Source organism: Coregonus lavaretus (assembly GCF_964263955.1).
Source record: "Coregonus lavaretus genome assembly, chromosome: 1".
In the NCBI taxonomy this organism is placed as follows: domain Eukaryota; kingdom Metazoa; phylum Chordata; class Actinopteri; order Salmoniformes; family Salmonidae; genus Coregonus; species Coregonus lavaretus.
In genome coordinates this window covers 24,247,458-24,359,901 of record NC_139988.1, presented here as the reverse complement: position 1 = coordinate 24,359,901, position 112,444 = coordinate 24,247,458, and the positions used below count along the sequence as shown (strand labels likewise).

Here is a 112,444-nt window from a genome sequence, read left to right as displayed (position 1 = left end):
AGCATGGTGATGGCAGCATCATGCTGTGGGGATTTTTTCCGCGGCAGGGACTGGAAGACTAGTCAGGATCGAGGGAAAGATGAACGGAGCAAAGTACAGAGAGATCCTTGATGAAAGCCTGTTCCAGAGCGCTCAGGATCTCAGACTGGGGGCGAAGGGTCACCTTCCAACAGGACAACGATCCTAAGAACACAGCCAAGACAACGCAGGAGTTGCTTCGGGACATGTCTCTGAATGTCTTTGAGTGGCCCAGCCAGAGCCCTGACTTGAACCTGATTTAACATCTCTGGAGAGACATGAAAATAGCTGTGCAGCAACGCTCCCTATCCAACCTGATAGAGCTTGAGAGGATCTGCAGAGAAGAATGGGAGAAACTCCCCAAATACAGGTGTGCCAAGCTTGTAGTGTCATACCCAAGAAGACTCAATGTTGTAATCGCTGCCAAAAGTGCTTCAACAAAATACTGAGTAATGGGTCTGAATACTTATGTAAATGTAATATTTCAGTTTCTTATTTTTTATAAATTTGCAAACATAAAAAAAAAACTGTTTTTGCTTTGTCATTATGGGCTATTGTGTGTAGATTGTTGAGGGGAAAAAATGATTTCAACAATTTTAGAATAAAGCTGTAACGTAAAAAATTTGAAAAAGTTCTGAAGGCACTGTATATCACAAACCCCCAAGGTGCCTTATTGCTATTATAAACTGGTTACCAACGTAATTAGAGCAGTAAAAATAAATGTTTTGTCATACCCATGGTATACGGTCTTATATACCACAGTTTTCAGCCAATCAGCATTCAGGGCTCAAACCATCCAGTTTATAATCACAAATATTCCACAGCATAGGGCATACATAATAGGGCATACACTCAAACACATATTATTGAGATCTTCTCCCCACCAACTCCAAAACTGTTCGATTTATGTGTGGCTATAAATTAAAGGGAATATTTGAATGATCACCTCACAAAATGTGTTTCATACATGATCAAAATCCTATTTTATTGCTCAGTGTGAATTCCTACACCATCCCAGCTCTTTGGAGGAACATTACCTCTCAGTTATCTACTGTGTAAACATCCTATACTCTATGTTGTCCCCATGGTGATTCTACCTGAAACTGTCACTGACAGGAAATTACTTTATGTTTGTGAAATCTGTGTTTGTTGGTTGTGTGTCTGTGCATGCATATCCAATGTGTAATAATCACTCCCTCTCTGACTCTATAGTATACTATACGTGGGTAACACAGTTTTGACATTTTGAATTATTTCCCCATTTTATTAGTATTGATGCAATACCCTACACTGTAAAGTGGTTGTTGTGAATTTGACAGTAACTTACAGGCAGCTGGTGGTAAGATACTGTATTTCATATTGCAATAAAACTACAGTAATCAAATTACAGTATCAAAGCAAATATTGTGTAATGACACACAGTACATTAATCGTAATGATTTAATGAATAGATGAATGAAATTCGTTGAGGAGAGATGGTGTTTCTATTTCACAGTATTTTAATGTAATTACATGGGATTGGTGCAAGCAGGTAGGCTGCTACACTGTAAAACCCGTAACTTGTTTTTACGGTAACTTACAGGCAGCCAGTTACCTGTAAGTTACTGTTAAAAAAGGTACAGTATGTTACCGTAAATTCCAACAAAACTTTGTTTTAACAGTACATTACTCCAAAGAAAAGTATTATCAATTTGTAGTGGTCATACAGTCAGTTGCAGTGCCATTACAACACAACTGAACCTCTAAGCCACATTTTACTGACAGTGGGTAGATCGAGGATTAAATGTTTGTGGCACCAAATCTTCTTAGAAATAATGAGACAAATCTGCAAATCATGCAGTCCACTCGACTGGCAGATTGCCTCCCAGGCAAATTCCAATTGAGGGCAAAGTCAAAGTATGTTTAAAATAGTCCAGAATGAAGACAAACAAAGCTATCCTCCCTGAGTGGCGCAGTGGTCTAAGGCACTGCATCGCAGTGCTAACTGTGCCACTAGAGATCCTGGTTCGAATCCAGGCTCTGTCGCAGCCGGCCGCGACCGGGAGACTCATGGGCGGCGCACAATTGGCCCAGCGTTGTCCAGGGTAGGGGAGGGAATGGCCGGCAGGGATGTAGCTCAGTTGATAGAGCATAGCGTTTGCAACGCCAGGGTTGTGGGTTCGATTCCCACGGGGGGCTAGTATAAAAAAAAATTGTATTCACTAACTGTAAGTCGCTCTGGATAAGAGCGTCTGCTAAATGACTAAAATGTAAATGTAAAAATGTATTGTATCCCTGGGGTAATACCAGTTCTCCTGATGCCCCCCACTGATTCTCACAGAATGCTTGTCCAAATCCCCTCATCTTTGTTGTCACTATAACAGCACTAAACCCTTACAACACCCTGATAAAAGTTTCCTTCAAGCACTGACCATTGTAGGCAGCAGTGAGGTAACAGACCGCAGCTACATAGTTGACAGTAGAGGCAGTCAACAGAAGTATTACTCAGCAAAATGAGCTCCCTGACAAGCTGCAGTGACCCCCTTAGAAAAAAGCCCTTCAGGGCTGAGAGGACACTCGAGTGACACTGGCCCAACCAAAGAGCAAGAACAATTCATTGTAATCTAACCCCTCTCTCTGCCTACTCTTTAACCCCTATGAGCCATCACAAATAAAATAAAATAAAATTGTATTGGTCACATACACATATTTAGCATATGTTATTGCGGGTGTAGTGAAATGCAACGTGCTGAATGTGTAACCCCTCTCTCTGCCTACTCTTTAACCCCGATGAGCCATCACCACAGCAACGTGATGAATGTGCTTGTCTGTTTCCTATTTAGCACAGTAAAAAAAAAAAGGATCAAGACCGGTTCTGTTTCCCTTCCTTCTCTGCCTCCTCTACTTCCTCATTTCCTCCTCCACCCCATGTTCTAGTGAAGGAGAGTGTGTACTACAGGCAGCCAGCCATCCTGTCAACTGGGTTCTGCCCAGGAGGCCCTGGCTTCAGCAGTTTAGCCAATCAGAGCACAGGCAGTAGGCAGGGCTTAAACCAGTACCCTTCCCAGCTCTCCTGCTGCCTGTATTTCATGCAAGCTAAAAATTACTCCATGTAGTCTGACTTTCTGGGCCCAGGGAGAGAGTGTTGTGAGCCCTATACATGACCGGTTTCTCTAGCTTTGTTTGGATTGAAACTGGGAGCTTTTTTGAACCTCCTCACCGGTGAGAGGTGACTATAGGGATTTCCCTTTTTTTTTAGCTCTCTATTTATTCTTTCATCACATCGGTGGATAGGATGATAGCAGCACAGCTTCTGGCCTACTACTTCACTGAGTTGAAGGATGACAAAGTCAAAAAGGTGAGTGCCCTGTAGGAACGTATCTACATCGAGCAGAGCCCTTATTACCTACCTCCCAAAAATAGGACAGCTTTGTGGCACAGAGCTCAGGGCCATGTGACAAGTGACACAATCTGAAGCCCTAGGCTTATTGACTGTCTTGAAGCTGGTAGATTCACTCTGACTAGTCAGAGTTACATTTCCCTGTCTCATGATAGCATGCAGCAGCATCTACAGTGCCGGTCAGGGCATCTTGTTTGTAACACTGCAATGTCCTTGAAACCAGGATGTAGCCTGCCCTGAGCAGTGGGCCCTGGGTTTTTCCATGTCTGTTATGACTGAATGTGTATGGTGTGTTTAGCTCTAACCTTGTGAGGGGGCAGGTCAGGAGCATCTACCACTACCCGCCTACTGAGTTAGGTTTCAGCCTCCAAATGACATTGCGCCCATCCGCTTCCTGGAGGCCCTTGCTGTAATAATTTCACTCTATCATTGTTGAGAGAGAAAGGAATGCAAACATTGAGAATGCGCATGTTGAAAATGCCCTATACCTCCTTTCCTGGATGTTGTAGGACTACTGGCTAGGGTGTGTTAGTGGCAAATGTGCCTAAATAAAAGCTAGCAAGGACATACTGTAGCTGGCAATCCTTGTGGTAAATGCAATATCACTAGATTAAAGCCAGCAAGTATTAGGAAGTATCAAACATCTTTAGGTTTCTCTGGCAAAGCCATGTTAACAATTTACCACAGAGAGGTACAGGTTATTCATTCTCTGAAGGTTATTTGTGTGGATATCTGAGAAGTGCTACAGCATGACTTGTAGTGCTAATGAAAGGAACATTCAGTTTCAAATTGTTAGGCTCAACTAGTTTTTTGTAATAGGCCTAAACAGCAATGAAAATATGTATCTGCTTTTACTTGTTTGGTGAACTGCAAATGTATTCCCCCTCCTAAATTGAGTAGTGTTCAGAAAAAGTTTACAATCTGTGAAATATGATCAGGTGTACACAGGGATAATGAATGTCATATGGGCATCACATAGTTTGTGTGTGTTTGTACTCACTAATTTAAATGATTTATATGTCAGTCAATTAGGCCCATGGTGGCCAAGACATTACACACATTTCCTGTTTTAACCATTTCATTAGCCTTGAGACTAGGCTGATGAAATTTGGTAATAAGTATTGTACAAAAATGTAGTTTTATTTATTGTCTGAAAATATTTATTGTGTAGTAAGTATTGTCTTCACCTGTCCTTTGTCAATATATTTACACATAGGACATATAATAACGCTGTAGATACAACTAACTCTGTAGGGAATGCTATTGGATTTACTTAAAATTGCCCCCTGTTGAATTGGCTCACCTTCTTAAGTTCAGAACACTGTTTGAAAGTTTAACCTGATAACCAGATGTAACATGGGTGTGTTTCTCTAGCCACTGGAGTATGCCTAACAAAGTATTTCGATATTTCAATGTTTTTTTAACTACCACAGCACACCTCTCAATAAAGGAGAGGGGATATGTCAACTTAATTATCACTGGTCACTGTAGACAGACAGCACGGTTTCCAGTCATCATATTGTTTCCTGTTCCTGAATATGTAGAACGGGGGTGTGGCCTATCAGCACGTCCACACATTCTTTATGACTGCTATTTACATATGGTGTGTTTGTTCATTTATTATAACAATGCAGACTGTATGTACTGTATGCCAGTCACCGTGACTTGCTTTTTATGTTTCCTGCATTGGAATCATAAAGTTTGTACAGCTAGTGCTAACTCAATAATTTTATAGCTCACAAAAATTCCTTTCAGTTTTATTCCTCTAACATACAGAAGACCTGTACTATCTAGTTCTTTACTGGAATGTCTCGAGGTAGCTCAATTAGCAACGGTTGTTGAAATTGTTAAAAGGTTTAAAATACAATTCTGATAAATGCAACAGTTGGACAATTTTTTTGTTGTTGTTGAAAATCCATCATATATTGATGGAATTATAGCAAACATATATATATATATATATATATATATATATATATATATATATATATATATATAATATAAACAAACCATACAACTCTATGCACAAGGACTACTTTTAACAATTTACACTGAACATTTTACAAAACACTTTGACTCGAAGAACAGTGCAGATGTAAAGTTTGGTAACAGAATGACGGTAAAATCTCCCTCAGTTCTTTATGTGACCAACTTTTCTAAATATCTACTCTGAATTAAGATTCAAAGATGTCTGCAGAAAGAATGGGTGTCAGCTATGATATGAAACCTTGAATTTGGTTATTGAACTACATTAAGTGAAGTGGATTAACACCTGATTATGGTATGATGGTAACAGTATGACATCATGGGTCCCTGATCTGTACTAAACAGAAATGCAGAATTATGAATCTCATTCTCTTCAGGGTGATGTATCCTGAATAGGTACACAAAGGTAGAAAAATGTAATATCTTGGGTATTATTCTACACTGGCTATTATTGTAATGAGCTCTGCCCCCAAACAAGACCAAATTTGGTTTGAATCTGTTCCAATCATAGATGTCTGTTTCACAAGTTTGGACATCACAGTACAGCACAGTAAAGCACAGTAGAGCACTGTACAGTACAGTACAGCACAGCAAAGTAGTAGAGAGAGTAGAGTACAGTTCAGTAAGGTACAATATAGTATAGTACAGCAGATTAGAGTACAGTATGTAGAGTACAGTTCAGTACAGTAAATTATACTGTACTCTACTCTAGTGTGCTGTACTGTACTGTACTAAACTCTACTCATGTACTGACCAGGGATTTAGTGCTGCCGGAGCGTCGCTCCGCCACTTCTCAAATTGCTGCTGTTTACTAAAGTTAGATAAAAGCTGAATCAATGTCTCTAAAGTCACATTATGTTTTATTAATATTCTACATAACAGAACCGAATAGCATAGTATAATGTTACTGTTAGACCAAAAACACCACCTAATTTCTTATGAGATTTTAGCATGATTAGCTCAGTGGTCTATTTTTTTTTATCTCACGCGGCAAAAATTCAACAGCGGCCAAAATTCAACAGCGTGCGAGCCACAGCGCCACTACGCAAAACATGTGTTTTGATTGAACAAAATACAGTTAAGGCCTATGCTATTTGTTACCACCATCTGCTCTAATTCGCTTAGGAAACCATCTACACTGTAGTCCTACATAATTCAAGAAGATCTAAATGCATATTCCCATTAAACTGATTGAGATCAAATGACTGGCATGTAGATGCAGTTTGGATGTTTCACCGGTAAAACAAGAAGAAGTATTATTCACGATGGACTGAGTTGGGAGGGCAAAACTGAAAACTAGCTGTTATTGGCAGAAAGGTTTGGAACTCTCTTTCTTATTGGTCAGAGAGCTGTCTTTTCAAACAGCTCTCTCAGTATTATTCCAACCTCATAGTGTGGAAATATATATAAAACACAGGAAAATCATGTTTTTCACTGCACTGGGCTATTAACAAGCTCTTATTTAGCTCTTATTTCATGTGTAAAAATATTACACTGCTCTGAAAACTCACCAAACTATTCCTGAGATATTTACTTATTAAAAACTATTTGAATATCAAACTCACAAAAATTATAATTACACAATTACACACACTTACCATAAAACGTGCTAATTGTGATGATAATTGTGAAAGTAGCCATTTTGAAGAACCAGAAAGAAAAAAAATATCAAGGTGACACCCACACGTGATATCATTGAAAAGCCCAGAATGTCCTCTCAAAGGTACAACAGGACCTAACACAATGGCATGTATGTGTAACCGGTGTGAAATGGCTAGCTAGTTAGCGGTGCGCGCTAGTAGCATTTCAATCGGTGACGTCACTCGCTCTGAGACCTTGAAGTAGTTGTTTCCCTTGCTCTGCAAGGGCCGCGGCTTTTGTGGAGCGATGGGTAACGGTGCTTCGAGGGTGACTGTTGTCAATGTGTGCAGAGGGTCCCTGGTTCAAGCCCAGGTAGGGGCGAGGAGAGGGACGGAAGCAACACTGTTACATATGGCCTTAGAGATATGGACCAAAAACTAATGTCCGTTAGAGAGGACAAAAATGAATTGCTTGGACTCTGTCATCAAATGAACTCTGCCTTCATTCCCCTGGACAGATGTGGAAAGGCTTTAGAACAGCTCATTCTCCCAAGATTAAGGCTCTGAGGTGTGGCCTTCATCATGATACTGACTGGGTCCAGTATTACAAAGGACAGCTGAATCACTACTAGTAGATGTTTTGTAACTGTTAGTGTCTTTTAGAGCCCATTGTGTTCCCTCTCAAGGAGAAGTAGATAGATCATATAATCCTAATGTTATCAATTATGAATTAATTACTCCCTGGATTCATCTGAAGAAGCTGGTTGTGAATGATCAATGATGATGATGTGTTGGTGTCTTTCAGATCGATAAGTACCTGTACGCCATGCGTTTCTCTGACGAGACGCTAGTGGACATCATGAAGCGATTCAGGAGGGAGCTGGGGAATGGGCTGGGTCGGGACACCAACCCCACAGCAACCGTCAAGATGCTGCCCACCTTCGTCAGGTCCATTCCTGATGGATCAGGTGAGTATGGATACTCCAACCGGATACTCAGAGGACGAAGAGTTGTCGGAAATCTATACCTGGTTCTTTATTTTTTAAGGACAAGATGTAATATCTTGTTAAAGATTTGTACAGTAGCCAATGGGTGAAAAAACAGAAACAGTGCCACTTGACCAACTGGTTTCTGCCTGACACCTGGATTGGCTAGAGGAATTACAGTCACAATAGAAATAAAAGGGTCTGGGCCCATATCCACAAAGCATCTCAGAAAAGGTCCTAGGAATCCTGTTAAACCCTGTTTTAAGAATTTAAAAAAACTCCCAGCTCAGAGTAGGTTTTAGGATGACGTTAAGACACTGCCCAGACAAACTGAGCCAGGAGTAAAAACAACTCATAAAAGTTTCTCAGCTGGTAATCACAACAGTTTGAGTTACCGCAAAGGAAAGATAGTGATGACGCTCAATGACATTGTTGCAAATGATGGGTAATAGCCAATCGTGATGAGGCATCGCCAGCTGTAAACTCTATAGAATGCTTCAGACAACCACGGTGAATGTGACGGTACATCAAACAGTGGCGATTTTAGCATGTCAATCTTGGTGGGGCAAACTCAACCATAAAAAAAAAAATTTGCTTGCCAACAAAGTCACGACACAACACTAAACAATACATTAAATGCACTATAATATTGACAAACAGTGGCCACAAACTGCCGTGGATTCTGCAGTGATGTAGTGTCCCCATGAGTGACAGAACAGATGCATTTTGGAGCTGCCTTACTCAAAGAAAGAGATCAAGTTTTTATGCTACTTTATTAACTCAATGATTTTTTACATTGTTTGCTAAACTGATATGTGAAACGAAGTAATGCCAGAATTACATGCAAAACAGGCCTTAACAAAAACAGGTGGGGCTCTGACATCAAATGTTACAATCGTAAAATAGTTGATATAATTTTCGCCTGACATGATCACTCTGCCTGCTCTTAATTATTGTCTAATATGTTGCCTTTTCTTGCATTTTTTAATAAATTCTGATATTTTGAATAATGTGATAGGCATATTCCACTGAATCAGTATGATGGTTGTTAAGAGCGACATTTTGATAATGTTTACCGTTATATCAACACACTCACTTCCGTTCAACAACTCTAAATCGCTTTTGGCACAGTAGGCATCAAGTCACTTGCCGATAATGTTGCAGAAAAGGTTTGGAAGGTTTAGGCTATTATTAATCACCGAACACATAGCCCCTAAATGCTGTCAATTGCCCAACTTATAGGCATGCCCAATTTAGGGATATTTTTTAACAACGTGATATTGCGCTCCAAAGGGATAACTTGAAATAACATGATGTAGGTTAATAGAATAATCGAAAGAAAAATATGTGATTATTTATTAGCCTAGTGGTTATAAGTATTTAGGCATATCATGTGAATTAGGCCTCATGTAAAATCATTTTCAAAAGCGCAAGAGATACCTACTGTTGCATGTAAATGTAGATTATTTATCAGTTGATCATAGGCTGTATAAATATCAAAACATAATTTCAACTCCAAAGCAATTGCCTGTCTATAGCGCAGGAACCACTGACTCGCTGCCTTTTGCTATTATCAAGACACCTGCTGGTAACTCTTATTAACTGGTTAGGACAGCTCATGTGGCCTCCTAAATATATCTTGACTAAGTGGGACTCTTATGAGTAAATGGCTTCATGCGTAACTTTTATTTTGACCCATCAGAGTAGGAGTAAAATGTCTCTATTCTCAGCACTTACAATTTTCTACTCTGAGACGCTTTGTGGATATGGGCCCTGATAGCCCTATTTGGTAAAAGACCAAGTCCATATTATGGCAAGAACAGCTCAAATAAGCTAAGAGAAACGACAGTCCATCATTACATTAAGACATGAAGGTCAGTCAATACGGAACATTTCAAGAAATTTTACAGTTTCTTCAAGTGCAGTTGCAAAAACCATCAAGCGCTATGATGAAACTGGCTCTCATGAGGACCACCACAGGAATGGAAGACCCAGAGTTACCTCTGCTGCAGAGGATAAGTTCATTACAGTTACCAACCTCAGAAATTGCAGCCCAAATAAATACTTCACAGAGTTAAAGTAACAGACACATCTCAACATCAACTGTTCAGAGGAGACTGTGTGAATCAGGCCTTCATGGTCGATTGCTGCAAAGAAACCACTACTAAAGGACACCAATAAGAAGAAGGGACTTGCTTGGGCCAAGAGACACGAGCAATGGACATTAGATCGGTGGAAATTTGGTTCCAACCGCCGTGTCTTTGTGAGACGCGGTTTGGGTGAACGGATGATCTCCGCATGTGTATTACCCACCGTAAAGCGTGGAGGTGTTATGGTGTGGGGGTGCTTTGCTGGTGACACTGTCTGTGATTTATTTAGAATTCAAGGCACACTTAACCAGCATGGCTACCACAGCATTCTGCAGCGATACGCCATCCCATCTGGTTTGGGCTTAGTGGGACTATCATTTGTTTTTCAACAGGACAATGACCCAACACACCTCCAGGCTGTGTAAGGGCTATTTTACCAAGAAGGAGAGTGATGGAATGATGCATCAGATGAGCTGGCCTCCACAATCCCCCGACCTCAACCAAATTGAGATGGTTTGGGATGAGTCGGACCGCAGAGTGAAGGAAAAGCAGCCAACAAGAGCTCAGCATATGTGGGAACTCCTTCAAGACTGTTGGAAAAGCATTTCAGGTGAAGCTGGTTGAGAGAATGCCAAGAGTGTGCAAAGCTGTCATCAAGGCAAAGGGTGGCTATTCGAAGAATCTCAAATATAAAATATATTATGATTTGTTTAACACTTTTTTGGTTACTACATGATTCCATATGTGTCATTTCATAGTTTTGTTGTCTTCACTATTATTCTACAATGTAGAAAATAGTAAAAATAAAGAAAAACCCTTGAATGAGTAGGTGTTCTAAAACTTTTGACCGGTAGCGTACATTTCATTATACCAATATGAAAGGACAAAATCTCATCAATCTCACCTCATCAGTTCTCCTATGATCTTTCAGGCAGTTCAATATGAGTTGGCGGCACTCGCCAACATTCAGATCAAACCCTTTTAATTAAAAAAAATATATGTCCCTGATACAGCAATCTGGATTCATGAAAGATTTCATCATATTGTGTCCATTACTTATTAACTTTGCTAGAATGTGGTGACAACTGTTGTCAATCTACAGTAGCAGCAGAAGATTGATCATTCACTTTTTGATTGACTAACTTGAAAATGAAGCATAAGTTTTACAGCTAATTTCCTGCAATTCTACCCATTTTCCTATGGGGCATAGAGAAAATCTTGCAGTTTAGAAGCAAGTTTTCTGCAGTTCTACACATATTTCCATGTGGCTGAGAGAAAACGTAACAATTTTATAATACATTTCATGCAATTCTACTCATTTTGCCCTGGGGCAGAGAGAAAAAAATGCAGTTTTAAAGCTAATTACCTGCTATTCTATACATTATGTTATGACTTATGCCATGTTAATATGATATCTGAGTGAGATTGACTAACAAAATCAATGGGGGCCCCCTGGAGGTCAGGACCCCTGGGCATGTGCCCTGCGTGCAGGTTCGGTATTCGGCCATGATTCCTACAAGTTTACATATCTGGCTAAACTAACTACCAATCTAAAAATTGTAAGCTGAGATGGAACATTTTGTGACTGTCAGTGGCTGACATAACAAGAGAAAAACTGCTGATGCAAATTTCTAAATTGCACCTGGTGTATTATACTGTTCTTACTCTCAATAGTAAATTGAGACCCCGACTGAGTTCCTAAATGTAAAAAATATATATATATGTTTTGGGGTCCGCGGCCCCCTAAGCGACCGCTTATGTTGCTTATACCTGGAACTGGCCCTGAATCTGCCTTTGCTGCAGCAGGTGAGCATTCTTTATTCTTGCCCTCCAGGACCCTATCAAAAACCTGTGGTTACATCACAGATTACACATAATCCCACCTCCAGATTTTCACAGACATTCAGTGCCTGATTCTACCATCTTTAATCAGTAGAACGGCTATGTGTTGCTGACAGGGTTGGAACCCGGGTCTCCTGTTCCACAGGACTGTGTTAACCCATTGACCTAAAGCCTATAGGCATTATCTTGGAGAGCTATGCGTGAGCGTGGTTTACCGAACCAACATAGTTACATGTACTCTGAATTTGCTTAACGGTTCATACAAAAATCACTGCCAACTGAGCACTACAGATATAGGATCTTAATTTTAGCCAGTTTGCTACAGCAGGACATTAATCCTGCAGCAACAGGAAATGTGGATTATAATTAATGGACATTTTTGTATGGATTGATACGTTTTTTTATTAGGGCAAATCAAGTCTGAAAATTCAAAGTGGAAATTCACATAACCAAAAGAGTGACCAAATTCCCAAATCAAATCAAATCAAATTTTATTGGTCACATGCGCCGAATACAACAGGTGCAGACATTACAGTGAAATGCTTACTTACAGCCCTTAACCAACAGTGCATTTATTTTTTAACAAAAAAGTAAGTGTTGAGAAAAAAAGAGCAGAAGTAAAATAAAATAACAGTAGGGAGGGTATATATACAGGGGGGTACCGGTGCAGAGTCAATGTGCGGGGGCACCGGCTAGTTGAGGTAGTTGAAGTAATATGTACATGTGGGTAGAGTTAAAGTGACTATGCATAAATAATTAACAGAGTAGCAGCAGCGTAAAATGATGGGGTGGGGGGGCAGTGCAAATAGTCCGGGTAGCCATGATTAGCTGTTCAGGAGTCTTATGGCTTGGGGGTAGAAGCTGTTGAGAAGTCTTTTGGACCTAGACTTGGCACTCCGGTACCGCTTGCCATGCGGTAGCAGAGAGAACAGTCTATGACTAGGGTGGCTGGAGTCTTTGACAATTTTGAGGGCCTTCCTCTGACACCGCCTGGTATAGAGGTCCTGGATGGCAGGAAGCTTGGCCCCAGTGATGTACTGGGCCGTACGCACTACCCTCTGTAGTGCCTTGCGGTCGGAGGCCAAGCAGTTGCCATACCAGGCGGTGATGCAACCAGTCAGGATGCTCTCGATGGTGCAGCTATAGATTTTTTTGAGGATCTGAGGACCCATGCCAAATCTTTTCAGTCTCCTGAGGGGGAATAGGCTTTGTCGTGCCCTCTTCACGACTGTCTTGGTGTGTTTGGACCATGATAGTTCGTTGGTGATGTGGACACCAAGGAACTTGAAGCTCTCAACCTGTTCCACTACAGCCCCGTCGATGAGAATGGGGGCGTGCTCAGTCCTCTTTTTTTTCCTGTAGTCCACAATCATCTCCTTTGTCTTGGTCACGTTGAGGGAGAGGTTGTTATCCTGGCACCACACGGCCAGGTCTCTGACCTCCTCCCTATAGGCTGTCTCATCGTTGTCGGTGATCAGGCCTACCACTGTTGTGTCGTCGGCAAACTTAATGATGGTGTTGGAGTCGTGCCTGGCCATGCAGTCATGGGTGAACAGGGAGTACAGGAGGGGACTGAGCACGCACCCCTGAAGGGCCCCCGTGTTGAGGATCAGTGTGGCAGATGTGTTGTTACCTACCCTTACCACCTGGGGGCGGCCCGTCAGGAAGTCCAGGATCCAGTTGCAGAGGGAGGTGTTTAGTCCCAGGATACTTAGCTTAGTGATGAGCTTTGAGGGCACTATGGTGTTGAATGCTGAGCTGTAGTCAATGAATAGCATTCTCACGTAGGTGTTCCTCTTGTCCAGGTGGGAAAGGGCAGTGTGGAGTGCAATAGAGATTGCATCATCTGTGGATCTGTTGGGGCGGTATGCAAATTGGAGTGGGTCTAGGATTTCTGGGATAATGCTGTTGATGTGAGCCATGACCAGCCTTTCAAAGCACTTCATGGCTACAGACGTCAGTGCTACGGGTCGCTAACTATAAAATTAAGATCCTGTATGACTATCAGCCATGTTTTTCAAGGTCAGTGACATGATACTGTATCCTGATGATCTTTTAGCTAAACAAGCATCACTATGAAAGTCTTGATTCCTGTTTAACAACACAGTAATAACTTCTGAAATCACCCTGTACCAAGATTGAAATTATAGTTAGCTACATAGTACACTGCGAAGATGGTTGAGAGCCTGCAGTGGCCTTGCATTCTTGAGCAGGAATCCTCCCCTTGGCATCCCTTCAATGATTTATTCCATAAGGAAATCTTGAAGGGAGTGGAGAATAAGATTTAAAAATATGATTTTTACTAGGCTATCTATACTTTCATGTGATTTTCAACCTCTTCATTTTAAGGAATACGATACTAATAAAGATAGGCATTGTAAATAAACTGACAAGAGCCCATACAGTGCACAGAGTATGGTTTATTTAGTGGTCTTTAAGACTCCTACTGTTACTGTGAAAAGTATCATCCAGGCCGCTGATTTCTGCTCTCATTCACACCAGGGCCACAGTGAGAGAATGCAATAAGGCCAAGCAATAACCCGGACGTCCCTGCTCTGCCCTCACACAGATGTCAAGGCTCCACTATCTACTAAGGTCACATAATGCAAGGGTGTCAAACTCATTCCATGGAGGGCCAAGTGTTTGCTGGTTTTTCCTTTTTCCTTTCAATTAAGACCTAGACAACCAGGTGAGGGGAGTTCCTTACTAATTAGTCACTTTAATTCATCAATCAAGTCCAAGGGAGGAGTGAAAACCCACAGACACTCTGCATTTCGTGGAATGAGTTTGACACGTGACATAATGTCTGGCTCTTACAGTACTCCTAACAGAGTGGTTCTAACACAAAACCTTATTAGGTCATGTTTACATCTTACGGTCATCCTGCCATTGGATGATATTGTGGTTGATTGGTTCAATGATTTGGATTTGTTTGTCATGTGTTCCTGATATGTTCAAATTATAATTGTCCTTGAGTATTGGCATAGGCCTACTGTGCACCCTAAACCCTCCATTCCTATTGTAAAACTGCTGCATTAGCTAACCGCATGCTGCTTTGTATGTGTTCTTCAATTCTAAGTTTGATTAGAAGGAGCAATGTGAACTGGAGCAATGAAAGTGTCCGCCAGGCACTGGTTAAATATTTGTTCATTTATTAACAAGCAAGCAGTGGAGGAAGTCTAATGGGTTTTTGACATACTGTTGCTACGCTACACTGATGTTGTGTGCAATTGTGTAGAGCAATCACAACCTAATTAATCAACTACCGGTAGGCTAAAACAGCATCTATTAACATCCTATCAGGAAAGTGCAATTCAGTGGCGAGTGGTCGGTGAAGCTTTCTGACTTTCTCCCATCAGAAGACCAATTTGGCATAGTTCGAATAATAGCAGATAGCCAACTAGCAATGATATGTTCTTGTTGTCAGGTGACAGCAGTAGGGCAAATGAGGTTGATAATCTGTCTGCACTCAGTGTTTTAGTATCAGGATTAGATGTAAAAAAAAAAAAAAAAGCATATCATCAGACCATCACTTTGAAGTAAATCAGAGCAAAAGTGAAATAAATCACACTGTGAGTGTGTTAGCTAATGACGTAAGAGATTATATGCAGTAGGCCTTTACGGTTCATTGTTTGCATTCCCTCTTTTTTTTTATTTTACTTTTCAGTTCCTTTGGTTTACAAAAGATAAGTTGTCATGACCATAAAACTACTACTGCTTTAATTGTAACATGTTCTCAAGACAGTGTGAAACTGTCTTTCCCGGTAGAGTGGATTTTTGGCAAGAGCCAGGAGCTTTTGACAAAATTACATCTGATATACTATTGCATGGCAATGCCAAGGGTAGTCAGCCCAGACATGACAATCATTGGGCAACACAAAGATTTGAGTTACTGAGTACTGTTACATGCACACAATAATGTGATTATTGTGGATAGTCAGATTAATGTAATAGCTTAATTAAAACGTTTACATGCTTTACAAGAAGAACGATTTCCCTAATAATCCTGTTTACATTGACACATCTGAAATCAGGCTACCTAGTTTTCAAGTTTTAATGTCACATGCACAAGTACAATGAAATGCCTTTCTTGCAAACTCAAAACCCAACAATGCAATAATCAATAACAATGTAATACTAGAAAAAACATGAGAAATAAGAAGAAATATGAAGAACACAATAAGTAAGTAGGTCAGTTCCAATACCATATACTGGAGTGATGGAGGTAGACATGTATATGGGTAAGGTTACTAGGCAACAGGATATAAGATAAACAGAGTAGAAGCAGCTTGTATGTGAGTGGGTGTACGTGTGTGTAGAGTCAGTATAAATGTACAGTGCATTCGGAAAGTATTAAGACCCCGTTTGTTACAGTACATTTTGTTACGTTACATTTTGTTACGTTACAGCCTTATTCTAAAATTAATGAAATAAATACATTTCCTCATTAATCTACACACAATAACCCATAATGACAAAGCAAAAACAGGTTTTTTGACATTTTTGCAAATTGATAAAGAAGAAAACCCTGAAATATTACATTTACATAAGTATTCAGACCCTTTACTCAGTACTTTGTTGAAGCACCTTTGGCAGCGATTACAGCCTCAAGTCTTCTTGGGTATGACGCTACAAGCTTCGCACACCTGTATTTAGGGAGTTTCTCCCATTCTTCTCTGCAGATCCTCTCAAGCTGTCAGGTTGGATGGGGAGCATCGCTGCACAGCTATTTTCAGGTCCCTCCAGAGATGTTTGATCTGGTTCAAGTCCGGGCTCTGGCTGGGGCTCTCAAGGACATTCAGAGACTTGTCCCGAAGCCACTCCTGCGTTGTCTTGGCTGTGTGCTTAGGGTTGGTGTCCTGTTGGAAGGTGAACCTTCGCCCCAGTCTGAGGTCCTGAGCGCTCTGGAGCAGGTTTTCATCAAGGAGCTCTCTGTACTTTTCTCCGTTCATCTTTCCCTCGATCCTGACTAGTCTCTCAGTCCTTGCCGCTTTAAAACATCCCCACAGCATGATGTTGCCACCACCATGCTTCACCGTAGGGATGGTGCCAGGTTTCCTCCAGACGTGACGCTTGGCATTCAGGCCAAAGAGTTCAATCTTGGTTTCATCAGACCAAAGTTTCTCATGGTCTCAGAGTCTTTAGGTTCCTTTTGGCAAACTCCAAGCGGGCTGTCATGTGCCTTTTACTGAGGAGTGGCTTCCGTCTGGCCATTCTACTATAAAGGCCTGATTGGTGGAGTGCTGCAGAGATGGTTGTCCTTCTGGAAGGTTATCCCATTTAAGAATGATGGCCACTGTGTTCTTGGTGACCTTCAATGCTGCATACATTTTTGGGGCCCCTTCCCCAGATCTGATCCTCGACACAATCCTGTTTTGGAGCTCTACGGACAATTCCTTTGACCTCATGGCTTGGTTTTTGCTCTGACATGCACTGTCAACTGTGGGACCTTATATAGACAGGTGTGTGCCTTTCCAAATCATGTCCAATCAATTGAATTTACCACAGGTGGACTCCAATCAATTTGTAGAAACATCTCAAGGATAATCAATGTAAACAGGATGCACCTGAACTCAATTTCGAGTCTCATAGCAAAGAGTCTGAATACTTATGTAAATAAGTTGATTATGTTTTTTGTTTTTGTTTTATACATTTGCAAAAAATTCTAAAAACCTTTTTTCACTTTGTAATTATGGGGTATTGTGTGTAGATTGATGAGGAAAACAAATAATTTAATCCATTTTAGAATAAGGCTGTAACGTAACAAAATGTGGAAAAAGTCAAGGGGCCTGAATCATTTCCGAATCCACTGTATGTGCATATTATGTGTGAATGAGCAGATGATGGAGTGAGTGTGTGTGTGAGTGTGTAGGGCCCTGTGAGTGTGCATAGATACGGTGCAAAAATAAAATATCAATAAAGATACAAGGTTAACTCAGACAGTCTATGTATCTATTTTGTTAGCTATTTATCAGTGTTATTGTCTGGGGATAGAAGCTGTTCAAGAGCCTGTTGGTGTCAGACTTGATTCACCAGTACCACTTGCCATGCGGAAGCAGAGAGAATAGTCCATAGCTTGGGTGGTTGGAGTCTTTAACGATTTTCCTGGGCCTTCCTTCCACACCGCCTGATATAGATGTCCTGGATGTACTGGGCTGTCTGCACCACCCTCTGTAGCGCCATGCGATTGAGGGCGGTGCTATTGCCATTCCAGGCAGTGATGCAGCCAGTCAAGATGCTCTCAATGGTACAGTAGTAGAACTTCTTGAGGATTTGAGGGCCCATGCCAAACTTTTTCAACCTCCTGGGGCTATCGCGCCTTCTTCACGACTGTGCATGTGTGTTTGGACCATTTTAAGCCTTTAGTGATTTGGACACCGAGGAACTTGAAGCTCTCGACCTGCTCCACTGCAGACCCGTAGATGTGGATGGGGGCATACTCGCCCCCCCATTTCCTGTAGTCCATGATCAGCTCCTTGGTCTTACTGACGTTGAGGGAGAGGTTGTTGTTCTGGCACCACACTGCCAGGTCACTGACCTCCCTCTGTAGGCTGACTCATCGTTGCCGGTGATTAGGCTTACCACGTCGTGTCGTCAGCAAACTTGATGATGGTGTTGGAGTCATGCGTGGCCACGCAGTCGTTGGTGAACAGGGAGTACAGGTGGGGACAAAGCACACACCCCTGTGGGGCCCCTGTGTTGATGGTCAGCATGGCGGAGGTGATGTTGCCTACCCTCACCACCAGGGGTCGGCCCGTCAGGAAGTCCAGGATCCAATTGCAGAGGGAGATGTTCAGATCCAGAGTCCTAAGCTTGGTGATGAGCTTGGAGGGGACAATGGTGTTGAACGCTGAGCTATAGTCAATGAACAGCATTCTCACATACCTGAGTTCGGACATATGTATGTCTGATCCAAGATGGCGTAGCAGTGCGGTCGTGTACTCTGTAGTGTGTCCGTGAAAATAGCCATTTTTTTGTTTTTTTGTCTCTTTCGTATATATTTCTCAATCACACTTTCATCCTTCAACTAAATATACTTTCCTGCAACCCGCCTCACCCAATGTGGAACGGATTCTATTATTTATTTGACCTTTTTATCCAGAACCTCCAGTTGAAACTAGCCAGCTAGCCAGCTAACTAGCTAACTAGCTACTTGCTATTAGCCACCATTAGCGGTTTTCACCATTGTCCGTGGCCTGCACAACCTACCAGCCAGCTCTAGCCTGGACTATTATTGGCCAGTCTGCACTGTCTGCACAGCGCGCTATCGACCAAGAACATATCGGATATTCTGCCGGAATCACTGAATCACTGGACCTTAACACCGGATCATCGCAACTAGCTAGCTGCAACTGAATGGATGTTGTTGGCTAATCACCACCGCCCCCGAAGCAAGCACCAGTTAGCCTTGAGCTAGCCTCGAGCCAGACCCATCTCCCGGCTATCTACCTCTCTGTCAACCGGACGGGACCTCCTAGTGTCGACACGGAGCCCCGCCGATCCATCACGACTGGTCTGCCGACGTAATCGTCTGATGTGGTTTCAACAGGCTTCCCGTTGCGACGACCATGAAGATCCATCTGCTAGCCCCGGCCTGCTAGCACACGCAATCAACAGCCGTGCTTCCTGCTCGCATGTGCTGTAGCAGCCATTCGAACTGCTCCCGGTCTCACCTATTGCTATTCACTGGACCTTATGATCACTCAGCTGCACAGCTGATGCCTGCTGGACTATTCCTTTACAAGGTACCCCCTCCTGTTTATCTGTCCTGTTTATCTGTTTAGCCTCAGCCCAAACTTTCGTCGCCATTACCAGTTGTTGTCTTAGCTCTCTGGAATAACACCTGTGATTGCTTTATGCCTCTTGCCCATGTCAATATGCCTTGCCTATCGCTGTTCCGGTTAGTTCTTAGTATACAATTTCACTGTAGAGCCCCCAGTCCCGCTCAACCAGCCTCAGAGAGCTCCTTTGTCGCACCCCCATACACGCGGAGACCTGCTCAATCAGTACCTCCAGTGATGCTATCTCGTTCATCGTTACCCAACGCTTAAGTTTACCTCCACTGTACTCATATCCTTCCATATCCTTGTCTGTACATAATGCCCTGAATCTATTCTACAACGCCCGGAAATCTGCCCCTTTTATTCTCTGTACCCAACGCACTAGAAGACCAGTTCTTAAAGCCTTTAGCCGTATCCTTATTCTACTCCTCCTCTGTTCCTCTGGTGATGTAGAGGTTAACCCAGGCCCTGTAGCCCCCAATATCACTCCTACTCCCCAGGCGCTATCACTTGTTGACTTCTGTAACCGTAAAAGCCTTGGTATTTTGCATGTTAACATCAGAAGCCTCCTCCCTAAGTTTTAGTTACTCACTGCGTTAGCACACTCCGCCAACCCTGATGTTCTAACAGTGTCTGAATCCTGGCTTAGGAAGACCACCAAAAACTCTGACATTTCCATCCCCAACTACAACATTTTCCGTCTAGATAGAACTGCCAAAGGGGACGGAGTTGCAATCTACTGTAGAGATATAGCCTGCAGAGCTCTATCATACTATCCAGGTCTGTGCCCAAACAGTTTGAGCTTCTACGTCTAAAAATCCACCTCTCCAGAAATAAGTCTATCACTGTTGCCACTTGCTACAGACCCCCCTCAGCCCCCAGCTGTGCCCTGGACACCATATGTGAATTGATTGCCCCCCATCTATCCTCAGAGTTCGTACTGCTTGGTGACCTAAACTGGGATATGCTTAACACCCCGGCCGTCCTACAATCTAAACTAGATGCCCTCAATCTCACACAAATTATCAAGGAACCTACCAGGTACAACCCTAAATCCGTAAACATGTGCACCCTCATAGATATCATCCTGACTAATTTACCCTCTAAATACACCTCCGCTGTCTTCAACCAGGATCTCAGCGATCACTGCCTCATTGCCTGCGTCTGTAATGGGTCTGCGGTCAAACGACCACCCCTCATCACAGTCAAACGCTCCCTGAAACACTTCAGCGAGCAGGCCTTTCTAATGGACCTGGCCCGGGTATCCTGGATGGATATTGACCTCATTCTGTCAGTAGAGGATGCCTGGTTGTTCTTTAAAAGTGCTTTCCTCTCCATCTTAAATAAGCATGCCCCATTCAAAAAAATCAGAACTAAGAACAGATATAGCCCCTGGTTCACCCCAGACTTAACTGCCCTTGACCAGCACAAAAACATCCTGTGGCGTACTGCATTAGCATCGAACAGCCCCCACGATATGCAACTTTTCAGGGAAGTCAGGAACCAATATACACAAGCAGTTAGGAAAGCAAACGCTATATTTTTTCAAACAGAAATGTGCATCCTGTAGCACTAACTCCAAAAAGTTTTGGGACACTGTAAAGTCCATTGAGAATAAGAGCACCTCCTCCCAGCTGCCCATTGCACTGAGGCTAGGAAACACTGTCACCACTGATAAATCTACGATAATCAAGAATTTCAATAAGCATTTTGCTACGGCTGGCCATGCTTTCCACCTGGCTACCCCTACCCCGGCCACCAGCTCTACACCCGCTTCTCCTTCACCCAAATTCAGATACAGTGGGGAAAACAATAATTTAGTCAGCCACCAATTGTGCAAAATAAGAAAATGTTTTCCAGAAAATCACATTGTAGGATTTTTTATGAATTTATTTGCAAATTATGGTGGAAAATAAGTATTTGGTCAATAACAAAAGTTTCTCAATACTTTGTTATATACCCTTTGTTGGCAATGACACAGGTCAAACGTTTTCTGTAAGTCTTCACAAGGTTTTCACACACTGTTGCTGGTATTTTGTCCCATTCCTCCATGCAGATCTCCTCTAGAGCAGTGATGTTTTGGGGCTGTCGCTGGGCAACACGGACTTTCAACTCCCTCCAAAGATTTTCTATGGGGTTGAGATCTGGAGACTGGCTAGGCCACTCCAGGACCTTGAAATGCTTCTTACGAAGCCACTCCTTCGTTGCCCGGGCGGTGTGTTTGGGATCATTGTCATGCTGAAAGACCCAGCCACGTTTCATCTTCAATGTCCTTGCTGATGGAAGGAGGTTTTCACTCAAAATCTCACAATACATGGCCCCATTCATTCTTTCCTTTACACGGATCAGTCGTCCTGGTCCCTTTGCAGAAAAACAGCCCCAAAGCATGATGTTTCCACCCCCATGCTTCACAGTAGGTATGGTGTTCTTTGGATGCAACTCAGCATTCTTTGTCCTCCAAACACGACGAGTTGAGTTTTTACCAAAAAGTTATATTTTGGTTTCATCTGACCATATGACATTCTCCCAATCCTCTTCTGGATCATCCAAATGCACTCTAGCAAACTTCAGACGGGCCTGGACATGTACTGGCTTAAGCAGGGGGACACGTCTCGCACTGCAGGATTTGAGTCCCTGGCGGCGTAGTGTGTTACTGATGGTAGGCTTTGTTACTTTGGTCCCAGCTCTCTGCAGGTCATTCACTAGGTCCCCCCGTGTGGTTCTGGGATTTTTGCTCACCGTTCTTGTGATCATTTTGACCCCACGGGGTGAGATCTTGCGTGGAGCCCCAGATCGAGGGAGATTATCAGTGGTCTTGTATGTCTTCCATTTCCTAATAATTGCTCCCACAGTTGATTTCTTCAAACCAAGCTGCTTACCTATTGCAGATTCAGTCTTCCCAGCCTGGTGCAGGTCTACAATTTTGTTTCTGGTGTCCTTTGACAGCTCTTTGGTCTTGGCCATAGTGGAGTTTGGAGTGTGACTGTTTGAGGTTGTGGACAGGTGTCTTTTATACTGATAACAAGTTCAAACAGGTGCCATTAATACAGGTAACGAGTGGAGGACAGAGGAGCCTCTTAAAGAAGAAGTTACAGGTCTGTGAGAGCCAGAAATCTTGCTTGTTGGTAGGTGACCAAATACTTATTTTCCACCATAATTTGCAAATAAATTCATTAAAAATCCTACAATGTGATTTTCTGGATTTTTTTTCTTCTCAATTTGTCTGGCATAGTTGACGTGTACCTATGATGAAATTTACAGGCCTCTCTCATCTTTTTAAGTGGGAGAACTTTCACAATTGGTGGCTGACTAAATACTTTTTTCCCCCACTGTAGCTGATGTTCTGAAAGAGCTGCAAAATCTGGACGAATCAGCTGGGCTAGACAATCTGGACCCTTTCTTTCTAAAATTAGCAGCCGAAATTGTAGCAACCCCTATTACTAGCCTGTTCAACCTCTCTTTCGTACCATCTGAGATCCCCAGAGATTGGAAAGCTGCCGCGGTCATCCCCCTCTTCAAAGGGGGTGACACTCTAGATCCAAACTGTTACAGACCTATATCCATCCTGCCCTGCCTTTCGAAAGTATTTGAAAGCCAAGTTAACAAACAGATCACCGTCCATTTCGAATCCCACCGTACCTTCTCCGCTATGCAATCTGCTTTCCGAGCTGGTCATGGGTGCACCTCAGCCACGTTAAAGGTCCTAAACGATATTATAACCGCGATCAATAAAAGACAATACTGTGCAGCCGTCTTCATCGACCTGGCCAAGGCTTTCGACTCTGTCAATCACCACATTCTTATTGCCCGACTAAATAGCCTTGGTTTCTCAAATGACTGCCTCGCCTGGTTCACCAACTACTTCTCAGATAGAGCTCAATGTGTCAAATCGGAGGGCCTGTTGTCTGGACCTCTGGCAGTCTCTATGGGGGTGCCACAGGGTTCAATTCTCGGGCCGACTCTATTCTCTGTGTATATCAATGATGTCGCTCTTGCTGCTGGTGACTCTCAGATCCACCTCTACGCAGACGACACCATTTAGTATACATCTGGCCCTTCATTGGACACTGTTAACAAACCTCCAAATGAGCTTCAATGCCATACAACACTCCTTCCGTAGCCTCCAACTGCTCTTAAACGCTAGTAAAACTAAATGCATGCTCTTCAATCGAACGCTGCTTGCACCCGCCTGCCCAACTAGAATCACTACTCTTTGCGGGTCTGACTTAGAATATGTGGACAACTACAAATACCTAAGTGTCTGGTTAGACCGTAAACTCTCCTTCCAGACTCACATTAAGCATCTCCAATCCAAAGTTAAATCTAGAATCGGCTTCCTATTTCGCAACAAATCCTCCTTCACTCATGCTGCCAAACATGCCCTCGTAAAACGGACTATCCTACCAATCCTTGACTTCGGCGATGTCATTTACAAAATAGCCTCCAACACTCTACTCAGCAAATATGATGTAGTCTATCACAGTGCCATCCGTTTTGTCACCAAAGCCCCATATACTTGTCGCGATCGTCTAAAGGAGCGGACCAATACGCAGCGCGTGGAGTGAACATGATGACTTTATTAAATAAAGCACAACACGAGAAAACAAAACAAATGACGATACGTGAAGTCCTCTGACACCGACAGAAACATAGAAACACTGGAACAATAACCCACAAAACAAAGGAGAAAACACACAGAATATATATGGCTCCCAATCAGAGATAACGAGCCGACAGCTGACACTCGTTACCTCCGATTGGGAGTCATATGACTAAACAAGCACAAAACCCAAACATAGAAATGAAACAACTAGATCCCCAACATAGAAATACCCTCAAACAAACGAAAATGAACAACCCTGGCTCAAATATCAAAGTCTATGGAGCCAGAGTGTCACAGTACCCCCCCCTAAAGGTGCGAACTCCGGGCGCACCAACATCAGGACTAGGGGAGGGTCTGGGTGGGCGTCTGTCCACGGTGGCGGCTCTGGCCCCGGTCGTGATCCCCACCCCACCACAGTCACAACCTGCTTCGGTAGCCTCCTCCCAATGACCACCCTCCAACTAACCCCACCTGGACTAAGGGGCAACACCGGACTAAGGGGCAGCATCGGCCTAAGGGGCAGCACCGGGATAAGGGGCAGCACCGGGATAAGGGGCAGCACCGGGACAAGGGGCAGCACCGGGCTAAGGGGCAGCACCGGACTAAGGGGCAGCACCGGACTACGGGGCAGTACCGGACTAAGGGGCAGTACCGGACTAAGGGGCAGTACCAGGCTAAGGGACAGCACCAGGATAAGGGACAGCACCAGGATAAGGAGCAACACCGAGCTAAGGGGCAGCACCTGACTAAATGGCGGATCCTGGCTGGCTGGCTCTGGCGGATCCTGGCTGGCTGGCGGATCCTGGCTGGACGGCTCTGACGGATCCCGGCTGGACGGCTCTGGCGGATCCCGGCTGGACGGCTCTGGCGGATCCTGGCTGGACGGCTCTGGCGGATCCTGGCTGGACGGCTCATGGCTGGCTGACGGATCTGGCTGCTCATGGCTGGCTAACGGATCTGGCTGCTCATGGCTGGCTGACGGATCTGGCTGCTCATGGCTGGCTGACGGATCTGGCTGCTCATGGCTGGCTGACGGATCTGGCTGCTCATGGCTGGCTGACGGATCTGGCTGCTCATGGCTGGCTGACGGATCTGGCTGCTCATGGCTGGCTGACGGATCTGGCTGCTCATGGCTGGCTGACGGATCTGGCTGCTCATGGCCGACTGACGGATCTGGCTGATCCTGTCTGGCGGAAGGCTCTGGCTGATCCTGTCTGGCAGAAGGCTCTGGCTGATCCTGTCTGGCAGAAGGCTCTGGCTGATCCTGTCTGGCAGAAGGCTCTGGCTGATCCTGTCTGGCGGAAGGCTCTGGCTGATCCTGTCTGGCGGAAGGCTCTAGCGGCTCCGGTCTGGCGGACGGCTCTGATGGCTCATGGCAGACGGGCGGCTTTGCAGGCTTTGGGCAGACGGGCAGTTCAGGCCCCGTTGGGCAGACGGCAGACTCTGGCCGTCTGAGGCGCATCGTAGGCCTGGTGCGTGGTGCCGGAACAGGAGGTACCGGGCTGAGGACACGCATCTCAGGGCTAGTGCGGGGAGAAGCAACAGGGCATGCTGGACCCTGGGGACGCACCGTAGGCCTGATGCGTGGTGCCGGAACTGGAGGTACCGGGCTGAGGACACGCATCTCAGGGCTAGTGCGGGAAGCAGCAACAGGGCATGCTTGGCCCTGGGGACGCACCGCAGGCCTGATGCGTGGTGCCGGAACTGGAGGTACCGGGCTGAGGACACGCATCTCAGGGCTAGTGCGGGGAGTCGGAACAGGGCATGCTGGACCCTGGGGACTCCCATAACGCCTAGTGCGGGGAGCCGGAACAGGGCATGCTGGACCCTGGGGACTCACCTCACGCCTAGTGCGGAGAGCAGGAACAGGCCGGGCTGGGCTGGCGACGCGCACCGTATCCCTGGTGCGAGTGGCCGGAACAGGCCGGGCCGGGCTGGCGAAGCGCACCGTATCCCTGGTGCGTGGAGTAGGAACAGGCCGGGCTGGGCTGGCGAAGCGCACCGTATCCCTGGTGCGTGGAGTAGGAACAGGCCGGGCTGAGCTGGCGACGCGCACCGTATCCCTGGTGCGAGTGGCCGGAACAGGCCGGGCCGGGCTGGCGACGCGCACCGCATCCCTGGTGCGAGTGGCCGGAATAGGCCGGACCGGACTGGCGTAGCACACCGTGGACCTGGTGCTTGGAGTAGGAACAGGCCGGTCCGTACCGGGAACACACACCACTGGCCTCAACCGAGGATCAGGAACGGGCCGGACCGGACTGGCAACACACATCAGTCCTTCACGCCGTGCCACACACACTTCCCTCCTTCCACTCGCCAATGGCTCCCGTACTCCGTTAGCCTTCTCTCCTTTTCTCCCTGTGGCAGCCTCCTGCTGCCCAGCTGCCCAAGCCATGTGCCCCCCCCCAAAAATTTCTTGGGGTTGCCTCTCGTCCTTCCGACGAAAAACTTGCTGCCGCCGTTGCTCCTCTCGTCGTCGCCTCTCCACCGTCTCGCTCCATGGTCGGCGATCCATACCGTCCAGGATCTCCTCCCAAGTCCAGGACCCTTTACCGTCCAACAGTTCCTCCCATGTCCAGACCCTTTGCTCCTGGACGCGCTGCTTGGTCCTTTTATGGTGGGTTATTCTGTCACGATCGTCTAAAGGAGCGGACCAATACGCAGCGCGTGGAGTGAACATGATGACTTTATTAAATAAAGCACAACACGAGAAAACAAAACAAATGACGATACGTGAAGTCCTCTGACACCGACAGAAACATAGAAACACTGGAACAATAACCCACAAAACAAAGGAGAAAACACACAGAATATATATGGCTCCCAATCAGAGATAACGAGCCGACAGCTGACACTCGTTACCTCCGATTGGGAGTCATATGACTAAACAAGCACAAAACCCAAACATAGAAATGAAACAACTAGATCCCCAACATAGAAATACCCTCAAACAAACGAAAATGAACAACCCTGGCTCAAATATCAAAGTCTATGGAGCCAGAGTGTCACAATACTACCCACCATTGTGACCTGTACGCTCTTGTTGGCTGGCCCTCACTACATATTCGTCGCCAAACCCACTGGCTCCAGGTCATCTATAAATCACTGCTAGGCAAATCCCTGCCTTATCTTAGCTCATTGGTCACCATAGCAACACCCACCCGTAGTATGAGCTCCAGCAGGTGTATCTCACTGGTCATCCCCAAAGCCAACACCTCCTTTGGCCGCCATTCCTTCCAGTTCTCTGCTGCTAATGACTGGAACGAACTGCAAAAATCTCTGAAGCTGGAGACTCTTATCTCCCTCACTAACTTTAAGCATCCGTTGTCAGAGCAGCTTACCGATCACTGCACCTGTACACAGCCCATCTGTAATTAGCCCACCCAACTACCTCATCCCCATATTGTTATTTACTTTGCTCATTTGCACCCCAGTATCTCTATTTGCACATCTTCTTCTGCACATCTATCACTCCAGTGTTAATACTAAATTGTAATTATTTTGCACTATGGCCTATTTATTGCCTTACCTCCATAACTTACTACATTTGCACACACTGTATATAGATTTACTATTGTGTTATTGACTGTATGTTTTGTTTTATCCCATGTGTAACTCTGTGTTGTTGTTGTTTTTATCGCACTGCTTTGCTTTATCTTGGCCAGGTCGCAGTTGTAAATGAGAACTTGTTCTCAACTGCCTTACCTGGTTAAATAAAGGTGAAATAAAATAAAATAAAAAAATGTGAAAACTACTTATAAGATGCATACATTCAGTTATTCTGAACTCACTTCACTCGCGCTAAAGAGGGAGGCTTGCTCGGCTGGTGCTAGCACATGCGCAGATCAAATACACTGCTGGAAAGCCGATTTAAGGTGTTCACATGTCCTAATAATTCGAAAGATTGCTCAGAAAAGCAGGTGTTTTAATCGGCGTATGCTTACTTCGATTTTGACCTAACGCCTATTAAGATAAGCAGAGTAAGGTGTTTACATGACTATTGCAAAATCTGCCTACTGCCATAATCAGTTTAATATCTAATTATTACTGGGCATGTAAACATATTCACTGTTGACTGTAGTACTGTCATACACATACCTCGATCAGTATGTTCCCCCTTCTGTTTCAGTGGACATGATGCCTCTGTTCACTGTTCACATATTTGCTTGATGTGACCACATGCATATTTTTATGCTTGTTACAGAGAAGGGGGACTTCATTGCTCTGGATCTGGGAGGCTCGGCCTTCCGCATCCTGCGAGTGAAGGTGTCCCATGAGAAGAAGCAGACGGTTCAGATGGAGAGCCAGATCTATGACACTCCAGAGGACATCATCCATGGCAGCGGCACTCGGGTACGGGGTACCTTTCAAACTCCTACCATATATAAATGTCTAAAAGTCTAGTGGCTAGGGAATTAAAGCCAAAGTGTGCATTGCAGTCTCTCCTTGTGTATAGATTGCTTTCGAGATAACCATCCCTAACTTAATTATTTTCCTTTCCCTTTCAGCTGTTTGATCATGTTGCAGAGTGCCTGGGTGACTTCATGGAGAAGCAGAATATCAAGGATAAGAAGCTTTCAGTCGGCTTCACCTTCTCATTCCCCTGTGCACAAACCAAACTGAATGAGGTGAGAGAATGAACAAGCCAATTGTACCGTACACCTGAGAGAGTATCAGCTTCAGTTTTGAAGACAGATCTTATCATACTATCAGTGATCTTTAGTCTAGCTGCCTGTTTGTCTTTTGTAGAGTTATTTGCTCACTTGGACAAAACGCTTTAAAGCCAGTGGAGTTGAGGGAATGGACGTTGTGACTCTTCTGAACAAGGCCATCAAAAAACGTGGGGTAGGTTTGATGTTTTTAATCACACTTGCCTAATGCAATGACAATGAACCCACTGGGCAAAAACTGGTTGAATCAACATTGTTTCCACATCATTTTAACCCCAAAATACAATATGATGACGTTGAATCAACGTGGAAAACTGATTGGAATTGCAAAAAGTAATCAATGTAAGGGAATTTTTATTTCACCCAACTTTTAACCTAAATCCAATGACAGGGTGACATTTTTGGTTGATTTCACATTGAATTCACGTTAGTTGACAACTCAACCAAATGTAAATCAAAACTAGATGTTGAACTGATGTCTCTGCCCAGTGGGAAGTTCAGTCATAAGCAATGATTAGAAAGAAATCTGTTGCACCATGGTTGTATAATTGTAACCCTGTGCTTTTTAGGACTATGAAGCAGACATCATGGCAGTGGTCAATGACACAGTTGGAACCATGATGACCTGTGGCTTTGATGACCAGCGTTGTGAAGTTGGTATCATCATAGGTATGAAATCCATTTACCTCCCACCAGACCATTAAAAGACCTCCCCCAGAGGAAGTTGACGCCACTATTTCAATGTAATTTCCTGTTTTAGAGAGGAAATGCACGTTTAGGTTCCACCTCTGAAGAATGACGAAGGCTACTTAAACAGTGGCTTGCGAAAGTATTCACCCCCCTTCGCATTTTTCCTATTTTGTTGCCTTACAGCCTGGAATTAAAAGGGATTTTTTGGGGGTTTGTATCATTTGATTTACACAACATGCCTACCACTTTGAAGATGCAAAATATTTTTTCTTGTGAAACAAACAAGAAATAAGACAAAAAAACAGAAAACCTGAGCGTGCATAACTACCCCCCCCCCCCCCCCCCCCCCCCCCCCCCCCCCCCCCCCCCCCCCCCCCCCCCCCCCCCGGCTTGTACGGCTTAAAGTGGTCCTATGGACAGATATTCCAATCTCCGCTGTGGAGCTTTGCAACTCCTTCAGGTTTATCTTTGGTCTCTTTGTTGCCTCTCTGATTAATGCCCTCCTTGCCTGGTCCGTAAGTCTTGGTGGGCGGCCCTCTCTTGGCAGGTTTGTTGTGGTGCCATATTCTTTCAATTTTTTAATAATGGATTTAATGGTGCTCCGTGAGATGTTCATTTACATTTACATTTACGTCATTTAGCAGACGCTCTTATCCAGAGCGACTTACAAATAGGTGCATTCACCTTATAGCCAGTGTGATAACCACTTTACAAAGTTTTGGAGTAAAGGGGGGGGGGGGGTAGAATGATTACTTTATCCTATCCCAGGTATTCTTTAAAGAGGTGGGGTTTCAAATGTCTCCGGAAGGTGGTGAGTGACTCCGCTGTCCTGGCGTCGTGAGGGAGCTTGTTCCACCATTGGGGTGCCAGAGCAGCGAACAGTTTTGACTGGGCTGAGCGGGAACTATGCTTCCGCAGAGGTAGGGGAGCCAGCAGGCCAGAGGTGGATGAACGCAGTGCCCTCGTTTGGGTGTAGGGACTGATCAGAGCCTGAAGGTACGGAGGTGCCGTTCCCCTCACAGCTCCATAGGCAAGCACCATGGTCTTGTAGCAGATGCGAGCTTCAACTGGAAGCCAGTGGAGTGTGCGGAGGAGCGGGGTGACGTGAGAGAACTTGGGAAGGTTGAACACCAGACGGGCTGCGGCATTCTGGATGAGTTGTAGGGGTTTAATGGCACAGGCAGGGAGCCCAGCCAACAGCGAGTTGCAGTAATCCAGACGGGAGATGACAAGTGCCTGGATTAGGACCTGTGCCGCTTCCTGTGTAAGGCAGGGTCGTACTCTCCGAATGTTGTAGAGCATGAACCTACAGGATCGGGTCACCGCCTTGATGTTAGCGGAGAACGACAGGGTGTTGTCCAGGGTCACGCCAAGGCTCTTCGCACTCTGGGAGGAGGACACAACGGAGTTGTCAACCGTGATGGCGAGATCATGGAACGGGCAGTCCTTCCCCGGGAGGAAGAGCAGCTCCGTCTTGCCGAGGTTCAGCTTGAGGTGGTGATCCATCATCCATACTGACATGTCTGCCAGACATGCAGAGATGCGATTCGCCACCTGGTTATCAGAAGGGGGAAAGGAGAAGATTAGTTGTGTGTCAACAGCGTAGCAATGATAGGAGAGGCCATGTGAGGATATGACAGAGCCAAGTGACTTGGTGTATAGCAAGAATAGGAGAGGGCCTAGAACTGAGCCCTGGGGGACACCAGTGGTGAGAGCACGTGGTGCGGAGACAGCTTCTCGCCACGCCACTTGGTAGGAGCGACCGGTCAGGTAGGACGCAATCCAAGAGTGAGCCGCGCCGGAGATGCCCAGCTCGGAGAGGGTGGAGAGGAGGATCTGATGGTTCACAGTATCAAAGGCAGCAGACAGGTCTAGAAGGACAAGAGCAGAGGAGAGAGAGTTAGCTTTAGCAGTAAGGAGAGCCTCCGTGACACAGAGAAGAGCAGTCTCAGTTGAATGACCAGTCTTGAAACCTGACTGGTTTGGATCAAGAAGGTCATTCTGAGAGAGATAGCAAGAGAGTTGGCTAAAGACGGCACGCTCAATAGTTTTGGAGAGGAAATAAAGAAGGGATACTGGTCTGTAGTTGTTGACATCAGAGGGATCGAGTGTTGGTTTTTTGAGAAGGGGTGCAACTCTCGCTCTCTTGAAGACTGAAGGGACATAGCCAGCGGTCAAGGATGAGTTGATCAGCGAGGTGAGGTAAGGGAGAAGGTCACCGGAGATGGTCTGGAGAAGAGAGGAGGGGATAGGGTCAAGCGGGCAGGTTGTTGGGCGGCCTGCCGTCACAAGTCGCAAGATTTTATCTGGAGAGAGAGGGGAGAAAGAAGTCAAAGCATAGGGTAGGGCAGTGTGAGCAGGACCAGCAGTGTCATTTGACTTAACAAACGAGGATCGGATGTCGTCAACCTTCTTTTCAAAATGGTTGAAAAGAAGTTCAAAGTTCAGATATATTTTTATAACCCAACCCTGATCCGTACTTCTCCACAACTTTGTCCCTGACCTGTTTGGAGAGCTCTTTGGTCTTCATGGTGCCGCTTGCTTGGTGGTGCCCCTTGCTTAGTGGTGTTGCAGACTCTGGGGCCTTTAAGAACAGGTGTACAGTGGTGTGAAAAAGTGTTTGCCCTCTTCCTGATTTCTTATTTGTTTGCATGTTTGTCACACTTAAATGTTTCAGATCATCAAACAAATTTAAATATTTGTCAAAAATAACACAAGTAAACACAAAATGCAGTTTTGAAATGAAGGTTGTTATTATTAAGGGAAAACAAAATCCAAACCTACATGGCCCTGTGTGAAAAAGTGATTGCCCCCTACAACCTAGTAACTGGTTGGGCCACCCTTAGCAGCAACAACTGCAATCAAGCGTTTGCGATAACTTGCAATGAGTCTTTTACAGCGCTGTGGAGGAATTTTGTCCCACTCATCTTTGCAGAATTGTTGTAATTCAACCACATTGGAGGGTTTTCGAGCATGAACTGCCTTTTTAAGGTCATGCCACAGCATCTCAATAGGATTCAGGTCAGGACTTGGACTAGGCCACTCCAAAGGCTTCATTTTGTTTTTCTTCAGCCATTCAGAGGTGGACTTGCTGGTGTGTTTTGGATCATTGTCCTGCTGCAGAACCCAAGTTCGCTTCAGCTTGAGGTCACAAACAGATGGCCGGACATTCTCCTTCAGGATTTTTTGGTAGACAGCAGAATTCATGGTTCCATTTATCACAGCAAGTCTTCCAGGTCCTGAAGCAGCAAAACAGGCCCAGACCATCACACTACCACCACCATATTTTACTGTTGGTATGATGTTCTTTTTCTGAAATGCGGTGTTACTTTTACGCCAGATGTAATGGGACACACACCTTCCAAAAAGTTCAACTTTTGTCTCGTCAGTCCACAGAGTATTTTCCCAAAGGTCTTGGGGATCATCAAGATGTTTTCTGGCAAAAATGAGACGAGCCTTAATGTTATTTTTGCTCAGCAGTGGTTTTCGTCTTGGTACTCTGCCATGCAGGTCATTTTTGCCCAGTCTCTTTCTTATGGTGGAGTCATGAACACTGACCTTAACTGAGGCAAGTGAGGCCTGCAGCTCTTTGGATGTTGTTGTGGGGTCTTTTGTGACCTCTTGGATGAGTCGTCGCTGCGCTCTTGGGGTAATTTTGGTCGGCCGGCCACTCCTGGGAAGGTTCACCACTGTTCCATGTTTTCACCATTTGTGGATAATGGCTCTCACTGTGGTTCGCTGGAGTCCCAAAGCTTTAGAAATGGCTTTATAACATTTTCCAGACTGATGGATCTCAATTACTTTCTTTCTCATTTCTTCCTGAATTTCTTTGGATCTCGGCATGATGTCTAGCTTGTGAGGATCTTTTGGTCTACTTCACTTTGTCAGGCAGGTCCTATTTAAGTGATTCCTTGATTGAGAACAGGTGTGGCAGTAATCAAGCCTGGGTGTGGCTAGAGGAATTGAACTCAGGTGTGATAAACCACAGTTGAGTTGTGTTATAACGGGGGGGGGCAAATACTTTTTCACACAGGGCCATGTAGGTTTGGATTTTTTTTCCCTTAATAATAACAACCTTCATTTCAAAACTGCATTTTGTGTTTACTTGTGTTATCTTTGACTAATATTTAAATTTGTTTGATGATCTGAAACATTTAAGTGTGACAAACCTGCAAACAAATAACAAATCAGGAAGGGGGCAAACACTTTTTCACACCACTGTATATATACTGAGATCATGTGACAGATCATGTGACACTTAGATTGCACACAGGTGGACTTTATTTAACTAATTATGTGACTTCTGAAGGTAATTGGTTGAACCAGATCTTATTTAGGGGCTTCATAGCAAAGGGGGTGAATACAAATGCATGCACTACTTTTCCGTTATTTATTTTTTAGAATTTATTGAAATAAGTTATTTTTTCATTTCACTTCACCAATTTGGACTATTTTGTGTATGTCCATTACATGAAATCCAAATAAAAATCAATTGAAATTACAGGTTGTAATGCAACAAAATAGGAAAAACACCAAGGGGATGCATACTTTTGCAAGGCACTGTACATATTAACAAATTGGGTGTGGGAATTTCCACGTGGAGTTGATAAACATCAACAAATAGGGCACTGACAGCTGCCAGTGTACCTAGCATGCTAACCTTATCTAGCTAGCTATCTTGCTAACCATATCTATCTAGCTAATATTATCTGTTGTCAGACTGCCCATCTTAATCTTTTCTTTTTATTGGCCAGTCTGAGATATGGCTTTTTCTTTGCAACTCTGCCTAGAAGGTCAGCATCCCGGAGTCGCCTCTTCACTGTTGACGTTGAGACTGGTGTTTTGCGGGTACTATTTAATAAAGCTGCCAGTTGAGGACCTGTGAGGCGTCTGTTTCTCAAACTAGACACTCTAATGTATTTGTCCTCTTGCTCATTTGTGCACCGGGGCCTCCCACTCCTCTTTCTATTCTGGTTAGAGCCAGTTTGCGCTGTTCTGTGAAGGGAGTAGTACACAGCGTTGTACGAGATCTTCAGTTTCTTGGCAATTTCTCGCATGGAATAGCCTTCATTTCTCAGAACAAGAATAGACTGACGAGTTTCAGAAGAAAGTTATTTGTTTCTGGCCATTTTGAGCCTGTAATCGAACCCATAATTGCTGATGCTCCAGATACTCAACTTGTTTTCAAGAAGGCCAGTTTTATTGCTTCATTAATCAGCACAACAGTTTTCAGCTATGCTAACATAATTGCAAAAGGGTTTTCTAATGATCAATTAGCCTTTTAAAATGATAAACTTGGATTAGCAAACACAACGTGCCATTGGAACACAGGACTGATGGTTGCTGATAATGGGCCTCTGTACGCATATGTAGATATTCCATTAAAAATCAGCCATTTCCAGCTACAATAGCCATTTACAACATCAACAATGTCTACACTGTATTTCTGTATGTTAGTGAAAATCTACAAATTATCCAATGGTTAATGATACTTTTCTAGTAAAAAAAAAGTGGAGGTGCAAAAACATAAGTTTGCACCCTTATTAAAATTTTCTCCAGGGCTCAGGCGGCCAAGTGGACATAAGGCTGTTTGGCTTATGTCAGTCATGAAGAGGAATAACTTTGCAGCTGTTTCTGATTAATAAACAATGCCATGCTGGTGGGTGGTAATATTCAAATAAAAACCAGCCCTGAAACGAAACGTAGGCTGAAAATAATTTTTATGTCATGTCATAGGAAAAGACACCGCATTCACACAGATTTGCACAAAGTGGGCATTTCAGATTTGTCACGTCAAGCCCAAATATATCATAATTTGACTAAAACTATGACTTATTGACTTAAATTGTTGTGCAACATATTGGGTAAGCTTTGGACATTGTTTTTCAGCTTGAAAAAGTGGATTTCTACTGGTGTGGGCATTTAATTATATTTATTCAGACATTTTCAATCATTTTGTTAAAACAGATACAGTGCAGTGTTTGGTTTCAATGTGCCCCTGCTGATCACCCTTTTACCCCATTTTTGTTCAAGCTGAGCTGAAGCTCATTGGGTACACTTTTACTTTAGCAATACTCACGTGTTGTTTCTTGGTGTCTCTTCAGGTACAGGTACTAATGCTTGTTACATGGAGGAGCTGAGGCACATTGACCTGGTGGAGGGAGATGAGGGCAGGATGTGTATCAACACAGAGTGGGGAGCCTTTGGGGACGATGGGATGCTGGAGGACATTCGCACAGAGTTTGACAGAGAAATTGACAGGGGCTCTCTAAACCCAGGGAAACAACTGTATGTCCCACAGTATTATTACGCAATAAAGTAGACCTTCCCAAATGTCTTTAAGACATGCAATAATCAGTCGTGTATTGATAGCAGTAGTTATCTTACATGTCACCTTTTCCCTCAGTGTTTAGCAACGTATTGTATCTTTTTCTCTCTAGGTTTGAGAAGATGGTCAGTGGGATGTACATGGGCGAACTTGTGCGACTCATCCTGGTCAAGATGGCCAAAGAGGGATTTTTGTTCGAGGGTCGGATAACGCCTGAACTTCTTACCAAAGGGAAATTTGAAACCAAACACGTTTCTTCCATAGAAAAGTAGGTGTAGCCATTTGAAAACTGTTGCACACTATTACTGTACACCTTTGTAATGTTATTTGCCACCACTGAGCTCATCCCTTCTCCGAACCTGTTACTGTCCAGGAGTAAAGAAGGCCTCACCAAAGCCAAGGATATCCTAGGTCGCCTGGGTGTAGAACCATCTGCAGATGACTGCATCGCTGTGCAGCACGTATGCACCATAGTCTCCCACAGATCAGCCAACCTCATTGCTGCCACTCTGGGCGGCATCCTCTCCAGGCTAAAGGACAACAAAGGGAACCCTCGCCTACGCACCACTGTGGGCATCGATGGCTCTCTCTACAAGATGCACCCTCAGTGAGTAGCCTATACCAGTAGAAGGCCCCCTGGGTATAATGTAGACTCATATTGTGCTTCTTAATTTTGTATCTTGCGTTGAAGCTATGCGATAATGGACTTTGAAAAAGAGACACTGATACAGAATACAGATGTCAAAGTTATATTTTAGGGACTAGGGCCAAGAGCCTGAGTTGTGTTTAGTTACATAAAAGTTATGCGTGAGAATTTAAGGTCAGGAGTTTGGTCTGACTGAGAATCTCCCTCCCCATCTCCTCAGATATGCCCGGCGTCTCCACAAAACAGTCCGCCGCCTAGTTCCCGAGTCAGATGTCCGCTTCCTGCTCTCAGAGAGTGGGAGCTCCAAGGGCGCTGCCATGGTGACCGCCGTGGCCTACCGGCTGGCTGACCAGCGTCGTCAGATCACAGAGACCCTGGCTGAGTTCAGACTGACCAGTGACCAGCTGCTGGAGGTGAAGAAGAGGATGAGGACGGAGATCCAGAACGGCCTGGGGAAAAAGACCCATGACAGCGCCACTGTCAAGATGTGGCCCACATATGTACTCAGCACACCAGATGGATCAGGTGAGAGAAGTTCAGCTGGGATTTAAACTAGTTTGCCAGGCTGTGATTCTACCAGTTGACCACAGTGGTTTAGCTCTGTGACAAAACATTTAGAGAGTCATTCCATTTGACATGAGATATAACTCAATGGGATTTTTACACCTCTTCTGCTCCCCCTGCTGTATATAACCATATCAACAGGTTGAAAGCTCCTTATCACTCGTTAATGCTTTAACACGCTACTGTATAATCCTGGCCTCCATGTAGGCACATGATATTGTGTATTATTTTTGCTTAGCACTTCTTGCAGTGCCCTGATTAAGGTCAAAGTATTTCTAAGGCTAACACAATTACTGCACAGAACTCCCACACCTTCATGCAAGTCAGAACATCCGATGTTAATGAGATATTCAACTCTGACGCACTGTTTGTCCGAGCACTAATTTCAAATGGCTATGACAGTGGCAACAAGTGCAATGCGTTGTAAGACTTTTCATAAGCATTTAGGAACCCTTTATAATATCTTATTATGTATTCTTATCATCTCATAAAAATATGGAAAATCAAACCATTATAATCTCATTTTTTACTAAAGATAGTATTGTTATGTTCTTGTGTTTTCCAGAAAATGGGGATTTCTTGGCTTTGGATTTAGGAGGGACAAACTTTAGAGTGCTGTTGGTAAAGATCCGCAGTGGCAAGCGGCGGACAGTAGAGATGCATAACAAAATTTATGCTATTCCTATGGAGGTGATGCAGGGGACTGGAGAGGAGGTGAGTAAGTTGGGGAGTTTCCTCTGAGTATGGACATATATCTAATTCTGTACCAAAACAATGTAAATTGTCTCACACATTTGAAAAGAAAGTTATTGTAAACGCAATAGCTCCTATTATAGATACAACAGGACACACATTAAGCATATTCTAACAGCCAACCCTTGCGACCTGTGTAACTTAAGCAATTGTGCTTGTTGAAAAATTACCCTCCATTTCCCCCAGCTGTTTGACCACATTGTCCAGTGCATATCTGACTTCCTGGACTACATGGGTATGAAGAACACTCGCCTGCCTCTGGGCTTCACGTTCTCCTTCCCCTGCAGACAGACCAGCCTGGATGTGGTGAGCTGACTGCTTCCTTTACAATAATCAGCCATCTAGCAACTTTTTACATCTCAGACATATTGCTCATTAGTCTATATATCTATAATATAATACCACCACAAAACTGAGGTGGGATCTCCATCTTCAATTCTGCGCCAATTTTCTTCATTTTAGGCTCAAAAGAAGCTTGTCGTCCTGTTACATGCCACTTCGCACCGCCACTTTATTTTCTGCTGTGTTCTGTATTTTTATTTATTTTCCAGTTTAGTTTTTTTTGTTTTGGAGAGTTCGGTAGTCCTGAGATACCATGCTGTCACAATGCATAATTATGATTTATGCATTTGTAGGCCAATTTAGAAACTGTTGAATAACTACATTACCCATAATTCTATCTGCATCTGTTCCATTATATGTGTGTGCGTGCGTAAGTGTGTGCGTAAGTGTGTGCGTAAGTGTGTGCGTATGTGCCTGTGTGTACGTCACTAATAGAACATCTTTCTGTCTTTGTTCAGGGCATCCTGGTAACCTGGACCAAAGGCTTCAAAGCCACTGACTGTGAAGGGGAGGATGTTGTCGGACTTCTCAGAGAAGGGATTAAAAGGAGAGAGGTAAGTGGAGAGATGGCATGATGCTATAACCAGGGCCCAAAGTTTTTCCTGACCACGGGTCCAGAGAAGGAAAAACTTGGCCCTAGATATTAGTGGCTGTTCTACGGGTATACACAAAATATAAAAGCTGAGATCTTATGGGCATCTATTGACAACCAAAAGTCGCTGTAGGCTGCTCTTTTTGTTAGTTTTTGCCATGATAAAGAAGGTTGTGATACAATATTTTTCAGTGGTATTGCTATAAAAATTAAGTTCTCCTCATTTCCGCATTGCATATGCTTCCCAGAGACATCCTGTACATGTGTTTCTATCTGTGGTTTCTCCAGGAGTTTGACTTGGACGTGGTGGCAGTAGTGAATGACACAGTGGGGACCATGATGACATGTGCATATGAAGAGCCCACCTGTGAGGTTGGCCTGATCGCAGGTTGGTCATCCGTGTAGCTTTTGATGTGGTGTATTCATGCATCTCAATAAACTACACCTAAATACATTAATACCTCCAACTTGGCCCAATTCACAGTTCCAATTGCCCACCCTGACATACCAAGCTAGAACAGGCACTGCATCTCAAGAGAATGGCGCCGGAGAAGATGGCTGCCGTTTTACAGCCCTCTAACCAATTGTACTATTATGTGTGTTTTTCCGCTTTATTTGTAATTTATATTGTACATAATGTTTCTGCCATTGTCTCTTATAACCAAAAAGAGCTTCTGGATATCAGGACAGCGATTACTCACCTCGTATTGGACGAAGATTTTTTCTTCAACGAGGCAGCCGCGAAGGATATCCTACACACACCCGACAAGGCCCAAATCCCCGTCATCCCACCTGGACAAGAGGAACACCTACGTGAGAATGCTATTCATTGACTACAGCTCAGCATTCAACACAATAGTGCCCTCAAAGCTCATCACTAAGCTAAGGATCCTGGGACTAAACACCTCCCTCTGCAACTGGATCCTGGACTTCCTGACGGGTCGCCCCCATGTGGTAAGGGTAGGTAACAACACAACTGCCACACTGATCCTCAACACGGGGGCCCCTCAGGGGTGCGTGCTCAGTCCCCTCCTGTACTCCCTGTTCACCCATGACTGCATGGCCAGGCACGACTCCAACACCATCATTAAGTTTGCCGACGACACAACAGTGGTAGGCCTGATCACCGACAACGATGAGACAGCCTATAGGGAGGAGGTCAGAGACCTGGCCGTGTGGTGCCAGGATAACAACCTCTCCCTCAACGTGACCAAGACAAAGGAGATGATTGTGGACTACAGGAAAAAAAGAGGACTGAGCACGCCCCCATTCTCATCGACGGGGCTGTTGTGGAACAGGTTGAGAGCTTCAAGTTCCTTGGTGTCCACATCACCAACAAACTATCATGGTCCAAACACACCAAGACAGTCGTGAAGAGGGCACGACAAAGCCTATTCCCCCTCAGGAGACTGAAAAGATTTGGCATGGGTCCTCAGATCTTCAAAAAATCCTACACCGCCTGGTATGGCAACTGTTCGGCCTCCGACCGCAAGGCACTACAGAGGGTAGTGCGTACGGCCCAGTACATCACTGGGGCCAAGCTTCCTGCCATCCAGGACCTCTATACCAGGCGGTGTCAGAGGAAGGCCCTCAAAATTGTCAAAGACTCCAGCCACCCTAGTCATAGACTGTTCTCTCTGCTACCGCACGGCAAGCGGTATCGGAGTGCCAAGTCTAGGTCCAAAAGACTTCTCAACAGCTTCTACCCCCAAGCCATAAGACTCCTGAACAGCTAATCATGGCTACCCGGACTATTTGCACTGCCGCCCCACCCCCCCACCCCATATTTTTACGCTGCTGCTACTCTGTTAATTATTTATGCATAGTCACTTTAACTCTACCCACATGTACATATTACTTCAACTACCTCAACTAGCCGGTTGACATTGACTCTGCACCGGTACCCCCCTGTATATATAGCCTCCCTACTGTTATTTTATTTTACTTCTGCTCTTTTTTTCTCAACACTTTTTTGTTGTTGTTTTATTTTACTTTTTTATTAAAAATAAATGCACTGTTGGTTAAGGGCTGTAAGTAAGCATTTCACTGTAATGTCTGCACCTGTTGTATTCGGCGCATGTGGCCAATACATTTTGATTTGATTTGAACCAATAGCCAATATAGGCTACATATCCCCAGCAGGGCTACAGCAACTTCCAGAGGGGGTCAGGCTCCTTGGGCTTTGCGTTGGCCACTCTTGTTTGGGTGTCCTTGGCGACACCAAGTGGTCATTCACTTTGTTCTGGGTTCTACATCGCAAGAGGGGTCAATAAAATGTTATGAACATCAAGGCAAATGGTGAACTATACTTTTTTTTTAACGTTCTGATTGGCCAAAGTAGTCAAGCCTCCGATGGGCCTCCGCAGTGCACACATGTAGCCTATAGGTCTTCATCATTCTCGCCACCACCAGAGAGAAGACAGGGAAGAAACCACAATTTACCTCTAAGCTGCTATACATATTTATTTGTTTTGTCATTGTATCGTTTTTTTTTGGCATTTTTGTGGTAATGAGATATCATTTATTTAGAATTTTTTCAGAAATACAGTAAGGGAAAAAAGTATTTGATCCCCTGCTGATTTTGTACGTTTGCCCACTGACAAAGAAATGATCAGTCTATAATTTTAATGGTAGGTTTATTTGAACAGTGAGAGACAGAATAACAACAAAAAAATCCAGAAAAACGTATGTCGAAAATGTTATGAATTGATTTGCATTTTAATGAGGGAAATAAGTATTTGACCCCCTCTCAATCAGAAAGATTTCTGGCTCCCAGGTGTCTTTTATACAGGTAACCAGCTGAGATTAGGAGCACACTCTTAAAGGGAGTGCTCCTAATCTCAGCTTGTTACCTGTATAAAAGACACCTGTCCACAGAAGCAATCAATCAATCAGATTCCAAACTCTCCACCATGGCCAAGACCAAAGAGCTCTCCAAGGATGTCAGGGACAAGATTGTAGACCTACACAAGGCTGGAATGGGCTACAAGACCATCGCCAAGCAGCTTGGTGAGAAGGTGACAACAGTTGGTGCGATTATTCACAAATGGAAGTAACACAAAAGACTGTCAGTCTCCCTCGGCCTGGGGCTCCATGCAACATCTCACCTCGTGGAGTTGCAATGATCATGAGAACGGTGAGGAATCAGCCCAGAACTACACGGGAGGATATTGTCAATGATTTCAAGGCAGCTGGGACCATAGTCACCAAGAAAACAATTGGTAACACACTACGCCGTGAAGGACTGAAATGCTGCAGCACCCGCAAGGTCCCCCTGCTCAAGAAAGCACATATACAGGCCCATCTGAAGTTTGCCAATGAACATCTGAATGATTCAGAGGAGAACTGGGTGAAAGTGTTGTGGTCAGATGAGACCAAAATCGAGTTCTTTGGCATCAACTCAACTAACCGTGTTTGGTGGAGGAGGAATGCTGCCTATAACCCCAAGAACACCATCCCCACCGTCAAACATGGAGGTGGAAACATTAGGCTTTGGGGTTGTTTTTCTGCTAAGGGGACAGGACAACTTCACCGCATCAAGGGGACGATGGACAGGGCCATGTATCGTCAAATCTTGGGTGAGAACCTCCTTCCCTCAGCCAGGGCATTGAAAATGGGTCGTGGATGGGTATTCCAGCATGACAATGATCCAAAACACACAGCCAAGGCAACAAAGGAGTGGCTCAAGAAGAAGCACATTAAGGTCCTGGAGTGGCCTAGCCAGTCTCCAGACCTTAATCTCATAGAAAATCTGTGGAGGGAGCTGAAGGTTTGAGTTGCCAAATGTCAGCCTCGAAACCTTAATGACTTGGAGAACATCTGCAAAGAGGAGTGGAACAAAATCCCTCCTGAGATGTGTGCAAACCTGGTGGCCAACTACAAGAAACATCTGACCTCTGTGACTGCCAACAAGGGTTTTGCCACCAAGTACTAAGTCATGTTTTACAGAGGGGTCAAATACTTATTTCCCTAATTAAAATGCAAATCAATTTATTAAAAAAAATCTGGATTTTGTTGTTGTTATTCTGTCTCTCACTGTTCAAATAAACCTACCATTAAAATGAAAGACTGATCATTTCTTTGTCAGTGGGCAAACGTACAAAATCAGCAGGGGATCAAATACTTTTTTCCCTCACTGTACCTGTAGCTCTGTGTATTCTCAAATTGAAAAAAGTGAGGGCGCGCCGCTCTGCGCTCCGACAGCACTACACCCCTGCTTGCACTTGGCAAAGTTCTGGATGTACGTATGCTACTTTTGAACTAACTTAAGACCATGACGATATAGTTTTGAGCAACAGAGAGGACAAGTGAAAATAGCAACAGCTGATTGTGGGTGTAATTATATCTAGACCAGGGGTAGTCAAACTTTTTGGGGCTGGGACCCCTTTTGTGATAGAAAATTCATCAGCGACCCCTCATAATCAGAACATAACTTGATTAAGATTTTTAAAAAAAATAGCTATTTGTTGGAGTACTGTGGATACCAATATCCCTGTAAGCCTTCCAGGCACATGGGCCCAGGGTTAAGAAATTGTAGATTAATAATATCAGGGTCGTTCCACCAATTCGGTGCCTTTTGAGAAGTTAAACTTTGTAAAATAAATTACATAAAACAATTATTTCACCTAATTTTAACATTATGGGACATGTTTTTTTTATTTGTTACTATCTCAAGAGTTTTTTGTTTTTTGTTTTACTATAGTACAGTGGGGGAAAAAAGTATTTAGTCAGCCACCAATTGTGCAAGTTCTCCCACTTAAAAAGATGAGAGAGGCCTGTCTGTCTGTCATAGTTGACGTGTACCTATGATGAAAATTACAGGTCTCTCTCATCTTTTTAAGTGGGAGAACTTGCACAATTGGTGGCTGACTAAATACTTTTTCCCCCACTGGAAGTGCCTATTAAGTGCCAAATAAAGTAAAAGGGTTGATCGTAACAGGGTTGACACTTTCTTCTTTGAAAGACTGGTCATGGCTCATATCAACACCGTTATCCCAGAAACCCTAGACCCACTCCAATTTGCATACCGCCCCAACAGATCCACAGATGATGCAATCTCTATTGCACTCCACACTGCCCTTTCCCACCTGGACAAGAGGAACACCTACGTGAAAATGCTATTCATTGACTACAGGTCAGTGTTCAACACCATAGTGCCCTCAAAGCTCATCACTAAGCTAAGGATCCTGGGACTAAACATTTCCCTCTGCAACTGGATCCTCTACTTCCTGACGGGCCGCCCCTAGGTGGTAAGGGTAGGTAACAACACATCTGCCACGCTGATCCTCAACACGGGGGCCCCTCCTGTACTCCCTGTTCACCCATGACTGCATAGCCAGGCACGACTCAAACACCATCACTAAATTTGCTGACGACACAACAGTGGTAGGCCTGATCACCGACAACAATGAGACAGCCTATAGGGAGGAGGTCAGAGACCTGGCCGTGAGGTGCCAGGATAACAACCTCTCCCTCAACGTGATCAAGACAAAGGAGATGATTGTGGACTACAGGAAAAATAGGAGGACTGAGCACGCCCCCATTCTCATCGACGGGGCTGTTGTGGAACAGGTTGAGAGCTTCAAGTTCCTTGGTGTCCACATCACCAACAAACTATCATGGTCCAAACACACCAAGACAGTCGTGAAGAGGGCACGACAAAGCCTATTCCCCCTCAGGAGACTGAAAAGATTTGTCATGAGTCCTCAGATCCTCAAAAAGTTCTACAGCTGCACCATCGAGAGCATCCTGACTGGTTGCATCACCGCCTGGTATGGCAACTGCTCGGCCTCCGACCGCAAGGCACTACAGAGGGTTGTGCGTACGGCCCAGTACATCACTGGGGCCAAGCTTCCTGCCATCCAAGACCTCTATACCAGGAGGAAGACCCTAAAAATTGTTAAAGACTCCAGCCACCCTAGTCATAGACTGTTCTCTCTGCTACCGCATGGCAAGCGGTACCGGAGCGCCAAGTCTAGGTCCAAAAGGCTTCTCAACAACTTCTATCCCCAAGCCATAAGACTCCTGAACAGCTAATCATGGCTACCCAGACTATTTGCACTGCCCCCTCACCCTTCCCCATCCCCCTCTTTTACGCTGCTGCTACTCTGTTTATTATTTATGCATAGTCACTTTAACTCTACCCACATGTGCATATTACCTCAATTACCTCGACTAGCCGGTGCCCCCGCACATTGACTCTGTACCGGCACCCCCCTGTATATAGCCTCCCTACTGTTATTTTACTTTACTGCTGCTCTTTAGTTATTTGCTTTTATTTCTTTTACTTAAGATTATTATTTTTTAAAAATTGTTTTCTTTAAAAAAACTACATTGTTGGTTAAGGGCTTGTAAGTAAGCATTTCACTGTAATGTCTACACCTGTTGTATTCAGCACATGTGGCAAATACAATTTGATTTGATTTGATGGGTAACAGGGTTGACTTGTTATGCTCGACCCGCTCAGGTTTTTTCCACAAAACACCAGAAAATTGGCAAAACGAGTAGAACCAGCTCACCTGCTTTTACTCTATGATTTGACTATTAGATGTTCAATGTTTCTTTACAAATAGTTTTTTACAGGAATAGTTTCACCATATTAAAACGAGAGTTCAGTTCACGTAATAGGGTTGACCTTAAATTGAGGGATAGACTTAAATTGAATGAAATAAATAATCTTTAGAAATTACTTTGTCAGAGCAAAATAATAACTAGGGCTTTACAATGACGGTGAAACAACAATCTGTTGTTGTTAATAATATTCATTAAAAAAAAATATTTTATAAATATTTCTTTATATTTTGAGATTTGGTCTGCAGTACCGTGGACCCCACTTTGAGAACCACTGATCTAGGCAACTACATTATTATTATTATTATTATTATTATTATTATTATTATTATTATTGTTTGATACCTGTCAAAGGTATGATTGTTGAATATGGTATGGTTTCTGGTTTCAGGAACTGGCAGCAATGCCTGTTACATGGAGGAGATGAGGAACATTGAGACGGTGGAGGGGGATGTGGGGAGGATGTGTGTCAACATGGAGTGGGGCGCCTTCGGGGACAACGGGTGCCTGGATGATATCAGGACAGAATATGACAGAGCTGTGGATGACTTTTCACTCAACCCTGGAAAACAGAGGTGACTGGGCTGCTCTCTCCCAATCAAAATGACTTCACTTCAGCTAACTTTAGTTGATATTTGATATTGAATAGTCTCGTTATTAGAGATCTAGAAATACCTAAATGATCGTGGTTCTTTTTCATCTCAGGTATGAGAAGATGTGCAGCGGTATGTATCTAGGGGAGATTGTGCGAAACATCCTGATCGACTTGACGAAACGTGGCTTCCTCTTCAGAGGGCAGATATCAGAGACCCTAAAGACCAGAGGCATTTTTGAAACTAAGTTCCTCTCCCAGATTGAAAGGTTGGTAGACATTTTGAATCTGCTATTGAAATGGTAACTGACTGAGTCATCATAACTATCTTTTGTTGTGCAATGGTCTCAACCAAATGTCCTCTTACCCTCAGTGACCGGTTGGCGCTACTGCAGGTGAGGTCCATCCTGCAGCAGCTGGGTCTGGACAGCACATGTGATGACAGTATCATCGTCAAGGAGGTGTGTGGTACAGTGTCTCGCAGGGCGGCTCAGCTCTGTGGAGCCGGAATGGCTGCCGTCGTTGACAAAATCAGAGAGAACCGTGGGCTGAACCAAATGGACATCACCGTGGGGGTAGACGGAACACTCTACAAGCTGCATCCACAGTGAGTAGTAATGATGAGATTGCAATTGGTTGAAATGGCATGTATCATAGTCATTACCTGTGTGTTTCAAGTTGACAGTGACATTATGGTGAATGTTGAGTATGGGCCAGCAATGGTTGTGTAGTTTATTGAAGTTATAAAATATTTTTTTTATAGCACATCTTCCTTCTATTCTCTATTCTCCTACATCATTGATTTACATTTTCAGTGTAACAATAGCATGAACAAAAGTGTGTAAGTGAGACCATCCATGTATTTTTCTATCCCTTCACAGCTTCTCGGGGATCATGCACCAGACAGTGAAAGAGTTGGCCCCTAAGTGCAACGTCAACTTCCTACTCTCTGAGGACGGGAGCGGCAAGGGTGCAGCCCTCATCACCGCCGTGGGCTGTCGCATGCGTGAGCAGGAGGAGCAGAAGAACTGAGTCTGTTTGGCCTGCGCCCCTCCTCTTCCTACTCCTCCTCTTCCTCCTCCTCTTCCTCCTCCCCCTCTTCCTCCTCCTCTTCTTCCTCCTCTTCTTCCTCCTCCTCCTCTTCCTCCTCCTCCTCCTTTTCTTCCTCCTCCTCCTCCTCCTCCTCCTCCTCCTCCTCTTGTTCCTCCTCCTCTTCTTCCTCCTCCTCTTCTTCCTCCTCTTCTTCCTCCTCCTCTTCTTCCTCCTCTCTTCCTCACCCTCTTCCTCCTCCTCTTCTTCCTCCTCCTCTTCATCCTCCTCTTCCTCCTCCTCTTCTTCCTGTTCTTGTAGCAGCATACCACTCTAGCCATGACACTTACAGTATTCTCCACTTTACCACTCTGCTTCAGAAACCACCCATTGTTCCCCTGTGGTGGGCAGATCTCAAGGGCATCAATGACAGAACATTTACATGCTTCAAACCATTTCCCTTCTTCACCTGCTATTACCAGCCATTTGCTCTTTGTGTTGATTTGCTGTGCTGTATGAAAGGAACTGGGCTCTTTGTTTTATGCAATCTTATTTGTGATGTTATAACACTGCTTTAGGCATTTGGGTATATGTATAGTAGAGAACAAAGGAAAATATTTCTGCTTTGAATGTCTTATATCTTGCCCAGGTATGTAAATGTCAATGTTATTTATTTTATTTTTGTATTGGGTGGATGTTTTGACATAATGAGTGATAGGGGAGAATCATTGCAAGGTTAAGAAGTTATCTTGTGAAATGTTTCAAAGATATCAAATGTCAACCTGTTTTGTATTTGCTTGATAGAATTTCTAGGGTTGTTATGAATGAACCATTGTTCCTTGACCTTTGAGTATCTTTTCATTGCTCAAGGGCAGGCTGCTCACAAGCTCGTTCAAAAGTAAATGTAGCCACACTGTAGGATGCTTCCTCAATGCATTGCTTTGGCAGTCTCTGTGAAACCTCTCAGGTTGAGTCATATTAAGGGCCCGATTCAATCAGATCCTGCTGAAAACCAGATATCTAAAGCAACGGTATCAATAAAACTGGTTTTTGTGAATAAGATAATGACTGAATTCCAACAGTGCACAATGTACAAAAGAAGACATCTATAACATAATGAATGGAGCAAGATGTGAGTATACGTTTGTATACTGCAGTTGAATGTTTGAGCCTTACTGTAAGAAAATGATAGCTCTAAGATGAAATAATAAATGCATACCTTATTTGATGTCAGATATCTAGAATACGTTTATTTTGTACAATCATAGAGATGCACAAAACTGGTCCAAATGATGCAATGGGATTAAATTACATTTATTTTGATGTGCAACCAAATATAAAGCTGTTAGTCATCAGATGAAGACCTATGGTAAATACTTTTTCAATAAAGGTCAACTTCCATTCTGAGCTTTTGTTCATGAAATGTTCCAGTGATAGTACAGCACATTAATAATACAGTATAAATTAAACAGTTAAGCCCTTGGACAAAGATGCTATGTTAGCAACAACAAGATTTTTGTTATTTTGTGAAATCATTTTACCTACAATATGTCTGCACAGTCATGCAAAGCTACATATATTTTTCATTTCAGTTATCGTTATAATAAAGTAATTTATGAATTACACTGGCATTATGCAATTATCTTGAGGTGGAAAGTCAGCTGACCTGAGTTGTCCACACTGTTATCAACATAGCCGTAATTAATTTCCAAAGTAGCCAGCACCAGAATATTACAATAATACACAGCGTAACATTTTACAATACTTTAAATGTATAAATTCCTCAGTGGAGTGACTTTTCTATGCTACACTATATCAATATCAACTGTACAAAATACAACAATATTACAATAAGCATGACCTATATCATGTGACACCATAGGTAGCAAAAAATGTAGTGAGATATAACTTTGACAATTTCTTTTTTGAGCACATCACAAGTCACAACATGAAATAAGAGTACTCTCTAGGGCACAAAACAAAAATGAAATACGCACTGTGATATTCAACAAAGGCAATAGTTACCACATATCACATTATCCTTTTTAAATTCACATGCTTTGTTTTTGACAGTTTTCGTTTTCCTAACAATTGTGTTGATAGCCTTTTCTCTGATTTCAGAGAACCATTGAATACTGTACACGGTTACTGTATCTTGGACTGAGAAACACAACATTTTACCCCATAGCTGCAAACATGGGCTCTATCGGACACTACAGCTATCCCATATAACTCTTTCAATCCCCTTGCCACAAAGTCTGTCTGTTCAACTGTTTCCAACTGTAGTCTAATTCTAATTAATTCTAATTCTAGTCTAAAAACTACTAAAAGGTTGCCTCTTACAAGTCAAGTTATGTGGTGTATGGATTTTGGTAACAGTTCTATTGCTGTAGAAAAGATTGCAATATATTCTACTCGAGAACTTTCATTTCCCCAAGATGAGTCTAGGACTACAGTGGTTACATAGTTCAGAGGTGAGCTGGAAAATATTCTGTGTCGTTTTTGAAATATCACAGTCCATTCCTCAAATTATATTGCGGCAGATGTTACCCCATCATTCATTTGTGTAATCTCATTTGTGTACTATTAATAAAGTATGGTGTTTTTTTTGTGTGTGTAAATGTATCAGTCTCTTATCAATTACTTGATATTTCAGTAAATATTTACAAGTGGGTTCCCTTGCATGTTTCACAATCTGATCTACAAAGCCAGGTGGCACACAACATTTTATGCTAAAACAACAAAAATAATATCACTACCTAAACACTGCAACAGATAAGGCTTGGTGCTTATGCCATGGGAGTTCTCCTTCCCATTCTCCTCCTGGATTAATAATCGTCTGTGAGGTATTTGGTGTGACTGAGTGACTTTACACAATCATTACATGATTTGTTTCACTTGACTTCTCCTAGCAGCTGTCATCATGAGCTTGAACATGTCCTCATGCCTTTAGCTTTTCATGAGCTTGACTGTGGTGTGGTCATCATGTTGGGTGGAGTTGTGGCGGACCACAGTGCTCTTGGTGTTCTCAGTGCGATAGCTGCGGGTCATCCTGAAGGTCTGTGTGTGCTGCAGTTCCATCTTGTCCTCCTCCGACACCTTGATGAAGGGGAACCAGCTGAAAGCGTGACGGAACCCTGAGCGGAATCTAGAAAGAGAGATGCCAAAGGGAATATCACAAAGCAAGATCACCAAGTTAGCCAGCTAACGTTGATAAACATTCAGAAATGAACTATTGCTTTACTTCTTCATTAATGAAGTTAAATTTGAATGTGGGTTGTATGTTGTTGAATCAATAATATCATGCAACTGACACAATATGAGTTTAGTGATGTCCCTCTGGCTTTACCTTTGGTTGAGGCAGCAGTAGATGATGGGGTTATACATGGTGGAGCTCATGGCCAGCCAGAAGATGGCCAGGTATACCTGCTGGATGTACGTCTGCATGTAGATTTCCTTGTTGAAGCTGCCCAGGATGAAGTAGATGTGGTAGGGCAGCCAGCACAGGGCAAAGGTCATCACCACCACTATCATCATCTTCACCACCTACATGGAGCACAAAACAGCACAACACACTGAGACAGCTGAGCATCTCTGATGCCATGACAACTATATGGACCAGACCTGGGTCTAAGCTCTTGTTTTAGTGCAGCTCAAGCGTTTGAAGCGTTTGTTTTTGGTATGCATTTGCAATGGCCATACTGGTGGAATACTAGACACAGTTCTTCAGTAAATAGACATACAAAAAAATACAAAAAGAAGCAGGTTCTTATAAGCTGTTCAGTGAAGGCTTTGCATCAATATGACATAGCTGACCTTGCGTTTGGCCTGGATCTGATTCTGGTAGTGGTCTGAGGCCTCCCCCGGTATCTCACTGCCCCACAGTGTCTGGCCAATAAGGCTGTAGGTGATCAACATCACCAGCAGGGGGAGCAGGTAGATCAGTACGATCATAGCTATCTGGTATCTGCGAGACAGTAGGATATTGTTCAGGCTCAAGAATTCCAGACAGACGTATGTGATCATGTGGGTTTAGGCTTGGAACATCCCTTAACATTCATTTCCAACCATGATCTATGTTGTCATTATAGCAACTACGTCTATACAGACACATTACTGGGAATGGTATTATGGGTGTCTCACGTAAGATGGTGTTTCCCGCCATAGTCATCGGGCCAGTTGACCATGCAGATGGTCCGTGGTGGATAATGCTGGGTGACAGAGTAGTAACACTGGGGGAAAGCCAGGGAGAATGCCAACGCCCAGATGAGACCAATCACAATCTTGGTGGATGTGGAGGATAGCCTTGGTTGTAAAGGGTAAATTATGGCCATGTATCTGTGGAATAGAAACAAGCAAAAATCAGATACAGCCAGAGACTTATAACAGTGCATGTCATAGGCTGCTTAGAGTGCTGAAGACTGAAATGTTCTGAAAACCACGGTGACGCTCACTCATCACAATCTCACTGTCATGATGATGAGTGAATGGTAGTGCACTCTGCCGATTCTCATTCTGTAATATATGACGTAACTTCTGATCATCGGAGCTTTGAAAACAGCAATGTCTACAATACAGCTGTATTGTTTTTTAACTCATTAAGATATTTCTAATTGAATACAAAAAGCATGTGGTGCAGCTTTCAGGGTGATGTTGCAGTCAGAGTTAACCAGCTGTCAATGGAATATCTCATTGAATATCATGCATATCATGGAAACACACACATAGTGAGTGAGAGAGAAACAGAGAGAGAAACAGAGAGAGAGAGAGAGAGAGAGAGAGAGAGAGAGAGAGCGAGAGAGAGAGAGAGAGAGAGAGAGAGAAAGGTAGAATGTTAGGTTCAGAGATGAAATGGGATGTATTTTAAGCCAATGTAACTAACACATTAAGGGCTCTATTAAATCCGCATCGCAGAAGTTCAGCTTTACAGCGTTATTGAAATTTAAAGGCAATGTTCCCGCTTTAGCGGAGACTGCATTCACGGTAAACGCTGCATATGTTGGCTCAATTGGAAATGACATTTACATTTCTATCGCGGAATCTGTAATGCTTCAGCTTTACAGATATAATTGAGCCCTTAAACAGTAGGCTATAGCTCCATAGTGATACGCAGAATAATATACGAATTGCCCTTATATCAACAGAATCGGTGGATTTAGGAAGGCTAGAGCGCTCTTTTACGCGCACAAAGACAGCCAGCCAGACAGACAGACTGCACTGTGGTGAACACACCCAGACAAGATGATAAAACCTGGTGAAGGGATACATGGAAAATGGAAAAATATTATATTGTAAGCAAATTCAGTAATATAACAATTATAATGTATTGCACCCTTAGCATCTACAATGCTCAGTAAGCTATATTTGAAGAAAAAAAATATATAACTCAGAAATATAATAAAAATCAGAACATATGTGATGATTATTGGATTATTGTACACTTCAATGACAAGTAGCCTCATTACACATTTATCTGAGTGATGCAGCCATTGTGGAGGTTGATATGATTGATTATATGTATTGGGAACGTGCGTGATTTAAAGAACTTCACCATGGTTTGAGTGGACATTTTTACTTTTGATGTCCCTGAACAATTGTGTGTTCTCTACCGACTAGAGTATGCAGGCTATATCACATAATAGGAAGAAGTATGTTCTTACCTGTCAACCGCAATAGCTGCCATAGAATAAATGCTTGAAAACATGGCTGTGATGGGATAGAAGTTCTGAAACCTACAGTATCCCAACCCGAAGTACCAGTCGTTGTGTATAGCATAAACAAAATTGAAGACAGTGTTGAAAGTAGCCATCGAAACGTCAGAGAATGCAAGATTTACTATAAAATAGTTAGTCACTGTCCTCATTCTTTTGTGCGCCAAAATTATCCAAATTACAGTGACATTTCCTGTGACAGACACAATCACTATAAGTGAATAAGCAATTGCCCACAGTGCCACTTGCCAATCCGGCTGTTCAAAACGATTGATGGTCGTCTCGTTTCCATAATCCTGAAAATATATGGTTGTTGATAGGTTGAGGGGTTTCGATGTTGTATCCATCTCTACCTCAAATTGCACAAAATAATTTTGGAAACAACATTGGACAATGAATAATTAGGTCAGATGTCATCCTCGGGCACATTGTCCTCTCCTTGAACAAAACAAATCACAATTTCAGAACCATTAAGGTTTTGTTAAGTCAGAAGACCCTCTCCAGCTCTCCTGCTATCTTCTGAGTAACTGTAGCACCCGCTGAAGTGCGCTCCATCCAACCTCCGGAGCCTTGCCAGTGGCGCGTGCGTAAAGCTGAGCTGCCAGCAGTGGTTGGCGAGATACGGTTTTGGAATTTGCGCAAGAGCCTACCAAAGTGTAGGGTTTGAGATTTCAGTATGACATAACAGCTGTGACAGCACAGGTGCACACTTTCAACAACAACATCTGATTTTAGAAGTGCTGTCAATAACAAATAGCCTACAAATATAGCCGCATGCAGCAGACTCCCAGAAACCTGCAGAACACAATGAAGCAAAGCAGGTACACAGACAGGAGCAGGGTAGGGGAGTAACTGATTACTTTTTATCAGTTACATGTAATATGATTACAAAAAAACTGTAACTCTAATCTATTACATGACCAGAAAAACCATTGTAATCAGATTACAAATAGTTTAGAAAAACTAGATGATTCATTCTTGGATTACTTTTAAATTCAGAAATGACACCTTTCTGTTTTCTCATTGACATTCAATTCACCATTAAAAAAGGCGCAAGTTTAAGTTTGTTCCACCAGAGTTAGTCTGACCACACTCATTTGGGTCTTCTTATAATGCCTCTTAAGGGGAAAGTAATCCAAAAGTAACTGAAATTAATCAGATTACATTACTGAGTTTGTGTAATCCAAAAGTTACCTTACTGATTACAATTTTGGACAGGCAACTAGTAACTCTAACGGATTCAATTTAGAAATCAAATCAAAGTTTATTGGTCTCTACACAGATTTGCAGTTGTTATCACAGGTGCAGCGAAATGCTTGTGTTTCTATCTCCAACAGTGCTGCAGTACCTAGCAATAAAAAAACTATACACACATAATCCAGATTTAAAAAATAATAAGTTATATAGGATGAGCCATGACTAGAATACAGTATATACATAAAAAGTGGGTGAAACCGTATGTAAACATTATTAAAGTGACCAGTGTTCAATGACTATATGTACATAGGGCAGCAGTGACTAAGGTTCAGGGCAGGGTACTGGGCGGAGGCCGGCTAGTGGTGATTGTTTAACAGTCTAATGGCCTGGAGATAGAAGCTGTTTCTCAGTCTCTTGGTCCCAGCTTTGATGCACATGTACTGTCTCCGCCTTCTAGATGGGTGAACAGGCCGTGGCTCGGGTGGCTGACATCCTTGATGATCTTCTTGGCCTTCCTGTGACAACCCTGGATATGAGTTACTAACTCAGAGTTAGTTAAGCAATAAGGACCGAGGGAGTGTGGTATATGGCCAATATACCACACCCAAGGCCGTTGCGTTGTGCATAAGAACAGCCCTTAGCCATGGTATATTGGCCATATACCACAAACCCCAGAGGTGCCTTATTGCTATCATAAACAGGCTACCAACGTAACTGGATCAGTAAAAATACATGTTTTGTCATACCCATGATATGTGGTCTGATATACCAGATTGGCTGTCAGCCAATCAGTATTCAGGGCTCGAACCACCCAGTTTATAATATAATTTATATTGGTCATACGTTGGTAACCACACTCCCTCGGGCCTTATTGCTGAAGTGTTTTATATAGTGGATATTGGAATATAAAAGTCTGAGGATTAGTACTATGGCCGGGTTGTTTTCAAAAGCTGAACATGATATCTGCATGCAGAGTACAGAGTCCAACACACCGACAACCACTCCCCAATGCTTCAGGCTCAACATTCCAGATATGTGCCATTCTATTTCAAGTGGCCTACCACATGGAAATAACTTACAACATCATACAGTATGTGGCAAGAAAATGCTTAATGAAAGCTTCTTTCAACTTACTGTCTAAAATCAACAATATTAAATCCACTGTCTGGGTACCATCCAAGTACTCTCCATACCTGAGACAAATACCAGCAAGCCAAATTAATCCAAACAGATCTGTAATGAATCTGCAGCCAGGCAAAACAGAAGGTTAGAATTGTTGAAATTTTCCATTGGTTCAGTAAATACATCTTTCAGAATACCTGGGCTAAAATCAATCAAAATTCCTTAGATATTGTTCAGCCACGTTGTGAAATAAAACATTTCTCTGCTGACATAATATTGAAAAACAGGCAATACCTTTGTGCATGAAGTTTCATGTTTTGGTTTCTAAATTAATAATAGTATCTACATTTGCTACATTTGACAGGGCCTACCCTACCACATTTGAGAGTACCCTATAGAGTAGACAATCTTACAAATAACCACACCAAGGATTGTATATTCCTCAAGATATAGAGTAAACAGAAAACAAGGGAAGCAAGAATAATATTGGTATAGGCCTATATCAAAACCAGGTGTTGTATACAGTGTACCCTACATGTCCATATAATGAATACTAAAATATTAATTACCAGTAAATATGTTTGGTCTGTAATGTCAGAAATGATACATCTTCTTTTTTCATGGTGCAGCCTATGATTCCTTTTTGAATGTACATTGCTTTAATGTGGATGCTTTCATTTCTAAATGGTAAAACAGATATGTATGAAAATACATTCAAATGAAAGGTGACATTCTGTACTGTTGCCTCATATAAAACAATTCCAAAATGCTGGAGTATGGAGACACATTCAAGTTTTAGCTTCACTGTCCAAATAAATATGTAGGGGACTATAGGCTATAACTCACTTAGGCCTATGCCAGTATATGTGCATTTGATTTCTGCATTGCATTTCTTCCAACAGTGCAACCAAAATAAAACGTAAAATGTTGCCTTACTGAAATACAGGTACAATCAGGAAACGCAAAAAAATTAAACTTATGAAGTCGGCCGTAAGCAAGCTACTAAAATCAGAAGCCACAGTGGCAGAAGTAGCTCCATTCATTCCTCCCAGTGTCCTAATTGGGGCGTCCGTCTATCAGTCAAATATAACTGGTCAGACAGCACAGCGACGCGGAACAGAGTTCCAGGTGTGGGGGACGAGAAACAGGAAGGCCATCGTTCGGGATCAAACATGTCCAATGATGTTAGATATTGCGAGAGGTTCTCCTACGTTTTTCTGAAGTTTACCGTTATTTTGTATGCCACTATCTTCTGGGTGAGTAGCCTATGCATTAATACCCCCGTATCGCCAAATAGATAACCGAGGCAGACTCGATGCAAATAACACATGGCGGATGAACGGACTCGCGCATTCCGGCAATTCTCCCTTGCTAGTGTTTGTGACAAAAGGGCAATGCGTAAATATTAGGATTTCTGATAACTTAAAAGCTCTGTTGGATCGACGGGTGCCCGATCTTGTAGCCTACACACGGTGGATTTTGGGCTGGTGGTGGTTTGATAGGCATGGGTATGTATTTGCTACATTGTTTACGTTTTTGCTGGTGGCTCACTCCAGAGTCCGATGGAATTAACATTTTACAGTGTGTGGCTTTGAAGGGCATGTGACAGTATAAGTGCTAATAAATGCAATGTCATGTTTGGATAATTAAACGATTATGTATGAGAGGACCCAGCAAACATGGCCCCATGTGGGCAAGGTGGGCAGGGGCTAGCCCACACCAGCCCAACATGGATATAACCTTACAGTTATATGTTCACAAGTTCTTTTTGTGCAACTGCTACTGAGTGTCATTCCAGTTTAACTGTTCTGTTGTGTGATGACAACATTTTTATTTTGTACACTGTCAATGATAAAGTATGTAAAAAATACTTTAGATAAGTGCATGTGACATGAGAGTGTCTCTGGTAAAACGTATACACTGAGTTTACAAAACCATTAGGAACAGCTGCTCATAGACTGACCAGGTGATCCCTTAATGGTCACCTGTTAAATCCACTTCGATCTGTGTAGATAAGGGGAGGAGAGAGGTTAAATAATTATTTTCAAGCCTTGAGACAAGGATTGTGTATACACACACACACACACACACACACACCAGGGTTTGGCGCCGGACAAATGTGACCGGCAAGATTTTAAATTTACCTGACGTCCGTATGCATTTCAAATCAAATCAAATGTATTGGTCTCGTGTTTAGCAGATGTTGTTGTTGCAATATCTAGCAAGTAATATCTAACAGTTACACAACAAATACCCAATACACACAAAAACTAGTAAGGAATGGAATTGAAGAATATATATATATATATATATATATATATATATATTATTAAGATAGTATAGAATACAGTATATACATATGAGATGGGTAATGCAAGATATGGAAACATTATTAAGATAGTATAGAATACAGTATATACATATGAGATGGGTAATGCAAGATATGTAAACATTATTAAGATAGTATAGAATACAGTATATACATATGAGATGGGTAATGCAAGATATGTAAACATTATTAAGATAGTATAGAATACAGTATATACAGATGAGATGGGAAATGCAAGATATGTAAACATTATTAAGATAGTATAGAATACAGTATATACAGATGAGATGGGTAATGCAAGATATGTAAACATTATTAAGATAGTATAGAATACAGTATATACATATGAGATGAGCAGTGCAAGATATGTAAACATTATTAAGATAGTATAGAATACAGTATATATATTAAAGTGTTCCATTTATTAAAGTCTGTATGTAGGCAGCAGCAGCCTCTAATGTGCTAGTGATGGTTGTTTAACAGTCTGATGGCCTTGAGATAGAAGCTGTTTTTCAGTCTCTCGGTCCCAGCTTTGATGCACCTGTACTGACCTCGCCTTCTGGATGATAGCGGGGTGAACAGGAAGTGGTTGTTGTTCTTGATTATCTTTTTGGCCTTCCTGTATTTTCTACATTGTAGAATGATAGTGAAGACATCAAAACTATGAAATAACACATATGGAATCATGTAGTAACCAAATAGGTGTTAAACAAATCAAAATATATTTTATATTTGAGGTTCTTCAAGTGGCCGCCCTTTGCCTTGATGACAGCTTTGCACACTCTTGGCATTCTCTCAACCAGCTTCATGTGGTAGTCACCTGGAATGCATTTCAATTAACAGGTGTGCCTTGTTAATTTGTGGAATCAGTTGTGTTATGACAAGGTAGGGGGGTATACAAAAGATAGTCCTATTTTGTAAAAGACCAAGTCCATATTATGGCAAGAACAGCTCAAATAAGCAAAGAGAAATGACAGTCCATTATTACTTTAAGACATGAAGGTCAGTCAATACGGAAAATGTCAAGAACTTCGAACATTTCTTCAAGTGGTCCTCTAGCTCAATTGGTAGAGCATGGCGCTTGTAACGCCAGGGTAGTGGGTTCGATCCCCGGGACCACCCATACGTAAAAATGTATGCACACATGACTGTAAGTTGCTTTGGATAAAAGCGTCTGCTAAATGGCATATTATTATTATTATTATTATTATTATTATTCAGAGGATGAATGGGCAAAACAAAATATTTAAGTGTAGTAGGTGCCAGGTGCACCGGTTTGAGTGTGTCAAGAACTACAACTCTGCTGGGCTTTTCACGCTCAACAGTTTCCCATTTGTATCAAGAATGGTCCACTACCCAACGGACATCCAGTCAACTTGACACAACTGTGGGAAGCATTGGAGTCAACACGGGCAGCATCCCTGTGGAATGCTTTTGACAACTTGTAGAGTCCATGCCCTGAATAATTGAGGCTGTTCTGAAGGCAAAATATGTGAAACTGAATATTAGGAAGGTTTTCCTAATGTTTTGTACACTGTGTACATATGATAGCAATAGTGATGGGGAAGTTTGGCTCTTTTTACTGACTCAGATCTTTTCGACTCATTCACAGTCAAAATAACACTTTCAACTTATTTTGTTCATTTGAGTCAGTAATGCCCAGAGCACGCAGGATCCCCTACCAGCGAACGATGAACTGAAAACTCAAAATGGTCATGATTCTACAAACCTCTCATTCACATGTCGTTCACCATAACAAGCTTATTGAAGCTGTCATCGCTTACTGAGGCTTGTAAAAGCGTGCTTTAAATAATGAGCATTTGTTGATTGCTAGGCATACAAATATGATTCTTTCTTGGTAGCCTACATTTGAAACAAGGTCTAGGTGTGGCCGCAATCGGACTAGATTGTGAACGACTCTTGGCGGAATGCATTGATTGACTGCAGTGAGGGTGAAGCACCCCAAACGATTTGTTCTGGAGTTTGAGTTTGTTGAGCAGAGGCTGTGTATGTTTCGGTTCTACAAAGCTGTGTCCATAACATTCAAGAATCAATTAATTGCTTTAATTATTGCACCATGTGATCAATTATCAGTTCTAAACATGTTTTTTTCTTCTCTATGCTGCCTACAGCATTATCTATTTTGCCTGCGTGCATATACAGTGTATGACAGACAGTGGTTGGTCGGAGCACATCACCGGAGGGCGCATATTAATCCTGCTGTAGAATTCATTGCGGCCAGCAGGTCAAACAAAATACTAAAATGAATGAGTCACTCAGAAAATGAATCATGACTCTCGAGTCAGTAAAAGTATTTGTTCAAAACGAACAAATCGTTCACGAACTGCACATCACTAGATAGCAACAACTTTGTCTTTCTGATACAATGTAAAGGGCAGCCGATCCAAAGGGGTAGGCTTATTTCAGGCGACGTGAGAGCTGCCCTTGGGGCCACCAATGTGGAGCCGCTGAGCAAGGGTGCATCGGCCCAATGTGGGCAGCCTACATGAGTCCAATGTTTTAACCCACATTGGGCCCACATCGTGCCAATGTGGGCATGTTTGCTGGGAAAAGATGGGCTTATTTCATGCAAAGTGAGGGCTTCCCTCACCAGATATGGGCTGCCCACATTCGGCCAATAACATGGGGGCCAATGAGCAAAGGCGCATTGGCCCAATGTGGGCAGCCTACGTGGGGCCAATATTTTAGCCTGCATTGGGCCCACATCTTGCCAATGTGGACATGTTTGCTGGAATGTTAGAGCGTAGAAGTTCTGTTTCAATGATTCGTTTCAACATCTCACAGTGGGATTCACAGAATCTCTCTAAGCTGCTCGAAGAACCAATCACACACGTCTGTCAGCGACAGACCGGTCGAGTGGCGAATGAGGTAAGACTCACTCGCTCGCCCTCTGGTCATTCTCAGCTCTCCTCAGAATGACTTTATTTGTTTTCCTGTTCAAATGTTTGCAGGTGTGCTGTGAGGTTAAGCCACCGAGCGCAGGTTTTTCATCTTATGTCTTATGTGTTGGGTGACTTTACCGACTGGAACATTTTTGCTTTGGCTAAGAATGAGCTTTTTCTTCCCTTTGTCTCCTGTGGTAGCTAGCGTCACACGGCTATCTACTGAGACTTGTCTAGCTTAGCTGCAAGGCTTAGTTTACCTGGCTAGCTTTCCGCAAGGCTAGCTATCCTACCGACTAGCTTTTCTACCTGGAAGGGTAGAATTACTAGCTCGCTCTCTCGTTTAGCTCAACCCACTACCATGCCGCCTTGACTAGACCGTCCGTCCTAGCTTCACTGCTTATCAGTCGAGAGCCACACTTTTGTTTGTCCTAAGACCAACATAGGGTTAACTTCCTTTGGCTAACATTGTGCTAACTAGCTAGGCTACTAACCCACAAAGTAAACGCTAGCTATGTTCACATTGTTGAAGGATTAGCTTCTTCATCTAGCACTGTGCTAACTAGCTAAGCTATTAGCCGAAGTGGCGAAAGCTAGTCATGTTTGTCTTCGTTCTCGGATTTGCTGTTTTGTGGAGCCATGGAGCCTGCTAGCTCAGCCTAAGGGGTACCGAGCAAGTCCTCGGCCCCGGCCCCTGCCCCAGCACCGGCACATTCGTATCCATGTGGGGCAACCATATCAGGCAGACACGCACCCCCTTTGGGTCTATTGTAGGAATTCTCCAACGTGGTTTGTCTCCCACACTCCCTTCGAGCGTGGAGACTACCTCACAGACCCAGCCCTCATTGACCAACGTCATGGATGGCTACCCCGAGGACCTTCACCCAATTTTACCAGGTCTTCTTTCTGCAGGAGGGGAAAGGGGACGTCATCATAGACGAAGACAACGAGAGCATGACCGACATCCTCCAGGCTGCAGAAGAGGATGAGAACTCCACTCTCGCAATGCGGAAGCGTGAACTTCGAAAGAAGGAGTGTGAAGCCTTCAACTTCTGCCTACCCCGTAGACCAGGGAATCGTGTCTATCCGGCCTACCCCTCCCCAAGCCAAGGCTTCATAGCAGGGAGAGGGCAATTTGCTGGCACCAGGGCCTTTCGCTGGAACACAGACGTCATGCCAAGGACACAGCAAAATACAATGAAAGGGTGACTCGCTCCATCGCCAACAGAGGGCACTCCAGCAGCACTGGTGAGCGATAGTCTATCGACCTGTGGGCTACTCACCACCAGAGCAGGGAACTGGAGCGTATGCTCAGTCCATCCCTGGGTCTGGTCCACGGCTACGAAGGGGTACAGACTGCAGTTCACTCTGAGAATTTGGGAATCAGTAGTGACTGGCTACTTGGCACGCATACTAGAGCAGGAAATCTCCTATCTGTTAAGCAAACGGGCTATCAGGATGATTCAAGTGCCAGAGAGCCACCTCGGTTTCTACTCATTGGTACTTCCTGGTTCCCAAAAAAGGGGGAGGAGTTCGCCCCATTCTGGACCTATGGGTCCTCAACTATCTGAAGAAGTTCACGTTCCATATGCTGACATTCAACATGCTGTCTCACTCTGTTTGTTGAGGCAACTCGATCACCTCAGTTGACCTGCAGGATGCTTATTTTCACATAAGCATCCTGCCAGCACACAGGAGGTCTCTAAGGTTTGCCTTTCAAGGCACAGCTTACGAATACCTCACCGTCCTGTTCAGGCTAGCGCTAGCTTCACGAACGTTCAGCAAGTGTGTAGAGGCAGCTCTCACACCCCTGAGAAACAAGGGGCTGAGAGTCTCCGCCTACATAGACGATAATCTGCTTTGCTCCCCATCCAGGTAACAAGATATACAAGACACGACTTCCCTTGTAACGCATCTCTCCGAGATAGGGTTCAAGATAAGAGCTGTTTGATGCCAACACAGAGAGTAGAATACCTAGGCCCAATGCTGGGGTTGATGGCGTCCAACATCTCAGTAGTACCTCTTGGCCTACTGAGGATGAGAGACTTCCAGTGCTGAGTGTTTGCCCAGCATCTGTGTACACTGTGTCACCTCAGTCGTCAGATAAGGGTGACCTCCGCATGTCTCTCAGCTCTCACTGGAAGAGCCCCTCAATCTTAATTCTTGGCACTCCCCTAGGTGTAGTGACAACAAGGAAAGTGATGATGACAGACTCGTAACTCACGGGCTGGAGTGCAGTTCATGAGGGGAATGCAATAAATGGAGTGTGAACCCCACAACTCTGCATTGCTCACATAAATTACCTCGAATTGCTGACAGTTTGTTGCTCTGAGACACTTTTGACCCTCCCTTCGGAATTGTCATGTCTTGATCAGAATGGACAATATGACTGTGGTGGCTTACATCAACCGCCAGGGAGGCACTCGATCCCTGCACTTACACAGACTATCAGTCAGGATTATTCTGTGGAGCAGAGCACACCTACTGTGACTATGCACGACTCATGTCCTGGGTGTACTGAACGTAGGAGCGGACTTATTGACCAGACGGAATCCCCATCAAGGGGAATGGAGACCCCATCCCCCAAGTGGTGAAACAGATCTGGGAGAGATATGGTCAAGCATCCGTAGATCTCTTCGTCATCGCACAAAAGCATGCACTGCCCAGAGTGGGGGAAGAAGGCTCATCCTGGTAGCCCCTTGATGGCCAAGCAAGCTCTGGATAGCGGAGATCATTCTCCTGCTGTACGATGAGCCCTGGCAACTCCCATTACGCAGGGATCTGCTGACCCAAGTGAACTGAGATTGTTTTACGTCCAGTTCCTAAGCCTTTAGTCCCGTCATGGGATTTGTCTATTGTGCTTGGTTATTTCACAGCAGCCTTTTGAGCCGCTGGAAAGCGTGGAGATGAAATATCTCTCCTTTAAGGCCACTTTACTGGTTGCCCTTACATCCTCAAAGCGAGTGACCTACATTCACTGTCAGTTCACCATTCGTGTCTACAGTTTTCACGGGGCTTTTCCAAGGTTACCTTGTTGCCCAACCCTGCCTTTTAAGCCTAAGGTCAGCTGCAATTACAATTGTCCCACCTTGTGTCTTTCCACCCGCCGCCTTCCCCTTCTATAGTAAATGAGCGGCTCCACTGTTTGTGTCCAGTACGCGCGTTGCGCATATTCTTGGATATAACGAGAGCTTTGCGCAATACCAACCAACTCTAGTATCCTGGGCACCTCCCTTCGAGGGGAGGCCCCTCTCAACGGTTGTCAAATTGGATTGTGGAAGCTATTACATTGGCCTATAATAGCAAGGGGTTACAGATTCCAGAACGCCTGAGGGCTCACTCCACCACAGGTATGGCTACTTCTTGGGTGCAGTTTAAGGGCATCTCCTTGCAGGAGATTTGCGATGTGGCTTGTTGGGCGTCCCCTCATACATTTGAGGTTCTACCAGCTAGGCGTCACTGCACATTCTTTGGTACATACTGTCCTCAGTGTTGGAGCCTCTGAGGGTTGATATGTTGAGACTACCTGGCTTCAGAGAGTATGTGTGATACAGGAGTTGGCCATATCTCGCTGTGTGATATCCAAACAAATAATTGAAAGAACTTAAGGTTACTTCTTAAGCCCGGTTCTCTGATTATTATGAGTGCGATACCTCACCACATTCCCCTACTCGCAAGATTGTGAGGAAGTTTGGCATGCTCGAGAATGACCAGGGGGCGGGTGAGTGGTTCTTTAGTATGAAGGGAGGGGCTTATCTAATTCGCCACTCGACCTGTCTGTCTTTGACACAGACGTGATTTGGTTCTTTGAGCTTCTTAGAGATTTGGTGAATCCCACTGTGATATTCATAATATCAGAGAAACAGGGTTACGCTAGTAGCATTAAGACACGGTTCCCCAACTAGTGGCCCTCGGGCCAAATTTCAAAACCTATTTTATTTTCATTGTTGGACATAAGACTGTAAAAGCACCAGGAAATCAACACCAAGTGATTTTAATTGAAGAAATCTGTTCCCAAGTATTCCCACGCATAATAGAGACAAGACGTGATCATATACAAATGTAAGCAAGGTTTGAAATTATTATGTTTTAGTCAAACATATCTGTTTGGGCTTCTTGCGGTCAATTTGCAGTCTACAGATAATTTGTGATTTTGTTCCGACCATCCGCGCAACAAAAAAATCTTAATCTAGTTGATGATCCCTGCATTAAAATCTTTATAGCCCACCCAATTTCATCTGCCAGTAGAATCAGATCTACAATGGCTTATGAATAAATTGTTGGTGCAAAAAGTGCATTATGCCCCCTATACTCTCAGAAAATTGGCATTTAATTTAACAAGTAATACACATCGTTCATGGTTCTTTCCTTCTATAGTTAAATGGAACCAATGTTTTATCATCTTGATGGATGATCTGAATCCAATTTACTTTGAAAAATATTTATGGTATAATTTAATGGAGGTGTTGCATAGAGAGTAAGGAAATAATTGTTCAGAGTTTTTCAGTTATTAAAATAGACAGTCCCTGTTTCACCCTGTACGGTCTTTGGTTTCAATAAAGTGAAGAGATTTTAGCTTGAATAGACCAAAGTTCCTGCATTGTTAGGGTTAACAATATTTTTATACCCAACATTTAGTTGATAATAGCTTTGTGTGGGTCGTTACTGGGCATAATGGATTCAAATGGGGGCGTCTTTAGTGTCGTCTAAACAGCCCTCCCAGTGTCAATTATATTTGATCAGAGTTTTAGTACCTGTCGAATATAGAATGTTTGTTGATCAGAGGGAGTAAAAAGCATGATGTGACGCACACCTAATCATGTTTGTAGAGGTGCTTCAGTGCCGAAATGTTGGTTAGGTATATCCATTCAATTGTTGGGAGCATATTTAGTTTGTGACTTTCTTTCTTTTTATACTGTTGATCAGAGGGAAACATGAGGACCACAGGGGTTTGGCAAATATTTTGTTAAAGGAGTACCTACATAAGGACTTAACACATTCATAATGAAATGATGTTAACATAAGTCAACAACCACAAGTGGATATTTGCCTGTTTTGTAGCTATCATAAGCATGTACTGCTTATGAATGTGTGGGTCATACATGTGTGATATAGTAGGTAGCCTACCCTGCAAGTGTAGTGTCACCAGTATTTCCATATAGGCTCGGCACTAGCTAATTACTGTTTAATACATGCTCTGCCCCTGTTAAATACCTGTTTGAACTGTACCTTGGTATAGTAGGCCTGCATGATGGTTAGCTTACCTGTCAATCATCATAAAGAGGGCATTGTTGTTCTATCTATTTATTATTATACTTTAAAAAATAAAATATGCGGACCATCAAATCTTTGTTGTGGAGGATGGAGATTTATCCGGGCATAATGTTTCAGACAACAGGAAATTGTGGGAGCCAATGATTTACCACAGGTGCTGACTGAAACAACATATTGAGGAACAGGACTCACCACAGCTTTAGAGGGTTATAAAAGTGCTCAAATTGTATAAGAATAATGTACTTTTTTCTCCCTCCACTATTTACTGTCAATTAAATGTAGTACTATCAGGGTTTAAACAAAGGTATGGTAGGCCTACTGTTTCAGCCTCTATTTCACTGTCATTTTTATTCAGTGTCTCAACAGAAATGAAACTTGCTGAGGCTGCAAACCGGGCGGGTATTCCTGTATTTGTCGACTGCAACAGCTTTTGACGTGTTAGGCTATTATGTCAGGGCATTTGGTTCTCTGGGAACCAGTGTCACTTTGTCTCAATAAGTGTCTGTTTTGTTATTTTCTACCCCAGCTTTCTTTCAATCAAGAAATACACTTTTGGGGTTCTACTGATTAGGCTGTCATGAAATTTTGGTTCTCTTGTTATCAATCTTGGTTCAGAAAGTTGTGAAGACTATCACAGGCTTTGCTGCTCAAACTTGGCAGGTTGTTCCAAGCCAACATCTCTTGTTACCAATCTCAGTTCAAAGAGTTGATTGAAGACCGAGCAAACACCATCACAGGCTTTGCTATTACTGATACTTTTAAAAAAGAGATATTGGCTTGGAACAACCTGCCAAGTTTATGTTGCCAAAGTTAAGAAAGTTGGTTGGAAATATCTTTTGATTTATTGTACACACGGTAGATTATATTTTCAACAAATTAAACAGTTGTACTTTGTTTAACGAAGTTACTCAAAGGAGGGACTGTATTCAGTGACGGATTCACCCATTGTTGTGCTTTTCAGCATTTGGATAATTTACAGGAAATCCTGCAGGTCATCAAACAGGAAAATCCTATGTAATTATTTATAATTTCATGTTTTAAAGCATGTTTCACGCATGACGTTTTTACCTCTCACCTTTTTTGCCTTTGCATTCCTGTAGGCCTATCAACAAATGTATAACTGCACTGGTCTCAGACTTAAGTGAAGTGTCTCCCTAGAAGCTCATAATGTTCTTGTACAGCAGGGCATTGTGGGCTTGTTAAAGCCAGGAACAGCAGTGTTATGACTCTCGCTGCTCCTTGACAAAAGCACATCCACCAGGGAACAGGCCTGCACGTGTTAGGAGCCATCATTGTGAACATAAACAAAAGGTTGCATGTACCACCCACATTGTTGAGAAAATAATCTGTTGGATTTTTCCTAGCAGGCATTTCTGTCAGGGAGATGTATCACAGTCCGCTGGCTCTATGGTATAGCTTTACTCACAAGGCACCATAGTGGCAGGTAGGGTTGTACTGCATTTGTATAGAAACATTTTTATAGAAACATGCTGAAATCCAGCTTTATAGATTTTTTAAAAGTAATATTCGCTCACTGTTTGCTGCTTCCAATAAGTTTATGCAGAAATCGAGTACTTTGCCATAGGGAAGTATTGTGAAATAGAGAGTCAGACCACGAAATCAGTCTGTTGATGAATGTGCACCACTGCAGGTTGTTGAGAATCCACAGTCATGTCAATGTGCTGGCCAGATCCTTGCTATGTCGCGATGCCTGGATCCCCTCAGGAATACCAAATAGGTGCTGGGTTATGGACTACATGGTATTGTTTTATAAAACAGACAGTGTATCTGCTGAACTACTGTACTTGAATATAGTAATTTTTATCTCTGGCCTGCTGGCTCCCCTACCTCTGCGGAAGCATAGTTCCCGCTCAGTCCAGTCAAAACTGTTCGCTGCTCTGGCACCCCAATGGTGGAACAAGCTCCCTCACGACGCCAGGACAGCGGTGTCACTCACCACCTTCCGGAGACATTTGAAACCCCACCTCTTTAAGGAATACCTGGGATAGGATAAAGTAATCCTTCTACCCCCCCCCTTTACTCCAACATCCCCCCCCCCCCCCCAAAAACAACAACAAAATAAAACATTGTAAAGTGGTTATCCCACTGGCTATAAGGTGAATGCACCTATTTGTAAGTCGCTCTGGATAAGAGCGTCTGCTAAATGACGTAAATGTAATACTGTATTAAAGAAGCGAAAAGGTGAATGCCTTTTATGCAGGTGTTTCATTTAAGGATTTGACATACTTATCTGATCCACATGCGAGTCCACGTGTAATTTAACAGTACAGTACCGGCTACTGGTTGCAGTGAAAATACGATAAATATACAACAACAAGTTACTGTATTTTTACCGCTGGATTTCCTGTAATTTTAAGACGCACTACCAGAAACTGATTGCAGTGAAAATACAGTACATGTACAACAAGTTACTGTACTTTAACAGCTGAATTAAAGTGTTGCTGTAAAATGACAGTATGCTGCTGTATTTTGATTACTTGGGACTCAACCTCACATGGGATTTAAACTCCCAACGTCTTGTTTGCCAACAACCTGACTCTCCAAAGAGCTCTATTTTCATTTCATCCAACAAATGTAAACACCTGCAGTTTGCTAAATGGTATTGGCACTTGGATTAGAACCGGTGCTATGGTCAGATGACATGAAAAGAGCTCTTTGGCAATGCACACCAGTGGTGGGTTTGGTATCGAAATAAGGATGCCTAAGCAGAAAATAACCCCATACATACTGTAAAGGTATCTTTGATGTTATGGGGATATTTTGCTTCCCCTGGTCCTGGGGACCTTGTCAAGGTCAATGGCATCATAAACTTTACAGAGTACCAGGATGTTTTAGACAAAAACCTGGTTGCCTCTGCCAGGAGGCTGAAACTTGGCCGCAAGTGGATCTTCCAGCAAGACAATAACCCCAACCACACATCAAATTCCACATAAAATCAACATTTTGCAATGCCCATCTTAGTCTCTGGAATTATCCTCCGAAGGTGAGGTCAATGATTTTAACCCCTTTCTTTTAGATTTTTCTTTAAATAACTTGTTAAACAAAAAATATTTATCTGAGCAATTGTATTAGTATAACAGAAGATACTTAAAAAAAAAAAAAGTTTGAGCATACAATATAGCTCAGTATTTGTATTTTATTTTATATAGTTTTTTTGCTCATCTTTATCAAGGGTACCAATAATTTTGGACCTGACTGTTTGTAGATCAGGAGTTTGCCTAGCAACCACAGCTCCCTCCATTTGGACTGGTATCAAGCGATCAAAAAGCCTTGTAATTTCCTGTGTAGGCCTACAGTATAGTATCAGTCTAGCAGTGCCGCCTCATAGCTGCTTGGTGTCTCTTTTAATTACAAATCCACCTGGAACATCAGAACAGTCAGTTACAATCTCAGAGCTCAGAGCCAATTCTCTTTGCAATAAAAACCTCTGGTAGAGCTGTGCACAGTAGGTTTCCTTGAACTACTCACAAACCAGACATCCCTGCATTGGTGTTTGAAGAGAAAATGAAATTGGCCCTGAAGCGGGAAAGCTGTTCAATCAGCTGCCTGTGGCCCACCAGGGGAGACAGGCATTCATAGACCTAGAGACACTGATTAGTTGTCACAGGTAGGATGTAATGAACACTAGAGAATGTCACCTTTTGTACTAAATCAGCATTACATACTGGTTCATTAGTGCTGGAGGGGTTACTACTCCCATTATCGCTACCTCGCAGTAGCTTTTCAACCAAGGTCTATGAACAGTGAAGTAAGTGTGTTTCTGCGTTTGTATTAATGTGTAATGAATAAGTGATTTTAATTATTGTCATTACTTTTAAAGGGGGAGCCCTTCTCAATGCTGTAATTACTTTGATACAGTGGGGGAAAAAAGTATTTAGTCAGCCACCAATTGTGCAAGTTCTCCCACTTAAAAAGATGAGAGGTCTGTAATTTTCATCATAGGTACACATTTTTTTTTATTTTTTTTTATTTCACCTTTATTTAACCAGGTAAGCCAGTTGAGAACAGGTTCTCATTTACAACTGCGACCTGGCCAAGATAAAGCAAAGCAGTGCAATAAAAACAACACAGTTACATATGGGGTAAAAAACATAAAGTCAAAAATACAACAGAAAATATATATACAGTGTGTGCAAATGTAGCAAGTTATGGAGGTAAGGCAATAAATAGGCTATAGTGCAAAATAGTTACAATAGTATTAACACTGGAATGCTAGATGTGCAAGAGATTATGTGCAAATAGAGATACTGGGGTGCAAAAGAGCAAAATAAATAACAATATAAGGATGAGGTAGTTGGGTGGGCTAATTTCAGATGGGCTGTGTACAGGTGCAGTGATCGGTAAGGTGCTCTGACAACTGATGTTTAAAGTTATTGAGGGAGATAAGAGTCTCCAGCTTCAGAGATTTTTGCAATTCGTTCCAGTCATTGGCAGCAGAGAACTGGAAGGAATGGCGGCCAAAGGAGGTGTTGGCTTTGGGAATGACCAGTGAGATATACCTGCTGGAGCGCAGACTACGGGTGGGTGCTGCTATGGTGACCAATGAGCTAAGATAAGGCGGGGATTTGCCTAGCAGTGATTTATAGATGGCCTGGAGCCAGTGGGTTTGACGACGAACATGTAGTGAGGACCAGCCAACAAGAGCGTACAGGTCACAGTGGTGGGTAGTGTATGGGGCTTTGGAGACAAAATGGATGGCACTGTGATAGACTACATCCAATTTGCTAAGTAGAGTGTTGGAGGCTATTTTGTAAATGACATCGTCGAAGTCAAGGATCGGTAGGATAGTCAGTTTTACGAGGGCATGTTTGGCAGCATGAGTGAAGGAGGCTTTGTTGCGAAATAGGAAGCCGATTCTAGATTTAACTTTGGATTGGAGATTCTTTATGTGAGTCTGGAAGGAGAGTTTACAGTCTAACCAGACACCTAGGTATTTGTAGTTGTCCACATACTCTAGGTCAGACCCGTCGAGAGTGGTGATTCTAGTCGGGTGGGCGGGTGCCAGCAGCGTTCGATTGAAAAGCATGCATTTAGTTTTACTAGTGTTTAAGAGCAGTTGGAGGCTACTGAAGGAGTGTTGTATGGCATTGAAGCTCGTTTGGAGGTTTGTTAACACAGTGTCCAATGAAGGGCCAGATGTATACAAAATGGTGTCGTCTGCGTAGAGGTGGATCTGAGAGTCACCAGCAGCAAGAGCGACATCATTGATATACACGGAGAAAAGTGTCGGCCCAAGAATTGAACCCTGTGGCACCCCCATAGAGACTGCCATAGGTCCAGACAACAGGCCCTCCGATTTGACACACTGAACTCTATCCGAGAAGTAGTTGGTGAACCAGGCGAGGCAGTCATTTGAGAAACCAAGGCTATTTAGTCTGCCAATAAGAATGCGGTGGTTGACAGAGTCGAAAGCCTTGGCCAGGTCGATGAAGACGGCTGCACAGTACTGTCTATTATCAATCGCGGTTATAATATCGTTTAGGACCTTGAGCGTGGCTGAAGTGCACCCATGACCAGCTCGGAAACCGGATTGCATAGCGGAGAAGGTACGGTGGTATTCGAAATGGTCGGTGATCTGTTTGTTAACTTGGCTTTCAAATACTTTCGAAAGGCAGGGCAGGATGGATATAGGTCTGTAGCAGTTTGGATCTAGAGTGTCACCCCCTTTGAAGAGGGGAATGACCGCGGCAGCTTTCCAATCTCTGGGGATCTCAGACGTTATGAAAGAGAGGTTTGAACAGACTAGTAATAGGGGTTGCGACAATTTCGGCGGCTAGTTTTAGAAAGAAAGGGTCCAGATTGTCTAGCCCAGCTGATTTGTAGGGGTCCAGATTTTGCAGTGCTTTCAAAACATCAGCTGTCTGAATTTGTGTGAAGGAGAAGCGGGGGGGGCATGGGCAAGTTGCAGCGGAGGGTGCAGAGTTGGTGGCCGGGGTAGTGGTAGCCAGATGGAAAGCATGGCCAGCTGTAGCAAAATGCTTGTTGAAATTCTCGATTATTGTAGATTTATCGGTGGTGATAGTGTTTCCTAGCCTCAGTGCAGTGGGCAGCTGGGAGGAAGTGCTCTTATTCTCCATGGACTTTACAGTGTCCCAAAACTTTTTGGAGTTAGTGCTACAGGATGCAAATTTCTGTTTGAAAAAGTTAGCCTTTGCTTTCCTGACTGCTTGTGTATATTGGTTCCTAACTTCCCTGAAAAGTTGCATATCGCGGGGGCTATTTGATGCTAATGCAGTACGCCACAGGATGTTTTTGTGCTGGTCAAGGGCAGTCAAGTCTGAGGAGAACCAGGGGCTATATCGGTTCTTAGTTCTGTATTTTTTGAATGGGGCATGTTTATTTAAGATTGAGAGGAAATTACTTTTAAGGAACAACCAGGCATCCTCTACTGACGGAATGAGATCTATATCCATCCAGGATACCTGGGCCAGGTCAATTAGGAAGGCCTGTTCGCTAAAGTGTTTTAGGGAGCGTTTGACAGTGATGAGGGGTGGTCGTTTGACCGCGGACCCGTTACGGACGCAGGCAATAAGGCAGTGATCGCTGAGATCCTGGTTGAAGACAGCTGAGGTGTATTTAGAGGGTATGTTAGTCAGGATGATATCTATGAGGGTACCCATGTTTACGGATTTAGGGTTGTACCTGGTAGGTTCGTTGATAATTTGCGTGAGGTTGAGGGCATCTAGTTTGGATTGTAGGATGGCCGGGGTATTAAGCATATCCCAATTTAGGTCACCAAGCAGTACGAACTCTGAGGATAAATGGGGGGCAATCAATTCACATATGGTGTCCAGGGCACAGCTGGGGGCTGAGGGGGGTCTGTAGCAAGTGGCAACAGTGATAGACTTATTTCTGGAGAGGTGGATTTTTAGACGTAGAAGCTCAAACTGTTTGGGCACAGACCTGGATAGTATGATAGACCTCTGCAGGCTATCTCTACAGTAGATTGCAACTCCACCCCCTTTGGCAGTTCTATCTAGACGGAAAATGTTATAGTTGGGGATGGAAATTTCAGAATTTTTGGTGGCCTTCCTGAGCCAGGATTCAGACACTGCTAGAACATCAGGGTTGGCGGAGTGTGCTAACGCAGTGAATAACTCAAACTTAGGAAGTAGACTTCTGATATTTATGTGCAAGAAACCAAGACTTTTGCGATTACAGAAGTCAGCAAATGATAGCGCCTGGGGAGTAGGAGTGATACTGAGGGCTGCAGGGCCTGGGTTAGCCTCTACATCACCAGAGGAACAGAGGAGGACTAGAATAAGGATACGGCTAAAGGCTTTAAGAACTGGTCTTCTAGTGCGTTGGGTACATAGAATAAAGGGGGCAGATTTCCGGGTGTTGTAGAAAAGATTCAGGGCATTATGTACAGACAAGGATATGGAAGGATATGAGTAAAGTGGAGGTAAACCTAAGCGTTGGGTAACAATGAAAGAGATAGCATCATTGGAGGCATCAATTGAGTCGGTCTCCGCATGTATGGGGGGTGGGACAAAGGAGCTATCTAAGGCAGGTTTAGCTGGGCTGGGGGATCTACAGTGAAATAGTACAATTAGAAATAACCGAAACAACAATAAGCTAACCATGTTTGGGCTGAGGCTAAACATAAACAGGATGTAGTACCGTAAAAAGGAACAGTCCAGCAGACATCAGCTGTGTAGCTGAGTTATCAAAGGTCCGGTGAACAGCAATAGGATAGTTCGGAGGCTGCTAAAGCACTAGCGAGTAAGAGGCCACGGCTAGCGTGTGCTAGCGGGCCGGGGCTAGCAGATGGAATCTTTGTGGTCGACGTCGTAACCACATCAGACGATTTCGTCGGCAGACCAGTCGTGTAGGACCAGCGGGGCTCCGTGTCAACACTAGGTGGTCCCGTCCGGTTGACAGAGAGGTAGATAGCCGGGAGATGGGCCTAGCTCAGGATGATTAGCCAGACCACAGCGTCCATTTTGTTGCTGGTAGCGATGAAACCGGAGTTGAAGGTCCAGTGATTCAGTGATTCCGGCAGAAAAACTGATATGTTCTGGGTCGATAACGCGCTGTGCAGACTGGCCGAATATCCGGTGATTAATGTCCAGTGATTAAATTAATCCGCAGAAAAAAAAATCCAATGTTCTGGGTGAAATACCGCTAACTGTGGCTAATAGCAAGTAGCTAGTTAGCTGGCTAGCTAGTTTCAACTGGAGATTCTAGATAAAAGGTAAGTCAATAATAGAATCCGTTCCACATTGAGTGAGGCGGGTTGCAGGAAAGTATATTTTGTAGAAAGATGAAAAGTCTGATAGGGAAATATGTACGAAAAATACAAAAAAACAGGGTATTTACAGGCTATTTACAGACACACGACAAAAACAGAACTGCACTACTACGCCATCTTGGAACATCAACTATGACAGACAAATTGAGAATTTTTTTCTCCAGAAAATCACATTGTAGGATTTTTAATGAATTTATTTGGAAATTATGGTGGAAAATAAGTATTTGGTCACCTACAAACAAGCAAGATTTCTGGCTCTCACAGACCTGTAACTTCTTCTTTAAGAGGCTCCTCTGTCCTCCACTCGTTACCTGTATTAATGGCACCTGTTTGAACTTGTTATCAGTATAAAAGACACCTGTCCACAACCTCAAACAGTCACACTCCAAACTCCACTATGGCCAAGACCAAAGAGCTGTCAAAGGACACCAGAAACAAAATTGTAGACCTGCACCAGGCTGGGAAGACTGAATCTGCAATAGGTAAGCAGCTTGGTTTGAAGAAAGCAACTGTGGGAACAATTATTAGGAAATGGAAGACATACAAGACCACTGATAATCTCCCTCGATCTGGGGCGCCACGCAAGATCTCACCCCGTGGGGTCAAAATGATCACAAGAACGGTGAGCAAAAATCCCAGAACCACACGGGGGGACTTAGTGAATGACCTGCAGAGAGCTGGGACCAAAGTAACAAAGCCTACCATCAGTAACACACTACGCCGCCAGGGACTCAAATCCTGCAGTGCCAGACGTGTCCCCCTGCTTAAGCCAGTACATGTCCAGGCCCGTCTGAAGTTTGCTAGAGTGCATTTGGATGATCCAGAAGAGGATTGGGAGAATGTCATATGGTCAGATGAAACCAAAATAGAACTTTTTGGTAAAAACTCAACTTGTCGTGTTTGGAGGACAAAGAATGCTGAGTTGCATCCAAAGAACACCATACCTACTGTGAAGCATGGGGGTGGAAACATCATTCTTTGGGGCTGTTTTTCTGCAAAGGGACCAGGACGACTGATCCGTGTAAAGGAAAGAATGAATGGGGCCATGTATCGTGAGATTTTGAGTGAAAACCTCCTTCCATCAGCAAGGGCATTGAAGATGAAACGTGGCTGGGTCTTTCAGCATGACAGTGATCCCAAACACACCGCCCGGGCAACGAAGGAGTGGCTTCGTAAGAAGCATTTCAAGGTCCTGGAGTGGCCTAGCCAGTCTCCAGATCTCAACCCCATAGAAAATCTTTGGAGGGAGTTGAAAGTCTGTGTTGCCCAGTGACAGCCCCAAAACATCACTGCTCTAGAGGAGATCTGCATGGAGGAATGGGCCAAAATACCAGCAACAGTGTGTGAAAACCTTGTGAAGACTTACAGAAAACGTTTGACCTGTGTCATTGCCAACAAAGGGTATATAACAAAGTATTGAGAAACTTTTGTTATTGACCAAATACTTATTTTCCACCATAATTTGAAAATAATTCATTAAAAATCCTACAATGTGATTTTCTGGATTTTTTTCTTCTCATTTTGTCTGTCATAGTTGACGTGTACCTATGATGAAAATTACAGGCCTCTCATCTTTTTAAGTGGGAGAACTTGCACAATTGGTGGCTGACTAAATAATTTTTTCCCCCACTGTACTTAGAGTAAAAGATTCATTGCTAATGCTTAGCAAACTAATCAGCTAATTTAAATGGAATGGACTGCCAATTAACTTAATTGTAGGGCTGTGACAATACCAGTATCGCAATATTTTTTTCCATGCCAAAAATGGAAACACGAAGCAGGCCAGAAATCTTTGCTCCTTTAAAAACCTGCTGTATGTAAAATATTGTGTGCTATAGCTTGGGAAATAAATAAATGTGACTCTGGATGACATAATATTTGTTTAAAACATTAGGGATGTTTTCCTAAAGTTAAATCCGCTTCGTATTTTGTTTTCTTGCCACGATACTATCAAGTACTGCGATACTTGTGTCATCCCGGCCCAACTTAATCCCGCAAATTAGAATTTATCTTTGCATATTACTGTATACTCTAAGAACTCTGAATCAATGGGCAATCATCAAGTTTGCCTGACGACACAACCGTTGTAGGCCTCATCACCAACAACGACGAGACTGCCTACAAGGTGGAGGTGAGGGCCCTGGCGGAGTGGTGCCAGGAAAATAACCTCAACGTCAACAAAACAAAGGAGCTGATCGTGGACTTCAGGAGACAGCAGAGAGGGCGTGCCCCCATCCACATCTACGGGGCCGCAGTAGAGAGGGTGAAAAGCTTTAAGTTCCTCAGCGTGCACATCACTGATAACCTGAAATGGTCCATCCATACAGACAGTGTGGTGAAGAAGGCGCAACAGCACCTCTTCAACCTCAGGACACCCTCACGAACGTCTACAGATGCACCATTGAGAGTATCCTATATGCTCGATCTGATATTTCTTTATTTTATTTTATTTGTGTGTTTTGTATTGTTAGGTATACTGCACTGTTGGATCTAGAAACATAATCATTTCGCTGCACCTGCGATAACATCTGCAAATGTGTACGCAACCAATAACATTTGATTTTAATTTAGCAGCGTATCTAGCATAGACGTTATTTACATTTCAATGTTGATGAATTGCCCTCAGCATGGAGCCATCCCACAAGGTACAAGCCTATTGAATCAACATTGTTTCCACGTCATTTCAACAACAAAAAAAGCAATGTGATGATGCTGAATGAATGTGGAAAACTGATTTTAGATTTGCAAAAAGTCATCAACAAAAGGGTTTTGGGGAATTTGTCTTTTTTTCACCCAACTTTAAACCTAAATCAAATGTTTCAAATGGTTGTTGATTTCACATTTGAAATCCTGTTAGTTGTCAACTCAATCTATGTAAATCAAAACTAGACATTGAACTGATGTCTTTGCCCAGTGGGATTAAAGTTTGTGATCAGAATTAATTTGATTAATTAGATTTGTGTGGTCCTTCTTTAACTATTTACATAAAATATTCATTCATCTATGAACATTAAATTAACATGAAACCTGAAAGTATTCAGACCCCTTGACTTTTAACACATTTTGTTACGTTACAGCCTTATTCTAAAAAAAAATCCCTCATCAATCTGTACACAATACCCTATAATGACAAAGCAAAAACAGGTTTTTAAAAATGAAATATCACATTTACATAAGTATTCAGACCCTTTACTCAGTACTTTGTTGAAGCACCTTTGGCAGTGATTACAGCATCGAGTCTTCTTGGGTATGATGCACAAGCTTGGCACACCTGTATTTGGGGAGTTTCTCCCATTCTTCTCTGCAGATCCACTCAAGCTCTGTCCGGTTGGATGGGGAGCGTCGCTGCACAGCTATTTTCAGGTCTCTCCAGAGATGTTCGATCAGGTTCAAGTCCGGGCTCTGGCTGGGCCACTCAAGGACATTCAGAGACTTGTCCCGAAGCCATTCCTGTGTTGTCTTGGCTGTGTGCTTAGGGTTGTTGTACTGTTGGAAGGTGAACCTTCGCCCCAGTCTGAGCGCTCTGGAGCAGGTTTTCATCAAGGATCTCTCTGTGCTTTTCTCCATTCATCTTTACCTCGATCCTGACTAGTCTCCCAGTCCCTGCCACTGAAAAACATCCCCACAGCATGATGCTGCCACCACCATACTTCACCATAGGGAAGGTGCCAGGTTTCCTCCAGATGTGACACTTGGTATTCAGGCCAAAGAGTTCAATCTTGGTTTCATCAGACCAGAGAATCTTGTTTCTAATGGTCTGAGAGTCCGTTAGGTGTCTTTTGGCAATCTCAAAGTGTGCTGTCGTGCCTTTTACTGAGGAGTGGCTTCCATCTGGCCACTCTACCATAATGGCCTGATTGGTGGAGTGCTGCAGAGATGGTTGTCCTCCTGGAAGGTTCTCCCATCTCCATAGAGGAACTCTGGAGATCTGTCAGCGTGACCATCAGTTCTTGGTCACTTCCCTGACCATGGCCCTTCTCCCCCGATTGCTCAGTTTGGCCGGGCGGCCAGCTCTAGTAAGAGACTTGGTGGTTCCAAACTTCTTCCATTTTAAGAATGATTGAGGCCACTGTGTTCTTGGGGACCTTCAATGCTGCAGACATGTTTTGGTACCCTTCCCCAGATCTGTGCCTCGACACAATCCTGTCTCGAAGCTCTACGGACAATTCCTTCGACCTCATGGCTTGGTTTTTGCTCTGACATGCATTGTCAACTCTGGGACCTTATATAGACAGGTGTGTGCCTTTCCAAATCATGTCCAATCAATTGAATTTACCACAGGTGGACTCCAAGTTGTAGAAATATCTGAAGGATGATCAATGGAAACAGGATGCACCTGAGCTCAATTTTGAATCTCTTAGCAAAGGGTCTGAATACTTATGTAAATAAGGTATTTCTGTATTTTATTTTTAATACATTTGCAAAAATGTCTAAACCTGTTTTCGCTTTGTCATTATGGGTTATTGTTTGTAGATTGAGATTATAATTGTTTTAATCTATTTTAGAATAAGGCTGTAACGTAACAAAATTTGAAAAAAGCCAAGGGGTCTGAATACTTTCTGAATGCACTGTAGATAAAGCCCTAGTAACTAAGTTTTCTGATTTGACGTTGCATTTTATAAGTAACCACTCAGTATAGGTAACCACTCAGTATATGTAACCACTCTTGGCCCATATACTTAATTCTCATCTCCATATCTGTCTCTATTTCCGGTAGCTGATTGGGGGGTTCATCCTAGCCATCGGTATCTATGCGGAGGTGGAGCGGCAGCGCTACAAAACCCTGGAGGGGGTGTTTCTGGCCCCCTCCATCATCCTGATCGTCCTGGGGGTGGTGATGTTCATCGTCTCCTTCATCGGTGTGTTGGCCTCCCTCAGGGACAACCTGACTCTCCTCAAAGTGGTGAGTACTAGGCCCACACAATTTAATACAACACTGTGATATAGGCTTGAGGTTCACCACTCACCAGACCTGGGTCAAATATATACACTACCAGTCAAAAGTTTGGACACACCTACTCATTCAAGGGTTTTTCTTTAATCTATTTTTTACATTGTAGAATAATAGTGAAGACTTCAAAACTATGAAATAACACATATGTAATCATGTAGTAACCAAAAGTGTTAAACAAATCAGAATATATTTGAGATTCATCAAATTGCCACCCTTTGCCTTGATGACAGCTTTGCACACTCTTGGCATTCTCTCAACCAGCTTCATGAAGTAGTCACCTGGAATGCACTTCAATTAACAGGTGTGCCTTGTTAAAAGTTAATTTGTGGAATTTCTTCCATATTATGTCAAGAACAGCTCAAATAAGCAAAGAGAAACAACAGTCCATCATTACTTTAAGACATGAAGGTCAGTCAATATGGAACATGTCAAGAACTTTGAAAGTTTCTTCCAGTGCAGTCGCAAACACCATCAAGCGCTATGAAACTGGCTCTCATGAGGACCGCCACAGGAATGGAAGACCCAGAGTTACCTCTGCTGCAGAGGATATGTTCATTAGTTACCAGTCTCAGAAATTGTCACATGCGCCGAATACAACAGGTGTAGACCTTACAGTGAAATGCTTACTTACAAGCCCTTATGAAAAATGTATGCACTCACTAACTGTAAGTCGCTCTGGATAAGAGCGTCTGCTAAATGACTTTAAAATATATATATATTTAACCAACAATGCAGTTTTAAGAAAGAATACCAAAAATAATCACAAAAACATACAATATAAAATAATACGAAATGAAAGTAACAAATAATTAAAGAGCAGCAGTAAAAATAACAATAGCGAGGCTATATACAGGGGGTACCGGTACAGAGTCGATGTGCGGGGGCACCGGTTAGTCGAGGTAATATGTACATGTAGGTAGAGTTATTAAAGTGACTATGCATAGATAATAAACAGAGAGTAGCAGCAGCGTAAAAGAGGGGGGTGGGGCAATGCAAATAGTCTGGGTAGCCATTTGATTAGATGTTCAGGAGTCTTATGGCTTGGGGGTAGAATCTGTTTAGAAGCCTCTTGGACCTAGACTTGCTCTTATGAATTAATGACCTGAACATTTTGAGATGTTTGCATCTACTTTTAATGAAACATCAGTGCTTGTATTGGCTCGAGTTTGACTCCCTTCTGAACAAATTAGAGTTTTTTGTCTTCTAAAAGCGAGGTATTTTTTTTGCCTAAATAAATTCTACAATTGTATTTAACTGGGGAATAAGTTTTTTAATGCTACAGTGCAGAATATTCTAAGATATTAGGCATACAATTGGCAACATCTTAGAACAGTGCTTCTTCAATTTCATCATGCATTGATCAATACATTTGTTTTTCGTGTATGAGGCCACCACAAGTGTCCCCTATTGATTATCAACATAATTTTTAGCTTTAGCTGAGCTGCTATAAAAATGGCAAAGAGCAGCAGCATTTAAGATGCTACAGCAAAAAGGTGGTTTTGTGGTTCACAATATATGATCAAAGGAAAGCTAAACAGACAGGTCCATTAAACTGTTTTTATAAAGTTAAATATTCTGTTAACCTTGTAAATGTGATTTGTTTTTCAGTTTCTCTACACCCTAACAGTCTGTCTCATTCTGGAGCTTCTCGGTGGCATCATGGCTCTGTTCTTCAGGCATCAGGTACCATAAACCGATTCCTTATCTGTTATTAAACTCATGATCATTGGCTTTCTCTCAATCTTTATATACACAAAAGGAACTCATGCCGCCTCTTATTGGATACATTTACCTGGGCTTGTGCAAGTAGAAAGCTAACAAGTTTAAGAAACGGTGTACTTTACAATTAGTTGACATAGTGGGACTAACTCAATTGTGTTGATATCAGGCAAGGATATTAACTGCTCAGTTCACCATTCTCAGGGTATTTCAGATTGACCCTTGTGGTTTCCATATAGGAATTTTCAAATGTCTTGTATTGTTTATGACATTCCATTCCCATTATGTTTAGGAATTTGTGAAAAGATTTCTGGCTGGATAAAATTAACTAACTTGCAAAGAGGGAAAGACGTCAGAGGACTGTCTGTACCAAACTTTAAATTGTATTTCCAGGCACTAGCATTTCGTCCCATCCTAAATTGGTTTAGACATGATTATTCCGCCCCCTGGCTGAGTGCATTCGGAACGTGTTCAGACCCCTTCCCTTTTTCCACATTTGTTACGTTACAGCCTTATTCTAAAATGAATTATATAAAACAATTTCCCTCATCAATCTACACACAATGCCCCATAATGACAAAGCGAGAACAGGTTTTTAGACATAAAGAAAAAACGGAAATACTTTATTTACATAAGTATTCAGACCCTTTGCTATAATCATCCTTGATGTTTCTACAACTTGATTGGAGTCCACCTGTGGTAAATTCAATTGATTGGACATGATGGAAAGGCACACACCTATCTATGTAAAGTCCCACAGTTGACAGTGCATGTCAGAGCAAAAACCAAGCCATGAGGTCAAAGGAATTGTCCGTAGCGCTCCGAGACAGGATTGTGTCGAGGCACAGATCTGGGGAAGGGTGCCAAAAAATGTCTGCAGCATTGAAGGTCCCCAAGAACACAGTGGCCTCCATCATTCTTAAATGGAAGAAGTTTGGAACCACGAAGACTCTTCCTAGGGCTGGCCGCCCGGCCAAACTGAGCAATTGGGGGAGAAGGGCCATGGTCAGGGAAGTGACCAAGAACTGATGGTCACTCTGACAGAGCTCCAGAGTTTCTCTATGGAGATGGGAGAACCTTCCAGAAGAACAACCATCTCTGCAGCACTCTACCAATCAGGCCTTTATGGTAGAGTGGCCAGACGGAAGCCACTCCTCAGTAAAAGGCACATGACAGCCCGCTTGGAGTTTGCCAAAAGGCAACTAAAGGACTCTCAGACCATGAGAAACAAGATTCTCTGGTCTGATAAAACCAATATTGAACTCTTTGGCCTGAATGCCAAGTGTCACGACTTGACCTGAAAATAGCTGTACAGCGACACTCCCCATCCAACCTGACAGAACTTGAGAGGATCTGCAGAGAAGAATGGGAGAAACTCTCCAAATACAGGTGGGCCAAGCATGAAGCATCATACCCAAGAAGACTTGAGGCTGTAAAAGTCAAGGGGTCTGAATACTTTCCGAATGCACTATATATAAAAAAATTAAAAATAAAGTAAAAATGTTTTTGGTAAAGTGGTTATCCCACTGGCTATAAGGTGAATGCACCACTTTGTAAGTCACTCTGGACAAATACAGTGCATTTGGAAAGTATTCAGATCATTGACTTTTTCCACATTTTGTTACGTTACAGCCTTATTCAAAAATGGATTAAGGTGTTTTTTTCTCATCAATCTACACACAATACCACATAATGACATAGCAAAATCAAGTTTTTAGTCATTTTTGCAAATCTATTACAAATAAAAAAACGGAAATATCACATTTACGTAAGTATTCAGACCCTTTACTCAGTACTTTGTTGCACCTTTTGGCAAACTTTTTCTTGCCCAGGGACCCCCTCCCAGGCAAAGAAAAACGCCATTATCAAATTGTAACAGTAACTAATCCTCCAAAGGTCCAATACAGATAGGATCATGTTCAGACTTGAGACATACTATATCAAAAAGAGGTTACATGGTAATTTGTCTCTTTGAGGAATTGCTTATGCCAGAATTTTGGAAAATAAAAGCAGTTTTTATTGACAGGAGCAATATAGGAAGAGGTTAAGTGTTGGTGCATTGGGTTCCCCATTAAATGTATTAAATTGTTTTGTACTCGATTGTTATAAAGCTTGCCTACACACTGTCTCAATCCTACACTCTTAATATATTTCACCCTCTATTTTTCTTTTCCACCATAGACTGTGGACCTCTTAAACAAAAACATTCGCAAAGGAATAGTGAATTATTACGATGATCTGGATTTCAAAAACATCATGGACTTTGTTCAAAGAAAGGTACGATTTCTGTTAGAAAAATTGATTTTCCTTTAAACTGTTTTCCAGGTTTTGCCTCTGCGATTCTTTGTTTTTCATTGCTGTTGACCAAATGTCATTTGGGATTATGTCACAAAGGGAAAGAGTGGTTTGTTGTAATTAGAAGGTTCCTACTGGATGGGGGAGAGATGGATGCTGTCAATGCAGCATTTGTAGTTCTCATTCTCACATCTAACCTTGATGAAATTTGTTACCGAGAACTAATTGTTTCCAGCGATCCTGCTTTTCAATGAATTGTTACACAGGAGGACTGCTGATGATGGAAAAGTAGCCCGAGTACAGTGCTGTGAAAAGGTATTTGCCCCTTATCTAATTTTCTCTACTTTTGCATATTTTTGATTGCTAAATATTATCAGATCTTCAACCAAAACCTAATATTAGACAATTACATACTTATACTTATTTAATTTATTTCATAAACGAAGTTATGCAACACCCAATGCCCCTGTGTGAAAAAGTAATTGCCCCCTTACACTCAATAACTGGTTGTGCCACCTTTAGCTGCATTGACTCCAACCAAACGCTTCCTGTAGTTGTTGATCAGTCTCACGTCGCTGTGGAGGAATTTAGGCCCTCTCTTCCATGCAGAACTGCTATAACTCAGCGACATTTGTGGGGGGTTTTAAGCATGAACTGCTTGTTTCAAGTCCTGCCCAACATCTCAATTGGGATTAGGTCTGGAATTTGACTAGGCCATTCCAAAACTTCAAATGTGTTGCTTTTTAGCCATGGGCATGTAGACTTGATTGTGTGTTTTGGTCATTGTCTTGCTGCATGACCCAGCTGCGCTTCAGCTTCAGCTTAGACGAATGGCCTGACATTCTCCTGTAGAATTCTCTGATACAGAGCAGAATTCATGGTTCCTTCTATTAAGGCAAGTCGTCCAGGTCCTGAGCCAGCAAAGCATCCCCAAACCGTCACACTACCACCACCATGCTTGATTGTTGGTATGAGGTTCTTACTGTAGAATGCAGTGTTTGGTTTTCGCCAGGCATAATGGGACCCATGTCATCCAAAAAGTTATACTTTTGACTCATCTGTCCATATAACATTCTTCCAAGAGTCTTGATGATCATCAAGGTGCTTTTTGGCAAATTTGAGTCAACTTTTTGGATGAGCTGGGTATCGCCACAGCGATGTGAGAGACTGATCAACAACTACAGGAAGCAGTTGGTTGCAGTCATTGCAGCTAAAGGTGGTACAACCAGTTATTGAGTGTAAGGGGGCAATTACTTTTTCACACAGGGGAATTGGGTGTTGCATAACTTTGTTAATTCAATAAATACATATATTTTGTTGTTATTTGTAAACTCCGGTTCCCTTTACCTAATATTAGGTTTTGGTTGAAGATCTTACAACATTCAGTATCAAAAATATGCAAGAACAGAGAAAATCAGAAAGGTGGCACATACTTTTTCACAACACTGTATATGTCAAACACTGTATATTGTGCTTTATTTCGAGCATTATACTCACCACAAGCAACACAAAGCTGTTTGTAGAATGGAAAATGTTGAAAGAAATAACTACTTGTAAATTGGGACTCTGAATGTTGGAGGACAGCTTTGTCTGTCTCCCAAAAAAAGAACGTACCGTCTCGATTCTCTCCAACTGTGATGTGTTTTGACACATCCTGAAGCACATCGAACAGGAGCTTTGAAAATACCCACTGAGGAAGGTAGTTGTGTTAGTTTGGACTTGTTGATAGAAGGAAGTAGATAAATACAACTCCAAGTGCTGCTGTCCCCTTTTTTTTATAGCTTTGAAAACCCTTCCAGATCAATAGAAAGGAAAACTGTTTCTAAACTTACTAGTGAATTCGATTTTGTGTGTAACCACAACTGTGTGCTAGCTCTTAACTAGCATTTATATATTAGACCTAGCCTAAGGGACTTTGACAGGGTTTTCTTAGATTCTTTTTCTTAAGTGCTGCTTTATGGTCAAATGTTAAACTGCATCAGATTATACCATATTTTTAAAAGGAAGTAGTTCTGTTTGCTTTTAACTCTGTGGCGTTTCGCCAGCCAAGTTGGAGACTGGCTCTCGAAGTGAGCACTCAGCTGGAAGTAGGTTCTATGAGTGGGAACGGTATGTATTGTGCACAATAGGATTTCTTTCATTATGGTTTTAGTGGCGTCAGAGGCACAGCTTTTTAGGGATACATTACATTCTGCCACTGGATTGAGACATCTGTAATTGTGTTCATATAAAAACGTTCACTTCATGCATGGATTTTCAGCCACATGCAAAACATTTGCGAATGTTCAATGCCGGTCTTTACGCTTTTAAGCAAAGGTCTCTGCTATTCCAAGTCATTACATTTGTATGTATTTATTAAGGACTGTAATTATAGCAGGATATTTTAATAGGACTCAAATGGATACACGCATCTCAAGCCTCTGATTTCTGGCTCGTATATTTGGCCTCTAGGTTTTGTGTGTGTGTGTGTGTCCAATGTGTTTTAAAACGGACATTTAACATTTAACACAGGCCAGTATTTGGTTATTGATCTCTAGAGTAGGCCTAGTATTGCTTTGGCTTGGGTTAGTTCTTACTCTGATGAAAGTCTGAACTGGAATACTTGGTCTCTGTGGTGAACCATGAATTGGTACATAGTGCTTATATGAGCTGCTGGAGAAAAGGTTACTTGCTAATCTCCCTAAGCACACACAAGATCTCTCTCCCTCATGTTCTTGTAACTCAATAATGTCAGAGCCACTACAACTCATTAGTTCTATACTGAACAAAAATATAAACGCAACATGTAAAGTGTTGGTCCCATGTTTCATGAGCTGAAATAAAAGATCCCAGACATTAACATTTATCTCAAATGTTGTGCAGAAATGTGTTTACATCCCTGTTAGTGAGCATTTCTCTTTGCCAAGATAATCCATCCACCTGACAGGTGTGGCATATCAAGAAGCTGATTTAAACAGCATGATCATTACACAGGTGCACCTTGTGGTGGGGACAATAAAAGGCCACTCTAAAATGTGCAGTTTTGTCACACAACACAATGCCACAGATGTCTCAAGTTTTGAGGGAGTGTGCAATTGACATGCTGACTACAGGAATGTCCACCAGAGCTGTTGCCAGATAATTTAGTTAATTTCTCTACTATAAGCTGCCTCCAATGTCGTTTTCTGTCTGTAATAAAGCCCTTTTGTGGGGGAAAACGTATTCTGATTGGCTGGGCCTGGCTCCCCAGTGGGTGGGCCTGGCTCAAGTGGGTGGGCCAGTGCCCACCCGTGGCTGCGCCCCTGCCCAGTCATGTGAAATCCATAGATTAGGGCCTAATGAATTTATTTCAATTGACTGTTTTCCATATATGAACTGTAACTCAGTAAAATCTTTGAAATTGTTGCGTTTTTACATTTTTGTTCAGTACATATCGTCATCACATCCATGTTTTGTTTGTGTGTTTTCTTCAGGAATACATTTGTTAATGGCTAAAGATGACCTGATTTTCCAAAAATATTGACTTACAATCTAGATTTTTTACCAAGTCACAGAAGTTGGAAATTGCATGTAACTGCCAAAATAAACAAACACTTGGGTAAATGATGTTTCCTTTACTTTGGCAGTTACCTGTACCTCGGCACATTCTAAATAATCGTTTTAATTTTGATCCCTTTACTGAAACTTTACAGGATTCTAAATGACCAAATTATAATGCTATAGCTTCTGAAATAGTATACTTAAAACTTACAGAGAATCCTATACAGGTAATTGGAGTAATTACTAGCAATGGCTCTAGGTGTTTTAAGAGCCTTTTCAGATCTTTGCTTTGAAGACAAAGCAGATTCACAGTTCCTTTGAATTATAGTCTTGCGAAACACTTCCTTTGAACCTAAATTGTGTTTTATGCTAATACAAAAGCTCAACATGTAAACAACCTTGCTGTACTAGACCAAAAGAGTTAGAAAATGTACTTGAAGCTCAAATGATAAACTATTTGAAAGACTTTATAAAATGTTCATAAACCCTTTATAAGGCCTTCATAGTCTATGCTTCACAAATCATGTAAGCAAATGGCATGCTAAAGGTTGACAATGGGGTTATGCCACATTTTGTGCCTGATGTAAGGACCTGTTAAAAAGCTTTTGTATAGGATGAATTCATTAAAACGATGCGTATCTGTGTAGGCATAAAGGGTTTAAATAAGCCTTTAAAGTTATGTGTTTTAAAGAGGAATCAAGGCTTTTCATAATGCTGTATACCATTCTGTAAATGTTTTGATTTATTAATACAGCTATTTATGTCTGTCCTGTGCTTTCTCTGTCTGTTCTTTACAGTTCAAGTGTTGTGGAGGGCAGGAGTACAAAGACTGGGAAGTGAACATGTACCATAACTGTACAGCTCCTGGACCGCTGGCTTGTGGAGTGCCTTACACCTGCTGCCTCGAAAACAAGGTCTGTGCTGCTCTTCCATTGAGAGCTCATGATGCAAATAAATAGATCTTTATTTAAATAAATTTTGAAGGCAAATTCCCCCAAAAATGTTTTGCTGTCACAGTACCCAACCCAACACCCCACACACATGACAGGCTGGGAGCAGCACAGGGTCAGCTCAGCAGAACAGGGACTCTGGAGCAGTTGGGGTTTAAGTTTCTTGCTCTAGGGCAAAACGGCAGTAGGTAGCGTAGGGGATAATGATGCCAGCAACCCTCCGGCTCCAGTTCACTCCAGCCTGCTTTTACACGTTAGCCCTGTGATTCAAACCGACAACCTTCCTCTTATTGGTCCGACTCGCTAACCTCGAGGCTACTATTGTCTCCAAATGTCAGACTTTGTCTTTTTCTTAGTTTCTTTGTACTGAAAAAATCTCTGGTTGGGAAGATCACACAAGTTCCCATTTGTCTGACAAGAAACATGGAAATGTACAACCAATTCTGGTTATTTGCACTCATAACTGAACAGTTTAGCATTGTATTGTTTCAGCAGAGAATGGTTGATTACCCGGGGCGGCAGGTAGCTTAGTGGTTAAGAGCGTAGTGCCAGTAACCGAAAGGTCGCTGGTTCTAATCCCCGAGCCGACTAGGTGAAAAATCTGTCGATGTGCCCTTAAGCAAGGCACTTAACCCTAATTGCTCCTGTAAGTCGCTCTGGATAAGAGCGTCTGCTAAATGACTAAAATGTAAATGTAAGTTAGAGACCACATCCATGACAACACTTTGTGTCCCCTAACAAATTTGCGTACTTGTTGAAAACGAATTAGTACAGCTCTGTTTGTTTATCTCTAGATGCCTCCTATGCCATATTTGTTCCCCTCCGTGTTCTGATCTCTAAATATAACAGTAGGGTCGTTTTTGAATTGTGGTTGCATTTGGGCATTACAGGGAAAATGAACACAACATTTTCCCCCTTACATTCCAAGTCAATTAATATGACAACTGAATGACTTTAAATCGTTTTTGATAACATTGTGCCACCAGTAGGAGTAGTAACACCAATAACATAGGTAATTGAGGATTTTCGTAAATGGAAGCCACAGATCTAAGGTCGATAACCCTTTAAAAATCCAGCGATTAGTCATTTTGCTAACAATGTAATTTCCTTTCATATAAATTGAGTAACACCAATGACACTTTTTATATAGACACATGAAATGATCAATGGAATCCTCAAATTTAAAAGGTTGTGATTAACTCATAATTGTATTTTGTTATAGACCCCTCCACTGGTGGGAATGCTCAAGGTCCTTGTATAGTGCCTTCAGAAAGTATTTCACACTCCTTGACTTTTTCCACATTTTGTTGTTACAGCCTGAATTTTAACATGGATTACATTTAGATATCATGTCACTGGCCTACAAATAATACCCCATAATGTCAGTGTAATTATGTTTTTAGAAATGTTTACAAATTAATTAAAAATGAGTATTCAACCACTTTATGGCAAACCTAAATAAGTACAGGGACTCACTGTGTGCAATACAACCCGGTGCACATGGCACCTACTACCATACCCCGTTCAAAGGCACTTAAATATTTTGTCTTGCCCATTCACCCTTTGAATGGCACACATACACAACACATTTCTCAATTGTCTCAAGACTTGAAAATCCTTCTTTAACCTGTCTCCTCCCCTTCATCTACACTGATTTTGAAGTGGATTTAACAAGTGACATCAAGAAGGGATCATAGCTTTCACCTGGATTCACCTGGTCCATCTATGTCATGGAAAGAGCAGGTGTTCTTAATGCTTTGTATACTCAGTGTTTTTTATTTTATTTTACAAATGTTAGAATGTTTTTACGTGTCACCCTTCACCACCACCTACACACACAAGCAATTTTTCTTCCACTTTGACATTTACATAGTATTTTGTGAAGGTCGTTGACAAAAAAAAAAAAAAAGTCTACTTTTTTACCCCCCTTTTCTCCCCAATTTCATGATTACGATCTTGTCTCATCGCTGCAACTCCCCAACGGGCTCGGGAGAGGCGAAGGTCAAGGAATGCATCCTCCGAAACATGACCCGCCAAGCCACGCTTCTTAATACTTGTTTGCTTAACCCGGAAGCCAGCTGCACCAATGTGTCGGAGGAAACACTGTTCAACTGACGACCGAAGTCAGCCTGCAGGCACCTGGCCCGCCACAAGGAGTCGCTAGAGCGCGATAAGCCAAGTAAAACCCCCCCCCCCGACCAAACCCTCCCCTAACCCAGGCAATCGAACCCATTTTAATCCCACTTCGTAACACAACAAAATTTGAAAAACGTCAAGGGGTGTGAATACTTTCCAAAGGAACTATATCTTTGTAATGAGTGATTTTCAAGGCAGTAATACCAATTACATATATTTGTGTAAAAAAAAAAAAAAAAAAAAAAGGTTTCAAAATTATATACATCGCTAAATCCCCAAACATGTCACTACACCTCAACTCATCACTACTGGGACAAGCCAATTTGCTTGCCCTTAGTACTTTATACAATGCATAAAAATAGGAGTTTTGCAGTATGTTTTATCATTGATAAACAGTTAATTATAAATATAAACATGTATGATGTGTAACTTTGTCATTTTGGTGTTTTGTCATGGTTGCAAAGGTGAGGGACACAATTGCCAAGCATCAACCAGTACCAAATGTTCTGTGAGTGTGTAACAGCTTGCAATACTTATCATCCGACTTTCCCAGTGGAATGGGAAAGTTGTTGGCAGGTGCCAATTTGACAGATGGTGATGGATTTCGGCAGGAGGTCATCTTTTTTTCTTATTTTATGTCATCAACCATTGCCAGAAACATTGCACATGGGGAAAAAGGCTAATGGTGATATTCGTTAATCAATATCATGGAGCTATGATGTAGTTATGTATCATAGCTAAATGGGAACATTTATTGAAAAGGTGAATGTGGTGAACTCTGATCATCTACAAATCTGACAGTGAAACATTTTGCGTTATTAATTTGCTGAGAAAAAGTAACTGAATTTGTAAGTAAGTTGCACACAATCAATCGATCAGCATGACAGAGGCCGCATGCTTTGTGAGTTCTTTCTGTGGATGTGAGCCTTTACCATCCTCTCTCTCCTCTATCTCTCTCTGAGAGCACAGCTGGCCAGACAGGGTGTCACTCAGCAGAACTGGCAACCAGGTACAAAGATAACATCCTCCAAGGCATATAGGGATGGGGTCTTGTGCTGGCATGCCGCTGTAGGAGGATCTGGCTCTGAATCCTAATATGTTGTCCTGATTTTTAAATGGCAAGGTAAAAAATACTATTTATTAATCTGATTATGGGCATGCAAACCTTTTTGTCATATGTCATCTCAAAGATTTCAAGTTTTAACCTGATTGGTAGAAATAGCAATTGAAAATGAGAGAGGCATGCTCTCTTTCAAGCTCATGATTTTCAACATATAGTCGCTGGGATTTGAGATATAGCAGCAGATAACCTTTAGGGATCCCACCTGGCTGAATGTATTCGCTTATCTCCTAAACTCCAGATATTGACACCTCACAAGGCTTCATATAAATGTTTGTTCACAATTAAAATCCGGTCTCTGAATGGAATAAAAATATGTCTGTCTTAGCTCTTTTTGTTTAAAACTATTTATGTCTATTGAAATTTCAAGTGCCTCTACTCAGCAACTTCCCTAAGGTTCCAGTTTTTCTTTATGCCTGTCAAAATGCACATCACATGTTCTCCCTTTTGGTAGCTGTCAATATTGAATAAAAAGTTTGAAAGACTTCTATTTTTGTTTTCTGAACATGCACTGTTGCTCTCTGTCAAAATACCCTGAATAATATATATATACCTTATCATTCAAGTGGAATTAATTCAACTAAAATAGAATGGACAACTTCTTACAGTATCATTTTGTCTATGAAAAGAGAGTTGGGTGTCTGTTTGGTTTAAAACTTGTAGAGCTTTTTACCATGTCAGTTTTGCACAAGGTGCTCCATCTCTGCTGTGAACCACCCAAGCTGAAGCAAGTAGATTTCCCTGGTGTGGGTAATTCAGGACTGTATTGATGTGTTGTGTGTTTTCCCTCACTTATCACGGTCTACTGTTTGCTCCTTAATAAATAATGGGGATCCTGGGGGGCAAAGCCGGGATTTTAGCAATGTTTGTCAACTTGTTCCAATATGCCTTTTCTTTCAAATATGAGGTAAGACTTGGAGCATTCTTTCACATTGCTTACTAATATTTTAATTGAAGTCTTAGCTAATATTTAACATATTTTTAAACATACTGAAGTATATTTATTGGTTGCTCTTTTGAGCATGATCTTAGGCTGGATATTAGCCTACATATCCATTCCTGAATGTTGGGACTGATTGTGATCTCTCTCTCTCTGAGCGATAACGTCTATGTGGCTATTAGCTGGACTTTCACTAGCCAAGGGCCAAACTTCTAAAATAGTTAAACTAGACCAGGGGTGCCCAACCTTTTTGACTTGAGATCTAATATTTCTACCACCAGTTTTAGAAGATACCAGTCACAGGGTTCCCAAGTTTATACATTTTATTAACTTTTCCACAACTTTTCATGCCTACAGAAATAAATGTACTTTCAAAACAAGCTATTTGATTTTCTATTTTAGAAAATCAGGTGGACATTGTAGAGAAGATTCCTCATTTATCATTAATTATTTGAATAATCCTCATCAAGGGATGTATCCTAACTTCAAATATGCTTGTGTAACCTGCTAGTAATGTGGTCAAATATGTTACATCACTTTTACTTAGTATTATGTTCCTCCTTTTCAGCCTAATGAAGTTGTCAACACACTATGTGGATATAAGGTCCTTGACAAAGAGGTAAGACACGCTGAACAAAATGGTGTCTCAATGTCTCTCACAGTCTAAATAGGAAATTGATGTTTGCTGATGTCATACAGAGGGACAGTGCAGACCAGTAACAAGTTTCTAATTCATATTTTATTTATCACATATGTATAAAAGATTATATCACACACATCAGTCATATGGATTTGCCTGCCATTTAAATGTATATCGTGTACATGTTGTCCCTCCTGCTTAGAGGCTGGCCTTGCAGAACGTCATCTACATCAGAGGTTGTACTGATGCTGTCTTCATCTGGTTCATGGATAACTATAAGATAATGTCTGGCTTGCTGCTTGGCATCTTATTCCCCCAGGTAAGAGTTAATCACCATGCCATTTTAGACTGACATCTGATGTCCACCAACAATACACAAGTAATGATTCACACAGAAATGTTGTGGGCACAGCACTTTGGTTAATGGCTGTAGCAGGAGGCAGGTACTGGTTTCCACATAATGGTTTAAAAACTCATTTTATGGGGGGTGGGGGCTGGAAATTATGCAGTTATATTGTGAGATCTTTCCTGTTTGATTCAGGAATTCACATAAAAATGTTTTGGTTGTATATCTTAGCTAGAGAGGATGATGCATCTTCCCAGTCACAGCTTGCAGTGGAAGCCCCTACAAATGTTTGCTTATCGCGTTATAAATTCTGCCTCTCAGAACGAATCATTAATTGGCACATTGGACACTTTCTATTGGTTTCCAATTCCATGTCCATCTTATCAAGCACAGAGGGATGTCACGATGTCGGTGTATGCGGTAGACTGAAGTCAGGCGCAGGACACAGAACTCAAGGGAAAAACGTAACTTTACTAAAGCTCGTAAAGAAACAAGAAGCCTCCACGCAGGGATGAATAAATCCGCTCACCAATGACATACGAGTACAAGCAACAAACACGCACAGAACACAATGGGAGCCACAGGGTTAAATAGGGGCGGAGTAATAACAAGATGGGCAATAGGTGTGAAACAATCTGACACAACAGGTAGAACATAGAAACATAGAACATAGATCGGCAGCAGCTAGTACTCCGGTGACGACGAACGCCGAAACCTGCCCGGGCAAGGAGGGGCAGCCTCGGCAGAATCCGTGACAGTACCCCCCCTCGGGGACGGCCAGGAGGACGCGGCGCGGGGCGAGTGGGATGATTGCGGTGGTAATCCCTCAACATGGATGGATCGAGGATATCCCTCCTAGGAACCCAGCACTGTTCCTCCGGACCGTACCCCTCCCACTCCACGAGATACTGCAGTGGGCACCTCGAATCCAATATACCCCTCCCACCCGACGCCTCGAATCCAATATGGACCGAACCGAGTACGCCGGTGCCCCCTCGATGTCCAGCGGGGGCGGAGGAACCTCCCGTATCTCCGACTCCTGGAGTGGACCAGCTACCACCGGCCTGAGGAGAGACACATGGAACATGGAACGAGGGGTTAATACGATAATTAGTAGGAAGTTGTAACCTATAACAAACCTTGTTCAATCTCCTCAGGACTTTGAATGGCCCCACAAACCGCCAACCCAGTTTCCGGCAGGGCAGGCGAAGGGGCAGGTTTCGGGTCGAGAGCCAGACCCGGTCCCCCGGTGCATACACCGGGGCCTCACTGCAGTGGCGGTCGGCGCTCGCCTTTTGCCGCCTGATGGCCCGCTGCAGATGTACATGGGCAGCGTTCCAGGTCTCCTGCGAGCGCCGAAACCACTCGTCCACCGCAGGTGCCTCGATCTGGCTCTGATGCCAAGGTGCCAGGACCGGCTGATAACCTAATACACATTGGAACGGAGAAAGGTTAGTGGAGGAGTGGCGGATGGAGTTCTGGGCTATCTCTGCCCAGGGGAGGTAAACCGACCACTCCCCCCGCTGGTCCTGGCAATACGACCTCAGAAACCTACCCACCTCCTGGTTAACTCTCTCCACCTGCCCGTTACTCTCGGGGTGAAATCCTGAGGTCAGACTGACCAAGACTCCCAGACGTTCCATGAACGCCCTCCAAACCCTAGAGGTGAACTGGGAACCCCGATCAGACACTATATCCTCAGGCACCCCGTAGTGCCGGAAGACGTGTGTAAATAGGGCCTCAGCTGTTTGTAGGGCCGTAGGGAGGCCGGGCAGCGGAATGAGGCGGCAGGACTTAGAAAACCGATCCACAACAACCAGGATCGTGGTGTTCCCTTGTGAGGGGGGAAGATCCGTCACGAAGTCCACCGATAGGTGGGACCATGGTCGTTGTGGAACGGGTAGAGGTTGCAATTTCCCTCTGGGCAGGTGTCTAGGAGCCTTACACTGGGCGCACACCGAGCAGGAGGAAACATAAACCCTCACGTCCTTAGCTAAGGTGGGCCACCAGTACTTCTCACTAAGACAGTGCACGGTCCGACCGATACCAGGATGACCAGAGGAGGGTGACGTGTGAGCCCAATAGATCAACCGATCGCGAACATCAAGCGGTACGTACACACGACCCTCTGGACACTGGGGAGGAGTGGGTTCGTTGCGCAACGCCCGCTCGATCTCCGCGTCAACCTCCCACACCACCGGTGCCACCAGACACGACGCCGGAAGTATGAGAGTGGGCTCCACGGAATTCCCCTCCGAGTCATACAGTCGGGACAGAGCATCTGCCTTAGCGTTCTGGGAACCTGGCCTGTAAGAAAGGGTGAAAACAAAACGGGTGAGATACATGGACCACCTTGCCTGGCGAGGGTTTAACCTCCTCGCTGCCCGGATGTACTCCAGATTACGGTGATCAGTCAAAATGAGAAAAGGGTGTTTAGCCCCCTCAAGCCAATGTCTCCACGCTTTCAGAGCTTCGACCACAGCCAACAGCTCCCGGTCCCCCACATCATAGTTGCGCTCCGCCGGGCTGAGCTTCTTCGAAAAGAAGGCACAGGGGCAGAGTTTAGGTGGCATACCCGAGCGCTGAGACAGTACAGCGCCTATTCCAGCCTCGGACGCATCCACCTCAACCGTGAAGGCTAAAGAGGGGTCCGGACGAGCCAGCACTGGAGCCGAGGTAAACAGGTCCTTCAAACGATTAAAAGCCCGGTCCGCCTCCGCTGACCACTGCAGACGCACCGGCCCCCCCTTCAGTAACGAGGTAATGGGAGCTGCTACCTGACCAAAGCCCCGGATAAATCTCCGGTAGTAATTAGCAAAACCCCAAAATCGCTGCACCTCCTTTACCGTGGTTGGAGTCGCCCAATTACGCACGGCCGAAATGCGGTCACTCTCCATCCTCACCCCTGACGCAGGCAGACATATGGTACCCCAAGAAAGAGATGGACTCCTGGAAGAACAGGCATTTCTCTGCCTTAGCATACAGGTCATGCTCCAACAGTCTTCCAAGCACCTTACGCACCAGGGACACATGCTCGGCACGTGTAGCGGAGTATATAAGGATGTCATCAATATACACCACTACCCCTTGTCCGTGCAGGTCCCTGAAAATCTCATCCACAAATGATTGGAAAATGAAGGAGCATTCATTAACCCTTATGGCATGACCAGATACTCAAAATGTCCAGAGGTGGTGCTAAATGCCGTCTTCCACTCATCTCCCTCACGGATACGCACTAGGTTGTACGCGCTCCTGAGATCCAATTTTGTGAACAAGCGTGCCCCGTGCAATGATTCCGTCATACTAGCTATTAGAGGTAATGGATAGCTGTACTTGATGGTAATCTGATTTAGGCCACGGTAATCAATGCACGGGCGTAACCCACCATCTTTCTTCTTCACAAAAAAGAAACTTGAGGAAACGGGTGAAGTGGATGGCCGAATGTATCCCTGCCTCAGAGATTCGGTGACATATGTCGCCATAGCCGCCTTCTCCTCCTGAGACAAAGGATACACGTGACTCCGGGGAAGTGCAGCTCCTACCTGGAGATTTATCGCACAATCCCCCGGACGATGGGGTGGTAATTTCGTCGCCCTCTTTTTGCTGAAGACGATAGCCAAATCGGCATACTCGGATGGAATGTGCATGGTGGAAACCTGGTTTGGACTTTCCACCGAAGTTGCCCCCAAGGAAACTCCTAAACACCTCCCTGAACACTGACTGGACCATCCCTTGAGAGCCCTCTGTTGCCATGAAATAGTGGGGTCATGAATGGCTAACCAGGGAAGTCCCAACACCACAGGATGCGCAGGAGAATCAATCAGATAGAGGCTAATCCTCTCCTCATGACCCCCCTGCGTCATCATCAGCAGAGGAGCGGTGACCTCCCTGATTATGCCTGACCCTAACGGGCGACTATCTAATGCGTGAACATGGAAAGGTTTATCAACAGACACTGTGGGAATCCCTAGGCTACGTGCATACTGGCGATCAATAAAATTCCCAGCCGCGCCTGAATCTACTAGCGCCTTATGCTGGGAATGAGGAGAAAATTCTGGAAACATAATGTCGATACACATATTAGCAACAGGGAACTCTGGGTGAGTCGGGTGCCTACTCACCTGAGACTGTCGACCAGTGCTCTGCCTGCTGCCTCGACCTCCTGAGTAACCTCCCCTGCACCGACCAGCAGTGTGTCCTCTGCGGCCACACTTGGTGCAGGGGACAGTCTCTCTCCCAGTCTCCCTACCTGCAGCACCTCCTAGCTCCATAGGTGTAGGCTCGGAGGTGCTGGGAGATGAAATGGACAGGCCCCCATCAGAACGTCCGCGGGCTGCCAACAGGTTATCCAACCTGATGGACATGTCCACCAGTTGGTCCAGGTTGAGATTGGTGTCCCTGCAGGCCAGTTGCCGACGGACGTCCTCCCTTAAGCTGCAACGATAGTGGTCGATAAGGGCCCGCTCATTCCATCCCGCGCTGGCTGCTGCAGTCTTAAACTCCAGCGCAAACTCCTGCACGCTCCTCATCTCCTGTCTTAGGTGGACCAGACGTTCTCCCGCCGCTCTCCCCTCAGGTGGATGATCGAATACCGCCCGGAAGCGGCGGGTGAAATCCGCGTAGCGGACAATTCTCGAGTCTATATTTCTCCACTCGGCGTTAGCCCACTCAAGCGCCTTCCCCGATAGACAGGAGATGAGGGCGGACACGCTCTCGTATCCCGAGGGCGCCGGGTGAATGGTGGCCAGGTAGAGCTCTACCTGGAGGAGAAATCCCTGGCACCCGGCAGGTGTACCGTCATATGCCCTCGGGAGCGAGAGCCGAATCCCACTGGACCCAGGTGGCGAAGTGGTAGCCAGTGTAGCAGGTGGTGGTGTGGTTGGACATGGAGAAGGGATACCACCTCTCGCCAATCGCTCCATCATCTGGAAAACTCGTTCCATCGTCTCACCGAGATTCTGGAGGATCGTCCCTTGACGTTGGGACTCGTTCCTCCATCGTCTCGGTAGATCCAGTCGTTCCTGCTGACTCCATTGGGGTGCGTGTTTCTGTCACGATGTCGGTGTATGCGGTAGACTGAAGTCAGGCGCAGGACACAGAACTCAAGGGAAAAACGTAACTTTACTAAAGCTCGTAAAGAAACAAGAAGCCTCCACGCAGGGAGGAATAAATCCGCTCACCAATGACATACGAGTACAAGCAACAAACACGCACAGAACACAATGGGAGCCACAGGGTTAAATAGGGGCGGAGTAATAACAAGATGGGCAACAGGTGTGAAACAATCTGACACAACACGTAGAACATAGAAACATAGAACATAGATCGGCAGCAGCTAGTACTCCGGTGACGACGAACGCCGAAACCTGCCCGGGCAAGGAGGGGCAGCCTCGGCAGAATCCGTGACAAGGGAAAACAGGACAAATGTGCAATATTGAATTTACACCTTCAAATTCTGTGAGAGTAGTTTCTCAGATCTTATGAGCTTTTTGAGTTATTCTCGCTGTTGGCACAAATACATGTTTAATCGTCACCACAAAATGTCAACTGGAACTTTAATCCACTCTATCAATCTGCAGTAGAAAAATCTAAACCCATTTTTCAGGCATGTGTAATGTTTTTGTTAATTGCATTACTGCGTGCCGAGCCCCCATCTGCTGCATAACTACTCTATCTTTAGAATGTTGCTTATATGCAACACAAACCTACAGATTCACAAGAGCACCATGAAAAGTCTAGGGCCATGTTCCCATGAATGGGGTCTCTGCAAACGCGGACACATTGCCCTTTTAAAAGGTGAATAGCCGACCAAAGAGCGATCGGCTTGAATCCTGGACATATGTAGAGCGTGCGGATCTACCGCTGATTGAATTGAATCTTGACCTAAAAATGTAAATGTCAATAGTAAACCCTACTACTGCATTTCCTCCCAATATCAAGCTCAGTTACTGGTTTTAATGAGTACCTATATCCATTCAGAATATGAGTGTGTTTGGCATGCTTGATGGGCCTCCCAGTTATAAATGCTTCTCCACTGCAAAGATTAGGCATTTGGTTTATGTGAAACGTCACCCCATTCGCAGTCATTCCCTAGGGAGACAGCACTTTGATTTATGTTGTTTACCTGGTTCTGCTATAGATGGGCAAAGACAGAGCAGTATTTCCCCAGTAGTGAGTCTAGATTAGAGCATTACTTACTCTATCCTTACAGCTGAGAACTAATCGAGGCCATTTTGGGGTGAGGGAAGTTGGGGGACATAAGCAAGAACCCTCTCAATAACTGACTTGGGCTGAACACATTGAGGAAATGTGTTGTGTTGTCCATGTAGGTTCACTGTTGAAGCCTCGCTGTTGAAGTGTGACCTTGATGAGTAAAGGAGCCTAAAGGGCTTCATTGTTTGTAACGTCCATGCTCCACTACCATAGCTGGGATGAATAAGGTACTATAAATTCAGATATTTTTTATTTCTTTTTCCTGCAGTTGGTGGTGTTCCATAACGGTCCCAAGAGCCTTGCTTCATTACATGCTCCATATAATTTCCTGTTAATTAGCTATGTTCAATTATAAACAATATAACCACTTGTATATTGTAGAAAACAGGATATGAAGCGCTACAGTCATACACTTGTAGATCTTTAAAGAGGGAGATTGTTCTTTTAAGACTGAAAATTGTCTTTGAAATTTTGCAGACAGACTGTAGTCTACTGTGAAGGGCCAATGATGTCACATGTTAATTATGTGTCTAAATGCAATCTGTTCCTCTGAAAACAATGAATACAAATAACATACATTTGTTATCTAGCAAGATTTTGAAGACTTTTGAAGACCCTTTTCAATAAAAAAAATTGTATTCTAGGCTATTTTGAAAGTCACATCACACTCCACACAAAATTACAACCAAGTCAATAGATTTTTCTCCCATTAGTTTGACAGACCCACAGACGAATCACCTACCCTTCAATTATTTTGCCCACCTCTTGACTACAGATTACATACCTTGCCAAATTAGATTTTATTTTTTAAAATTATATATTCTAGAAGGAGTACTTTCCTTTTTAATTCTCTTCTCTTTGCTTTTATTATTTTCTTTATTTATTCTATATACACTGTGTACAAAACATGAGGAACACCTTCCTAATATTGAGTTGCACCCCCTTTTGCCCTCAGAACAGCCTCAATTCGTCGGTGCATGGACTCTACAAGGTGTCGAAAGTGTTCCACAGGGATGTTGGCCCATGTTGACTCCAATGCTTCCTAAAGTTGTGTCAAGTTGGCTATATGTCCTTTGGTCGGTGGACCGTTCTTGATACACACGGGAAACTGTTGAGCATGAAAACCGAGCAGCTTTGCAGTTCTTGACACACTCAAACCGGTGCGCCTGGCACCTACTACCATACCCCATTCAAAAGCACTTAAATCTTTTGTCTTTCCCATTCACCCTCTGAATGGCACATATACACAATTCATGTCCCATTTGTCTCAAAGCTTAAAAATCCTTCTTTAACCTGTCTCTTCCCCTTCATCTACACTGATTTGAAGGGGATTTAACAGGTGACATCAATAAGGGATCATGGCTTTCACCTGGATTCACCTGGTCAGTCTGTCATGAAAAGAGCAGGTGTTCCTAATGTTTTGTACACTCAGTGTATGTGGTGCCCCATATTTAGAATAATATGTAGCATTGGAGGGAGCACAACTTGGAGGGTATTGACTTAGACATATTTCGTGCTTTTGTGTTTCACAGTATGTGGCTGTAAAGTAAGACAAAAGGATTGTCTTCTGACTGGCCATTTTAAATAATTTAGACCGTTGTCTACTCCCTCTCCATTGATTGGAAGGAGATGTGGCTGCCTGTGTCTGGGAATAAATGTTGATCTCTATCACCTGAAGCTACGTAAAGGAAAAAGTGAGTTGTAGAAAGGACATGGGTCATGAAGTTTCTCACTGAGATCCCATGGGTTATTGAGTTGAGGGTATTGATGCTCACATTTAGGGAAAAAAGTATTTGATCCCCTGCTGATTTTGTACGTTTGCCCACTGACAAATAAATGATCAGTCTATCATTTTAATGGTAGGTTTATTTGAACAGTGAGAGACAGAATAACAACAAAAAAATCCAGAAAAACGCATGTCAAAAATGTTATAAATTAATTTGCATTTTAATGAGGGAAATAAGTATTTGACCCCCTCTCAATCAGAAAGATTTCTGGCTCCCAGGTGTCTTTTATACAGGTAACGAGCTGAGATTAGGAGCACACTCTTAAAGGGAGTGCTCCTAATCCCAGTTTGTTACCTGTATAAAAGACACCTGTCCACAGAAGCAATCAATCAATCAGATTCCAAACTCTCCACCATGGCCAAGACCAAAGAGCTCTCCAAGGATGTCAGGGACAAGATTGTAGACCTACACAAGGCTGGAATGGGCTACAAGACCATCGCCAAGCAGCTTAGTGAGAAGGTGACAACAGTTGGTGCGATTATTCGCAAATTGAAGAAACACAAAATAACTGTCAATCTCCCTCGGCCTGGGGCTCCATGCAAGATCTCACCTCGTGGAGTTGCAATGATCATGAGAACGGTGAGGAATCAGCCCAGAACTACACGGGAGGATCTTGTCAATGATCTCAAGGCAGCTGGGACCATAGTCACCAAGAAAACAATTGGTAACACACTACGCCGTGAAGGACTGAAATCCTGCAGCGCCCGCAAGGTCCCCCTGCTCAAGAAAGCACATATACAGGCCCGTCTGAAGTTTGCCAATGAACATCTGAATGATTCAGAGGAGAACTGGATGACAGTGTTGTGGTCAGATGATACCAAAATGGAGCTCTTTGGCATCAACTCAACTCGCCGTGTTTGGAGGAGGAGGAATGCTGCCTATGACCCCAAGAACACCATCCCCACCGTCAAACATGGAGGTGGAAACATTATGCTTTGGGGGTGTTTTTCTGCTAAGGGGACAGGACAACTTCACCGCATCAAAGGGACGATGGACGGGGCCATGTACCGTCAAATATTGGGTGAGAACCTCCTTCACTCAGCCAGGGCATTGAAAATGGGTCGTGGATGGGTATTCCAGCATGACAATGACCCAAAACACACGGCCAAGGCAACAAAGGAGTGGCTCAAGAAGAAGCACATTAAGGTCCTGGAGTGGCCTAGCCAGTCTCCAGACCTTAATCCCATCGAAAATCTGTGGAGGGAGCTGAAGGTTTGAGTTGCCAAACGTCAGCCTCGAAACCTTAATGACTTGGAGAAGATCTGCAAAGAAGAGTGGGACAAAATCCCTCCTGAGATGTGTGCAAACCTGGTGGCCAACTACAAGAAACGTCTGACCTCTGTGATTGCCAACAAGGGTTTTGCCACCAAGTACTAAGTCATGTTTTGCTGAGGGGTCAAATACTTATTTCCCTCATTAAAATGCAAATCAATTTATAACATTTTTGACATGCGTTTTTCTGGATTTTGTTGTTGTTATTCTGTCTCTCACTCTTCAAATAAACCTACCATTTAAAATTATAGACTGATCATGTCTTTGTCAGTGGGCAAACGTACAAAATCAGCAGGGGATCAAATACTTTTTTCCCTCACTGTATTTGTTGATAGGATTAATCATTGAATGTGTCCATGTAATCTAGTTATTTGAGGAATCCTCCCACATAACTTGTATACTTCCTGACTTTTAATTTGAAACAGGCCATCGAGAAAAGGTAGAAGTGGTCTTTGAGTCTTAGATTTGATTAGTCATCAGTTCAGTGCCTTTGGAGTAGACTGTTATGTCTGAGTTTCAGACCCCTCAGTCAATGAGTTATGGAACTAAAATGATATAGCTTCATAGTTGACTTGACTTGCTGGCTACAGCACTTGAATACTTTTAACATGCCATATACCCACAAGGATATTTTTTAAAGAAAGTAATTGTTTCATACATTCTTAACCAGAGCTTTTTACCTCAAGATGATGCAGATGTACTGTATGGATTATTTCATGCTTTTTGCACGTTGCTGCTTGATAAAAGTAAAATCAAATACTCTACAGTGTGATTTGCTACAGATTTTCTTTGGGCTGTTGGCAGTAAGAGCACATAGCTTGAGCTCTAGAATCCGCAAAAGCTATGGCTGCCTGTTCATAAATCATTGCAGCTCTTGTCTGTTTCAGGTTTGTGCTGTTGGTTGAAAAGGCATGCTTCAGCCAATTTTTTAAAAGGTTTTGGAAATGTGTTTTGTATCAAGGACAAAAAGTAATGATGTGACATTACTTATTGAACCCCCCCCCCCCCCCCCCCCCCACAAAAAAAAGGCAGTGGTCAGTAATGGACTGCAGATACAAAGTGCCCCAATATATGCTTACAATACATTGAACTAGTGCTTGCTAAAGCAAGGCCATCTTCCCCAAGCCCATAGTTCAAGACCATATGTCCCATCCGTAACTCTGAATCTCCTTATGTTTGCAGTTCTTTGGCGTGATTATTAGCTGGCTCTACATCACGCGGGTGGAGGATGCCATTGCTGAGTATGGTCACTACCAGGATGGACTGCTGGACACAGTGGACAGTGGTGGCTTCAGGGCAACCAAGAAGCAGGGCAGAATGGCCAAATGTTTCATTTGCATGCCAGAGATCGACTGAGTGTGCCTCCTTTTTATTTAACCAGCCTAAAACACTGCTGTACCTGTATGAGCTCAGAGAGAGAATTCAGCCATGCACTGCCTGCCTCATCCTTCCAACACACTGGAGCTATCAGCTCCAATTTTACAACGCTGTTCAGATGCCTTTTAATTGGTTTAATTCAGGGATCTTTTTTTTCAGGGGTTAAGGTATGAAGGTTTTAGTAGGATGGAAAGGTATACAGTATGTGCCTGTGCTGTGTGAAACATGCATTGCCTTTTATGAATAGCTTTTTTCCCTAATTGGTGAAATTATGTTTTTATTGATTCACAGCAAAAACATTGAATGCTTTTTAATTTTAATTTATGGAGATTGTAGCTCTAGCCAGCCCCTCGTAGGAACTTGATAGCAATATTTTAATCATCATTGTACCAGTCCTGTAAAGTGTATATTTTTAGCTTTTCAAAGGGATATATTTCCTATGGGGAATTTTATAGAGGGTATCTTGCCTTAATCCAATTGTTGATTTTCAGAATCATTGTAGATGTCATGGGTTCAACATATTAATTAACTTACAGTAAGTTTATAGTCAGTCACTCAATGTGGCTTAATTTGAGGAGTTAGGAATACCAAAGTTGTTAATGATGTATAACATGCACATGGTCTGTTGCTCACATTTTTATTAGGATTTTGTACTGTTAAATGGTTTGAAATCTACACGTATTACTTTGCTCAGACAGTGACATTTACCTCCAATATGTGAGTGTTGAGGGATCTGTTAGTGACCCTCTCTCAAGTTCTGTTCAAGATGGACGAGTTCTTACGCTCTCATGATCACTCATACTCTTCCCAGAACAGAATCATGTGCTTGGTCTTCCTGCCAATGATTGTGTATTCCTGTTAAAAGCATGAGATCGTACGGGATTGCACGCCTGGTTTTAACGGCTAACATACTTATTCAGACCAAAGTTCCATCAGCAGCCTGTGTCCATGGCAACGGACTAAATGAGATGGTTCTCCTGAGACAGAACGATGAATGACTTCCTATTTGAATCCATCCACACACTTGGGCTCCCGAGTGGCACAGCGGTCTAAGGCACTGCATCTCAGTGCTTGAGGCGTCACTACCGACCCCCTGGTTCGATTCCAGGCTGTATCACAACCGGCCATGATTGGGAGTCCCATAGGGCGGCGCACAATTGGCGCAGCGTCGTCCGGGTTTGGCCGGTGTAGGCCGTCATTGTAAATAAGAATTTGTTCTTAACTGATTTGCCTAGTTAAATAAAGGTAAAATAAAACACACAATAGAAAGTCAAACTTATCTTCAAACTCATTTTCGACTCAAAATACATCAAAGTCAAAGCTACTAGTTATTTATTTGTGACCAACTTTTAAGGTGCTGTCTTTGAAAATCTTTTGTAATTTTTTTTTATAATGAAACTTTATTTGTACTTGTATGCTGTTCATTTAAAAAAAGTGTGAGCTCACTGTAATACTTTTGAACATTATATAGTGAGTGATCTGGTGAATAAATAAATAATGTTTACAGTGATGTTGAGCAGCCTCTGTAGTGGCGTTTTTCGTTGCTCTTCCTGTCCTGCTGGTTCTTCTGTGCATGCAGAGGGTGTCCGGCTGTGAAGCTGTAAATATTTTACTCTTTCATGGAGCCTAGTCCACCCAAAATACCACATTTCTGTAATTGTTATTCTTCAGCATTTTCTACCTTTTCAAACAACTTTCTAATACAGAACCCATAATAGTCTACTAGCCAACAAACATATTTTTTCCATGATGCCTTCGGTTTTCCATAAGAGAAAATACTGACATTTTTCCCCAGAGATATATACCCTGTGGACTGAGCCGACATCATGTTAGCATTGTCCTTTTTATAGGTGTTGACATTCTTGCAGGGTCTTTCTCTCACTAAATCAAAGCACATTGCTTGTTTTGAATTTCCAGTGCCCTCACTCTCACTTGCCTTTCACTTTGCTTTAACCCTTCACTTACACTTAACATTGGGGGTAAAATGCTATGTACCTTTAGTGCTCCAATGGGGAAATAGTCATAAGTATAGATAAACAATTACATGACGCATGAAGGATGCCTACAATGTACTTTATCGCTTGTGATGAAACTATTCAGCACTTGACTCCTTAACAGGATCATTTCACTTGATATTTACAGTGCCTTCGGAAAGTATTCAGACATTTACATTTTAGTCATTTAGCAGACGCTCTTATCCAGAGCGACTTAGTTAGTGAGTGCATACATTTTCATACTGTCACCCCGTGGGAAACGAACCCACAACCCTGGCGTTGCAAACGCCATGCTCTACCAACTGAGCTACACGGGACCCCTTGACTTTTTCCACTTTTTGTTACGTTACAGCCTTATTCTAAAGTGGATTAAATAAAACATTTTCCTCAGCAATCTACACACAATACCCCATAATGACAAAGCGAAAACAGTTTTTTTGAAATTTTAGCAAATGTATAAAAAAATGAAAAACATACCTTATTTACATAAGTATTCAGACCCTTTGCTATGAGATTCGAAATTGAGCTCTGGTGCATTCTGTTTCCATTGATCATCTTTGAGATGGTTCTACAAGTTGATTGGAGTCCACCTGTGGTAAATGCAATTGATTGGACATGATTTGGAAAGGCACACATCTGTCTATATAAGGTCCCACAGTTGACAGTGCATGTCAGAGCAAAAACCGCGCCATAAGGTCAAAGGAATTGTCCATAGAGCTCCGAGACAGGATTGTGTCGAGGCACAGATCTGGGGAAGGGTATAAAAAAAATTCTGCAGCTTTGAAGGTCCCCAAGAACACAGTGGCCTCCATCATTCTTAAATGGAAGAAGTTTGGAACCACCCAGGCTCTTCCTAGAGCTGGCCGCCCAGCCAAACTGAGCAATTGGGGGAGAAGGGCCTTGGTTAGGGAGTTGACCAAGAACCCGATGGTCACTCTGACAGAGCTCTAGAGTTCCTCTGTGGAGATGGGAGAAACTTCCAGAAGGACAACCATCTCTGCAGTACTCTACCAATCAGGCCTTTATGGTAGAGAGGCCAGACGGAAGCCACTCCTCAGTAAAAGGCACATGACAGCCCGCTTGGAGTTTGCCAAAAGGCACCTAAAGACTCTCCGACCATGAGAAACAAGATTCTCTGGTCTGATTGAACTCTTTGGCCTTCATGCCAAGCGTCACGTCTGGAGGAAACCTGGCACCATCCCTATGGTGAAGCATGGTGGTGGCAGCATCGTGCTGTGGGATTTTTTTCAGCAGCAGGGACTGGGAGACTAGTCAGGATCGAGGCAAAGATGAACAGAGCAAAGTACAGAGAGATCCTTAATGAAAACCTGCTCCAGAGCGCTCAGGACCTCAGACTGGGGCAAAGGTTCACCTTCCAACAGGACAACGACCCTAAGCACACAGCCAAGACAACGCAGGAGTGGCTTCGGGACAAGTCTCTGAATGTTCTTGAGTGTCCCAACCAGAGCCCGGACTTGACCCCGATCGAACATCTCTGGAGAGACCTGAAAATAGCTGTGCAGCAATGCTCCCCATTCAGCCTGACATAGCTTGAGAGGATCTGCAGAGAAGAATGGGAGAAACTCCCCAAATACAGGTGTGCCAAGCTTGTAGCATCATACCCAAGAAGACTTGATGCCAAAGGTGTTTCAACAAAGTACTGCGTAAAGGGTCTGAATACTTATGTAAATGTGATATTTCTGTTTTTTATTTGTAATACATTTGCACAAATGTCTAAAAACCTAATTTTGCTTTGTCATTATGGGGTATTGTGTATAGATTGATGAGGGGGAAAAAACAATGTAATACATTTTAGAATAAGGCTGTAACATAATAAAATGTGGAAAAAGTCAAGGGTTCTGAATACTTTCCGAAGGCACTGAATGTTACGTAATGTACGAAAAGGGATTTGATACGCTTATGCTAACCTTAACTGAAATGCAATCTTTGTACAAATGTGTGATATCCTTTCATTATTTGGCCCTGCCAGCAACACTGCAAATTTAAGAGCAAAACATGAAACATTTCTCATATACAAAAACAACTTCCTCAGCTTTTGGATTTTGTACAACGGGCATCTGAGGAGATTCTATTCTTATGAGGTAAGTTTTTGCCACTGAAAATGGCCTGCAGCTAAAACCTATCCAGAGGAAGAATTGGGCCCTTCAGCTATCCTTGTGCTGTCACATTTAAGAGATACTCCTTGGGAATTGGATGCTCATTTCAGAAATAGTGCTCTGTGCCCCCAGGATAGAACCAACCTCAGCTGTGGTAGAACAAACAATATTTTTGTTGTTTACACCCCAATCGAGGAGGTGTCCTGTAAGGATGATACACTCACTCATACATATACATCCTTTGTGTCATCCAGATTACTAATAGAGACCCACTGGGCAAAAACTGGTTGAATCAACATCTCCATGTCATTTTAACAACAACAACAAAAATTTGATGATGTTGATTCAATGTGGAAAACTGATTGGATTTGAAAAAAGTCATCAACATAAGGGAACAAAATGTTTCACCTAAATCTAATGACATGGTGAATTTTTTGTTGATTTCACTTTTAATCCAGGTTAGTTGACAAGTCAAATGTAAATCAAAACTAGACGTTGAACTGACGTCTGTGCCCAGTGGAGAGTTAAGTGGTTCTTATAGAATGGGCGCCTCTTGTCCCCCCCCCCCCCCCCACAAGCTAACGCAACCAACACAATCTCCCCCCATTAGTAAGTAGTGGAGTGGCCTATATATTTCAGCCAACACTCATCCGCTCTGCTTCCCTGGTCCTATTCATCATAACTGTCAGGAGGATCCTTATCCCCACCACCACTGATGGGCGTTCAGAGGACATAAAGCATTTAAAATTATGTCTAACATATTTAAATCAGTATTCAGTGTGTGTCATACTACTGTAAATACCCAGTCAAGTCTTGAAAAATAACGTAAATTATATATATAAATGAATATATAAATGAATAAGTGATATTTCCTATCTCAGGAGTGGACCATTTTTCATGATAACACTATGGTGCTTCTGGTGTTGCAGCTGCCAGTGTTTTTCCCTCAGTTTGGGTGGAGTCATCGCATTTGTCATGTTTGTCTGATGGTGTACATGTTCTAAAAGAGGTATCTTCTTCTAACCTGTGGCGGTGTTGATATGGCTACTGTAAAGCATCAAAGGATGCATTAGTTGGCCTATGTATAGATGTAAAACTGATGGATTTACTCACTCATACACTCAAGCAACTTAACAATTAATTTCCATAGAGCAGTTAATTTACATCCAAGGACATTAAGCACATAATCTGGTTGCAAAGAGATCCTTTTCAGCGTTCTTCGGTTGCTTCAGTTTGTATGTGTTTGTCTTAGGCCCAAAATAGTACAATGCTACCAAATGTGATTGTTGTAGAAGCTACATATGATATTAGGACAAAGTGCACATTGGATCTGCCATTTCAAATTTCAAATCTGCCATTTCAAATTGATTGTTTATCTGTCTGCACTCCATGTACAGTGTTCTACCTGGTTGCTTGTCACCCAGTCTTGCGGGGTGGGTCCATGCTTCTGGAAAGGTTACCAACCCGTGTCCTACACTGCTCAAAAAAATAAAGGGAACACTAAAATAACACATCCTAGATCTGAATGAATGAAATAATCTTATTAAATACTTTTTTCTTTACATAGTTGAATGTGCTGACAACAAAATCACACAAAAATGATCAATGGAAATCAAATGTATCAACCCATGGAGGTCTGGATTTGGAGTCACCCTCAAAATTAAAGTGGAAAACCACACTACAGGCTGATCCAACTTTGATGTAATGTCCTTAAAACAAGTCGAAATGAGGCTCAGTAGTGTGTGTGGCCTCCACGTGCCTGTATGACCTCCCTACAATGCCTGGGCATGCTCCTGATGAGGTGGCGGACGGTCTCCTGAGGGATCTCCTCCCAGACCTGGACTAAAGCATCCGCCAACTCCTGGACAGTCTGTGGTGCAACGTGGCGTTGGTGGATGGAGCGAGACATGATGTCCCAGATGTGCTCAATTGGATTCAGGTCTGGGGAACGGGCGGGCCAGTCCATAGCATCAATGCCTTCCTCTTGCAGGAACTGCTGACACACTCCAGCCACATGAGGTCTAGCATTGTCTTGCATTAGGAGGAACCCAGGGCCAACCGCACCAGCATATGGTCTCACAAGGGGTCTGAGGATCTCATCTCGGTACCTAATGGCAGTCAGGCTACCTCTGGCGAGCACATGGAGGGCTGTGCGGCCCCCCAAAGAAATGCCACCCCACACCATGACTGACCCACCGCCAAACCGGTCATGCTGGAGGATGTTGCAGGCAGCAGAACATTCTCCACGGCGTCTCCAGACTCTGTCACGTCTGTCACGTGCTCAGTGTGAACCTGCTTTCATCTGTGAAGAGCACAGGGCGCCATTGCCGAATTTGCCGATCTTGGTGTTCTCTGGCAAATGCCAAACGTCCTGCACGGTGTTGGGCTGTAAGCACAACCCCCACCTGTGGACGTCGGGCTCTCATACCACCCTCATGGAGTCTGTTTCTGACCATTTGAGCAGACACATGCACATTTGTGGCCTGCTGGAGGTCATTTTGCAGGGCTCTGGCAGTGCTCCTCCTGCTCCTCCTTGCACAAAGGCGGAGGTAGCAGTCCTGCTGCTGGGTTGTTGCCCTCCTACGGCCTCCTCCACGTCTCCTGATGTACTGGCCTGTCTCCTGGTAGCGCCTCCATGCTCTGGACACTACACTGACAGACACAGCAAACCTTCTTGCCACAGCTCGCATTGATGTGCCATCCTGGATGAGCTGCACTACCTGAGCCACTTGTGTGGGTTGTAGACTCCATCTCATGCTACCACTAGAGTGAAAGCACCGCCAGCATTCAAAAGTGACCAAAACATCAGCCAGGAAGCATAGGAACTGAGAAGTGGTCTGTGGTCAACGTTGTGAACAGAGTGCTCCATGGTGGTGGTGGGGTTATGGTATGGGCAGGCATAAGCTATGGACAATGAACACAATTGCATTTTATTGATGGCAATTTCAATGCACAGAGATACCGTGACGTGATCCTGAGGCCCATTGTCGTGCCATTCATCTGCCGCCATCACCTCATGTTTCAGCCTGATATTGCCACATGTCGCAAGGATCTGTACACAATTCCTGGAAGCTGAAAATGTCCCAGTTCTCCCATGGCCTGCATACTCATCAGACATGTCACCCATTGAGTATGTTTGGGATGCTCTGGATCGGCGTGTACGACAGTGTGTTCCAGTTCCCACCAATATCTAGCAACTTCGCACAGCCATTGAAGAGGAGTGGCACTACATTACACAGGCCACATTCAACAGCCTGATCAACTATATGCGAAGGAGATGTGTCGCTCTGCATGAGGCAACATCTTTTTTGTATCTGTGACCAACAGATGCATATCTGTATTCCCAGTCATGTGAAATCCATAGATTAGGGCCTAATGAATTTATTTCAATTGACTGATTTCCTTATATGAACTATAACTCAGTAAAATCTTTGAAATTGTTGCGTTCATGTTTTTGTTCAGTATAATTACCTGGGAGATTACATCGCCCTGTCGACTGGATCCCCTTCTCCCAGTGTGTCTGTTTCCATAACGAACATCCCTCACCAGGCACCAGGATGTGTGAGTCAACACCCGTTTCAACCTAATGGCCTCCTGATGTAGCTCACTCAAAGGGTCTCTTTCATATCTTCTGACATGAGGGTACTGGGGAGATATGTCTCTCTCCTACCTGCATGTTTAATAACTCTGGTTCTCCCCAAGATTGCTCTGTCCGATGCGGCTGGCCTAGAGGATGTGATTAATCGCATTAATTAACAGCACGTGGGATGAATCATGTGATTAATAACACCTATACTTGCCTTTTCTTACTAGCACTGACTTTGAAGGTAGCTGCTCTATGGAGGAAAAGTTTGACTGACTATGACTGTGAAATGTGGTTGTCTTACCCAGCTACCTTAAGATTAATGTAAATGTAAATTACTAACATGTCAAATGTAATGTAATGTGGATTTGCTCGCTGTCCTCACTCTAGCTTGCTGTTTTGATTAAGCAGGACACAAGTCCCTCCACTCTCTGTCCCAATGTCACCCTGGGACGCCAAGAACCGAGTGACGCACTTCTGTTTGCTTCACAAATGCTTGTCTTTGCCCCATACTGTTTGAACTGGGAGATTAAGAGGCATGACAAGTGTGGTAAGATTAGAATCATGGGTCTGCATTTTGCTGTTTAATAAAACAGCAACAGACAACAATCGAGACTAGAATGACCTTGAAAACCTAACAGGACTTAAGTAGCAACCACATAAACTTTCACCCATCAGGAAATGGTGTTACAACTAAGTTATAGGAATCGATTGGCTTTCCTTTTGAAACTTTGTCAATGTATGTGAATGAAAGGCATGCAAAATGTTATCTGACGATTTGTTAATATACTGAGAAATTGTTTATTTGATTAATGTTTAATACAGTGATCTGGTACCTTGTTGATTTTGGACCATGTCAGGTATAAACCACTCAGGTATATATAATTACTTACATTTTCATTAAAAAGCAGCAGCTTACAAAATCCCACCAGTCCCCTCTTTGCTATACTAATTCTCTGCCGGTCTGGAGAACAGAAAGATTTATGTAAGAGAATGTGGAGGAGTGAATGTAATCAGCTTAAATTTTTTCGTCTGATAACAGGAAAAGGACACACTTCAGTGTTTGCACAGTTTACTTACAACCTTGAGTGGCAGGACCAGTTAGCGTTTCATTATATTTTTTTGGTTAGTGTGATTAGTCTGTATCACCAGCCTGAAGACAAACTAATTTTCTCTCCCAACCCTAACCCTAGGGACTGCTGGTGGGTCTAGACCAGGGATCATCAACCAATTTTTTTATTGAGCGGATGGTCAGGGGGCCAGAACATAATTACAAATAATTTGTGGACTGCAAATTGACCGCAAGAATCCCAAACAGATATAATATTGGACTAAAACATAATAATTTCAATCCTTGCTTAAATTTGTATACGATCACATAGCCTATATCTCTCTAACATGGGTGGGAATACTTTGGAACAGATTTCCAAAATTAAAATCACTTGGTGCTGATTTGCTAGTGTTTTTACATTCTACATGTCCAACAATAAAAAATAAGAAAAAATAACAGCGAGCTTTTCCCCAGCTACCTTATGCCAACCCTTTTATGGGTCTAATCGAAGACAAATAACCTTAACCCCACACCCCGGCTCAACCCTAACCCTGACCCTAATTATCTCCATCAACATTA

The 112,444-nt window shown here is 43.2% G+C and overlaps 3 protein-coding genes across 3 annotated transcripts; 2 read left to right on the top strand and 1 right to left on the bottom strand.

Annotated features, from left to right (window-relative positions):
* The first annotated feature begins 3,272 nt into the window (after positions 1-3,272).
* Positions 3,273-48,264, top strand: hk1 (hexokinase 1). Its single transcript, XM_084171002.1, has 18 exons — positions 3,273-3,355; positions 7,769-7,931; positions 28,470-28,618; positions 28,774-28,893; positions 29,015-29,110; positions 29,505-29,604; positions 35,730-35,913; positions 36,066-36,221; positions 36,327-36,560; positions 36,820-37,124; positions 37,729-37,877; positions 38,103-38,222; positions 38,717-38,812; positions 39,139-39,238; positions 45,812-45,995; positions 46,126-46,281; positions 46,386-46,619; positions 46,894-48,264. Exons 1-18 carry the CDS (start codon positions 3,293-3,295, stop codon positions 47,042-47,044), a joined length of 2,760 nt encoding a protein of 919 aa, XP_084027128.1. The 5' UTR covers positions 3,273-3,292; the 3' UTR covers positions 47,045-48,264.
* A 1,726-nt stretch (positions 48,265-49,990) lies between these two features.
* tacr2 (tachykinin receptor 2) lies at positions 49,991-53,099 on the bottom strand (the record flags this gene model as incomplete). Its single annotated transcript, XM_084166254.1, has 5 exons — positions 49,991-50,189; positions 50,391-50,587; positions 50,858-51,008; positions 51,185-51,379; positions 52,702-53,099. The coding sequence occupies 5 exons, from the start codon at positions 53,097-53,099 to the stop codon at positions 49,991-49,993; spliced, it is 1,140 nt and encodes a 379-aa protein (XP_084022380.1).
* Positions 53,100-56,188: 3,089 nt separating this feature from the next.
* Positions 56,189-104,636, top strand: LOC311136719 (tetraspanin-15-like). The gene is made up of 8 exons (XM_084170978.1): positions 56,189-56,327; positions 78,570-78,755; positions 80,415-80,489; positions 82,707-82,802; positions 87,137-87,253; positions 92,054-92,104; positions 92,328-92,444; positions 102,926-104,636. The coding sequence occupies exons 1-8, from the start codon at positions 56,244-56,246 to the stop codon at positions 103,097-103,099; spliced, it is 900 nt and encodes a 299-aa protein (XP_084027104.1). The 5' UTR covers positions 56,189-56,243; the 3' UTR covers positions 103,100-104,636.
* The last annotated feature ends 7,808 nt before the right edge of the window (positions 104,637-112,444 follow it).

Excerpts from the sequence above, each read along its gene's own strand:
- hk1 (XM_084171002.1), top strand. The coding sequence starts at position 3,293 with ATGATAGCAGCACAGCTTCTGGCCTACTACTTCACTGAGTTGAAGGAT. Across the intron at positions 36,561-36,819 it reads CTCTACAAGATGCACCCTCA|ATATGCCCGGCGTCTCCACA; the intron begins GTGAGTAGCCTA and ends CCATCTCCTCAG. Across the intron at positions 37,878-38,102 it reads TGCAGGGGACTGGAGAGGAG|CTGTTTGACCACATTGTCCA; the intron begins GTGAGTAAGTTG and ends CATTTCCCCCAG.
- LOC311136719 (XM_084170978.1), top strand. The coding sequence starts at position 56,244 with ATGTCCAATGATGTTAGATATTGCGAGAGGTTCTCCTACGTTTTTCTG. Across the intron at positions 80,490-82,706 it reads CTCTGTTCTTCAGGCATCAG|ACTGTGGACCTCTTAAACAA; the intron begins GTACCATAAACC and ends TTTCCACCATAG. Across the intron at positions 87,254-92,053 it reads CCTGCTGCCTCGAAAACAAG|CCTAATGAAGTTGTCAACAC; the intron begins GTCTGTGCTGCT and ends CCTCCTTTTCAG.